This window comes from Onychostoma macrolepis, chromosome 22 (genome assembly GCF_012432095.1).
Source record: "Onychostoma macrolepis isolate SWU-2019 chromosome 22, ASM1243209v1, whole genome shotgun sequence".
NCBI classification, from domain to species: Eukaryota; Metazoa; Chordata; class Actinopteri; order Cypriniformes; family Cyprinidae; genus Onychostoma; species Onychostoma macrolepis.
Genome location: NC_081176.1, coordinates 36,478,872 through 36,623,050, shown reverse-complemented (window position 1 = coordinate 36,623,050; position 144,179 = coordinate 36,478,872). Strand labels below are relative to the sequence as shown.

Sequence of the window (144,179 nt, the reverse complement as noted above, 5' to 3'; positions counted from 1 at the left end):
ATTTTTGTCTCAGCAGACAAATTAATTACTGCAGTTAATTTTCCTTTTAAACAACTAAAGTTGCTATTCCATTCAAACGCCTCGTGTCTTGTACCACAACTAAGCATATACAGTACCACAAGAACAACAAACAAACAAACGCTGTCTCTCTGTATCTCCTCTATTTTTTTCCGGTTAAAAACAGGCAAGATACAGCAATATTCCTGGTTTTATGAATTTTCAAATCAAACTAATGCCAGCTTATATTCACTCCACCATTATATGGTGAAATACATTGTGATAAAAGCATATGAAGTGATTTAATGAGCTTCTTCAGTTCACCTGTGTTTCTGTCAGCAGCTCCCTTCAGAAATACTGAAATCTTGGAGCTTCTCATCTGTTGTGGACAGTTTCTTTCTGGCCTCCTCAAATCACAGAACTTTTTACTTTTTTGATAATCTGTGAACAGACTGACTAGGGTGACCATACGTGCCATTTTTCCCAGACACATCCGTGTCAGGATTTGTTTTGGCTTTGTTTTCATGTTTGCTGAAGGTAATGATTGAAAAGTAGTTTAACCAATAACATGCAAGCATTGTACATAATGGACCAATCATGACTTGGGTAAAGTTGGTTTTATATTCGCACATTCGGACTACTGCATTCAGTTACTTTGTTAATCACACTACATTGGACATTCAGCAGACATTCACAAGTAAATATGACATTAAAACAATACTTGGCCATTTTGATCGATTGTGAAAAACATGTAGTAGATTACAATGATGTGTGAGAAGGTGGGATCTACGGTCAAAGCGATGCAAATACATAAACATATTAAGTGTGTTCGACTTAAAAGCGGCGCAGCTCAGACCGATCAGTGCTTGACATCAAAGTATACCTCGAGAGCGTTATGAAAGCATAAGGAACCGTCTGTATGGCACTTTGATGTCATACACTGATTGGTCTGCACACACAAACAAAGCCAAAACCTAGATATTTTAGGCAATATACAAATCCTGGCCAGGACGTGTCCGGCAAAAATGGCACGTATGGTCACCCTAAGACTGACAGTCAGTGTTAGTCCGCTAGTGGCGTTAGCATCACACGCTAGCTGCTCTCTGACTGTAACACAAGCTGTGAAGAGCTACAACACACACACAAACTGAGCCACACACTCTCAGAGAAGAGATTTAGCAGCAGAATAACTCACCTTTCATATAATAATCGCTGCTTCTTGTTTAATGGCGACTAACTCTTTAGGAGCATTATCCCCACCTACTGTACTGGATATCAGATAAACTTACATAGGTGATGAGTCTGAAATTTGAGAAGGGAAGGATTGGGGGGACATTTTATTATTATTATAATTGCTTCAAACAGCTCCACATCACACATACCGCCTTCTCTTACAGGCACAGGGTTCACTTCCCATCCAAACAGGAAGTTACCATCACCCTCATGACACCCGTCAAAATAAAAGTTCCAGACATATGACTGCTGTACACAAAAATATAATAATAATAATAATAAGTTCAAGGAATATCAGACAACCACTGTATTTGATTCATTAATTTATACAGTTCTGCATCTTATTTGACAAAAATAAAAATGAAATGTTTAGTTTTGTTGTAAATTAATTGTTTTTTAATTTACATTTTAAAGTGTCTGTTAATTAATTATATTAGACCTGATTTTGTATGTTAAACTGGTATTGAATGATAAAACAGAACTAAATGAGCTGTAAAGCAGAACTGATGGAGGAATGAACTGCTTCGTGTGGCTCTGAATGAACAGGTCACTGGTTAAATGTGTTCTTGCTTTCTCAGCGCTGAAGGACAGTGATTTGATCAGATCAGTCCTCCACATTCAGCCGCTGTGAAGTCAGATTTATCAACATTTAACACTCTGATAACAATGATCAAACATTCTCATATAAGACTGTTAACATATTCTGATATCTCTTATATGTATATGCATACGTATCAGAATGTGTTCTGTGACACAGGTTTAGTGCAGGTCTGGATGAGAGTATAATTAGTGATTTTATAGTCTTATATTAAAGATTGTGTGTTTGATTGAATAATTTATTCCTGATTCCTGATTGTGATGTGTTTTATCTCCATCAGATTCCCATCAGCTCACTCTGGATCCGAACACAATGAATAAACGCCTCCGTCTGTCTGAGAACAACAGAGTGATTACAAACACTGGCACAGTTCACCAGTATCCTGATCATCCAGACAGATTTAATGATTATAATCATCAGGTGTTGTGTAGAGAGAGTGTGTGTGGACGCTGTTTCTGGGAGATCGAGTGGAGTGGTAAACTGGATATAGCAGTGTCATATAAGAGCATCAGCAGGAAGGGACGAGATGAGTGTGTGTTTGGATATACTGATCAGTCCTGGGCTTTGTACTGCCATCAATCCAGATACAGATTCAAACACAAAAAGATATGGACTGTTCTCTCTGTAAAGCCCACCAGCAGGAGAACAGGAGATGATGATGATTTCAGGAGAGTAGGAGTGTATGTGGATCACGGTGCAGGAACTCTGTCCTTCTACAGCGTCTCTGACACAATGAGCCTCATCCACACAGTCCAGACCACATTCACTCAGCCGCTCTATCCTGGGTTTAATTTTGGTTCTGGATCAGTGAAACTGTGTTGAGGGATTAGAATACACTGACCAGAGATTCTACCCATAATGCTTTGAGCTGCATGATAAATCACTAACAGATGTTATAGCAGGGGCGTAGAATTGGGGGGGGGGTGTCCCTACCAATATCCAGCCATTCCCAAACTGTCCCTAGCAATAATTTTGATCAAATAATTAAATATATGTATTTGTTTTTGTCATTTCAGATGCATCTGAAACATCATATCATTGATATTACCCAACAAGTTAAAGTAAATACGTTAAAAAAGTCAGTATATATAGAAACTAAAAGTGATGATAAAGACATTTATCATGTTACAAACGATGCTGTTCTTCTGAACTTTCTATTCATCTAAAAAACCTGCAAAACTTTTCAAAATAATTATAATAACTGTTTTTTGAGCAGCAAATCAGAATATTAGAATGATTTCTGGAGGATCATGTGACTGGAGTAATGATGCTAAAAAGTCAGCTTTGATTGTTCCTGACAAACTGTTTAACTGCACTTGCAAGTGAATCTCAAGTTATTTTGTGTGATAGCTAAATATATTCTTAATAAACTACTAAAAAAATATATATATACATTTATTTTGTCCTCATATTCTTTCTTGTAACTCTTCTCTCTCTGTCACACCCCTGTCTGAATGGCTCATTATGCAGCTCATTATGCAGCTCATTATGCGAGCCTGTGTCTTCTCAGGTGTGAATGTGAAGGTTGACGCCCTCTCGCATAGACCCTTTTTACTCAAAAAGTGAATTAGAATCTTTAAATCAATATATTGTTTTCTGTGAGCAAGTAAACAAGATGATTTTCACATCATTTTGAAGCAAAAACTCTAGGCTACAAGATCCAGTTCTCAAAAGTCTTGTGAACAAATGTTCTGTATGTGTTTTATGGCCTTATTTCAGTTACTTTAAAATTTTAGTTTTTCACTAACCACGCATAAACGCTTCTTTCTCAAAAACACAATCATGTACATAAATGCTGCTCACATATTATTGTAGCCCAGTTTGTGCTGTTTACAGTGATATAAGACTTTAGCCATTTATGTAAGGGATAATCAACGGCTAGCTGTGCATTAAACGATCTGAATGCATGACGTGGAGGTGAAGAACCACCCGACGCGCAGCGGAGTGCATTCAGATCGTTTAATGCACAGCTAGCCGTTGATTATCCCGTTTATGCCATGGTCATTTACCAGCATTCACATATTAAAGATGTTAATAATATTTGTGCTGCAATATTTGACCGGAACGATAAAAATGACGGTTATTTTCGTCTGTATTACTATTCAACTGTAACTGTATGTTACTATGGTTACCAATGTTTATAGGAAGCGCATTAATATAGAACGTGATTAAACTGATCTGGAACCACCTGTGCAGTTCAACACCTGCCAGCCAATCAGAATCCAGTATTCAGACAGACCATGGCATAAATGTTTATAAGCAACTGGAAAAAGCACAAATGTCAGGGCATGTCAAAACTTCTCCAGGCCCCCAAAACACTCTCAGACCCCAGAGGGTTAACTGGTCATAGACTGATTTTGACTTGCCTGCTAAATTTAGTGTTTTATGGGTTTCTCTGTCTGTCCTGTATGTTCTGCATGTCTCCTCAATCAAACACATCTGATTCAGATCAGCTCATTAACAGGGACTTTTACTGGCCGTTTCATACAGAAGAAACATGTCAAATGTGTGGTGCTGGGGGCCTGTTATGTGGAAGATACTGTGTCTTGTTCCTATTCCAAAATATGGCAATGTGGGTCGTAGTTTAAATAATTGAGACCCATCACATCTAATGAAATGTTTTGACAGGATTATTCTTTGTCATTTGGGCAGTCAAGTGTCAGTTTTTCAAGATCCTTTACAATCTGCATATAGAAAAGGTGTGCGAGTTGATGATGCCATAATTTTTATGTTGCATAATATTTGTAGTCATTTGGAAACAACTGCCAGTTAGGATTATGTTTTTAATTCTTTCAAGTGCTTTTAACACAATACAACCACATGTTCTGGCTGACAGACTGTTGTGTTTTAACCCACATAGTACAACTATTATGTGGGTATTGGATTATCTTCTCTGTCGACCCCAGTTTGTTATGCTGGGTGATAAAATGTCTGACATTATTTTGACTAAAACAGGAGCCCCACAAGGCACAGTTTTATCACCTTTTCTATTTTCATTGTATACCTCTGACTACAGGCACATTCAGACATCTTGCTGTATACAACCGTTTTCAGATGATACTGCCCTTGTGGGTTTAATCAAAGTCATTATGTGGATTATAGAAGAGAGGTAGAGTTATTTGTTACATGGTGTGTTGAAAATTTCCTAAAACTGAATGTGGAGAAATGATTTTAGAAGAAATAAAGAAGTGGTACCAGTGACAATGAAAGGTCAGAAAGTAGAGATTGTTCAGTCTTATCAGGGACGTGCAGAGAGTTCCTCAGGGGCAGGGGCTCAAATATATTAAAAAAAGGGGCAATATGAGGGGGAAAAATAATAATAATAATTATAGATATATATATATTGGATACATTGCTATTTTATATTTTTGCAAGAAGTCACTTATAGTCATCAAGCCTGCATTTATTTGATCAAAATTTTAATAGACTTAATGCATTTTATGTAATGCTGATTTATTAGCAATGTTGAAAACCTGTGGTACTTTTTCAGGATTATCTGATGGATAAAAAGTTAAATAAGAACAACATTTATTTAAAATATAACTTTTGAAACAATATACACTACCATTCAGAAGTTTGAGGTTGGTATTATTTTTTTAAGAAATTGTTTTTATTCAGCAAGGATTTGTTAAATTGATAGAAACAGTGATAGTAAAGATTGATATTGTTAGAAAACATCTCTATTTTGAATAAATTCTGTTATTTTTAACTTTTTATTTATCAATGACCCCCAAAAATAAAAAAATAAAAAATAAAAAATTAAGCAGCACAACTGTTTCCAACATTGAAATCAGTACATTAGAATGAATTCTGAAGGACCAAGCGTTGATGAATGCAGTAATGATGCTGAAAATTCAGCTTTGAATCACAGAAATAAATATTTTATTAAAATAAATGTATATTGAAATAGAAACATTTGTTTTAAATTGTAATAATGTTTCACAATATTAGGCTCCAGTTTTTTTTTTTTCTGTATTTTTGATCAAATAATTGCAGGCTTGATGAGCATAAGACACTTTCATAATGCTGCATAATTATCAGAAATGGTAAGTCGAAAAACCACCGTAAATTACGGTGTTTTGTAGTACAGACGGCGTAAATTACGAGTAGGGTTTGGCTGTAGACATGCCCTGCGTCCCAATGTACATACTATCCACCCTATCTGCCCTAAATAGTATTAAAAATGACTAATATCACATAGAATTTAGGGTGGATAGTATGCACATTGGGACACAGGCATGCACTTGCATTTTCAGACTTGCACTCTCAGACACCTGCAGTTCCGCAAGTGACGTCACTTGCAGTCTTTTTGTTTATTTTATTTATTAAGTATTTTTAAATTGAATCTCTCAACATTTTACACAAGTAGCCAGGTGGTGAAGACAAGAAAAAAGAAACTAAATTAGGAAGTCACTTGCAATCGCTACTTGCACTCCTCGCTGCCTGCGACCTCACTTGCATTCCACACAAACTGTGCGTGTTGCCATGGAGACATGACGCTGTGGTGACTTGGGTAAAGTTGGTTTTATATTGGCACACTCGGACTATTGCATTCAATTACTTTGTTAATCACACTACATTGGACATTCTGTGGACATTCGCAAGTAAATATGACATTAAAACAATACTTGCCCATTTTGATCGATTGTGAAAAAATGTAGTAGATTACAATGATGTCGCTGATTAGAATTTACAAAAAATAACTTTATTGCACATATAATTAGAAAGGTATTGAACGCGGAAATGTGTGAATGTTGTGAATGTGCAAATATAAAACCAACTTTACCCAAGTCCGCCGTTTCTGCTGTCGGATAAGCGGGTGCACATGCGATCCGACGGCACATGGACATGTTGAACATTTTTCCCCCTTTCTGTCAGTTTATGTATTCCAGGGCATGTCACACATACACACCGCACTTTGTATGATGTTTCGTCTTTGTTTGGCGTGAGCATATGTTAGTGGGCCTCTGAGACAGGGGCGTCATGCACTCATTATTTTTGAGGGGCATGAGTGTGTGTGTGTGGGGGGTTGTCATGTGACACACAGCAGCCACAAAAGCACTTGTTTTATTTTTTATTTTATCTTTTTATTTGAAACATTCCCAAATGCATTCTCACCTTTATAGATTATGTTAGTTGATCTATAGTGAGCGGTCAAAGTAATAATGTACACTCTATTAACTATGCATAAAAACCGGTCTGTTTATTTAATTAACAGATATGGTGTTATGCCATAACATATTTTTAATACGACTGACTTCATATTTAATGTGAATTTAACATTGAAAATTAATGTGAATAAAAACATTGTAAGTTAGGCCACTAATCATAACACTTTCATTGTACAGAAAGAGAGTAAAGAACATTTACATTATTAAAGAACATTTTCACTGACAGTCTAGAGTTCAAGCGCTCTCAAAAACTCCCATTAAAATCACTGAAGCTGTTTACACTGTGAAATTAATATCGTACTTACAGATTCATACACACATTTGCACTTTGAGGTTTCTGACGAGAGAATTCGCCAGAAAGAGGTATTCAGTCAGCGAGCGAGTGAAGAAAACACCGGCATTTTAGCAACTCATCTGAGCACCTCTGATTGGTCCTTGCATTCATATGCTCAACAGAATCGTGTGAGATTGGTTATAATGCGCAGTGCTGTAAAAACGCGCCAGCCAGCTAATGCAGAATTGAATTTAGCAGCTGATGATATGAAGCACTGAACGTTTTAATCACGCCGGTGTGATTGTATTAAATATAGAAAATAATAATCTGCTATTTTTTGTCTTTTGGAAGCTGCATTCAAAATCCACTTGGCTCAAAAATCTGAGGGGGCACGTGCCCCTCACTTTGAATGGGCATGACGCCTCTGCTCTGAGATGCTGCGCAGAGCATGCGGAGGTCGGCGAAACCATTGTTTGTCATTAATAGGGTTTTTTTGTGTATGTCAATGTGTTGAAATTAAGTGTTAATTGGATTCATTGATGAAGATAATATTTATTTATGAATTACATGTGGAGAGTATGTGTTGTTGTTGAATGATGGGGCATAATTATGGAAAGTATATGGAGTACTTGAGTTTTAAGCTATGACATTTACCTGTCAATGGAATAGTCCTAGAATGGGGATAGATATATATATATCAGTGATTCTTAGACTATGGGCACTTTTATGTTCTTTGGTCATATTTTTAAAAATACATATAATTTTGGACAAATTCCTCTTTCTTTGTCAAACTAACAATAAAACCACCTTTAAAACTTTTTACTACCTTTCTATTATGATTTTTTCATACTTTTCAACCTCTTTATAGGTGTCAAAATCACTGTTTTCTCCTTGTCGCACACGCAGACTTTTAAACTTCAACAATGAAAATACAGTTAAAAAATATGACTTATCTGGTAACTATTAATGTACCTGAATTAATCACTAGTAAAATAATTAAAATACATTATAGTCTTTAAAGTGAGACCACTATCAATATTACTTTTTATACAAAATATAGCTGTTGCACAGTATTGGTGTCATTTCCATCACAACACTGTAATGTCTCTTTAAAAGGTTTGTGTGAAAGATTGTTGAGGTGGTTTCTGTGGAAATGTTCAGTGACATCAGAGCACATGTTGGACATGGAGGGAATTAAAATTTTCATCAACAACATGGGAAGAAAAATCAAGGTAAATATTGCTTGATCAGTTAATATCTTTATTCTATGTCATTTCCAAGCATGCTGTACCTTCAAGGGTGTTTTAAAAAAGCTAAACATTTTAAGTTAAGAGTATTTTGCATACATGAAATGCTAAGCATTAATTCAAAGCTAATCAGTGAAGCCATCTTCCATTTTTTCACAAAAAAACGTGGAAATGACATTTCCACCACACTGCCTCTGTGGTGAAAATAACATTTATGGTTGCAAAGTACAATTGATATGTTTAATGACTTTGTGAATTGAGTTTAATGAGTGTGATGAGTTTAAGACTTTTTCTAATAAATATCTCTGCTGTTTCTCTACATTCACGTTAATTCATCCTCATTTCCACAACACCCTGTCATTTCCATCACCACACATTTTTTAAAAATAAATAAAAAGTTCTCATCACACATTAAAAATGTATCCACAATTTATGAGATCATGCTCTACTTGATATAAAAATTCAAGTTATTTATTTTCTAATAAGCTCTTACCCAAACCAATATTATATTTCAGAGTGTGACAGGTGTACAGTTCAGCATTTGGTCCTCAGGGCAGTTAATTTATCTCATTGACAAATGTATAATTATTGTACATTGTGGAAAAACTGGTAAAACTAGTTAGAAAAATGATCTTAGACAATTCTTGAGTGGCATAAGTTATTCTATATTTAAATAACAGCTGTATGTTGAGATGTGGTGGAAATGACATTTGTTCATTGCAGGTCGGAAAAATGTAAAATATTAACAATTTCTCTTGTAATCTAAGTTTGTCCTCTTACAGACCTTAAAACTAGACAAATTATTTAAACTTATGAGACTGTGTTACGTGACTTTTGAACAAGTTTTTTTTTTTATTCAACTTCACAAGGCTAAAAGTGCCCCCAGTTGAAGAAACACATATATAGGATTTTTCCTGTTTTATTTTCCTCTTTTGCTGTTTCTTTGTTACTATGCACCTGTAAATACTTCACTCTGGACTGTACATTTTTGGTACTGTAAATAAATTACACCGTGCACGAAAGTGCTGTTGCAGGTGAGCCATCATATTTTAACATCTTTCTGGACACTTGTTACATCCCCCAGTGGCACTCGCTTTATCACATTTATAAAATAAGGAAGCAAAAATAAACAAAATGATTTGTGGAAGTCAAAAACAACATATTTAAAGACTATCTGGAATAATAAAAGATAGAAAAACATTTATTTCAGAGATTCAGCAAATAAACATTCAGTCATGACTGAAATAACATAGGAAACATTTTAGACCCATGTTGTGCATCAAAGGGTTAATATGGCAGAAAATGAACCTTTGTTGTCTCTGTAGCGCCACAGCAGGACCAAGAAGACAATGATCAAAAATATGACATTCAGTCCAGCAGTCACTCCAACTATCACTGGATCGAGACCATCAGGTCCTGATCTTCTGGAGGACGCTGAGATGAATGCAGTCATATGAGTGCTGTATGTTATACAGAAGCATTTCAATAGTGTTTATAGTTCCTAGTCTCACCTGTGACTGCGATCCAGCTCTTGGGTGACTCTCCTCTCTCTGGGTGTTTGCAGGAGTAGAAACCCTCGTGTGACTTTGAGACAGTAGAGATGATCATCTCTGTGGTTTGACTCTGGATGAGTGATCTATCTTTATAGAAATCAGCTCTGAGGTTTGGTGGGGTTGAATATTTATATAAACAGCGTAGAGTCAGAGAATCTCCTTCAGTCACAGGATGAACAGGACTCTCCAGAATCACACCAAAAGAGCAAACATCAACTGACAAAGAGGAAGATTATGGTAAGAATGTATCAACAATGTGGTGATGGCAACAACAAAAACAATAATAATAATTCATGTGGCAGTCATCCGAGAGGCGCTGCCGCTTTAATTTTGTTTTGTGTGTGTTTATTTTATTATGAAATGATTTGAATGTTCACAGGTTCTTCCTTCTTCCCGTACAATCAGAGCAACATCTATTCAACATGAAGATAATCCATAAATTAAAATTAATCAAGAAAAGCTCATTTAAAAAGATGAGTTTTAAGATGTGATTTAAAAGTAAGAAGAAAATCACTTTCACATTGTTGTGTAAGAGAGTATCAGCGATGAGGAGCAGCATTATGAAATATGTAACATTTATTTGTTTACGGGTAAATGACCAACTAGAGCGGTGGTGATTGAATTGAGATCACAATCCAGCTATTGAAATACAAAACAAAGGCTTTTGTAAATAAATACAGAAACACAGACTCACGGTGTACAGTGATATTAACAGGATGATATTTCTCTCCAGATTCAGACTCACACCAGTACACTCCAGTGTCTGATGGCATGGTGTCTCTGATTGTACATGTAGATCCTGTTTGTGATCCTCGACGTGATGAACAATCGTCCAGCCCCCAGCGGTCTGTGTATCTTCTCACTCTCCATCCAGCAGAGTTACTCTGGTCCTCACAGCTCAGAGAGAGAGAGTCTATGATGAAGTGTTGAGTTCTGTTGGGGCTGACGATCAGCAACAACAACCTCCATATTTATTAAATAGGTTTGATTACACCTATTTGATTATTCTCCCTGAAATCCACTTATGTTAAGTTATATTTTAGTTTTTGTGATAATTTTCATCCATTAGAATTGAAAAGCGAACCCAGGAATCAAGGTTTCACTGGTTAGTTTGTCTGTTTAGGCCCTGCTGGATGCAGTAACTACTGACAGCAAAAGCATCTTTCTCCATTGACAACATTAAAAAGTAGCCATATATTATGACAGGATAAAATTTCAAGACACTTCAAGCTCTAAAAAGATCAAGGAAAATGTCCAGCGTGTCACTCCTTCTGTGGTTCAGTCTGAACTCACCGGTGACCCACAGTGGCTGTGTGTTGCTGTATGTGTAATGGGCTGGTTCTTCTCTCTCTGCTCCACACACATAAACTCCTGTGTGATTTACAGCAGCAGAACTGACAGTGGAGTTTCCTCCAGCTGAGAGCAGCTCATAATGCTTTCTGTAGCCTGTATAAAGTGAAAATGTGCAGTGACCTCAAGAAATGACCTCTGTTGGTATAATCAGAGTATTCAGATTGATTCAATATTTTAATCTCTATAATATTTTTTATGAAACCAGTTCATTCAGGTGTTATTATATCTTACCTAATGAGACCGTTTCAGTGAAGCAGCTGAATGTCCAGCCTGTAGAGGAGCCGTTAACCTCACAGATCAGAGTCACTGGATCTCCTTCAGTCAACCATGTCTGTGTAGAAACACTTAAAACTGCTCTGGGGACTGAAGCTGAGAAATCACTCGTTAATAACATGTTAAACGTGTGTGTGTGAAGAGATGATCAAACTCACCTACTGTCAGTGTAACTTCATCACTGCGGTGTGAGATAACTTCATCACTGTGGTATGAGATGCGTGATCTTTCTCTCTCTTCTCCATTACAGGAGTAATTGCCTGCGTCAGACTCAGTAACAGGACTGAATGTGTAGTCTGTAGACTGTAGTCTACTGAAAGCATAGACCGAACCGTCTTTATACCAGCTGTACCGCCAGCTAGAGACTCCTTCAGCATATATGTCACATCTGAGAGTGACTCTATCTCCTCTGAACACATGTTGATCAGGTTTAATGGTCACTTTGGCTTTTGGTGTTTCTGTACAATGACAACAATTCACAATGAAAATATTGTGCTGCTTTACTGTATGAACACAGTTACTTGACTGTAAAACACACGCTAAATCAGATAAGGCTGAAGTGCTGTTCTCTATAGCTGTTATAGTCATTTATAAAAGATATGTCAATATATATATTGTCAAAGTCAAAGTCACCTTTATTTATATAGCGCTTTTACAATACAGATTGTGTCAAAGCACTTAACAGTATCAAATTGGAGGATAGTGTGTCAGTAATGTATAATGATAAGATTAAACACTCAATTTTCAGTTAAAGGCATTTCATTATTGAATTCAGACATGTCATTGTCTAGCTCGGTTTAGTTTAAATGGTATCTGTGCAATCAAATCGGCGATAATCGCTAGAAATTAAGTGTCCCCAACTGAGCAAGCCAGAGGCGACAGCGGCAAGGAACCAAAACTCCCTCTGAGACAGAATGGAGAAAAAAACCTTGGGAGAAACCAGGCTCAGTCGGGGGTCAGTTCTCCTCTGACCAGACGAAACCCACAGTTCAAAAGTTTATATTTCTATTTTATTTTGTTGCAATTTCTAACAATAGTAGTATTATGTAGTTAGGTATTTTATTATATTTTAGTTATTTTGTTATTTTTGGTTGATATATCTGGGGATATATCTCTGGGGGTCATCTGGGTGTCCTGGTCTCCGCTGACGATCAGGGCTGTAGACATCATCTCTTGGTGCTGATCCACCATCTGATCGGATACGGACTGAGAAACAGACTAGGAAAGAAACAGACAAATATTAGCGTAGATGCCATTCAACTGACGATGTAACGAGTACATCGTGTGTTATGGGGAGTGTTCCCGGTTCCGGTTGATCTAATTAATGCAGCCTAACAATCCTTTAACGGATTTGAATAATAGAAGCGTGTGTCGTTATGTGTAAGCCAGGCTAAAGAGATGGGTCTTTAATCTAGAGTTAAACTGACTAAATCCTGACTGAAATTCCTCACAGATATCATTTTTCTCTAGGAAGGAATATAATTGTGAGGATACTACCTTTTCTAGTATCTTTGACAGAAAAGGGAGATTTGAGATCGGTCTGTAATTAACTAGATCTTTGGGGTCAAGTTGTGGTTTTTAATGAGAGGCTTAATAACAGCCAATTTGAAGGTTTTGGGGACATATCCTAATGACAATGATGAATTAATAATAGCCAAAAGAGGATATATGACTTCTGGAAGCAGCTCTTTTAGTAGTTTAGATGGAATCGGGTCTAACATACATGTTGTTGGTTTAGATGATTTAACAAGTTTATACAATTCTTCCTCTCCTACAGTAGAGAATGAGTGGAATTGTTCCTCAGGGGATCTATAGTGCGCTATCTGATGCGATACTGTAGCTGACGGCTGCAAGGATACAATTTTATCTCTGATAGTATCGATCTTGGAAGTGAAGTAGTTCATAAAGTCATTACTGCTATGCTCTTGGGAAATGCCAACACCTGTTGATGCTTGATTTTTCGTTAATTTAGTTACTGTATTGAATAAATACCGAGGGTTATGTTTGTTTTCTTCTAGAAGAGACGAAAAGTAATCAGATCTAGCAGTTGTCAAGTTGTCATGTCAATATATTGGGAATTTGGAAACATGAGTTGGGAAAGTTTTCAACAAGTTTACCAACAGTTTCACTTTCAACACCATTTCACAGTAAATGTAAAAAATATATATGTTTGTGTGTGTGTTTCTTGTCACACCACAGAACTGTCACATGAATAATTCCAACCTGGTCTCATAGAAATTCGTACCTCTGCGCACTTTTTGTGCAACACCGTTTTACGTACCTTGCTGCACGTTTCGCCGCAGTTTCAAATAGAAATGTCCACTGAGTGGCGCTAAAACACAGGTTCAATATGTAAACCCTGGCACGTTTTTATTACGTAGATATTGGTATGTATTGCTGTTTTTTTATTATGTTGCTTCAGATACGTATTGTGGCGGTTCAGAATTCAAATATCCGGGGACTATCGGGTAGGTTTAGGGCTGGATTTGGTGTAGGGCGTATTTTCAACACGCCCTACACCAAATCCAGCACTAAACCTACCCGATAGTGTTAACAAATGCAAAACTGATATAAAAACATATTAACTGATGCAACTGCGCCATCTGAACTTCCTTTTACGCAGATTTTAACTGCTTTGTCGAACCGTAGTTACACGGGATTCGAACCGGTGCTTTTCGTTGCCTAAGTCCGTCTCCGTACTCCGTGAGCTACCGAACAAACTTATCACCGATGAAAACCCATAGATATGAAGCTGGATGTGTGCGATGTTAACGTTCGAAAGCATCACTTTTCAAATCTTCCAGCATATTAATATTGTTTTGAAGTCATAGCATCATATTCTTCAAGTAATTGTGCCAAAATTACGCTTTATTAATCGCAACTCTGTAAATTTGTGTGAAAATGTTCATTTATTTTGGAAACTGCAGTGATATGTAGTTATTGGTACGTATTTCATGGCACGCTAAAAAGTGCACCCAGGTACGTAAATGCTATGAGACCAGGTTGAATAATTCAACTTGCTAAAAGAGTGCATTTAAAATCATAATAAAAAGTAAGTAATTTCTCAACTCTCAGCTGGTTTGTAACAGTTACTGTAGAATCACTCATATGTGATGAAATATGTGACCTTGGACCACAAAACCAGTCATAAGTGTAAATTTTTCGAAATAGAGATTTATACATCATCTGAAAGCTGAATAAATAATCTTTTCATTGATGTATGGTTTGACAACTATTTGAAAATTTGGAATCTGAGGGTGCAAAAAAATCTAAATATTGAGAAAATCACCTTTAAAGTTCCCAATGAAGTTCTTAGCAATGCATATTACTAATCAAAAATTATGTTTTGATATATTTACAGTAGTACATTTTCAAAATATCTTCATGGAACATGATCTTTACTTAATATCCTAATGATTTTTGGCATAAAAGAGAAATGTATAATTTTGACCCATACAATGTATTGTTGGCTATTGCTACAAATATACCTGTGCTGCTTATGACTGCTTTTGTGCTGCAGGGTCACAAATATGAATCAAATTGGCTCACCTTCAGTATGTCCGGAGTAGATGTTTGAAATCAGCACTAAAAACACAAAGAGAAAAACTCATTACAATGTGAACATTGAGCTGATAATGATAAAGATGAACAAACATTAAGATATTGTGTATGTGTCTAGATAAACATGAAAACGTCTGACTGGTATTTTATAGGCTTGGTCATAGTAGAGAAGTGTTTAGGGAACTTGAAGGAAACAGTCTGATCACGAGCAGAAGAATAAAGACAAACTCTTACTAACTGCGAAAATATGACGAAAATTTTGTCATAGCGAAAACACTTGAACGTGTTGTCTTCAACCAGGTCTCATTGTTACTTTCACAGAACAACAAACTGGACGCTAAACAGTCAGGTTTCAGGAGTGGCCATTCAACTGAGACTGCGCTTCTCTCGGTCACTGAAGCCCTGCGAATTGCAAAAGCCCATTCCAAATCATCAGTCCTCATTCTGCTGGATCTATCTGCCGCGTTTGACACTGTCAATCATCAGATACTCCTCTCCACCCTCTCATCACTGGGCATCACTGGCATTCCACTAAGCTGGTTTGAATCCTATCTCACTGGTAGGTCTTTCAGGGTGGCCTGGGGAGGGGAGGTATCCAAAGCACATACACTGGTCACTGGGGTTCCTCAGGGATCGGTTCTTGGACCCCTCCTCTTCTCCACATACACTACATCACTGGGTCCCATCAGGCTCAGCACCCGCCTACATGCACTCACTATTAAGAATCTACATCCTCTCCAGAAGTCTGAGATCTGCTAGTGAGCGACGCCTCGTGGTACCATCACAGAGAAGCTCAAAATCACTCTCCAGAACATTCTCGTTCACCATTCCTGGCTGGTGGAATGATCTTCCCACCCATATTCAGAGTGCTGGATCCCTGTTCAAGCAACAGCTGAAAACTCATCTCTTTCGACACTACTTGACTTCATCCTACACATTAAAAAAAAACAAAAAAACTCTTTCTCCTTATTTATTCCTTCCCTTGCTAGCTTGTACTTATTTAATCAATGCCTGAGACTTCGTGTTACAAGCACTTCGTTTGTCGGATTGCCTCTTCAAGATGAATCGCTTTATGTATTCCCCAAATTGTAAGTCGCTTTGGATAAAAGCGTCTGCAAAATGACTAAATGTTACTGTGTACTAGTGAATACTAGGATAACAGCAACAATAACTGCCAAACAGACCAGCAGAACTGATTCAACACCATTACACTGATCTACAACACAACAGAGCAAGCTTATTACATTTTTAAATTCATTTTATTTTAATATCGTTTTCAAATTTGCTATACAATTCAGTTTAGTTTTTATTAGTTTCATTGTTAGTTTTAGTTTAGTTCTTTTGTGAACACATTTGTTTAGTTTTTATATAGTTTAGTTTCAGTTTTAGTTTCAGTTTAGCAGAATCAACAGATCACTTCTCAGAAAGAAGGCCAAAGAAAGACGCAGGCATAATTTAACCTTATTGAGGCAAACGATTAGCCACACAAAATTAACACATGCTGAGACTGATTAGATGGTAAAATATACACCAAAGGAAGCAGTCAGGCCTTTTTACTAAATACAGCTACACAAGTTGTGCTTAATGTCATATCTAATGGTGCGTTGAGATATTTAATATGAAAATAAATGTAGCCTAATTTGGATACATTAGATGTCTTTTGTTATTTAACTATAATCATGATAACTGTGGTGTCTTGCTCACTTTTCCGTGAACAGCCACAAATCAAAGCTGGGACTAATGAAATCCAATAATATCGGCAATCGTATTTAACAATAAAGACTCATATTTGAATATGCTCTTTTCTTTATTTATGAAGAATTATAAGCGTGTGTATGATGTGATTTAGCCTATGCATATTTGTAGGAAAGCCTGGCAGAGTGATCATAAAATAATAGGCAAAAGTTAGGTTATTGTTTACAGAAAGGCGCCTTCTCATCTTTTTTTCTGTTAATTATCATGTTGGCTGCGTGTCTGTTTTTCTTCAAAGCACCAGCTTGCCTAATCTTGGTTTGATTGCTTGTTACATGAGAAAATAAATCATTTTGCCTACCTGATGTTGTAGATTAATGCGGGTGCGGTTCGGCTCGTGACTCGCGGTCTTTATGTCGAACGGTTCTGGTCTGGTACAGAATTAAATGAGTGCTGCTGTGGGATAACGGGTCGGTGTTCTGTTGGGTGTTACACCAAATTCTGTGACCATCGTATTCTGTGACCCTAGTAGGCGCTGTTGTCACTGTTTGGCTTGAACTGTATCACACAGGCGGATTGGGCACGCAAACAGCGTACAGGTTTAAAGCGCCCGTGCACATTGTATGAGCGCGTCAACACAGTCTGGTCGCGTGCGCCGAATGAACTGTTCAAAACAGATTTCTTTACATCAACAAACATACATACATATGTATATATATATATATATATGTATATATATATATATATATATATATATATATATATATATATAGCCTAAGGGAAATTCTTTCCCACAGAAAGACTTTGATGTTCTCCAAATGTTATTTTAAAAATAAGTAAATACACTAAAAACATTTGAAAGTTTTAATATGAACACTACAGCTTTTACAATATTAACTGGCATTTATTTTATTTATTCATTTTCTAAGACTTTTAGTTTTTACATTTGCACTTTAATTTCTATTTTAAAAATTATGGTGTTAAATTGTGGCTTTTGTGCATTGTCTCTCTTCTCTCTGTCCAATTGCTCTCTCTCCGTTACTCCAGGTTCCTGCTCATAATTGACTGGAGAAGTGGACTGGCTGCTTCTGCACGCTTGCATCATTTAAAAGTCGCAACCTTACAAGACTGAGAGAGCACAGCTGTGTGTTGAGAGGACGCAGAGGTGTTAGTGTCCCGTTCCTTTTCAATTGTTGTTTCAACGTTTACCAAACAGGACCCGTGCAGGAGTCCGTCAGAGGACCCCGTGTGCGTGATGCACCGTTTACAGGTATTTCCCAGAACTGTCACACAGCTCATATATTTCTCCGCCAACGGGTGAGAACGTAATGATTATGAAAATGATTATTTATTTTTGATAATTATTTTATTTCAGTTAGTTTTTCAATAACTGTTGTTAGTTTCGTTTTGTTTTAGTTTTTCAATTATTTTGACATTTTTATTTTGTTTCAGTTTACGAAAATAACCTTGCAACAGAGTGCATTTCTCTTTCACAAACAGCACTAACTGCACACTCATATATCATGGACTAGAGCTGGATCTGAAACTCTGAGAGCAGCAAGAAAAGACATACCCCGCTAGAAATTGTACGTTCCCAGCACGTTCTGAGAACGTCCCCGCTGGTGTCAAGGACGTCACCTGGTAACGCTCCCAGAATGTTCTGAGAAGGTCATCATGTCGAGTTCTTTAAAGGGTTAGGGGACGTTATTTGTGGGACCTTAGCAGAACTTTCAGGACGTTCTCGGAACATTTAGGGGACCATATTTTATTTGTTTTCAAGACCTTTGGGGGACCAACCTAGAATATTATTTTTTGGTCCTATTTAGGTATTTCCATCACATTTATTGAATATTTTCAGAACCTTTAGTAACATTACAGTAAACTTTAGGGGATCAAACTATAATGTTACTGCAACACACACTGGTTCTTGGTCTGCAAAACCCAATCGGGCATAAGCACTGTGTCTTCACACTTAACATATTAAAAGATAAAAATACAAAGCAGGAATTCTTCATTCATTTACATTGTGGGTGAGAGAGAGGGGGCAGAGAAAGCACAATCAATTCAATTGAATTCAAACTGGCTTTATTGCCATGAAAACTTCCATAGAATCAACATTTGCCAAAATAACGGTAAACAGTAACAGTATAACAATTTACATTAATTATATAAAATGTGTGTGTATGTGCGTGTGTCAGTCGCTGTCTGCATCTTCAGGTGCCCCGAGTTGTTCTTCTGCTGCCTGAAAAAAATGCATAAATAACAATATTTACCAATCACTTCAATTGCTTTTTAATTACACTTAGGTATATACAGTGGTGCTTGAAAGATGGGCGAACCCTTTAGAACAGCGGTCACCAACCTATCGATCGAGATGGTAGATCTTTATCACTGCCCCAGTAGATCCCAAAAATAATAGTAAAGCAGTAACCAAGGAAACGCTATATCATGGCTGGTTCATAAGTGCTATCTGCTGTTAGAGAGTGAATTTGAGCCTCATTCAGTCCAGCTATCTTTGTTTCATGCAGATGTTTTATGTAGCAAAAAATAAAATACATAAAACCTCAAGTCAGACCATTCTGTTTTTGTTTTAAATCCTGAAATTCTACAATCACATTCAAATGAAAAACAACTGCTCGTGCACCATATGTCTATCATCTTTGTTTAGATCATGATTAAAATGCAGTGGTTGCCTTTAATTTCAAAAGGCTACAGGTATTTGTGTTAAAGGCTAGTTTGTTTGTTACAATTAAATAGCCAATAAATTTGCTTTTAAAAAATCAGTATCAGAATAAGCTAAAAAAACCTGATAATGTTTTAGGTAGGTTTAGCGCCACTGTATGTACTAAGTAAATAAGTGAAGGGATAAATCAAACAGTTATGCTATTCTAGAGATTTTATATATATATATATATATATATATATATATATATATATATATATATACACACACACACATACATACATACATACATACATACACACACACACACACACTCACAGTGGGTAAAATAAGTATTGAATACACATCACAATTTTTCTCAGTAAATACTTCTCTAAAGGTGCTGTTCCACAAAAGTTGTTTGCACCGTGCTCTTCCATCGCTTGATCTTGTGTGTGTGTGTGTGTGTGTGTGTGTGTGTGTCTGCATGTAGGGTTAATAATAGCTCAGTGAATAAAACAGCTTACAGGTGTTAAGACCACCTTGGCACGGTGAGGTGCATGTTTAAGGGTTTCCCCAATACATGCATCAATTTCCTTTTCTGTGATTTTTGGAAATTGTCTGGCACAAGCACCTAGAAAAGAAGGTACCATAATAAATGTGAAAATCCCAAATATGTCTATGCAATGTAAAGGACAACATTCTATTAAATCTGATTATTCTCATTGATTAAAATACTAATTCATCCATGTGAAATGGTGATTAAATTATGTTTTTAAAAAGTTAAACATTGCGGCAGTGTATTTGTACAGACATGGTTTATAATTTGCTCTTTAAAACAGTTGCATGAATAAGTAAGAGAGAGAGGCTTTGAAAAGCTTACTTAAAACAATATGGTGGAGGGATGTCCCCATGAAGGGCAGCTTTGCTTTTTGGCCTTTCAGGCTGTAATTTGACCAGGCCTCATTGGTAGCTAGTTTCCGGAGGATTCTTCTCACAGCATCCCCAATGCTGCTGCCTCCCAACAAGCTCAAAAACTGGATCTATGCAACATATAAAAATAAGGTAACACTTTACAGTAAGGTTGTATTAATTAACGTTAGTTAATGCATTAGTTAACATGAACTAAAAATGAACTATGCCTGTAAATAGCTTTATTAATAAGCTTTATTTAATTATACTACTTACAGTATATACACAAGTTTATGTAGCAGCTAACACACACAAATGGATAAACAATACTAACTCATTTGGGCACTGATTTGGGCTACTGGTAAACTTGGAAACCATCTAAAAACATCAGTGGATAATGTTTCTCATGTTTGTAGACTGTTTATTAACATGACTTACCATTAACAAAGTATTTACTAAGGGAATTTGTGAACCTTATTGTAAAGTTTACACTAGTTCAACATTAACTAACATTTAACTAACATTTGTAAATTGTTTATTAACATGATTTAGGCATACCACTAACAAATAATAAACAAACAAATAAAAAAGATAACAGTTTTGTTCCCGTGTGACAGCAAACCACACACAACAGATCACAACTGTAAATGCGGGAAATCTCGCGCTGACAAACGTGACTTTAGAGTAAACACATGGAGGACAACGTGCAAGAAGAAATGAATATGACCAACAGAGGACCATGTGGGAACGTTCTGTTAAAGTCCCAAATGTTCTCTTTATAACGTTGCTATGTGACCATAGAATAACCAATACAGAACGTTCCCGTTAAGTCATATCTGGAACGTTGAACAGCAGCACTTTCATAACCAAAAGCGGACGTTTTAGGAACGTCCCTAATGTTCTCTAAAGGTTCGGGACTTTTGTCACCTTTACAGAACTTGATGTTGTATCGACGTTGCGCAAGGTCGCGAGAACGTCCCCTCCTATGTGGGATACATCTAGGAACACTAAAACATTTGATCGTTTATATAATATAATAGCAATTCCACTGAAATACATTCAGAGAAAATAATACTCACAGAGCACAAGAGGAAGCTGACTGAGCTCCATACTGACCGAATGATGACAGACGGTTAAAGACTCAAGACTTCCTGAAATCTGCAGTCAGATCTTTAGCAACATCATGACGGATTAAAGACAGTTTAATCAGATTAAAGACAAATGTACCTCATGTGCTACAGAAGATCTTTTGATAATGTTGATAATCTTGTAACATGTGAACGCAGTTTAATATTCATACACTGAGGCAACAAATGGGCAGTGAATCAAATTTAATGATTATGATTCCAGTTTATCTTAATGAATCCACCTTCTTAATTTGAAAAATGATTATTTTCAGTTGTTTTAAGGAAGAAATGCTGACTACACTGACTACAAAGGCGGACTACACTACATTTTAGAAAGATATAGCCTGCATCAGATATCAATATCTAACTGAGAGAATGATGTGAAAGAGGAAGTACAAGAGAAAGAATTAACAGCTTGTACACTGTAAAAAGTGATGAGTTGACTTAACTTTAAAAAATTGAGGAAACCCGTTGCCTTAAAGTTAAGTAATTTATTTTTTTTAAGTTAAGTGAATTGTCAAGTTCACTTAACTTTTTTTTTTATTATTATTATTAATTTTTTAATAAATTATTTTTTTAAGGCAACGGTTTCCTCATTTTTAAAAAAAGTTAAGTCAACTTATGACTTTTTACAGTGTATAACTTAGACGCATTACTAAGAACGTCTAATTGATGGTGTTATCATGATTACAAATAAACCACATGCAGTGTGAAGAGAAGCTCATACCAGTGGTTTTCAGAGTTTGTTTTGTTAGTGCTTTTTGCAGAATGAGAAGTTTAGTAAAACTAAACATACAACACACACACACACACACACACACACACGGGTAGTTGACTAATAGCCAGTAAAAAATGCTTTTTTTGTAAAAGACCATTTTTGAAGAAGAAATGCATATATTTATGTAGTGTAAAGTCTGATCTTTGAGAAAATATTAAGGGTCACTAACTTTGTCAATTCTTTCATTGTTTTTTTTTAAACATTTTTACTGAACTGTACCATAAATCTGTCCTATGGTGGCGTAATTAAGAAAAGATAAACTCTTAATATATCATGAGAGAGATTTATCTTTATTGTTAGACACTTATTTTCATATAACATTATTTATTTGAAATTATAATATACAATTATATGAAATTATAATTAACAATTTTTCCCCATGACTTGGACAATTTCAAGACAAACTTTGACAACAAGACAAACTTTGCTGTCATCCGTTCAAAACTGATGGAAATTATACCATTTTAAGTTGAGTGATATTTATATCTCCCCTATTGCAATACTCAACTGTTTTTTAAGATATTGAGATAATAACAAATCTGTGGTTCTTTTATTTGTCACACCACAGGACATGACATCACACTAAAGGACAGAAATAGTTATTAAAGTATTTCTATTTAACTTTGAACATGTCAAAGGAGAAAGAAAGTTTCATTTTGATATAAACAATATCAACATGGTTTTAAACAAAACTAAATGTTCATCAACAAAATATCTTACCTGGTCATAGCTTTGCTTTCTGATGTCTGTTTGAACAATAAAAATACTTTTGTTAATTATGATAGAAATATAAATTTGAAAGGCTCTTCACACGATATAGCTCGTACTTCATCTGTTTGTAATACTCAGCACGTGTTTGTGAATCACAGCAGCAGCAGAAGCAGCACATATTCCTGCTACAGCAGCTGAAGACAGACAGTCAGTCAATGATAATCTCTAGATGATATTTTACACCTTTGGTCATCAGTTGTATTTGATTGATTTATAAAGTAAAAGGTGCTGTCTGGTGGGTTTTTGAGCAGCAGCAGCTAAAACAGCTGAACTCAACAGAAATGAATGTTCACAGGAAAATGTTGGCTTTGTGAACAAAATATATGGCTGTGAAAACTGCACCTGAATGAATAAATGATACTCACCAGCGACATTAATGCCTATTGATCTGTAGTTTATAAAGTCCAGAGTATGTGTTCATGATGGTCTGAGGGTCCAGCTCCAGTCTGTCTCTCAATCTCTCAGTGCCTTCATTACACTGAACATCTGTACAGATTCTACTGAGATTTGAGCGATACGAATACCATCAAAATACCATATTATCTTCCCTTGTTGGTTCATTTTAACATCAGTGTGTAGCGTGACAGAATCTCCCTCCATCACTGACACTGAGATCTCGTCTGAAGAAACACAAAGCACAGCTGAAGAAGAAATGATCGGTTTAGTATATTATATATAAATGACTCCGAGTCGACTCTCTCTTTTGAGACAATAACTTTATACACGGTGCACTTTCAGATTTAAAACTTTGCAGGATGTTTTCATTCACTCAGAGCTGTGTTACACAATGCATGAAAGATAATTAAAAAAAAATCCATAATAGGGGCACTTTAAACTGAGACAAATCTGCTATTATTTTAATCTCCAATCTGTTATTTATCAGTTTAGATAGTTTTGTAATGCTTCACTAACTAGCAGAAGACTCTAACCAGATGTAAAGTCCAGCTGTGCAGATGAGGAACCGCGTTACAATGTGCCCCGCTATTATTAAACCATGCTATTATATGACATTAGTGATGTAATTTACACTATTTACTTTGGGTTTTAACAAGAAACAGGTGAATAAAGACTGACAATCGAGGTTTAATGTTCAGAAATGATTATTTCCAGAAATGTAAAGCATTTAGGCTCGTTTGTGTCTCATGAGAGTGCGTGGAGGGAGGGGAGAGTATGTCTGTGTTTTTCTGAATGTGTTTCTTTACATATTTGCACACATTGTTTTGAACTACAAATGCCATCATTTTATTTGAAATGGTTAATAATTTTATTTTATTGACAACATATTTTTGCTCCCCTATCTGCACAAAACCCATGGCATGACGCAGGCAGCAATGTGATTGGATGATAGTTAACACATATTGTGTTGTTTCTCTCTCTCTTTGTTTTTACACGTGATCAACTTAAAGTTACACACAATGTGTTAAAATGGCCATAACACAGAAATGCGTTATTAATTAACACATCCTTTTTGAGAGTGTGGCTGCGTCTGTGTTCTTTAATGTGTGCATTATTAGTAAATCACCCGCAGACAGTACATTAAAATCTGTTACACATTACTTACTAACAGCTTTTAAGCTAAATCGGTGTTTTTCCACTAGAGGACTCACGTGATCAGATAGGCCTAATAATACCAACAGTACATCGGTATATGATCCTTTATTCACTGAGCAGATCATTTTATCCAAATGACTTACAGATGAGAATAAAACAAACAAAATAAATTATTCCAAGGCAAAATACAATAAAAGTAGTGGAATACATAAACCAAGATCATTTAAAGAGAACAGTCAGGAAAATAAATGTTAAAAAAAAAAAAAAAAAAAATCGCATTTTCTTATGAAGGGCATTCAGTAACAAATAACAACACGGTATAAAGTTAATTTATAACAAATTGATGTAGTAAAGTAAATTCATGTTTAACTAAATATATACAAGTGCTGTTATAAATCACTTTTTATTCCACAAGCACCAAAGTAAAACAGTTAATAATGAATTCACTCTCATTGGGTATGTAATCCATAAAAATAAAAATAAATGTGTAATTCAGTTACTATTACTGTTATGTTTTTGATATTTGTAGTAAGGGGAGGCCCTCCTGCTCAGAGTCAAGAAGTAGACGGGACAGATGCTTTATCTGACAGAATGAGTTGGAGTGCAAACTGAGTGAAAGGTAGGTACGGAGATCTTCTTGAATTGACTGTAGATGAGCGTGGTACTAATGGAAAAGTCTTTGCTTACAGATATCTGAAACCCGTTGTAGAGCACACACCTCAGCGATGGCTGTACTGGAAGACGATGGAGGAGAACAGGAGGTAAGTTTCTCGTAGATCCAGAGCTTTTAGGAAAGCCAGGAGAGTCCACTACATTGAGACAAGACCAGACAATGAGTGGGACTGAGGTGCGTGCTTATATACTGCTGTAAGTGGCTGCGGTGATGAGGAACAGCTGCAGGTGATCAGTACTCAGGTGAGGGTGCTCTTTGTGATGACGTGGTGGGAGAGCCTGGCCGCTCCGTGACACTCAGGCCCCCCATCTGGATTTATTTCACTGCCTGAAAGCAAACAAAGAAAACACAAAAGGTTAAAAGGTTGATATTTATGTGCAAAGATAATCACATTAACAAAAAAAACAAAAACAAAAAAAAATCAAAGTATTTTGGAAATGGAAATTAAATCAAAATTGAATATTTTGAAATGTAATTATTTTAATTAAAGCTGTATGTGATTTCCAAATAAAGCCCACATAAATAAGAGCACATGTTACTCTCCGTGGATTGTAACTTTGAATATCTTGTATCTCGGCTGCTGATGATCTGCAGTTTGTAAACTCCAGAGTCGGTGCTTTTGGAGTTCGTGATGGTGAGATCTCCAGATCTCCAATCTGTCTCTGAATCCATCATCACCAACATCGTAGACAGTGCTCTTACTGGTCTGTCCATCGATTTTGGCGATAAGGGCATTTTTAGGCTCAAAAATCCAAAGTAGCTCATCATCTTTCTGTAGTTCAGAAACACCGGTCTGCAGATGGGCAGATTCTCCTTCTGTGAATTTCTGTGTGTCCTGTTCATTTCATAAAGAAACAGAAACACATCAAACATGTTGCCATGTGAAGATGAACAACTCAAAACCCACTGAAGAGCCCAACAAAGTTCAAACACAAATAAAGTAACATTGACAGACAATACAGTATGACATTTGAAGTATTTGAGTTCTATATCTTGCACAATAACTTTCAATCTCTTGATTTTTGTGGCTTTACTGCCGGTGAGCTTCAGATCCTGATGCTGCTGATGGGCAGATCTCCAGTCTGATGGTCCGGCTGCAGTTTCTCTCTGAATTGCTCATCATCACTGTATGAGATGTTACTGGTATTTTGGGGGATTTGAGCGATAAATAAATTTATTGAGGTCCAAACATCCAGACCACTTCATCGTCTCTTTGGATCTCAGTTGAACTGGTTTTCAGTGTGACAGAATTGCCTCCTTCACTGACACAGTCTTCTTTTCTGAATAAAATAAATAATAATATTTCAAAAGATGTTTCATTGTCCAACTAGTCAAAAGCCAATTTTTTTGTGAAAACATGGTCATGTAAAAACGAATTACTCATTTAAACTATTCTACTCCTATACTTGCTGTAGATAACACTCACCTTTTAGTTTTTTAGAGTATTTTATCATGTAGCACATCACACCCAGAGCTGCAGCTACTAACAGCAGGACACAAAGACAAATCAGAACAATATAACCAGTGGACAGACCCGGATCTGGAACGGCTGAAGAACAATTTCATTACGAGGGAACATCTAAATTACACTCTTTTAATGTGATTTGACATGAACTACGTACCAAAAACAACACTGGATCTCTTGTATAGTGTTTCTTTACTGTTGGAGATCTGCAGCTGATAAACTCCAGCGTCTGCGGTTCTGACGTCTCTGATGGTGAGAGATCCCGTCTGGTTTTCGAGATGTAGTCTCCCTCTGTATATATCATCTGGATTCAGTGTGATCTCATGAATCTTCATGTTCATTTCAGCTACAAGACTGTCTGGATTCATAGGTCCAAATGTCCACTGTATTAGATCATGTAAATCAGCAACACCAGTGTGTAGAGTAACAGAATCTCCTTCTTTCTTGTTTTCTAACCATGCAAAAATCACATCTGGAAAACAAACAGGAACAGTTATGTGATTTATAGAAAGGAAAAGACAACAGAAAGAAATACATACATATGCTTTTAGATATTAAAAGCACATTTTTATAATTATAATTATAAGTTTGCCCATGTAAACAGTGTGTAAATAGTGTAAAAATATCTGAGCTTCTCACCATGGACAGTAACACTGAATGTCTTGAGAAAGGTCTCGTTGCTGATGATCTTCAGATGATAATCTCCAGAGTGTTTGGTTCTGATGACGCTGATGTTCAAAGATCCAGTCTGATTGTCCAACCGCAGTCTGTCTTCAAACCTCCCATCATCAACATCATATAATGAGACCCATTTTCCCATCAATTTTAGCGACAATAGCGTTTTAAGATCCGTACATCCACATCAACAAAAATATTCAGTGTATTTCAGAGACATCAGTGTGTAGAGTGACAGAATCTCCCTCTTTACTGACACTTTTTCCACGTCCCCAAACACACCTGCAAAACAAACGGTTTTCAGAATCAGTAAAGTATGCGTAAACAAAATATTACTGCAGTCGATATATAAAATCTTAAAGGGGTCATTGGATGCAAAATTCACTTTACAAGTTGTTTGAACATAAATTTGTGTTGGAAGTGTGTGTACACATCCATCCTATAATGATAAAAATCCACCCAGTGTTTTAAAATCCGCTTTCTCAAATCAGGCTGTTCTGAGAGTCCTGTCAGAATGACGTAGTTCTGTACATGCCCCTCCCACGATAGTTGATTGACAAGACCGTCTTACCTTAGACCCACCCCAAGTGAGCTGAGAGCTGTCCGCCTCCGGTGCAGGGAAGACAAGATGTCTCAGATTAAGCGAATGAAGTGTTTAGTTGTTGGATGTAATAATGAATATAGGAGTCGTCAGTTACTCCCGACATCTGAGCCGCTGAAGACGCAGAGGATTAACGTTACTTTCGCTTTGAAGGGAATCCGCTGATCCCTGATCTACATAAATGCATCTATGTTTGCGTGAATCATTCGTGATCCAGCTTTATCTACAGAAGAAGTGAGTATAAGGGTTTTTATGAATCTTTGCAAATCACCTTTCCTAATAATGTGCTAGTTAGCCAGTTTTGTGGCTGAAGTTTAGTAATATGCTTCATAGATATATACCTAGATGCCTCATTATGGACTGTTTCTATGAGCCGCGATATGGAAGCCATCCGCCATTTTTGGAACAGTCTGCAAATCTTTGAGCGCATTGACTGTGTGCATCTACAACAGCAAGTTATACACTTGTATATCTTTGAATATTCATTGATTATTATGGTGAATGCTAGATGGGATATGGTAGGGTGCAAAGTGTCCATCAGATGAAGACGCTTTGGAATTACGGCAGGCTCCGTCACACCGTGTGACGCAAACGGCCTTGGAATACGGTCTTCGGCGGGTGCATCCTGATTTGGGACAGCTTAAGTTGCGATGCTGTAACACAGTCGCACTTCAAATAAGAACTTCTGAGTGTGTACACTGTAACTGACCTGATACACCAGATTTCATTTTGTTTTTATTTGCTACTGCAAATGTGTTTGATAAACACACCATCACAACAGCCAACTAAGACAAACTAATTGTAATAAGAGTTAAGAGCCAAGCTAATGGAAACACCAGTCACTATTATGGTGATTTCAAATGAAACAAATATTAGATTTAAACCTCTGTTAATTCTCAATAAGATCTTCTGTAGACCTCTAACAGAAATAAAGTCAGTCTGGTTAGTAATGAGTGAAGCTGGTGATGCTGTTTGTGGAGGTGTTTAATCATCCTCTGCTGAGATCCTCAGAGATTTAATGTCTTTTATCTTGTGTTGATTTCATCTAAGGCTGTGACTGCAGTCAGTTGTAGTTCTTGAGTTTCTGTTTGACTCTTTTTTTTCCTGTTCTCTTCTTTCCTTCAGTGATTTTGTTTGTTAACAAGCTTAGACAATCTGAGAGGTCTCTATAAATAATATATGAAGATTTTGTGGCTCAGATAAGGTCCAGTGTGGTTTATTTTACAGTACAATAGGATTATTGCAATAGTAACTTTTTATGGATTTGTTTAATTGTTATATTTTAAATAATAATCAAATAAAATTAATACTCACTTTTTATTTTACATTGTAATAATATTATTGCAACAGTAACAGTTTTTATGGACTTGTTTATTTGTTATAATTTAAAAAATGAATACATTCATATTTTTTTTTTTTTTTATTTTAGAATACAATAGGATTGTATTGTATAGGATTGTAATATTGTATTTATTAATTTGCTATAATTAAAATAATAATAATAATCAGGGGTGCACATAACGTTTTTGGTCTGGTTCTCAAAGGAGAACCTGGAGATGTTGCTTGGTACTCACACTGTTCATGCTGTTATCATCACTACTCTCCTCGTCATATTCATTTGGTTTAAGCATGGTAGATGATTATGTTATACTTCTTGATTCCTGGTTGAGCCTGCATCCATAAGTCAACAGCTGGTTGTGGGTCAAAAGTATCTGCTGTCTCTCTGGACAAGTGGATCTGCATCAGGGATGAAAGGTGAATATCTGACAGGTGGGATCTGTACTTGCTTTTTATTATATTAAGATGTGAAAATCCTCTCTCACATGCAGCACTGCTCAAGGGCAATGTAAGGGACAACAGAAGAACCTTGTGAATGTTGGAGTAACTATCTGAATTGCTTGTTTTCACTATGTTGACCAAGTCATACACAGATGAAGCTGTCAAACGCTTTCCTGCTTGCTTTAAGCAAGTCCATTCTCTTAAAGTGGAGTCTCTGTCTACAGACAAGATGGCGTCATATTTCTGAAGCATGCTACTGAGGGTTGTGTTGCCAAAATGGAGGCTCTGCATTTCATGGGGCCAAGTTGATGGATCAAAAATTAAAAACTAGTCACATGACTTGAGATATACATATCTGTTTTCAAACTCATGAATCAGAGCTCTCAGTAGATCGACCTTGTCCCTGTCAGCATCAGCATTTGAGATCGTCTCTTTCCTGAACTCCTTCACTGTCAAGCTAAAGTGTCAGTTGTCCATTAGCTACCATGAGTTCATCTCTGCCTTCACCAACAGTCATCTTCTCTTGCTGGAACCTGAGGGAGGTGTGCTGTAAAATGTTTCCAGTATCAAGCATGTTGGCTAGAAAACACTGTGCAGATGTGTTTCAGATCACTGTCATCACATGTGGCTACTCCATACTTTCAACAGAGTCTCCTGTCTTCAGGCAGACCATCTAATATTGTGAAACTTTCCTAGCTTCACACACACAATTCCATTCTTCTCACATATTGTGTTTAGATGTTCTTTTCCTTTTGTGCCCCCTTTCTGCAAATAAAAGCTCAGCAGCTTGACAACAGAGCGATTAAATGTCTCACAGTATGGGACCGCGCGATCAGCTGGTTTAGCGCAGTTCTCGAGGGTGTGTGCGGTACACAGAATGTGCACAAGGGAGTCACCAATCGCCACCATCTGACGTAATTTGGGGACAACGCCGTTGTAAACTCTAAAGTTGACTGCAGCTCCATCTGTGCACACAGACAACTTTGTTTTCCATTCTTCCTCCAAGCCACAAGCATGGAAAAGTTGCACGAGACCATCCGTTATGTCCTGCGCAGTTCGTTCACACCCAAATTAATTAATCCAATAAAATCTGAGGTAACCTCTCCGTTGCTAGACACAGACACGATGTATACAATCTCATGCTCCATTTTAGTTATGTCCTCTGATCCATCAAAGAGCACACCCCAAAATTCGGCTGCCTTCAGTTTTTCACACAGTTCTGAACTAATTGTCTGATGCGTGCACCACCTTCTCTTGAATGATAGACACTCCCGATGTTTACTCCAAGCCTCTTTAAAAGAGTAATATCATCTTCATATGAACACATAGGACGTGCATGTTTTGCTTTGTGGAAGGCCAGAAGAAAAATATTGCACAGTGCTTTACGCTGTTCTTCATTCATTTTATCCTGCCGCTTGTCCAGTGTGCGGGTAGATGTGCTTCACAGTAAAACCTCCAGTGTTAAATCAACACTCCCAGTGTATATATAATCCACACTCAGAGTGTTAAAAAAAAGTAACACTGAAGCAGTGTTAAAGTTAATGAGATAATTAGTTTAGTAACTGAGTGATGATTGAGCATTAATGAAGAACACCTGCTGTTAACAAACTGAATCACTGAATCACTGAAAGAAAGAGAAAGAAGAACAGAAAAAAAGAGATGAGACGAGCAGAAATACAAGAACTACAACTGACTTCAGCCACAGCCTCAGATGAAATCAACACTAGATAAAAGAAGACATTAAATCTCTGAAGATCTCAGCAGAGGATGATTAAACAACTCCACAAACAATGTAAACACGTTTGTAATAATTAGCTTACTAATGATGCACGGAGAAATTCCTTATGTGTCAGTAACTTAGGCAACTTGGTCTCAAAATGCCTGCGACGTTGGTACGCAAAAGCGCCCTTCAGCGCAGTATCTGGCACTCATTTTTTATTTTAATCGCACATGCGTACCAGTTATGTGCACCCCTGATAATAATAACATTTATATGTACTTTTATTATTAATATTATTATTATTAAACACTGAGTTTTTATTTTACAGTGGAATAGGATTATTGTAATTGTAGCAAATGTCTTAATTTGTTGTACTTTAAATGATAATAAAATAAATTATTATTATTATTATTGTTGTTGTTGTTGTCTCACTTTTTATTTTACAGTACAATTACTGCAAAAGTAACTAGTAATTGTCACAAGACAAAGGGACCCAGAGGCAAAGGCAAGTCAAACAGAGAATTTTATTGTCCACAAAACGAACTCAGGCAGTCTGTTGTTCGCTAGCTGGATCAGGCATACGCAGAACTGGAAAATAATTCAGGAGAAAACTGGAAAATGGAGTGGCGAGCGGCAACTTTCACAGAAGGCTGTACAGTTATCTGTATGCATGAATCTACTGGAATGAAGGGCTCAGGTGTGCCGGCAGCAGGTGGTTGTTAAGATGCTGTTTGTTAAGCTGGTGGCTTGTTGTTTTGTCATTAGCAGGTTCGGGATTTATTAAGGCACATCTGGGGCTGACTTGTTGGAGTCTCTCTAGCAGGCGTGGAATCCCCGCCATCGCTTGGTGGTGCGCTGGTAGTCATGGTAACGTAGCACCAGCCGCACCATCTCCGAGTTACGTGAGCTGATGGCCTCCTGCAACACTGAAACAGAAGGTAAAGGTTAAATTGATACTGAAATTAGGGATGTGTGATATATTTACTTTTAGAATAGCTTTGTCGTCATCTAATGCTCACTTAAAGAGTTAAATACTGATAGATAAATGAATAAATACATTTTTCATACAATGCACTATAATGTTAGGATGCTGAAATTTACCTGTATACTGTAACTAAGTAGTAAATAAAAAAAGATAATTGGAGTACATTTTACAAGAAAATACTATTTCTGCATTTTATTTCACGTTTAATCAATGAATTTGTGAAATTGACTAGCAATTTCTAAGTGAGAATAGTTTCTACATTTTTTTTAGTGTAGCAAAATGACTGATTTTAGTTTTTGGAATTTTATTTGGAATTTATTTAGACAAAATAATAGAACTTTAATATTATGCCAATTATCAGTTATCAACTGTCAATATTGAAATATTATTGCCAATTAAAAGAACTGTTTTCTATGTTAATATATTTTAAAATGTAATTTATTTCTGTAATGGCAAAGCTGAATTTTCAGCATCATTACTCCAGTCTTTAGAGTCACATAATCCTTCAGAAATCATTCTAATATGCTGATTTGCTGCTCAAGAAACATTATTATTATTTTTATCAATATTCAAAGAAACTGAACATTTCGATTCCGATTTACGATTCCTAGTAGCATTTAAATGTTCTTACTGTCACTTTTGATCAATTTAATGCATCTTTGGGTCACACTTTATATTAGGTGGCTTTAACTACTATGTACTTACATCAAAAAATAAGTACAATGTACTTATTGTGTTCAAACTGTATTGCAAAACACTATTGCTGCTATTGAGGTGGGATATAAGGTTATGGACAGGTTTGGTTGTCTGGGTCGGTTTAAGGGTGGGTTAAGGTGGAAGGGATGGGTCAACAGTGTAATTATAACTGTAATTACAGAAATTAATTACAGATGTAATTACATATAGGTATTTTTAAAAATATAAGTACAATGTAAAAACATGTATGTACACAATAAGTGCATTGTACCAAATTATTAATTTAAATGTACGTACATAGTAGTTAAGGCCACCTAATATAAAGTGGGACCCATATTTGCATAAATAAACAAATCGTACCGACCCCAAACTTTAACTTTATCAGTTAATCCGTTAATAACTATCATTTAATAATTAACAGTTTATCATATTGGCCAGAATTACTGCATCCCTTCCCAAAATGCAAAGGCTTTTTCACTGTATTACCTGTCCAGCTGTACAGTCCAGAGGCAAACGAACCACTGGCCGCAGGCAACTGGGAGACTGGGCAGAGATCAGGTCAGACACTCGACAGGACTCAACTTGACTAGACAGGACAGGACTGTTCTTGACAAAACACAACAGAGTAAGTAAATAGATATATTTTTTATACACAGTAAAACCTCCAGTGTTAAATCAACACTCCCAGTGTATATATAATCCACACTCAGAGTGTTAAAAAAGAAACACTGAGTCAGTGTTAAAGTTAATGAGATAATTAGTGTAGTAATTGAGTGATGATTGAGCATTAATGAAGAACACCTGCTGTTAACAAACTGAATCACTGAATCACTGAAAGAAAGAGAAAGAAGAACAGAAAAAAAGAGACGAGATGAGCAGAAATACAAGAACTACAGCTGACTTCAGCCACAGCCTCAGATGAAATCAACACTAGATAAAAGCAATTAAATCTCTCAAGATCTCAGCAGAGGATGATTAAACAACTCCATAAACAGCATCACCAGCGTCACACGTTACTAACTAGATTGACTTTAGATGTTGATGTTTTAGTTTTGTTTGAATTACCATTATCGAGGTCAGTGTTTGCTTTAGTTGGGCTCTTGACCCTTGACTTAAAACTTTACAATTACTTTGGCTGCTGTAACTGCGTGTTTGTTTAGACATGTTAGTTATGGCGCAAAGAAAAAGCCAAGCGAAAATGTCATCAGGAGTTGGTTGTGTTACTAAAGACGTAATCAGTGTATAGTGGCTTGAATAACTGGTTTTACTCCGAGTATAGTCACTGGTAGATTTATTAATTAATTTTGAGATTGTGTAGTTTAAGACCTGACAGTTTTAATATTAATCTAAAAGACTTGAAACTTATTCTGCACTGAAAGTTTACTTTTCTTCATCAAACAGACTTCAAGAATCAGCATATGAATCTCAACAATGGTGACAATCAACATAAAGCTCCATGTTGCAGTGCATTCTGGGAGCACCAATCAAAACTCATCCATGGCTCCCAGCATGCAATGCGACATGAATAAATTATGCAGCTGTCTTAGTATTTTCTTTTATTCTTACTATTTCCTTTTGTTTTGCTATTTTGTTGTGACTTTTAGTAGCGTGTTTTGTGATGTTCACAGATGATCTTTTTATCTGAATATGTTGATTATCACCATTGTTGAGATTCATACGCTGAGTCTTGATGCCTGTATGATAATGCAGTTTGGACATTTTAGTGCTGATTTACTTTTAAAAGTCTTTCAAATTAATCTTAAAAATGATGGATGAAGCTTCATATTTTATGAGATCAAAATAAAAAAAAGTAATCAATCAATGACATGCTCTGAATGAAACCAGTTACAGAAATCACTAAATGCTGGTGATTTCTTTATAGAAGTCTAACCATCAACACCCGAATGCCATAACTAACATCTCTAAACAAACACGCAGTTATAACAGCCAAAGAAATTGTAATGTTTTAAGTCAAGGGTCGAGAGCCCAACTAAAGCAAACACTGACCTCGATAATGGTAACTCAAACAAAACTAAAGCATCAACATCTAAAGTCAATCTGGTTAGTAACGTGTGACGCTGGTGATGCTGTTTATGGAGTTGTTTAATCATCCTCTGCTGAGATCTTGAGAGATTTAATGTCTTCTTTTATCTTGTGTTGATTTCATCTGAGGCTGTGGCTGAAGTCAGTTGTAGTTCTTGTATTTCTGCTCGTCTCGTCTCTTTTTTTCTGTTCTTCTTTCTCTTTCTTTCAATGGTTCAGTTTGTTAACAGCAGGTGTTCTTCATTAATGCTCAATCATCACTCAATTACTAAACTAATTATCTCATTAACTTTAACACTGACTCAGTGTTTCTTTTTTAACACTCTGAGTGTGGATTATATATACACTGGGAGTGTTGATTTAACACTGGAGGTTTTACTGTGTATTATTATTATTATTAATTTTTTAATTTTATTTTACAGTATAATAGGATTGTTTTAACTGTGGCATATTTTTATTGTTGTTTTATTTTAATTTGTTATAATTAAAATAATAAAATAAAATTCATATTTTGGTCGTTTACTATTATTATTATTATTATTAAATAGTTTTTATTTTACAGTACAATAGGATGATTGTAATTGTAACACATTTCTTTATTGTTTGTTATAATTCAAATAATAGTTAAATCAATAAAATGACTCCAGTATTGACACAAATACTTCAGCTAAAGTAATAATTGCATTATATATTTACACTTGTTCAAATCAATCAGCAAAGTTTTTATGTATTTGAACACATTTTAACATGTTTAAGTAATTAAAATATTTGATTATTCTGATGAATCTATTGTCATTAAAAAACTTTCAAACTCAGAAGAAAAAAGTAAATATTTAGTAAATATTATAAAATATTTTAAAATAAATATTCTGTCATGTTCTTTCTCTGGAGATCTCATAATAATGTAATACGTCTTTACTGTAGTTATAATAACTATATTTGATTAAATGCTGTGATTAATGTTATATTTTGTCTTGTATCTCGTGAGCAATCGATTATATTCATGATTCATAAATCATTCAGACATTTCTGAGATTCATCAGCTTTATTGTACAATACAGATTGATTCGAAGCATCTTTACAGTAAGACACTAGAAATAGTGATTATATATTACATATTCATCAATTACAATCTGATCTCAAGATGATCTGTCGTTGTGTTTTATTATTTGTGCACAAAAACAATCCAGAAAAATGAGATGAATGATAACATATGAATATTTTCTGAATGCATGACTGATCTGACTCTCTCTGAGGATTTCTGACACATTTATTCTGAATGATGTTAATATTAATGTCAAGAAGAGACTCTATAACATCTCACTGTTAGTGATTTATCATGCAGCTCAGTGGCGTGCACAGGCCTCCGGAGGGGCAGGGGCAAAATTGGAGGGGGGCGATATGGCAAAAATATCATGATTTTTTTTTAGAAATATTACGATTCACAATATTTTCACAATTCTTTGTCATGTTGGATTTTCTATTTTGCAAGTTGTTTGAGCAGTACAGCCAAACTACTTTCCCTACTATAAAGACAAAGCCTTTCAAGGTAACAAAATATAAAAAAGTATGGCGGATATTTAGGCGATAAAAACTATAAAAATTGTTGTCATTATTGTATTTTTGTTATTAAAAATGAGCAAAGATACACATTACAAATACAAATAATATACAAATAAAATAAACAGTGTTTTATTTTCAGGTAGTCTACAATAGGTGTATTTAGCAGGAGCATTCAAGGAATTGAATGAACAAATATAAAAATAAAACATATAGATTGATTCCTATTAAAGCAACTGTATTAAAGTTTTTCAGACAAGAGTAGTGAGTGATTTTTCTCTTTGTGTTTGGTGTTTTATTAACATTAAAGGAATAATTCACCCCAAAATTAAAATAGGCTAGTGTTTTATTTTTATACCTTCATTTAATCACTCAAAAGTTGTTTTAAACCTGAATGAGTTTCTTCTGCTGAAAATAAATGCTATTTTGAAGAATGTGGAAAACCAAACAGTTGCTGGTCTACATTGACTTCCATAGCATTTTTTTCTACTGTTAAAGTCAATGTGAACCAGCAACTGTTTGGTTATCCACATTCTTCAAAATATCTTCTTTTGTGTTCAGCACAAGAAAGAAATTAATACAGGTTTGGGACAACATGTGAGTGAGTAAATAATGACATAATTACAATTTTAGGGTGAACTATCCCTTTAATTACAGTCGGCAGCATGTTTAGTACTGTCCCTTTAAGACCTGCACGCATCTACAGACACACATCCATTTCTCTCAGCTGTTTACTTTCATTTTAGACACAACCAACTGAGTCTATACATAAACATTGTGTGTTTTGACAGTATTAGCACAAAACATAATTTAGTTCAGTAATCAAGCGCTGTTTGACGGGCTTTTTAGAGCACGCGCTTTGGGTGTATGTGCTCAGAAAAGGCGCTCCTCAGAACAGCACACGAATGAATTGTTTAACCAGTAAGTCTTTGAAGCAGATAATGTACTTTTGGAGACTGCGATTAAGTGCGGTGTCCCGTGAGAGTAACTCTACCGCTGAGTTTACACTGATGTGAATGTATGTGGCATTGTACAGTATATAGAGATGGCGGCGCCAGAACTGCAGCTGGTAGAATGCGCGCTGAACTACGATACTACGATATTTCTTCAAAAAAGCAGATCGTGGAGACATTTTTATAGTCCACAATCAAAACACCGGACCGCAAGGGCACTTTACCGTCGGACCTCAAAGGGGCAGGGGCTCGAGCCCCCCTGGCCCCCCCCTTGTGCACACCACTGATGCAGCTCAAAGCATTATGGGTAGAATCTCTCTGATTCATGAACACAATTTCACTAATGATCCAGGACGAACATCAAACCCAGGATAGAGCGGCTGAGTGAATGTGGTCTGGACTGTGTGGATGAGGCTCGTTGTGTCAGAGACGCTGTAGAAGGACAGAGTTCCTGCACCGTGATCCACATACACTCCTATTCTGTTGTTATACGAATCATCATAACGCACTCTATAACACGCTCTTCTTCTACTGATGATGGGCTTCACAGAGAGACCAGTCTTTATGTTATTGTGCCAGAATGAGTAACCGTCAGGAGAGCACTCCAAACTCCAGGACTGATCATTATGTCCAAACCAACACTCATAACCCCGTCCCTTCCTGCTGATGCTCTTATATGACACTGATATTAACACACCATGATCTCCTCTCCACTCAATCTCCCAGTAACAGCGTCCGCACACTCTCTCTACACAACACCTGAGGATACTCATTATCAAATCTGTCTGGATGATCAGGATACGGCTGATCTGTGCCAGTGAATGTAATCACTCTGTTGTTCTCAGACAGATAGAGGTATTTATGTGCTGTGTTCAGATCCAGAGTGAGCTGATGGGAATCTGATGGAGATAAAACACATCACAATCAGGAATCATGAATCAATTCATAAATCAGACACACAAACACGTGATCTTTAATATAAGACTATAAAATCATCCAAACCTGCACTAAACCTAAACCTGTGTCACAGAACACATTCTGATATATATTCTCAGATATCTTATGTGTGTGTTTATGAGAATATTATATAAGAGTGTTGAAATGTTCAGAGATCTCGCTACACACCGCTGAATGATTGACCTGGTCTCCTAGCAACAGTGACAGCAGCTGTTGCCGAGCAACAGTAACACTGTACTGGACTGAAACTGATGCTCAACCGTCTGAATCCATTCATGTACATCATAAACTAATATAATCTCTCTGTGAAATCACGTCACAGATCGACATCAACATCTACACCGCTCTGAAGTGTTTTATATCATCAGCTCTCTGAGTGATGTGAAAGCAGTGCTTGTAGTTTATATAGTGTAATCTGTCACCTGTGTGTGTGTGTGTGTGTGTGTGTGTGTGTGTGTGAGAGAGAGAGAGAGAGAGAGAGTGAGTGAGTGCGAGTGTGAGTGAGTGTGTGTGTGCTTGTGCGTGTGTGTCTGTGCGTGTAAGTGAATAAATACATAGATCCACTATTTACTTTCGTGTGTGATGAGCTAGGACTGGAACTTTTGTTAAGCGTGCCGGAGGTTCTGGTTTCGAATCCGCCCTCGTAAAGTATTTTTTCTTAAAACCAATGATATTAGTCAGTGATTTATTACGTACATCCCTTTGTCCCACCCGCAAATTACACCTATGGTGTGATAATAAAACACCAAATTTTGGTATTATGTACAGTTACGGATGTAGCCCAGATATTACCCCATTTTTCTGCCAAAGAAAACCATTATTAAGAAAACACTCATCGTGCAGTAGCTCTAGCTCATGTTGCATTTCACTGGTTTCATCTGTTGCAGTTTGGTCTTTTAGCCATTTATGGCCACTTACTGCGCTCATGTGTATGCAAGCCCATTTCCGCCACTGAATAAAAAATAAAACAAGGTAATTGCGACTTTTCATCTCGCAATTCTGATTTTTTTTCTCGCAATTGCGACTTTACATCTTACAATTCTGACTTTCTTGCACCATAGGAAACCACGAGATGTGACTCTCCTTGTAAGGCTTTGCAGTGCTTTGCTCAATTTGCACTATCAAAATGAACCGGATGAATGTTGTTTCCGAATATGATTTTTGAACAAACATAACAGTGACTCCATTTCTGTGTTTTGCGCTCGCAGTTGGACAGTACCATCACCGCCAGGCAAGGTGCGGGAGGGGGGACGGCGCGCATAGTTTTCAGACACAACATTCTTCATTTCTTTATAGTTCTGAGTTTAAGGCAGCTTCTATCGCGTTATTTTTATAACAGTTGTCAAGTCAAAAACATATTATTGTAACACTATTATTGCTAGCTCATCAGCAGCTTTATTTCTAGAAATGCCTTTATGTGCTGGTACAGCAGAATCCGACTGTCCTTCAAGAGCATATCAGAACTTTTCTGAGTGACTTACGAGTAGATGTTGTTACTGATGATGCCAAACCAGAACATCAGTGCTTTATTTCATCATGCTTTATTTCAACTCATATTTTCAACTAATACTAACTAATAAATAATAAATCTTTAATTTATTTACAATTTTCATCTGGGATGTCTTGCTTGGTCGATAACTTCTTACAACATTAAAGGTCCCATGACATGCTGCTTTTTGGATGCTTTTATATAGGCCTAAGTGGTCCCTAGTACTGTATCTGAAGTCTGTTTCCCGAAATTCAGCCTTGGTGCAGAATTTCAGCCACTACGAGCCAGTCCCACAATGAGCTTTCCTTAGGACGTGCCATTCTGTGTCTGTAGCTTTAAATGCTAATGAGGAGGAGAGAGGCGGGGCAAGGTGGAGGGTGGGGGTGTGGCCTTAACCAGCTTGCGCTAATGTTGACAGTGAATGTATCGCAATGGCTCGTAGACACACAGTCCTTCAAGCTTTTCAGTTTGACCCAGAATCTGATCCGGATGGAGAAGCACCGGATGAAGAAGTTGCAACTCAGCGGCTACAGCAGGACGTCTCCGAATGGTTACTTTAAAATATTGTGTCTGGATACGGTACTTTAGTTGGTTTGTTTATGTATGCTGTTTCAGTTATTATCATGTAGCTAATGCTAGCCATAGGCTTGGATGAAGGAACTAAAAAAATACTTCGGTGTTCATTTGTTCATCCAAACACTGAGTAACTGCCATGCTTCGCTCGTTTGCAAGCCATGACGTCTCTCGAGGAAAAAAAAAATATTGCGCTCGCCTCGCACGGTAGTAGCTCTTTTTCTCATGGGCGGCAAAGCAGAGAAAGGGGAGGTAACCTTTCCCTGTATGACGACATAAAGGGAAGATTCCAGATTGGGCATCTGAGCTTTCATTTTCTCAAAGACGAAGCAGGTACCCAGGGCTCGGTTTACACCTATCGCCATTTCTAGCCACTGGGGGACCATAGGCAGGCTAGGAGAACTCATATTAATGTTAAACAACCTCATAAAGTGAAATTTTCATGTCATGGGACCTTTAAATAAAGGAGATAAGATAATTCTAGACCAAGAACACAGAGATGAAAGCTCGCCCCGAGCTTTATGCGAGAGTGAAGGAAATACACCTGCATGCATTCATATATCCACTCTCGTGTTACAATAATACGCTCTTTACTTGACAACTGTTATTAAAATAACGCGATAGAAGCTGCCTTAAACTCAGAACTATAAAGAAATGAAGAATGTTGTGTCTGAAAGCTGTGCGTGCCGTCCCCCCTGCCCGGCGGTAATGGTACTGTCCAACTGTGAGCGCAAAACACAGAAATGGACAATGAGTCATTTTTTTGTTTGTTCAAAAATCATATTTTTTATGCAATATTCATCCGGTTCATTTTGATAGTGCAAATTGAACAAAGCACTGCAAGGCCTTACACGGAGAGTCACATCTCGTGGTTTCCTATGGTGCGAGAAAGTCAGAATTGTGACGTAAAGTCGCAATTGCGAGAAAAAAAGTCAGAATTGGCAGAAAAAAAGTCAGAATTGCGAGATAAAGTCGCAATTTGTGAGAAAAAAAGTCAGAATTGCGATCGTGACTTTATATCTCGCAATTCTGACTTTATTTCTCGGAATTGTGAGATATAAAATCGCAATTACCTTGTTTTATTTTTTATTCAGTGGTGGAAATGGGCTTCCATAAATGTGCCTGTTATTTATAGAAGATGTAATGTTGTATATTTTGTACATCAATATGGCGTACACTGACTTTGCTCTGTCACTGTATTATTGCATTAAGCAGTGTTTTGGTTGTTGGGGAATCCTGGGGTGCAGGGGCGTCATGCACTCATTATTTTGAGGGGCACGGGTGGGGGTCAAAGTGGTCAAAGTAACCTAATAATGTAATCTATTACACTGTAAAACCCAACAAGTTAGGGTAACTCAAACCGTTTGAGGAAACTGATTGCCTTAAAACATTTAAGTGTTTAAAACTAACAATTATGAGTGCTCTGAACTTATTTCAGTTGAGTTCACTAAAATAAGATATACATTGCAGTTAAGTAATTAAGTGCTGATTGAGCATTAGTTATGAACACCTGCTGTTAACAAACAGAATCACTGAAGAAAAGAGAAACAAGAAATACTACAACTGAATAAAATACATTAAATCTCAAAATCTGATCAAACAACCCCACAAACAGAATCACCAGCTCCACTTATTAATAACCAGACTGACTTTATTTCTGTCAGACATCTACAGAAGATCTTATTGAGAATTAACTACGGTTTAGATGTTGATTTATTGTTTCATTTGAAGTAACCATGTTAGAGATCAGTGTCTGCTTTAGTTGGGCTCTTGAGCCTTGACTTCTGTGTTAGTTGTTTTGTTTTTTTTCTTCTCTGGTTGTTGTAACCATGTGTTCTTTGAACATATTTGTTACAACTCGAAAGCCCAGAGAAAATGATCAGTAGTTGGTTGTTATATGTTTACAATGACAGTCATCTATTAGTGAACTGATCTCATTGAGAGTGAGCATAGACTCATTGTGTGTCTAGTCTCTGATTAAATGGATGTTGTGTTGATTATAGTAAAAGTGATTCTAAGAGCCACTGGTTCTGTGACAGTCAGTTAACAAAAGGACTTTCTAAACAGTTTGTCCACACAAAGTTTTAATCTATGGAAGCAATTAGACTCACACAGACATCAAGAATCAGCTTGTGAACCTCAACAATGGTGACCATACACTACAGGACTTGGGATTTGACTCGAGACTCGTTTGTGACTTGAAAGGAATGACTTGGTTCCTCCTCTGGTGAAATCAGCTGCTGAGTTCATGGGTGGAATAAACACATGGCAGGACTTTTACTTTCTGACCCCTGGACTTTACACCTCTACTACACGCATTAGATTAACTGTGACAGAGGGACCAAACGGCGAAACTTTATTTCCACTTTGTCTTTGGGAACACAGAGAATGACCAGGGTCATTTAAATATTGCTGTAAAAAATGCTGCTAAAGAATGAATACATAGGAGATAATGCACAGCTAGCTGTACATTGAACGATTTTAATGCACGACGTGAAGGCAAGAACCCCCTGATGCGAAGCTACGGCTCCTTAGCTCAGCATTCTGCCCGCTTCAGCTCAGAAAAAGATGAATAGTGAGGTAAGATCACATTTATTTGAATTAATTAATTAATTATAACATTTAGCTACTTGAATGAATTATTCGATTGAGAGAGAGAGAGAGAGAGAGAGAGAGAGAGCGATGTGACGGTTGCCTGTGTGAATTAGCCCAGTGGTTCTCACTTCCAGTCCTGGGGGCCCCCTGCTCTGCACATTTTGCATGTCTCCCTTACTTAACACACCTGATTGAGATCATCAGCTCATTAGGAGAGAGATTCATGAACTGAACTAACGAGCTGATGATCCCCAGGACTGGAATTGAGAACCACTGAATTAGCCTACCTGCATCTGTGCATCTACACTCAAAAAATGATTTGGTCTAATTTGCCAGTGTTCATGTGTTTCCACACTACAGAGTGTTCAAGTAGAATTGAAGCAGTGCTGGAGTTAAGGAGATAATTATGTGATGATTGATCATTAATGATGAACACCTGCTGTTATCAAGAAGAATCACCGAAGGAAAGAGAAACACAAGAACTACAACTGACTTCAGCCACAGCTGAAGATGAAATCAACTGAAAAAAAAGAAGACATTAAATCGCTCAAGATCTGATTAAACAGCATCAGACTGACCAGATTGACTTTATTTCTGTCAGACTTCTAGAGAAGCTCTTATTGAGAATTAACAGAGGTTTAGATGCTTTATTGTTTTGTTTGAAATCACCATCAAAGAGACCAGTGTTTCCTTTTGTTGGGCTCTGGGCTCTTGACCCTTGACATGTTGGTGTTAATATTATACTGGTTGCTTTAATTGTGTGATCATTTAAAACACACTTAGCTTAACCAGCAAAGCTAAGAAAAAAAAAAAAAAAAAGAGTTGTGGGCAAATGATCCACCGATCTCATTTCAAGTCCAACATCTGATTGTATGGATGTAATACTGCTTTAGATTTTATATGTAGCTTCAGATGTAGTAGTCTTGTAAAATCAGATAATTTAAATAATTTACAAATCACTTTGTGCTCAAAAAGTTTTCATCTGTAACAATGCAAAGATCACAGACATCAAGAATCAGTGTATGAATCTCAACAATGGTGACAGTCAACAAAATGCTTCATGTTGCAATGCATGCTGGGTACCAGCATAGTACAAGACTCTCCCATGTATCCCAGCATGCATTGCAGCATGAATAAACAACGCAGCTGAATTGTCTGATTATTTTCTTTTATTCTTACTATTTTATTTTACGTATGCTGTTATAGTTGTGACTTTTAGTAGCTTGTTTTGTGATGTTCAGAGTTTTATCTGAATATTTTCTTGACTGTCACCATTGTTGAGATTCATACACTGATTCTTGATGTCTGTGGTCTTTGTATTGCTACAGATGAAAACTTTATGTGCACAAGATGATTTGTAAATTATTCAAATTATCTGATATTTACAATACTGCAAGATATGAAGCTACGAAAAAATCTAAAACAGTATAATGTCTATATAATCAGAAATTGGACTTGAAATGAGGTCAGTGACCAGTGACAAGATCTACCCACAACTCTTTTTCACTTGGCTTCGCTGGTTAAGCTAAGTGTGTTTTAAATGATCACACAATTAAAGCAACCAGCGTAATATTAACACCAAAATGTCAAGGGTCAAGAGCCCAACAAAAGGAAACACTGGTCTCTTTGATGGTGATTTCAAACAAAACAATAAAGCATCTAAACCTCTGTTAATTCTCAATAAGAGCTTCTCTAGAAGTCTGACAGAAATAAAGTCAATCTGGTCAATCTGATGCTGTTTAATCAGATCTTGACAGATTTAATGTCTTCTTTTTTTTTCAGTTGATTTCATCTTCAGCTGTGGCTGAAGTCAGTTGTAGTTCTTGTGTTTGTCTTTCCTTCGGTGATTCTTCTTGATAACAGCAGGTGTTCATCATTAATGATCAATCATCACATAATTATCTCCTTAACTCCAGCACTGCTTCAATTCTACTTGAACACTCTGTAGTGTGGAAACACATGAACACTGGCGCAAATTAGACCAAATCATTTTTTTGAGTGTATGTGTCCGGTGGTGGAAAAAAGCATAAATGAGCGGCACGCCTATCAGGTTGTGTTCCGATGATCTCTCTCTCTCTCTCTCTCTCGAGAAGTTGTGCAAAAAGGGTAATGGATTTAAGGACAAAATCAGAATAAACTATTTTTTTAACAGAACAGTTTTCAGCCACGCATATATTCTGTTGGTTGTATAAAAATAATTTAAATAAAATAGGCTATCGATGAGAAGGGGTAAAAAATATTTACCATAACGAATAAAATGATTAAAAAATATAAATTGTCTTACATTCTTTAGGGGGAAGCAGAGAATACACGTCTTCACAGTATTCCAGCAGGTTTAAAATGAACTGATTACAAAAAAAAAGAAAAACGGTTGTGTTTAAACTTTAATGCTGTATCTCCCTCTCTCACACCGCAGGCGCAAGCATACCTATATGTCTGAAGTCCTTATATTTTAAATTATTTCACATCAATCACTTTAGTTTCTTAAAGTTTCTTATTTTATTCATCCTCTTCAAAATTGTATCCCATTGCTAACGGTCTGATGAAACATGCAAAGTCGACGGCTCGGTGAACTATGTAGCTGTGTCACAATCAGATGCTCGTTTTGATAACGTATCTAATCTCGGATGGTTTCAAAACTTTTTACATTTTTTATCTAAAATTACAACTAATCAAGCTTTATGTTTATTTCACATTGTTTTGTTTATTTCATAGCCTTTCAGAAATTCGATCCAGAGACCCATGGCATTGTCGTCTGTTTATACAGATGCAACCGTGGATCCGTGGACAGCGTAATTTACGATTTGTTTTAAGAAGTTTGTTTAAATAACAGTTCTAGGCGTCTGTACATGTGTTTCGGGGCTAGCCGCGACAAAATAAATATTTCTAATTAGACATGGTCACGAACAATTTAGCGGTAAGCTTACACAGGAACAAGCAGTCACAATTTATCAATTTTATGGGTGTTACACATGTCGCTATCCTCTTAAACCTTATAGAATTTCAGAAACTGATTATGTATGGTGTTTTCACATATGGAAGCGTATTTTTACGGTCTAAACAACACACATTAGTAATATTTTCTCATGATCTCTGTTATTTTACAGATACAGGGTGGAAGAGATATTTTGAGGAGAATTCATTGTTATTTAAAATACTAACAAAATATTTAAACTATGAATGTTTAATTATTTAAATTTTACATCATATTATTTCATTTATTTAAATTATAACTCTATTCTGAGGCCTTCGCCTTACACTAATAAATATATTACGTTTCGTGTATTTAAATTAATATCACGGCTTTTTTATTATGGTCCTGGGGAGAACTGCATATTTTGTGAACATGGTCGTTTTTAAAAACAATTTTACTTGAATATTGGGGGTTTATCATAGAGCACGAGCGACACCAGTCGGTCACACTTTAAATAAAGTCTCTTGCGAAATTATCGTTCTTAAATCCGTTTTATTCAGTTCCAGATATTAAAACAACATATTAGCATATTATAACGAGATATATGTATTTTTGTTTTGTGTTAAAATCGCCATCCATGATATTTGTGGTTTAAATATTTCAAAAGCTATACAAATAATGTATATTTTTAATGAATTTAACAGATGCTGTCTCTAGGGATCAATCAAATTCACAGTACAGGCCTTTAAATACCATAAACGTTTTTAGGAACGGACAGTTACACAAGACTTTAGCTTAAAGCAATCGTACACAAGACGATTAGGCTATTGTGACTTTTTCTGGAAAAAAAACAACATCAGTAAGTTCTATTTATTTTCCTCGAAATTCGATGTCACTCTGTTTGAATTATATACTTAATACTCTTTAAAAGCTTAGTATATTTTCAACAGAGCTCTATTGATTTAAACTATTTTAATAGTTTTTGCCTTATAGGGGTTTTAAACGTGGAGCGAGTTGCATTTAGCCAAATTGATTTACACTCTAAAAAATGCTGGGTTAAATATAACCCAGCGCTGGGTTAAAAAGGGACGAACCCAGCGGTTGGGTTATTTTGACCCAGCAGTTGGCAGAGGTGGAAAGTCTGGGGGTCAGAAAGTCCTGCCATATGTTTATTCCAACTCAGCAGCTGATTTCACCAGAGGAGGAACCAAGTCATTCCTTTCAAGTCACAAACGAGTCTCAAGTCAAATCCCAAGTCCTCAAAGAGTTAAAGTTAATGAGATAATTAAGTGACTAATTAAATGATGATTGTGCATTAGTGATGAGCACCTGCTGTTATTGAGAATTACAGATGTTGATGTTTTATTGGTTACAATTATGCCACCATCATGGAGATCAGTGTCTGTTTAGTTGGACTCTTGACCCTTGACATCCAGGCTTAGATGTCTCTCTGTAGCAATGCATGTGGGGTTGTAAATCATAGAGATCAGTGCTATGCAGTAAGCAGATGTTAACTGTTTTCACATGATAAGATAATCAACATGAGTTGGTCTGGTTGCAATCAGATTTTTTTTCTTCTTCATTTATATGTTTAGGTTTAGCTCAATCAATCCTGTGAAACTACAGCATGCAAGCGAATTGCTGCTCAAACAGTTACAAGTGAAATAATTTTAAATCTATGCAACGCATATAAAAATTTGAACTCTAGTACTAATTAGACACACACAGACATCAAGAACCAGCATATGAATCTCAACAATGGTGACAATCAACAAAATGCTTCATTCTGCAATGCATGCTGGGTAACACCATAGTAAAAACTCCCATCATGCACTGCAGTATGAAGAAATATTGTCACCACTGTTGAGGATCGTATGATAAGTGTTCATGTCTAAAAGCCTGAACCTATACAGTTCTCTTTTTTTTAATGTTGAAGCATTATGGTGGTATTTGTTTAATAGGACTTTTTTTTCCCAGTTCAATGATGGCTGAATATGCGTCAATAAACCAAAGAGAGACCACTTCATGATGTTCATTCAAATGAACTTTCATTTTCAGAAGCCGAAAGCAAAAGTTAATCTGCTACTTCAAGGTGTATTTAGCACTTAGCAATGCACAAATATTTGCAGTGAAACAATGTTGCAATTGCTTAGAAGCAAATTACTTTGAGTTACTAAAAGTCTAAAGAGCACAACTAAAGCAAACACTGACCACAATTATGGTGGCATCGTGTTGTTGTTGTTTTTTCAGTTGATTCCATCCAAGGCTGTGGCTCAAGTCATGTTTTTGTGTTTCTCTTTTCTTCAGTGATGTTGCTTTCTTCAGTCACTTAATTATCTCATTAACTCTTTGAGGACTTGGGATTTGACTTGAGACTTGCTTGTGACTTGAAAGGAATTACTTGGTTCCTCCTCTGGTGAAATCAGCTGTCTGAGTTCACAGGTGGAATAAACATATGGCAGGACTTTTGCTTTCTGACCCCTGGACTTTACACCTCTGCCAACTGCTGGGTCAAAATAACCCAACCGCTGGGTTTGTCCCTTTTTAACCCAGCGCTGGGTTATATTTAACCCAGCATTTTTTAGAGTGTATGTAAGCCTCTTAAGTCTTTTATGATATTTTGATATGTTTATACACACACTGAACATTTTAAAATATTTAAATGAAGATGATTTCTGGTTTATTTTTAGTGATGCGCAGCTGATGAGCGAGCATCACAAAACGGTAAAATAATCATCTTTTGAATTTTAACTTTGACGGCATTGTTAAAGCTCGAGCTACTGATGGTTAAAACTCTACCGATGTCGAGGTTCTGTTTAACTGAGAGTCTGATGGTCTTTTGATAAAAAAACAAAACAAACAAAAACTATATGATATTATTTATTTGGTAACACTTTACAATAAGGTTCATTAGTTAACTACATTAGTTAACATTAACTAATAATAAACTGCACTTATACAGCGTTTATTAATCTTTGTTAATGTTAATTTCAACATTTACTAATACATTATTAAAATCTTGTTAACATTAGTTAATGCACTGTGAACTAACATGAACTAACAATGAACATCTGTATTTTTATTAACTAATGTTAGCGAAGATTAGTAAATACAGTAACAAATGTATTGCTCATGGTTAGTTCATGTTAGTTAATACATTAACTAATGTTTAACTAATGAACCTTATTGTAAAGTGTTACCATTTATTTTTATTATATTATTTAGTTCTCGTTTTAACCATAATTTGGATTTGTCCTTTTCAAGCCAACGCTGACTGAAGCAGAGCAGAGTTGTTAAGCTTATTTTATGTTTAAAAAAATAAAATCAAAATTACCTATTCATCAAGAAAGTGAATTACTATGAAACCAATGCAACTGCATTTTTAAGCACACTGAAAAAAAAATGTTTAGTCGGTTCAACTTAGAAACTGTATGTCAACTGGTAACATCTACAATAACTTGTTTAAATGAAATACTGAAGTTTTACTGAAGCATGACTGTTAGTAGATGTAACTTGATTTCTCCAGTTAGGTAAAATTACTTAAGTGAAGATGTTGATGTTTTATTGACAATTATAACGTTTGATGTCACTGTTGTGGAGATAAGTGTTTTAGTTGGGGGCTTGATCTTTGACTTTTTAGCATTAGTTTTCTCTGGTCGCTGTAAATGTGCTTTTCTAAAATATATTTAATGCAGCTGAAAGTGCTTGAGAAAACTTAATGAAATGATGATTTTCTCATCACAAATCACATCTGAAGTTTATTATTTAGATTTATTAGTTTCACATTTTGAGATGTTGTCCTGCTTTGAAATTTAATTAGTTTTTAAATCATTATGCAGAAGTTATTGGGACAGGATCACATAGACATCATGAATCTGCATATGAACCTCAACAATGGTGACAGTCAACTCTGAACATCACAAAACAAGCTACTAAAGTCACAAAAAAAAAAAAGAAAAAAGTTTTGCATTGAATATCACCATTGTTGAGATTTATGCGCTGATTCTTGATCTTTGTGTGAGTCAAAAAAAAAAAAAATAAACAGCTCAAAACACTTCCTATATAACAAAGGAGAAAAATCTCAATGTCTGATTGTCATAACATCACAGGATTAACATTCTCAAACACCAGACTACTGATATGATCATCTGATCGGAGTTTCTCTCACAATTATTGCTATAACAAATGTGCTTCAGAAACACACCGTTGCAGCAGTCAGAGAAAAAACTGATGTTAAATGTTCAAGGATCAAGAACCCAGTTAACACAAATGCTTATCTCCACAACGCTGACTTCTTGATTATTTTCAATAAAACATCGACATTTAAACCCCAGTTAATTCGCAATAGGAAGTTTAGTATGAAAGAAATAAAGTCAGACTGGATTGAAATAAGTGAGAGAGTGATCTGTTAGTGTTTAACTCTCTGGGGTCGACAAACGCGGGTACGTGTTTTGTGGCATCTTCTCATGATAACGCCGAAAAGAACTCAAATTACACTTTCAGTTTTGATCATACAGATAAGAGCAATACATCAATTGAAACTGTTAAGTGTCTACTTTTATTTGTGTACACTCGCAATAACAACAAAACTTTGTGCTTTTCGTTTCTGGAAGAAGGTGCGCTGAGTAAAGGTAGAATTTCCCTCAAACGAAGAACAAGATTTCATCCAGTAGAGGAGATCAATCTGACGAGTAAGTAATGTTTCTTTTTTGCATTAGTTAACGTGTTATTGTGACATAAACCCGAACACATTTACTAGTTGGGTTGTTCCCAAACTACTACATGATGAATGCTATGCGTTTAAGAATGTTTAGACCATGTTTATTATTAATACTCTGTTCACAAATAGATTTTAATAGCATTCTAAACAATAATAATTAGTTTCTCAGATATAAAATATCCTTTTTTTACAATAGTACAAAATCATACATGAGTCTATGGCTACAGAATCATATCATAGGCTATAAAATCATACATGGGCTACTATAGGCTATATGACCACAAAATCATAGTTGGGTTTTTCCCAAACTATAATTCCTGACTAAAATGTTTGAAATCGAGTAAAACATGTTGAATATGATTGTATTTAAATTTCTTACGGTGCGATATGTGAGCATACGTGAGTCTATGGCTAAAAAACCTATATATAATGTATATATATTGTGCACTCTTTATTCACCTTGGTCTTGGCAGTATAGTGTCATGTTTGTGTGTTGTGTATTGTCCTGTGCTAGTAAATCACATTCGTCCCTATAATGTTGGAAGATGAGCGGTTGTGTATTGTTTAAGATCAGGCACTCTTTATTCACCTTGGTCTTGATAACGCAGCATAGTGTCATGTTTGTGTGTTGTGTATGTACATGTCCCTGTAAAACATTTACATTACATTTACATTTAGTCATTTAGCAGACGCTTTTATCCAAAGCGACTTACAAATGAAGACATTAGAAGCAATCAAAACCAACAAAAAAGCAATAACATGCAAGTGCTATTACAAGTCTTGGTTAGCCTAACGCAGTACAAGTAAAAACGTTTTTTAAATTTTTTGATAGATTTTTTTAATAGAATTGATAGAGGGTCAAATGTGTGTGTGTGTGGGTTTTTTTTTAAACAAAAAGAAGACAGATAGATAAAATAAAATTAGAATGGAGAGTGCAAGAGTTAGAGGGTCAAATAATGATGGAAGAGATGAGTTTTTAGCAGTTTCTTGAAGATGGGTAAGGATTCAGCTGCTCGGATTGAGTTGGGCAGGTCATTCTACCAGATGGGAACAGTTAATGAAAAAGTCTGTGAAAGTGATTTTGTGCCTCTTTGGGATGGCACAATAATGTGTCGTTCACCTGCAGAACGCAAGCTTCTAGAGGGCACAAAAGTCTGAAGTAATGAATTTAGGTAAAGGGGTGCAGAGCCAGTGGTGGTTCTGTAGGCAAACATTAATGCCTTGAATTTAATGCGAGCAGCTATTTGTAGCCAGTGCAAACTGATGAACAGAGGTGTGACATGCGTTCTTTTCGGCTCATTAAATATTATTAAAACACATTGGTCTCTGTAATCCAGGGAATTGACATGTTTTGTGCATTGTAAAATGAGTGTCCTTATAAACCAGTAGGACCCTACAAATCTCAATTATGTATTAGCGGGAAAATTTCAGGAGGGGTGTGGCTGTCCCTGAGTACCACCAAAATATCATGTTGTTATATTATCTGTTTTATTTTGTGTAGAGACAATTCTAAGCCAGATTCATTATCTGCAGATTAAAACAATTTAAGTTTTACATACATTTGTGTAGTCCTGCTGTAATTCTGGATTCTCCTCCATGATCCACACTATAAAACACACACAGAGTCATATCATTATATTTTCGGTTATGATCTTGGCTTCCAATGATTTGCAAACAATATAATCAAGATAAAACAACATGTTAAACCATGCTTTAAACATACTAGCAATATTCTAGATGTTTGCAACATGCTAAACATGTTAGAATAGCATAGCATCGGGGTTGCCATCTCTCACACACTTTCAGACTCTGTCTCTCACGGATCGACTAAATCTCACAGCAAATAACAAGACAAAAGAAATCACTCAATCTGCTCAGGATTTTCCCACTGGTCTTGTTTGGTTTCACAGAGACTGGACTGGTCTAAAGCCCATTAAACCAAATAAAACCAGACCATGAAATGAACAGCTAAAGCCATGATGGGTCAGGAGCAGCTGCCTCTTGCAGTGTCTTTTTTACTCTCTCTCCTGAAACGTTTGTGTTTTGAACATAACTAGATGGTTCTGTGTCTAAATAAACTCAGTTCTTGTCAAGAAAAAGAGAAAGGAATGGCAGTTGTGAGCAGGGTGGCCAAAGGGATGATGATTAAGCTTAAGTGAATGGTGCACTGTTAAAATGTGAGAGTGAGATGACAGTATATCCCAGGTTAATAATTGCATTACTTTCACAAAGGGACTTCTCTTGTATCTAACTCCATTCTAAGAAATGTATTGTAAACAAACAGCATCATACTGTGCAGAGGCGTCATGCCCATTCAAAGTGAGGGAGCATGTGCCCCTCAGATTTCTGAGTCAAGTGGATTTTGAATGCAGCTTCCAAAAGACAAAAAATAGCAGAATAATATTTTTTATATTTCATACAATCACACCGGTGTGATTAGATCGTTCAGTGTGGCACAGGAACAGCTGCTAAATTCAAATCTGCATTCACGCTTTTGTAGCAGGTGTTGATTATAAATTGTGTTTTACTGTAAATTCACTCAAAATCCTTATGTTTTTCTGTTGGTAATCAATGTATATATATGTGAGAAAAGAAAAGATAAAAAAAGTATTTTATTTCTTTGTGAGTTCTGCGCACGTCGCCGTTGTGATGTCACTGGCGCGTTGTGCGCCCTTGCTTCAGTCTGGCAGGAGGTCTGAGTAGAGCGAGGTATGCATTTTGTTCAATCCTGTTCAGAAGCATGTTCAAAGGGAAATAATCACTAATTACTTGATTGGTGTTTTGTTATGATGTGCAAATGAGTTACATGAATGTGTTACCTTTCCTTAAAACTGAGTTTAAAGCCATTTTAACCTGCAAAAGTGTAGTTTTAACCAAGAGAATGCAGTGTGATGTTGTCAGCGTGAAAGTTAGCCTGTGAAGCGTGACTGCTGATTTCTCTTCTTTGTGTGAATGTTTAGCAGAAGCAGGCAAGATTTTAACAGGAAAAAAATAACTGCTTCTTTATATTACTTATTTATCTTGTGAAATATTAAATTCTCTGTATTGTGAACTCTTGCTTCAGTCTGAGCAGAGCGAGCAGGAGAAGGCAAGATTGTAACAGGAAAAAATTAACTGCATGTTCTCTACTTATGCAGAGCACTCAACATAAAAGAAAACTGAACCAGCAGACTGACTCCAGTGTTTATTTCACAGCACACATAACAACGCAGAGGGGTAGTCAAGCCAGGAGGGACGAGCTGGCTACACTTTGGCTGGCGCTGAGCCAGAGACAGGCAGTGCTGCATTATAAGCAATCACACACACAATTATGTTGAGCTTACGAATGCAACGCCCAATCAGAGGCGTTCAGATGATAATGTAAATGTTCTTTACTCTCTGTAAAATGAAAGTGTTATAATTAGTAACTTACAATATTGTTATTAAATTCACATTAAATCAGTCAGTCAGTCGTATTAAAAACATTTAAAAATTTAACCTGTACAGTTGTTGCTTTAAGGAGGTCTTTCTGTCTGATACTGCATACAATTCTAGTTTTGTTGTGGTAACCTAGTTCAATTAAGATTACATAACATAAAACAAGAGGATGTTATTTCAACTTAAATCCATTATGTTGACCCAACACACAACTTCCAATAAAACTCAGAAAAAAAACACATTAAAAACGAGCACACTTGCTCCATGCTGATTAATGAATTTGCGTTCAATGAAAAAATATGATTTTAAGTTATCTTATATTTTAAGTTGCAGCAAAGTGAAAATCACAATTGACTGCTAATGTTCTGCACAATGGTAACCACTGTAAAAATAATAAAACATCACATGACTGGCAGCAACAAAACATTAAACACTAACAGATCGCTCTCTCACTTATTACAATCCAGTCTGACTTTATTTCTTTCATACTAAACTTCTTATTGAGAATTAACTGAAGTTTAGATGTTGATGTTTTATTGAAAATAATCAAATTTGGAGTCACCGTTGTGGAGATAAGCGTTTGATTTAACTGGGCTCTTGATCCTTGAATATTGAACATCAGTTTTTCTCTGACTGCTGCAACAGTCTGTCCGAAACACATTTGTTTTAACAACAGTTGTGAGAAACTCTGATCAGAGATCTTGATTGCTTATTGATGATGATTCAGTCAACATTTAGTGGTCAGATTCACAGATCATATCAGGAGTCTGAACATCACGAAACAAGCTACCAAAGACATCAGAGTTGTTTGTCACCATTGTTGAGGTTCATACACAAATCCATGATGTCTATGGATCAATAATTTCTGCATAATGACGTAAAAACTTACAACGTCTCAAAACGGGACAACACTTCAAAATGTGTTACTAATAAATCTAAATAACATCACCACTTGATGAAATTATGATTTCATCAAGTTTTATCAAGCACTTTCAGCGACATCAAATGTACTTTAGAAAAGGACATTTTCAGCAACCACAGAAAACTAATAACAAAAGTGAAGCATCAAGCGCCCAACTAAAGCAAACGCTTATCTCCACAATGGTGACTTCAAACGTTATAATTGTCAATAAAACATCAACATCTTCACTTAAGTAATTTTACCTAACTGGAGAAATAGTTAAAACTACTAACAGTTATGCTTCAGTAAAACTTGCTTTTTCAGGTTGGTTGAATTCACTTATAATCAGTAACCTTAAATCATTTATTTCATTTAAACAAAACCAGTTATTGTAGATGTTACCAGTTGACATACAATTTCTAAGTTGAAGCGACTAAACATTTTTTTTTGTGTATATAAGTTATACTGCTATCATGACTGCTGTGTCACATGACACACATTATTTGTTTGTTTTGGTTTGTTAATTGGATTTGCTGTGTAAATAGTTTATTGTATATATCTTTTCTTATTATTGATTTCTGCGTGGATGTACAATAAATACCACATTGTTGTTTGAAGTTTGGTATCTTTCCAAAAAATTATTACAACCTAAATGTTATCGCTTACACCCTTAGATCTACATCTTAAAGTCATAACAGTTCCTAGCATGCAATGCAGCATAAATATAGATCATGCTGTAGAGTTTAATTCTTGTGTCTTACTTGTGCCATGAAACTTGTTCACTTTTAGCAGTTTGTGTTGTTTAATTTGTAATGTGGGTTTATGCTGTGTGTTGTTTTTATTTGTTGAGTGTTAACCATTGTTGTGTTTTGTTTGTCGAGTATTGATGTCACATCTTTCAAAGACGTTTCTCAGCAGTTCCTTTACTACTGTAAAAGATCCATCCACAAACAGTTATGAATATGAAATAAGTTATTGAATAATCTCCATGCTTAATGCTAAAATAAAATGTTCACCTTCATGCCAAGAATAGTTTGACTAATTTAAAGTCAGGTAATTAGTTTTCCTATTCTAGCTTGTCACCATTTTGACAAGTGTTTTTATTCATCACTCTTCTGACATGACTATATGAATAGGAATATTTAGGGTCCAAAACCCAAATAAATACTAATCACTAATCATAATTTTGGTGACTTCAAAACAATTACAGTAATAAATAACTAAATTTCTAACAGTGGCACATTTAAAGACAACTTTATAATGTGAATTCACAGTAAAACAAGAGCAGTAAATTAATGTGGTGTTAGCATCATTCTGCTGATCATTCACAGTCACTTGTAAGAAAATCACCCAACATGCATTGATTTCACAGTACATTTCTGAATACAGTAATTTATTGTAAAATAATACTCTTTAATCCTCTAAATTCCTGGCAATTTTTAACAGTGTGGCCACAGCTTCACCTCTGACCTAGACAAACGTTTATTCCAGTCCTGTCCACACCACACCAACCTCTTGGCTTGTGTTTTATGGCTGACTACTGCCATATTCCATGGACATAAATCACAAATAATTAGCAAGCTTTGATGGCCACTAAAAAGTAGCTGCCACACATATATTTTTCAGCGTGTTTTTGTAACTCTTTTGTCTACAAAATTCACTTCTAAATTATGTACCATTTAGTTCTATCAAATATAATACAAATATTTTTTAAAAAGAACATGCCGTAAAAAATGACTATAGAATCTTATCACATGACATATATTAACATTGATACTATAAATGTAGGTGACAAAATATTGCCCATTGTTTTTATGTGTTTATTTTTTAGCCAATCACAGTGTCATCTCATCTGCTCTCAGTATCTGAGTTGGAGTGTTGAAAATTAAAATTAAAAATTAATTTCAACACCTTGTTTCATTCATGAATTAATCAGAATTTAAAAAAGGTATACCACATACAAAACTGATATAGTGAGCAGAAAAATCATGAATCCATCTTTCAAACTGTGTTTTTGTCTTATCCTGAATTACTATGGTACACGTATAAGTGTTGATATTCAGACTGTTTTAGACCTGTCTGGATGACAGCCGCTATGGAGTAGCCCAGTACCAATCATACACATCCACAGAGAGAAGTAGCTCTGACTGCAATGTTCCTCCACATCACACATGTGGTTTTGTTTATTAACTGCTAGAGCACCAAAAGTTAGTGTTGGTAAAATGAAGCTTCGTTTATGCCAGAAAGCTTGGTTCACAAAAGGGTTAATTTCTGGAGGCTGCATTTGCTTACAATACCACCTGGTGGCCAAAGAGTGTTAAACAAGCAGATATATTACAGGCAGAGGTGTAAAGTCCAGGGGTCAGAAAGTAAAAGTCCTGCCATGTGTTTATTCCACCCATGAACTCAGCAGCTGATTTCACCAGAGGAGGAACCAAGTCATTCCTTTCAAGTCACAAACGAGTCTCGAGTCAAATCACAAGTCCTCAAAGAGTTAAAGTTAATGAGATAATTAAGAGACTAATTAAATGATGATTGTGCATTAGTGATGAACACCTGCTGTTATTGAGAATCACAGAGGATCAGATGTTTATGTTTTATTGGTTAAAATGATGCCACCATCATGGAGATCAGTGTTTGCTTTAGTTGGGCTCTTGACCCTTGACTCCTGTGTTAGATCTCTTTCTGTAGTAATGTATGTGCTGTTGTAAAGCAGAGAGATCAAAACAGTGAGCAGATGTTAACTGCTTTTGCGCAAGTAAATAATCATCAGACATTACTAACCAGCACATGAATCTTAACAAAGGTGACAATCAACAAAATGCTTCATGCTGCAATGCATGCTGGGTAACACCATAGTAAAAACTCCCATCATGCACTGCATTATGAAGAATTATTACCACCACTGTTGAGGATCATATGATAAGTGTTCATGCTTAAAAGCCTGGGCTGACATAGTTATCTTTTCCCAATATTAAAGCATTATAGTGGTATTTAATTAACAGGACTTTTTTCACAATTCAGTAATAGCTGAAAGTCAGTCAACAAACCAAAGAAAAACACTTTCACAATGTTCATTCAAATGATTTATAAGCAGGAAGTTTAATCTAATCTCAAGCTCTTAATTCAGCAGTGCACAAACTTTTGCTGTGAAACACTATTGCAATTGCTTAAAAGCAAATTACTTTGAATTATTAAAAGGGTCAAGAGCCCAACTAAAGCGAACACTGATCTCCATGGTGGTGGCATCATTTTAACCAATAAAACATCAACATCTGATCTTCTGTGATTCTCAATAACAGCAGGTGTTCATCACTAATGCACAATCATCATTTAATTAGTCACTTAATTATCTCATTAACTTTAACTCTTTGAGGACTTGGGATTTGACTCGAGACTCGTTTGTGTCTTGAAAGGAATGACTTGGTTCCTCCTCTGGTGAAATCAGCTGCTGAGTTCATGGGTGGAATAAACACATGGCAGGACTTTTACTTTCTGACCCCTGGACTTTACACCTCTGTCTGTAATATATCTGCTTGTTTTACACTCTTTGGCCACCAGGTGGTATTGTGAGCAAATGAAGCCTCCAGAAATTAACCCTTTTGTGAACCAAGCTTAATGCTTCATGAAGCTTAATTTCACCATCACTACAGTTTGATGATGACTCACTCATAAAGACAGTCCCTTGCCTCCATCTACTGGTCTAACAATGAAACTGCACTGACAACCTGTCTAGTTCACACAGAGGCTACGTTTACATGCACGCTTTTTGGTTCAAACGGACTGAATTCATTCCGATTGATGAATCTGAATGTAGTGTTTACATGAACGCTAAATAAAGTGATCGGGTTGATGTGCGCGTTTATATGTCAAGCTTCAAATCTGAATTTTTTTTTTTTTGACATGCGCACACCACACAAATATGGAGTTTCTCACTGTTTGCACATAATAACCACTCTCCTACACTGTTTCTTTATTTGTTTTTAACAGCGGAATTAATATTTATCCACTTTAGGATAAATATACATATAAACTGCAGTGCCGTGCTGCTCATATTTATCACGCAGAAAAATGCCCCTCCCTGAGCAAAAAACGGGTTGCCTGTAGATGAGAGTCCGAAACAAGGACTGGTGGGAGTTTCACCGAGTGAAAGGAGAGTTTTATAATGACAGGACATGCATTTATACAACACTTTATTCAAAAGGAAGAACCGCTCGTTCCGCGCGTCATACGTCATTACGCAATTTCTGCGTTATTGCACATGCGCAGTCCTTTCAGTTTCGGTTTTCAATCCGATCGAGTGTTTACATGCACGCTTAATCGGGTTAGAAAAGGAATAAACCACCCCCTTCAATCGGATCGAAATTTCATTCCGATCGAGCTCAATCGGATCGATTAAGGTGTTTACATGAAGCCTTTTCAGTCCGATTGAGCCGTCAATCCGATTACAAATGGATTATTTGGTTGCATGTAAACATAGCCAGAGACAAGTCCCAGTGCTGATACTGCTGAAATATTAGCATTATATTGTCAGTGCCATAAAATAATCTTTAAATGAAAATAATACTGTTTATCGTAATTATTTCTCACCCAACCAAAAAGTAGTTATTGTGACCTACACACATTTTATGCTATTTTTTCAATTAATGCAGAATGTAAGTTAAACCAGAGCAAAGGCATTTAAAATACACTGAGGCAGATTAATGCTATCTGATGGAAAGTAAAAAATAAAATCAAATGTAATAAACTTTGCAGGAAAGTGGCTCTCAAGGGCCAGAGCTGAGAACCACTGGATGCCATCATTATTTTATTAGGTTTTGCATTTGGTTATGTATTTAAATATTATAGAAAATGTTTGGTCGAGGTTTACCTTTTTTTTTTTTTGTCTTCTGCCTGAACTAACTGGTAAACAGCTGGCCAAAGATATTTGTTGTTTATGCCAGAAATCATATTGGAAATGTCAAAAAGAACCTTGAGGAGAGTCTTCTGTCTCATTCACAATTCATTTATTAAAAAAGAAGATGCATTAATAGTAAATAGTGACTGAGGCTGTTAGTCTCTTAATGTTCTGCCTTAAATCTCCTTTTGTGTTCCACTGAAGATAAAACTCACACAATTCCGGTACAAAATAAAACTGTGTAAATTATGGAAAGTGTAATTCTTGAGAAATCTATCGCTTTTAAACTGTAACAAGGAGTTATATTGCTTTAAAATTTATTTTTGGACATATTGGTGAATGCATGGGTGTGAATGTCTTTTCTATGTTTGGCTATTTACTTCTACAATTGATATACTCCAAAGAGTTTATTATAAATAATGTCTATTTCTAATAAATAAGAATAACAGCTGAATGTGATGGTAAATAGTACTATATATATATATATATATATTTCTTTTTAAGTATTTGAGATATTAAAAACAAGTAGGAAGTAGTTGTTGATTGTGTGTTGTCATTTAACCAAATGAAATCAACAATTTCAATATAAGCTACATTGCTCTCCACTGTCGTCTTTCATTAAAGGCATAAATATAACTTAAAAAAAAAAGTTTATATGGTTGCTTCTTAGTTATTTTGTTTCAGTTAATACTGCTCTTGGTGTTTGTGGTGGTGTGGCAGGGCTCAGACTATTGCTCTTTAAATCTGTTATATTGTTGTGTCTTCTAGAAACCCCTAGACTTCTACCTACATAGAGACACTGAGTAGTTAAAATAATAAAACCTAAAAACTTGCTGCTCAACTTACCTGAGTTTGTCCATATTCTTGAGTTTTTCAGAGAGCAGCTTGACTCCTGATTCTCCTGGGTGATTGTAGCTCAGATCCAGCTCTCTCAAGTGTGAGGGGTTTGAACTCAGAGCTGAAGACACATAACCACAGCCTTCCTTTGTCACCATACAGCCAGATAACCTACAGACACACATAGCAACAGTCCACATTACATTAGTTTAGCTGTCAGACATCACTAACACACAGTCATCTGCAGAGGCGGACAATCCAGGGGTTAGAAAGTAAAAGTCCTGCCATATTTTTGTTCCACCCATGAACTCAGCAGCTGATTTCACCAGAGGAGGAACCAAGTCATTCCTTTCAAGTCACAAACCAGTCTCGAGTCAAATCCCATGTCCTCAAAGAGTTCAAGTTAATGAGATAATTAAGTGACTAATTAAATGATGATTGTGCATTAGTGATGAAGACCTGCTGTTACTGAGAGTCACAGAGGATCAGATGTTGATGTTTTATTGGTTAAAATAATGCCACCATCATGGAGGTCAGTGTTTGCTGTAGTTGGGCTCTTGACCCTTTTAACAAATCAGAGTAATTTGCTTTTAAGCAATTGCAATAGTGTTTCACAGCAAACGTTTGTGAATTGCTGCATTGAAAGTTTGAGGTTTGAGCTTAGCTTACACTTTCTGATTATAAATCATTTCAATGAACATCATTAAGGGCTCTGTCTTTGGTTTGTTGACTGACATTCAGCTGTTACTGCACTGTGAAAAAAGCCCTGTTAATTAAATACCACTATAATGCTTTAATATTGGGAAACAATAACTGTATCAGCTCAGGCTTTTAAATATGAACACTTATCATATGATCCTCAACAGTGGTGACAATTTTTCCCTATGGTGTTTACCCAGCATGCATTGCAACATGAAGCATTTTGTTGTTTGTCACCATTGTTGAGATTCATATGCTGCTTTGTGATGTCTGTGTGTGTGTAGTCAGAATAAGAGTTCAAATATGTATATGTGTTGTGTACAGTAGATTTAAAATTAATTCATTATAACTATTAGACAAATTGCATGCTGTAACTTCACAAGGTGGATTTCCTGTAGCTCAAATAGTAGAGCATGGCGCTAGCAACGCCTAGATCATGGGTTCGATTCCCAGGGAAAGCAAGACCTGATAAAATGTAAAAACTATAACTTGAATACAATGTAAGTCGCTTTGGATAAAAGCATCTGCTAAATGCATAAATGTAAATGGATTGTTCAGAACATAAACCTATAAATGAAACAAAAAAAATATGTTGGATGTAATCAGACCAACGCCTGATGATTATTTCTTCATGTAAAAGCAACTAACAGCTGCTCACTGTACTGCACTGATCTTTCTGCTTCACAACACCATATATATTACTACAGAAAGAGATCTAACACAAGAAGTCAAGGGTCAAGAGCCCAACTAAAGCAAACACTGATCTCCATGATGGTGGCATCATTTTAACCAATAAAACATCAACATCTGATCCTCTGTAATTCTCAATAACAGCAGGTGTTCATCACTAACGCACAATCATCATTTAATTAGTCACTTAATTATCTCATTAACTTTAACTCTTTGAGGACTTGAGATTTGACTCGAGACTCGTTTGTGACTTGAAAGGAATGACTTGGTTCCTCCTCTGGTGAAATCAGCTGCTGAGTTCATGGGTGGAATAAACACATGACAGGACTTTTACTTTCTGACCCCTGGACTTTACACCTCTGTCTGTAATGTATCTGCTTGGTTTACACTCTTTGTCCACCAGGTTGTATTGTGAGGAAATGAAGCCTCCAGAAATTAACCCTTTCGTGAATCAAGCTTAATGCTTCATGAAGCTTCATTTCACCATCACTAATGCGGACATCTAAACGCCCACATTGTCTCCATAAACAAAGTGTGAAGATTCATCAAGTTCATCTCAGCTACTTTTCATTTTTGAAATACATACTGAGAGGAATAACCCAGAATTTACCTCAGAAGAAGAACGATGCGATGTGCCATTTGATCCAGCAGAGGAGATAAGTTCTGCTGAGTAAGTAATGTTTCTTATTTGCATTAAATAATGCGTTATTGTGACATAAACTTGAACACATTTACTAGTTGGACTCTTCCCAAACTGTAATTCCAGACTAAAATGTGTGAAATCGAGTGCAACATTTTGAAATACGGTAGGAAACCTTTCATTGCATCTAAATGTTGTACGATGTGAAGATGTTTTAATACTCTGTATACTATAACGATAGATTATAGTATACAGAGAGTGTTTTTTTTACTGTATTTTTATTAAACATTTTATAACAATATACACATATCATTTACTTAAAACATTAATACTGGGAAAAATAAAATAAAAATAAATAGCCAAATAAATAACCAAACTAGATAGAAAATGCACAATTTCAACTGTAAACCTGCATTTACTGAATGAGCACTGTGCTACGTCCGAACTGACTGCACTATGTATAATCATTTTCTATTCTTAACTGTTTTAAATTCTTTTTAAAACAATTTCTATATACTGTTTTTATTATTATTTCTTGGTTTTACTGTTGCGAGTCTTTCACTTCCTTTTATGTAAAGCACTTTGAATTACCACTGTGTATGAAATGTGCTATATAAATAATCTTGCCTTGCCTTTAAATAAAGCAACATACAGCATAAAAATGTTTTTCTGTCCATCCTTGACTTAAACACAGGCTCTACTCTCCAGCACAATGGTGACCCACAAAAACAACAGGAAGTTAACTGTTAGGTTTTACAGTATTTAGCAGTTTTTTCTTGATTTTACAGTGAAATAATAATCTACTGTTTTTTTACAGTTTTCCTCCGTAAATTAAATTAACAGTATATTTCTGTTAAAAATACTTTCCACAGCGTTTTTTTTCCATTTCACACATTTAACCCCGTTTAAACCCACAGCAAAATCCTCAGTTTTAAAGAGCTATTATGTGTGTACACTACAGAGGGTTGAAGTAACACTGAAGCAGTGAGAAAGTTAACGAAAGAACTAAGCAACTAATAAAACGAGAATTGAACTTTAGTGATGAACACTTGCTATTAACAAATAGAATCACTGAAAGAATGACAGAAAAAAAAGAAAAAAAACACCACCTTTTCTTTTAGCTTGTCTAACTGCTACAACACAATTACAACAGCCAAACAAAATTTGTTGTTGAAAAGTCAAGGATCAAGAGCCCAACTAAAGCAAACACTGACCACTGTAATGGTAATCTAAAAATTAAGATTTTCTCCTTCAGCGATTCTGTTTGTTAACATCAGGTGTCTTCAGTAACTCTGTTTTGGGGGCCTGAAAACACAAGCTTTTGAACATGATGCCTGTATCATCTCCATGTAAAGGTAGATTGGTTTTCTGTTTTGTTTATTTCTTTTCTTTGGCACCACTTGAAATCGCTTTTCTCTTTTTTTTCATATCTTTTACTTTTTTTTTTTCTTTGTTGTATACATATTTAACTTAAGTATTCAATTTCAATATTTGACAATGACTCCTGGGCATCAAAATAAATTCTCTTTTGAGAATATTTGTTTGTTTGGTCATTTATTGCCACACAACGACATTGAGGGAATATGAAACTATTACATTTCACTTTTAAAAGAGAAAGGAGAAGGGAATAATTTTTTGCTATGGCTCCCTTCCCTAGACCTTCGTAACACCATCTATAAATAGTTTATCCACGCTTAAATACGCACGTTTATTATTCAGTCTTTGTTGCTTCTGTATTGGATAATACAGAAGCTGTATTTATCCCAAAATATGATTCTTTAAGCTCTTTTCCTTTACTTTTCATGATCTCTTCATGCTTAAAGTGCTGCAGTTTGGCAACTATGGGACGAGGACCTTTGCTGGATAATTTGCCGATCCTGTGCACCCGATGAAAGGAGATCGAATCAGTTTCTTTGTCAAGTTTAAGCTTCGAGATCATGACATTTCTGATGAGTGCTTCTGGATCATTGGAAGAAGGATTTTCAGGGATTCCAGTGAAGATCAAATGATCTTGCATACTTGATTGTATTTCAAGGAGCCTTTCATTGATTCTTCTATTTTCAGAAGAGAGAGTAACAACTTGTTTGGTAAGTGCTGCAACTGATATCTACAGTGATTTATTTTCTGCTTGAAGTTGTTCAATTGGATAATATGCAAAATTCAAGCTGGATTTAATGTCTTGTACTGTACATCTCTCAACTTGACGCTAAAATTAATCGATCACATTTTAATGATACAGAAGAGGGTTGCACAAACAAGAGACGAATATGAGTGGCTGCGTGACGTGTCAATCTTCACTGGGCTGGAATCAATTAATGAAGACGTTATTAGATTAGATTAGATTAGATTAGATTAGATTAGATTCAACTTTATTGTCATTACACAAGTACAGGTACAGGGCAACGAAATGCAGTTTAGGTCTAACCAGAAGTGCAATAGTAGCAAGTGCAGTATATACAATGGTTGAATAAGTGCAGGACAAGGATATGTACTGAATATATGTATAAATATATATAGAAAGATGGTTATTAATATAAACAGAATTTACAGGTGAATATGTATAGTGAATAAATATACAGAATTTACAGGTGAATATGTATAGTGAATAAATATACAGAATTTACAGGTGATATATTATAATAAATATAATTACAGGTGAATATGTATAGTGAATAAATATACAGATGGCTATTACTATAAGCAGAATTTACAGGTGATATGTACTATCAATATAATATATATACAGATGACTATTACTATAAACAAGGTGTAAAAGTGCAGTGGAAGTGATTGCATATTACAATTAGACATACGGTGCAAAATGTTAATGTAAGCATTGATAATGTAACAACAGTCGGCAGTGCAAATGAGCATAGTCCAATTTAGGTATGGTAGTGCAAGATACAAAAGTAAACAGTTGTTACTGTAATAAAATTTACATTCAGTAGTGCAAATAAGGCAGATGTGAGGTAGGAGAGAAGAGTTAACAATATATGAGGAAGTGGATCAACGGGGTTAGAGTTCAGTAAAGAGACAGCTCTGGGGAAGAAACTGTTCTTTAGTCTGCTGGTCCTGGTCCGGAGGCACCTGAAACGCCTGCCGGAGGGCAGGAGAGAAAACAGTCTGTGGGCTGGGTGAGAGGAGTCCTTAAGGATGCTGCGAGCTCGATGCAGACAGCGTTTCCTCTGGATGTGTTCGATGGCAGGTAGTGGAGTCCCTGTGATGCGCTGGGCAGTTTTCACCACACGCTGCAGTGCCTTGCGCTCGCAACAGAGCAGCTCCCATACCATACTGTGACACAGTTGGTCAGGATGCTTTCTATTGCGCAGCGATAGAAGTTCACCAGGATAGCAGAGGAGAGCTGATTCTTCCTCAGTGTCCTCAGAAAGAAGAGGCGCTGGTGAGCCTTCTTGACCAGGCTGGAGGTGTTGGTTTTCCACAACATGTCCGCCGAGATGTGGATCCCCAGGAACTTGAAACTGGAGACACGCTCAACAGCCATTCCATTGATGTGGATGGTGTCGTGTGCCTCTTGACTCCTTCCTGAAGTCCACGATGAGCTCCTTCGTTTTGGTGGTGTTGAGGAGCAGGTTATTTTCAGTGCACCATGTGGCCAGGTGCTGGATCTCCTCCCTATAGGCAGTCTCATCGTTGTTACTGATGAGGCCAATCACCGTGGTGTCGTCTGCAAACTTGACGATGGAATTAGATCCATACACAGGCTTGCAGTCGGAGGTGAAGAGGGAGTAGAGAAACGGGCTTAGCACACAGCCCTGTGGTACACCAGTGTTAAGTGTGATGGATGTGGAGCAGGTGAATCCTGATCGAACATTCTGGGGTCTGTTGATCAGGAAGTCCAAAATCCAGTTACACATTGAGGTATTGATGCCCAGGTCTCCAAGTTTGGCTATTAACTTGGTTGGGATGACAGTGTTGAATGCTGAGCTGAAGTCAACAAACAGCATACGTGCATAAGTGTTCTTATTGTCCAGGTGAGTGAGCACAGAGTGCAGTGCCATGGAAACTGCGTCCTCTGTGCTCCTATTGCTACGGTAGGCAAACTGGTGTGAGTCCAATGTGGATGGTAGAGAGTCTTTTAGGTGTTCCAGGACCAGCCGCTCAAAGCACTTCATGACGATGGGTGCTACAGGGCGGTAGTCATTAGGGCACCTCGGACTAGAGTGTTTTGGCACTGGCACAATGGAAGTGCATTTAAAGCATGTTGGTACGGCTGCTTGGGCAAGAGACAGGTTGAAAATGTCTGTAAAACCCCAGCGAGCTGCTCCGCACATGCCCTGAGAACACGACCAGGGATGTTGTCTGGTCCAGCAGCCTTGTGCGCGCTGATCCGGCTCAGTGCCTTGCAGACATCTGTGGAGGAGAGTATGATTGGTGGGTGGTCAGCTGAGGGATTGAGCTTGGTGGCGGTTTCTCTGTTGTCTCTTTCAAAGCGAGCATAAAAGTAATTTAGCTCGTTCAGGAAGTTGACATCAGTGGCTGCGGGGGTGGAGTGGGTGGGTTTGTAGTCACTGATGGCCTGAATGCCCTGCCACATGCGTCGAGGGTCAGAGTTGGAAAAGTGTCCCTCTATCTTTAGCTTGTAGCAGTGCTTGGCCTTTTTGATGCCCCTCTTCAGGTTTGCTCTGGATGTGCTGTAGGCTTGTGCATCTCCTGATCTGAAGGCAGTGTTGCGTGACTTCAACAGGAGTCGCACTTCCTTGTTCATCCAAGGCTTCTGATTTGGATATGTGGTGATCTGTTTCTGGGTTGTAACACTGTCAATGGTGATATTGATATGATCCAATACAGAGGAGGTGTAAGAGTCAATGTCTGTGTGAGCGCCACTGGTGGCTTGAGAAGCAAACATACTCCAGTCTGTGTGTAGAAACCTTTCCTGGAGTGTGGAATCTGCCCCGCAGGCCACACCTTGATGGTCTTCACTGATGGCTTCACACGGTTGATGAGGGGTGCATATTTGGGGTGAGGAACAAAGAAAGGTGATCTGACTGTCCCAGGTGGGGAGGGGTGTCGCAACGTAGCTCCAGCCATGTTTGTGTAAACATGGTCTAAGGTTTTGTTTCCTCTGGTGTGACAGGAAACATGCTGGTGAAACTTGGGTAGCACTGACTTTAAGTTTGAGTGATTAAAGTCACCTGCAACAATAAAAGCCGCTTCGGGTGATCAGTCTGTTGTTTACTGATGGCTGCGTGAAGTTCTTTCATAGCAAGCTTGGCATCAGCATCCGGGGAATATAGGCTGCAGTTATAATGGTGGAAGTGAACTCCCGCGGTAGATAAACGGTCTACATTTAACCATGAGAAACTCAAGGTTAGCTGAACAATGACTCCCAACAATAGCAGAGTTTGTGCACCAAGCTTTGTTAATGTAAATGCACAATCCACCACCTCTGGTCTTACCGGAGCCATCTAATGTTCTATCCGCCCGGTGTGTGGCGTCCGCTAGCTCAATAGCGGTGTCCGGTATTCCGCTGTTTAACCAGGTTTCCGTGAAGATTAGGACGTTACAGTTCAAAAGTTTCTTGCTGTGTGTGATGCTGAGTCGAATCTCCTCCATTTTGTTCACTAGCGACCGTACATTGGCAAGGAAAATGCTGGGTAAAGAGAGCCGGTGTGGTGTTAGCCTTAGCTTAGCTCTTAGTCCTCCGCGCTTCCCCGCCTTTGTTTACGATCTCGGCGCCGCCTGCGAGCACTTCCGCCCGGCCGGGTAGGGTGCATAGCCTCGGGTGTCCTAGCGATCTCAGGAAGGAGTCAAGATTGTCCATAAAAGTGTCGGAAATTGCAAACCGATATCCAAAAGCTCACAACGGGTGTACGATGTAAAGGCACAACTGTTCTGCGAACAGGCCGAGATGAGTAAGAAAAATACCGCAAAATTGCAAAATCTGGAGAGACCCAGAGCCTCGCGATGTACTCGCGCCGCCATCTTGGGAATAGAATTCCCAAGATGGTGTGTATAATTTAAATAACAGTAGCTGATGTTCAGTTTGCATACTGCTGCTCTCCTTGTAGTCACTATTGGACTCTTCCCTCTCTTGATTAAAGCTCCAGGTGAAGGGTTGCCAGTTATCACAAAAAGAGCAAAGCAAGCCCCTTAAAACACAGTATAATAAGCAGATACCATGAAATAAATGAATATAAAACTGGTATTAATAGTGTCCTACAAAATTAAAAGAAGGTAAATGTAATTTATTATGAATAGAATATTTCAATATAATATATTTAGATATTATAAACTGACTGAAGTTAAATAATAACATAAGATTTAAAAATAATTCAGAAACGCCTTATTTAAAGTTTAATTTCATCTACAAGTTGCATTTAATGTCAATCAGTCAGGGGCTGTTAATCTATAAACTGAGTGTGTTTTTACTAAATAAAAAAAAGAAAAAAAAAGAAAAATCAAACAAGGTGAAGTACTTTTCATTTCTAAATTATTTGAGTTATTATATAAAGTCATTTTTGTCGATTTTCAGATTAACTACATCAATGACTATATTTTGAAATATATCATTACTGTAAAATTAAAACTAGTCATACTGTGAAATACAATTTTGGTCATACTGCCTACCCCTAGTGCTGCAAAATGTTTTGGTTGATGCGTCTCGACATTCTAAAACTTGCCATACTTGTCAAATTGTGGGGAAGCCCAATCAAATTGTGCTGTCTGCTCCACTTCGTCCTATTCCAGCTGTAGGTAAACCATTTGAAATCGTTCTTTTAGACTGTGTTGGCCCACTCCCACAAACTAAATCTGGTTCAAATCACTTTCCAAAACTTTTTTGTTTACCATTCCTGGCTGGTGGAATGATCTTCCCACCCCCATCTGGAATGCTAAATCTCTGACAATTTTCAAGCAACAGCTGAAAACTCATCTCTTTCCTCAACATTTGACTGCATCATAAAAAAATTATAATATTTAAAAAAATAAATACATTTAAAAAATCTTTGCTTTCTCTGTCCTTAATTTCCCCTATCTAGTACTTGCACTAATCTGAACAATGTCTGAAACTTTGTATTACGAGCACTTCCTGTGTTTATTTGCCTCTTTATGATGAATCGCTTGTTGTATTCCTCAGTTATAAATCACTTTGGATAAAAGCGTCTGCTAAATAAATAAATGTAAATATAAATGTTTGAAAAGTGAGTCGTTGCATGTAACTTTACACCGGGAGAGAAAGTGTTAGTGTTGCTTCCTTCACCAGGGGCCTCATGTATAAAACTTTACGTAGATTTCATCCTAAAAGTGTACGTATGCACAAAAGCTAGATTTTGTGTATGCACAAAAGTTTTCAGATTTACGCCAGAACCTGCTTAAAAATCCCTTTATAAATCCCAGTCAGGGGAAGATTGTGCATACGTGCATCTCCACCCCGACTCCCCCCCAAAATCACCATATATGGAGCTTACAGCGCCTAGTTTTATGATGCATAACCTCATCGGCATATCATTTCCATGCATATTCCCATCCACATGATACTATGTTTAAAGGTACAAGATATTAAGGAAATATGAGATACTAAATGCTATTTGTGCCACATTAATTTTTATTGCCAAAATCATCCAGTATATTTTAGAATAAATATATCAAATTATCCATAAAAACAAAACTGTGAAGTTCTCACATAAATAGCCTATTTTAGAATATATTTGACCTCATTCTTTTACACTGGCCAAATAGTATTTCAATTGTTTTAAACAATTCAAATTCAATTAAATTTATGCATTTTTCTGAAAAGGTCAACATCTTTTATCTATTTTTAGTGGAAACAGATAAGCCTATATCGCAGTGTAAATACAGTTGTTTGATTCAGCGTGTCACTGACAAAGTATTTTAAAAAGGAAACACGCAAATCTTACCATTTTTTCAAGTTGTATCCTTCAAATACAGTGGTATTTTTCATAATGTTGTGGAGATGCCTTCACACAACAACACCTCCATGCAGCTGCGATTGTACAGTAAGCTATTATCATTGGTCCTATTCAAACCGGAACATCCAGCAGTGCCCGACCATAATATCGAAGTAAGTGTACATCATTGATCATTGTTCTTGCTAAAAAAAATAAAAAAAAAAAAATATAAAAAAAATCTCATAACATGAGATCTGCAGTTTAGTTTAAATATGAATTATTGTGCACCTATAGCACTCCTCGCTGCCATTAAAACATAGCATGTCACAGGAAAAGCGATCAAACACATCAACTACACATACAGTATATCTAAAATCATATCATTTTGGTTTAACTTCTGTGTAATGACTTTATGTAATTTCAGTGCTTATCTCCATTAATGAGAATGGAATATTTAATGTAAATGTGTATATCGAAATGAAAACAGAGTTTAAAATCCTTGTTACTTCATTACTTTTCTCACTCCAGGAAAAAGAGTGCATACGCACAGTCAAGAGCATCCGTACGGTGCGCACATATTTATGCCAAATTAATTTTTTTATACTGTAAATCCAGATACATGCGTGGAAAACAGCAACGTTTATACATGAGCCCCCTGGTTCTGCTATAGCTGAAAAATTTCTGGGTCCATATGTGATACAGATTATATAATCCATACCCCAGAACGTCGATGGAACACACACTTGTGTCATGCCCCTGCTGAAAAATCCAGCATAAACCAGCATGGATTCCAAGCTGGTCCAGCTTGGTTTATGCTGGTATAGTGCTAGTCTAGCTGGTGGACCAGCATATCCATACTGTTCTCAAGCAAAATCGTTACCTGATTCAGCTCATTAGTAGAGACTGAAAGACAAAGGTCTTTCAGTCTCTACTAATGGGTGTGTCTGATAAGGGAGATTATAGTGGGTTAGCTCTTCCGCCATTGACATTCACTAAGACAAATGCTGTCTTTCTTTTTTATTTGACAAAAACAAGTAGTGACTACACTCAATTCGTCAAGAATAACACAATAAAGTTTAAAATAAAACTTGTTTCCATTGTGGTCCCTGATGTCAGTATAGATCTGACAGAAAGTGGAGTGATACAAACGGTGAAGCAGTTGCATATACGTACATAGCCACTATGTTAAGACTGTGCCTTAAGAACTAGTTTGATCAACTAGCAGTTAGCCAAGAGTAATCAGTCTTACTTTTCAAATTCAAAATAGACCAATCTACCTTTTTGTTACTGACTTTAAATAGTTATGACCAATCTTGAAGGAAACAAATGAGATGACTGACTTTTTAAGAGCTATTCTAAGCAGTTTATGCAACCGGCCACTGATACTACTGGAATATTGCACAGCTGGAAAAGGCTCTCAGCCAATCAGATTCAAGAACCAGAAAAAAAACTGTTGTATTTAATAGGTGGCCAACCAGAATGTGCTTTTTACCACCATGGGCACCACTGCTGCATCTGAAAAATGCATTTGCAGGTTTTGACCGCTGAGTGACACTTTAACCACAAGTTGTCAAGCAAACGCTTCAAAGCACATTTTCACAAATAGCTGTCAGCTTTGCCTCGCCGATGTGTTACATTTGACGGCTGCAGTCGGCAGAAAATGAAAGAAAAACACTGTAGGCCTAGATAAAATATTTCATATTCACCGATGGAAATTTAGTAGCCTACTTATGAAGTTATGTGCGTTTCTCATTTAGAACAAATTCAAGCAGGATAAATGTCAAGTCTATGAGCCTGTGCTCATCTTTACGCTAAGCTAAGTATTACACCATATTTAAAATTTGAAACATTTAACAGGTGTGCAGCTTTATTTATAATAAATGAATCATGTGTTATATTACCTTAAAGAAATGGTTGTTTACTTTGCATCGGAACATTAAAAGTGGTAGCCTATTTCAGGCTACATGGATTAATATGCTAAATGTCAATATTCTCACATTACTTAATATTTGTCACAAATACATTTTTAATTTATATTTTAAAATTCCTTTAATAAAACAGTATGCATTTTTTTCACGCACATAGTCCTACTTTGTTATTCATTACCTGTCCTTTATTTTGACAAATAACTACGAGGGAAAAATATATCTGTTCACTAATTAAGAAATTGTTGCATATTTTATGAATTATTTCCTTTATTTTAGTAAAACGTGAGGCACTGTATAATTTCGCTCCCATTATTTAGGCCTAACTAAAACAAGAAACGGATAAATTAAACTTGGCACGATTAAGCTAAATCATTGAAACTGAAAAGAAGGGACGGATTAATAAAACGTCCTCTGTTTAAACTCAAGTCCTCTCATAATAATCATGCTGATGACTGATAACCTACTTTGTAGTTCTATACTACTGTGATCTGTTTCAGGCTTTCCATATCATAAAATTTTAGTAATTTCATTCTCATCAAGAACATCGCAGAGATTCTGCCCAGTGCGGGTCAGAAATGCACAAGCCGACTGAAGGATAAATAGTCAAAACTAACTTAAAAGTCATATAATGTTCATTGTCAATATTATCTTATTTAAACCTTTCATGTGTTTCACATAACTTGTGTCGATATCTGCACTGCATTCATGTGGAGTGCAAGATTTGGTTGTTAGGCCCATGCTGCGGAGTGCCACGCGCAAGAGATGTGCTGTGGGGTTACATCATTCATTCTTATTTGTCTAAATATTTTTTCTTCATTACAAATCTTGTTTGATTTTATTTCGTATCATTGCATGTAAAAAAAATAATTTACTTTGTGCGAATAAGATTGCAGTTTCACATTTTGCATATGCACAACACAGTATAACCTCCAGTGTTAAATCAACACTCCCAGTGTATATATAATCCACACTCAGAGTGTTAAAAAAGTAACACTGAAGCAGTGTTAAAGTTAATGAGATAATTAGTTTAGTAATTGAGTGATGATTGAGCATTAATGAAGAACACCTGCTGTTAACAAACTGAACCATTGAAAGAAAGAAAAAGAACAGAAAAAAAAGAGACGAGACGAACAGAAATACAAGAACTACAGCTGACTTCAGCCACAGCCTTAGATGAAATCAACACAAGATAAAATAAGACATTAAATCTCTCAAGATCTCAGCAGAGGATGATTAAACAACTCCATAAACAGCATCACCAGCTTCACACGTTACTAACCAGATTGACTTTAGATGTTGATGTTTTAGTTTTGTTTGAGTTACCATTATCGAGGTCAGTGTTTGCTTTAGTTGGGCTTTTGACCCTTGACTTAAAACATTATAAATTCTTTGGCTGCCATAACTGTGTGTTTAACTCACAAGTTATTATCATCTGTATAGATGCACATCAGCACGTGATTGCTGACTGCATGACCATGTGTGGCAATATCAGTGTATGTATGGCAGAGTATATACTTGAGTATTATAACAGTTTCTGATTTAACTAAACCCAAAACCAGTCACACAAGTTATTTGTAAAAGGAAACCTACTGCAATAACATAATCCGCTTAACAAAACATCCACATAAATCAGAGACTCTCATTGAATGCAAAATAATAATTTAATAATGGTAATTTATATTTAGTAAAAATAACTCCCCATTTGATCTTACAAATAACAAAAACGTAAATAGAGTTCAAGACATATCAATATCCATGAATGTTCGATTAAGTGTTATGGAGTGAATAAGGTCTTATTTGGATTCCATTCAAGTTCTCACAATATCCAGTACATCCTCCAGCCAGTGAGCAGTCTAAATCCATATGCCTGCTGTGCTCAAACAACAAAGTTTATGGAAGATCCGTATAAAAGGGATCTCAAATAATGGTTGAAGAGCTCTGAGGTATAAAGGAAAGCATACAACTTCCTCCACCTTCTTCACCGCAAGAACCATAACCCACCAGATAACACAAAAAGTCCTTCTACAAAAATCAAAAGAAACCACACTAAATAAACACTTCAAATAACAACTTCAACATAAGAACAGAGAAGTGGTTGTAGCATCACAAACTACGTGAGTTTCAGCAGAGCATACATGTTAAGGCTTTTACACAGCAGAAATAAACATGACAACAGCCACTATAGATTATATAAGATAATAAACACATGATTACAATAGGATATGTATATTTTTTTGAGTGAATGTGTACATCTGAAATGCTAATTTGTGCAGAGATATAAAAGGCTATAAATAGCATATTTTGACAACAGTAAACGACCAAATTCCACATGTGATCGCAAAAGGAAGTTATTACAAACACTCGATGGTGGTTTGAAGTGAGTTCTGAGTAAAAGTGTACTATTAATCTCATAAATTGTCTTATGAAGCATGATGCTAATGTTAGCTCTTATGCAGCTGCAGAACAGGTCCAATTCTTCTTCATAATGCATTTTGTCATAATACTTCATGTAAGGTCGCAAGAAAATGTTTTGTATTTATTTAGAAATACTTTTGGTAATAGTTGGGCAAATGTATACTGGGATTGAAGCGATGTGGCTTGGTAAAGTTTTATTGCCAGTATAAAGGCTGATATAATCGGCCCTTTCGCAGCCGTGTCCACGAAACCGCTAGGCCAAACCAATTCAAATAAATGTAGAGTGGGATTTTTTTTAGAAAGGTGCCAATGGTCCCAAATTTGACAGGGGGGTTTGTGGGGCACCCCGAAGTCCTCCGCCTAGAGCACCGGTCGATTGGAGTGGCTTCCAAAGCTATGGAAAAGGAGTCAGTTAACCTTTGAGTGAAACCATCAGTGCTGTTTATAACAGGGTATATAGCTTGTACTAAACCTCTGTTTCCTTTAGTTAAATGTACAATACTTGCATTGCCTTGGTTGTTGACGAGTGTCCGGATGTAGTCTTGGATGAAAATCTTGATGGTTTCAAGGTTTTGGACTTGCGATCACGGTCTTCTGGGTTGAAGAGTGATGAATTCCAAACATGTCCTGACTCAATGGTGATTGGGAGTTTCTTCCCAGGTGGAAAGTGGAAAAGAGCTAAGAGAGACATCAGCTGAGATCCTAGGATCTTTGGTGAATGGAAAGTCAAGGCTGAGGCCTGGCACGAACTTAGAGTGTCCTTAAAAGACTAGCTCAGCATCCCCACCTTCTCAGTATCTAACAGAACCGCAGACTGACCCATATGTTGGGGCCCACCGGGCACGCCCGTACCGGCTCAGGCTCTCCACATGGGCAGCAATCAGAAGATTTAGCGGAACTGTGCATGAGCCCTTTAAAGTCTGAGAAGATTCGCGCCTCTCAGGATGGGCTTGACCAATGAGAAAGGCTGAATTTCCAAGCGGGAGTTTCGAAATACCGGGGGGGTTTATGACCCTTTGCCTGAGAGCATGGTAATTTACATATGGAACTGGACTGGATGTTGGTATGCAAACTAGTAAAGATTCTTAGAACACCAATATATTTCATAGGTATCAACATATAATATACACTCTCAGTTAGATCATCCGAAGACGAATTGACAGAGAACAAACATGTAAGTTTATGCTAGAAATGTTTTGGAATGGGATATTTGTCTGATTTGTACGTATAAATATCCTAGTCTGTCGAACTGCATCACTGCATTGTACAGACATTACAGGTCAAAGCCATGTGATGTTCCATTTATCTAAATAAAAAAACATATATGGCTCTTGAATCACTGCTTATAAAAATTCTGCATATTTTGAATACCTCAGCTGAATTGAGGTCATTTTTATAATTTTATTACTGACTGTCCTGACTGTCTTTTATGTAAATTCAGTTTGAAATCAAATTTGAAATCAAGCTTCATTGTGCTGTAAGCTTTTGCAACAAAGTTACCCTATTTTAAAGACACAAATACACAGAATGAGCAAATGTTTAAGATTGAGATTTCTGTAATGGTAATTGCTCAATATGTACAGTATATGTATGTAAATAAAAGCCTATATGAAAATATGTTCATCATATAAAGCAAATGTGTCTTTTTAGAAGACTTGGATTAAACCATTGAAAGCTTGAAATAATGATTGCCTTGAAAAAATGGATGGACAAAAAAATTTTTAGATATTAAAATATCTATATGGTATCTATACTATTATCTATAATATCTATATAGTATGTGGTAGTTTTGCCAGTGGTATTGAAAATGATTAGTCATCATGAAATCAAAAATGACCATACTTACTTTTTTAGTGCACATTACTAGTTTTGTGGTGAACAATTGAACCATGCAAGTCAATACACCAGGAAAAAAAAAATAAAAAAAATAAAACATTGTCTGCCGTCGTAATCCGCTCTGGAATGGCATCTCGCTCTGATGACAGCCATTCATGAGCAGTATTTAATTAATGTTACATATTTAAGCTAAGCATTTAAAAATTTGCAGTGCACACTACAGTTTCCGTGCTTACAGTGTCTCAGACACTAATATTTTAGCTGAAACACTGTCAAGTGCCATCTGGGATTTCAGTATGGAGATAAAGGTTAGGGTTATAATTTTTCAGTATTACATGACATTGTGGGTGTATATTAGCACATTTTGGTGTTTTCTTGGTGTGTCCATCAGAGCGTTAGGACCCAGAAGCGGTGAAGCGTGATGTCAGGCTTAACAAGCAGATATTCTTAACCACTCCTATCCAACCGTGAATCTGCTATGAGCAAGAGGTGGAGTGGAGGTGCTCCACAATAAAAACCCCGCCCTTTATTCAATATTCTGTTTCACTTGGTAACACATCCCAACAAAGAAGTCAATTGCAACTTCCGGTTCACGGGTACTTTAATATTGATTTTTTCAAGGTATTGAATTTAGAAATTACTGTATCATGACCACTAATTTACGAACTTCATCAAAAAGATAAAAGTTGTTCATGGTAGCTATTATCATAAAGATCTTTGATAAAGTATGAATTAATATTTTTTTGGTAATTCATTAAATATCACCGGCTAAAAAGTAACTAATACTCTGAGTAGTTTTTGAGAGGAGTACTTTGTACTTTTACTTGTAATTGAGTATTATTTCAGCAATGTAACAGTACTTGTACTATAGTACAAATTTTCAGTACTCTTTCCACCACTGGTTATTTGTTCTCCGTTTACAAAAAAATATAATTCCAGTCAGTTTGAAAACTGTCCTTTGTGCCACCTGGTGGTAGTTTCGTGAACGACTTTAACACGCGACTGACTTGCAGTTAATGCCATGGCCCTGCGGCGATGGTACACACAGCGGTAATAGGCATTTTGGTTGTCCACCTACTGTAAATGATACAATCTAATCCTGTTTACGTGAAATAAGCCACTCTTGAGCAGGTTTGATCTAATGGACCTGTTGCTATGACAGCAATATCATGATGAGCTTTGAAGAACTTAATACTGGATCATGTCAAAAAATTAAATTCAGCTAATTGAGTAATCCGTATGCATGGATAAATTGTCACCTCAATATTTGATAGTCTCCATGCTGCTCTGCTGCACTCCGTTATGCACCGATCAGTTTGTTGTTCAAATGACCAAAAATGTTATTTTTTAGTGCTCTTTGAGGTCAAAATGATTCAAATAACCATCAAATCAAGAAGACAGGGTTTTACTGTTCTCAGAAACAGCAAACAGTAAAGTAATATCCAGTGACCAACTTTAACTTTATTCAACTTTATATAGAGTCAGAGTGCAAATTAGGCAATTTCCGATTAAGAGTGAATGCTGCATACATATTTTTAAAATAAAAATATTATTGGCAAATAGTTCAAATGTATTACATACATTCAAAGTAAAATTACAATTTATGTCTGTCTTAATATCTTTGCTTTCAATGATTAAACCATAGAGCTTTTATTAATTTTATAAAGTATAAAAAATATAAAATAATTTATAATATTTTGTAAAACCATGGGAAACGTTAAAGCTTCTTGTTGCTTCAAGATATTCATAATTCTCATTATAGATCTGGGAAGATGTTTGGTGTATTTTGCATTTTCAAATCCATGTTCATCAACATTGACCCAAACTCACAGTGCTTGCATGAAATGGAGTTTGTGTGAAGCAACATTTCACTCTGAGACATGATTTTCTCGTGTGTAGCAACATTTCACTCTGAGACATGATTTTCTCGTGTGTTAATGAATACTGTGTCATGCTTCACTCTCAAACAAATTGTGGTAGCATGTTGTTAATCATTTTATGGAAAAAGTTTACCTCAGTATTTCCAGGTTACAGTTTCTCTTCAGTCCATCAGAAAGCAGCTTCACTCCAGAATCCTGCAGGTCATTATTACTCAGATCCAGCTCTTTCAGATGGGAGTTGGAGGATTGTAAGACTGATGACAAACTCTCACAAGACTGAGCAGTGAGATTACATATGGAAAACCTGAACAAGAAAAACACAGCAATTGCACACAGAATAAATCTTAGCAATGTGATTTTTAATGATTAATTTAATGGGGGGAAAAAATCAATGAAAGTGTTTGAACTCAAACTTCAGAATCTCCAGCTGACAGTGTGAACTCTTCAGTCCGTCAGAAAGCAGCTTCACTCCTGAATCCTGCAGGCGATTGTTACTCAGGTCCAGCTCTGTCAGACAGGAGTTTGAGGATAGTAAGACTGATGACAAACTCTCACAAGACTGAGCAGTGAGATTACATATGGAAAACCTGAACAAGAAAAACACAGCAATTGCACACAGAATAAATCTTAGCAATGTGATTTTTAATGATTAATTTAATGGGGGAAAAATCAATGAAAGTGTTTGAAATCAAACCTCAGCATCTCCAGCTGACAGTGTGAACTCTTCAGTCCGTCAGAAAGCAGCTTCACTCCTGAATCCTGCAGGCGATTGTTACTCAGGTCCAGCTCTGTCAGACAGGAGTTTGAGGATTGTAGAGCTGATGATAAACTCTCACAGGACTGAACAGTGAGATTACAGCCATATAGCCTGTGAAGAAAACAAACAGCTATATTAATGTGTTTATCAGGTTTATAATCTGGACTGCATGTTTGTCCTAAATACAACATAAATATTAAAATGGTAGACATTAAAAATACATTTAAATGGTATTCAGTGTTGGGCAAGCTACTTGGAAAATGTAGTGAACTAAGCTAACAGTTATTCTTCATTAAATTAAGCTCCACTACACTAAAGCCCTGGGAAATGTAGCAAGCTAAGCTACAGCAACATGGAGAAAGTAGTTTACTACATCTACAACAGTATTATATATATATATACATATATATATATATATACATATATATATATATATATATATATATATATACATATATATATATATATATATATATATATATATACAGTGGTACGGAAAGTATTCAGACCCCCTTCAATTTTTCACTCTTTGTTATATTGCAGCCATTTGCTAAAATCATTTAAGTTCATTTTTTCCTCATTAATGTACACACAGCACCCCATATTGACAGAAAAACACAGAATTGTTGACATTTTGCAGATTTATTAAAAAGAAAAACTGAAATATCACATGGTCCTAAGTATTCAGACCCTTTGCTGTGACACTCATATATTTAACTCAGGTGCTGTCCATTTCTTCTGATCATCCTTGAGATGGTTCTACACCTTCATTTGAGTCCAGCTGTGTTTGATTATACTGATTGGACTTGATTAGGAAAGCCACACACCTGTCTATATAAGACCTTACAGCTCACAGTGCATGTCAGAGCAAATGAGAATCATGAGGTCAAAGGAACTGCCTGAAGAGCTCAGAGACAGAATTGTGGCAAGGCACAGATCTGGCCAAGGTTACAAAAATTTCTGCTGCACTTAAGGTTCCTAAGAGCAGAGTGGCCTCCATAATCCTTAAATGGAAGACGTTTGGGACGGCCAGAACCCTTCCTAGAGCTGGCCGTCCGGCCAAACTGAGCTATCGGGGGAGAAGAGCCTTGGTGAGAGAGATAAAGAAGAACCCAAAGATCACTGTGGCTGAGCTCCAGAGATGCAGTCGGGAGATGGGAGAAAGTTGTAGAAATTCAACCATCACTGCAGCCCTCCACCAGTCGGGGCTTTATGGCAGAGTGGCCCGACGGAAGCCTCTCCTCAGTACAAGACACATAAAAGCCTGCATTGAGTTTGCTAAAAACACCTGAAGGACTCCAAGATGGTGAGAAATAAGATTCTCTGGTCTGATGAGACCAAGATAGAACTTTGGCCTTAATTCTAAGCGGTATGTGTGGAGAAAACCAGGCACTGCTCATCACCTGTCCAATACAGTCCCAACAGTGAAGCATGGTGGTGGCAGCATCATGCTGTGGGGTGTTTTCAGCTGCAGGGACAGGACGACTGGTTGCAATCGAGGGAAAGATGAATGCGGCCAAGTACAGGGATATCCTGGACGAAAACCTTCTCCAGAGTGCTCAGGACCTCAGACTGGGCGAAGGTTTACCTTCCAACAAGACAATGACCCTAAGCACACAGCTAAAATAACGAAGGAGTGGCTTCACAACAACTCCGTGACTGTTCTTAAATGGCCCAGCCAGAGCCCTGACTTAAACCCAATTGAGCATCTCTGGAGAGACCTAAAATGGCTGTCCACCAACGTTTACCATCCAACCTGACAGAACTGGAGAGGATCTGCAAGGAGGAATGGCAGAGGATCCCCAAATCCAGGTGTGAAAAACTTGTTGCATCTTTCCCAAAAAGACTCATGGCTGTATTAGATCAAAGGTGCTTCTACTAAATACTGAGCAAAGGGTCTGAATACTTAGGACCATGTGATATTTCAGTTTTTCTTTTTTAATAAATCTGCAAAAATGTCAACAATTCTGTGTTAATAAATAATAAATGTATTGTTCATTGTGCTCATGTTAGTTAATACATTAGCTAACATTAATTAAATCTTATTGTATAGGGTGACCATACGTGTCATTTATCCCGGACGTGTCCTGGCCAGGATTTCTATAGGGGAGACTGGGTATTGTAACATGGGGAGAGTTGTAACAGCACCATTTCCACCTATCAGGGATAAGCTAGGAGTCCTTTGATAATTTCATTATTTACCCACTTCCCCCCAATCTTATAGGAATGGTTGTCAAGGCTGTAAATAGACATACACAGATTTTATAAAGAAAAAAATGATTTTGGTGTAAGAATCCGATTTTTTTTTTTACCCAAACTATATTTTGCTTAGTACTTAAACCGTTGCAGATTTAATCATATAACTTACATTAGAATAAATTGTAGGTTCTCAGGCAAATGTGATGCATTTTTAAACTGCTAATTTCAAACCATTATGCTAATACAGCTAACTAAACATTGGATGACAGGGGTGGGGTAAGTTGTAACACATTTTTGCATTAACTGAGAACTTTTGTGTTGTCAATATAGAGCTTTTTTGGTAGTTCAAAGCCAAAGGAAGTGTGGGTAAAATGTGCCCTATACAGTTTCTGCATCCACCAAGCCTGCACTCTAGGGTTAAAAACATTGGTTTGACACCATTATGAATCTGATTGAGAAATTTCACACATAGACACAATCTCACACACAAATTTATACAGTTTTTTGTTAGATCTACATGTTCTTTACCTCTGTATACTGGAGTTAAGTGTTCAGTAAGCATGAATACTGTTAAGGAGGTTCGTTCTAGTAGTCTAATTTACACGCACACACACACACTCCTGCATCGAACAGAAAGTGGATTGGAGATGTGGTTATTCGTAGAAATGGTGACATTGTTTTGTACTGTTCTTTTATATTGTTTCAATAAACCTGTTTTTGAAGCAAACTTTATTAGGTGACTGCTGTTTTTGCTTCTTTTGTCTAACTGTTACAACTTACCCCAGTATGTGTTACAACCTATCCCAGTAGTGGGGTAGATTGTAACAAAGGCACTCCATGTATTTGACATCAACTTATAAGGGCTGTGATATTCTTGCAGAGGTTTGAATTGGTGCCTTTTGTAGTGAACAAATGTGGGTACTTTGTATGAGCATTCTAGCTCACAAATTCAGCGAGTTACAGATGCTGAAACAAAAAGTGTTACAAGCATACCCGGTTGCCCCCTATTGCCTAAAATATCTAGGTTTTAGCTTTGTTTTTTGCGTGTGCAGACCAATTGGTGTATGACATCAGTTCCTTATGTTTTCGAAACGTTCTCGAGGTACTTTGGATCAAAGCAAGATAGAAATCCTGGCCAGGACGTGTCTGGGAAAAATGGCACATATGGTCACCCTGTTATTGTACAGTGTTACCATATAGATGTATAGACCTACAAATAACTTAGACTACGTTTATTTGCATTGCTGCATGTGTCATTAGGCTATATTATTAACATTTCACCAAAATTATGTTCAAATACAACGTTTTTTTGACCAGCGAATGTTTTTTCCATCATTAATGCCACATCAAAGGCATCGTATTTACATTTTCATGAACTTGTAGGTTATAGTTTTCTTTCGCTATGTGGGCGCTCAGTTTTTTTTTTTTTCTGTTATTTGGCTAAAGTATCATATTATAAAAGATTCAGCGCTTCGCATCTATTTGACTGTGACTTGACAACAAATGCCAAGACACTCTTCTCCGCTCCTCAAATACACACAAAAAAAAAAACCATGAGCCTTTATAAATATAGTGTTTCTTGAGTAAAGAAAACGCTACTGAATCAACAGTTCTTTATTTACTTTCAGACTGAAAACAAGCTGAGAAGCTCCAAACTGCACGCCACACTTCATTGACGAGAGAGGCGGGAGGAATAATGAGGTTTGACTGACAGTTTGAGGAGTCAATGGCGTTACGGGGTTTAGTGGCGGTGGCGTCACTTACTGATCCAGGATCAGTGATACTTAGCAATAGAGATGGAAACTCGAGTCTACGACTTGGACTCGAGTTGATTTTAAAATGTGGTTTATGATGCTGTCATGTGGGGTAGTAAAGGGAGAATGTGAATGGAATGTCATACCAAAATGACTTGCGTTTTTTACGAGTCTCACGAGTCACAAGTCCAAGTCAAGTCTCGAGTCAGCTGTTCACGAGTCCAAGTCAGGACGCAAGTCTTTATTTTTGCGACTTAAGTGCATGATTAGGCCTAATATAAAATTTTAAATAATCTACACAGTCCAAAGGAATCTTTACACACCAAATGCGGCAGAGAAACCAAATATGAAGCGCAATAAAACCACGAAAATCTGTATTTATACAGACTGTTTAATGTTGTAAGCGACATCTATGCATTTAAACATGAATTAAAATAGCTTACTGGCAAATATAACACTTAAGTAATTTACACTTTACAGTCTCAAATAATGTCTTACTTTTCATCTGTTTGCATATAAGGGAAAAAGAAAAAAAAAATCACACCAGCACCTTCTCAAACAGCATATAGAAGTACAAAGCCTTACTCACAGCCAATGACTCTGCTGAGGTGCTGTTGGTGATTGCAGTTAGAGATGGACTAAAGGAATCAAATATTATAAACAGTGCAATGGCTAAAGTAACAAAACTTTGCAGCTTACTACATGCTACCTGTCGACTGAAGGAAGCCTTTGAGGCAGAGTTTGGGGCCAATCGGTCTATTCCAGCAGCCGTATCTACTAGATGGAATTCTACCCAACGGCTTGTTAAATCAGTAACCAGCCTGAACCTACAAAGCCTCAATACACTGCTGGAAACCCAAGGACACAAGGAGCTCTGTTTTTTACCAAGGGAATGGAGCCAGCTTTTGGAGCTTGTGTTCATTTTGGATCCTTTTCTTCAAGCAACTGACCTAACGCAGCGAGAGAAGATGGTTACTATCAGTGCTGCTCTTCCTTGTGTGCTCACACTCAACAATCACCTGCAAAAAATGCTCAGCACAAGTTGTCACCTACACTCAAAAAAATGATTCGGTCTAAATTGACATTTTATGTAATTCAATTACATAACAATTTTCCATCCATTTAGATTACATAGTTTTAACATAAACAAATCAATAAACTTAATGTGATTCATATGCATCAATCATCGTGAATGAAACAGGTAAGATTTATGTAATAATTCACAGCAAAGTCCCACACTGCTCAGTGTTCATGTGTTTCCACACTACAGAGTGTTCAAGTAGCATTGAAGCAGTGTTGGAGTTAAGAAGATAATTATGTGATGATTGAGCATTAATGATGGACACCTGCTGTTATCAAGAAGAATCACCGAAGGAAAGACAAACACAAGAACTACAACTGACTTCAGCCACAGCCGAAGATGAAATCAACTGAAATAAAAGAAGACATTAAATCTGTCAAGATCTGATTAAACAGCTTCACAAACAGCATCAGATTGACCAGATTGACTTTATTTCTGTCAGACTTCTAGAAAAGCTCTTATTGAGAATTAATAGAGGTTTAGATGCTTTATTGGTTTGTTTGAAATCACCATCAAAGAGACCAGTGTTTCCTTTTATTGGGCTCTTGACCCTTGACATTTTGGTGTTAATATTGCGCTGGTTGCCTTAATTGTGTGCTCATTTAAAACACACTTAGCTTAACCAGCAAATCCAAGTGAAAAAGAGTTGTGGGCAAATGATCCACTGACATCATTTTAAGCCCAATTACTGATCATATAGCTGTTATACCGCTTTAAGTTTTTTCATAGCGTCATATCTTGCAGTATTGTAACTATCAGATGATTTGAATAATTTTCAAAACACTTTGTGCACAAAGTTTTCATCTGCAGCAATTCAAAGACCACAGACATCAAGAATCAGTGTATGAATCTCAACAATGGTGACAGTCAAGAAAATATTCAGATAAAACTCTGAACATCACAACATAAGCTACTTAAAAATCACAACTAAAACAGCAAACGTAAAATAAAATAGTAAGAATAAAAGAAAATAATCAGACAATTCAGCTGCATTGTTTATTCATGCTGCAATGCATGCTGGGATACATGGGAGAGTCTTGTACTATGCCGGTACCCAGCATGCATTGCAACATGAAGCATTTTGTTGACTGTCACCATTGTTGAGATTCATACGCTGATTCTTGATGTCTGTGGTCTTTGAAATGGTACAGATGAAAACTTTTTGTGCACAAAGTGATTTGTAAATTATTCAAATTTTCTGATTTTACAATACTACTAGACCTGAAGATACTAAAAAAAAAAAAAAAAAATTCTAAAGCGATACAACATCCACATAATCAGATATTGGACTTGAAATGAGGTCAATGGACCATCTGCCCACAACTTTTTTTTTTTTTTTGGCTTTGCTGGCATTTTATATGAACACACAATTAAAGCAACCAGCGTAATATTAACACCAAAGTGTCAAGGGTCAAGAGCCCAGAGTCCAATAAAAGGAAACACTGGTCTCTTTGATGGTGATTTCAAACAAAACAATAAAGCATCTAAACCTCTGTTAATTCTCAGTAAGAGCTTCTCTAGATGTCTGACAGAAATAAAGTCAATCTGGTCAGTCTGATGCTGTTTAATCAGATTTTGAGAGATTTAATGTCTTCTTTTATTTCAGTTGATTTCATCTTCGGCTGTAGCTGAAGTCAGTTGTAGTTCTTGTGTTTCTCTTTCCTTCGGCGATTCTTCTTGATAACAGCAGCTGTTCATCATTAATGATCAATTATCACATAATTATCTTCTTAACTCCAGCACTGCTTCAATGCTACTTGAACACTCTGTAGTGTGGGAACACATGAACACTGAGCAGTGTGGGGACTTTACTGTGAATTATTACATAAATCTTACCTGTTTCATTCACATATGACTGATGGATATGAATCACATTAAGTTTATTGATTTGTTTATGTTATAACTATGTAATCTAAATGGATGGAAAATTGTTATGCAACTGAATTACATAAAATGTAAATTTAGACCGAATCATTTTTTTGAGTGTACGCAGCCTAGTGAGAGTACTGCAGCAGTCTCTCCAGCGTCGTTTTCGAGGTGTGTTTGTTAATGTCAAAATGGATCATATACATGCTGGCTGCCCTGCTGGACCCATCCTTTTGCCTGTTTTGGCTTGATCAAGATGTTCTCTGGCCAGACGAAGTCAAAGATGAAGTAAAAAAGAATCTAATCGGTAGGTACAATACCAAGCATGCTTTCAAATAAAATCTTTGCTGTTATTTATGTGTGACTATAATGTTGTGAGTAATGAATATCGTTAATGTTATTGCTGCTAACCATTGTTCGATCATATACTTTCAGATGTCACTGTGGCTGAAGCACAAAAAGTCATTGTTGCTGAAAGTAGCAATGAAGAAGTTGAGGTGCCACCTACCAAAATGTGTAAACTCTTCACTAATTACAGGAGCAAAGCCAACTATAAAAAAGGAGATGTAAACCTGTCTGACAGAGCAGAGCTTATGTGCTACATTCAGACATCTTCTAATGAAGAAGCTGTTGATTGCCTGGAGTTTTGGAGAGTCCATGACAAAGACTTTCCAAGGCTTAAGCAGGTAGCTATGAGAGTGTTTGCAGTTCCTGCTTTCAGTGCCCCAGTGGAAAGATTGTTTAGCCAGGGGGGCCTCATTATGCATACTCATCGATCCAGGTTTGGTGCAAAAATACTATCAAATTTGATCTTTCTGAAATGTAACCAGCCTGCATAAAACTTTGTCTTTGGACACAGAAAGATCTTTACTCACTGTATAAGAAAACAGGACTGTGTAGATTTTAGTATTATATGCAAATTTGTGCATTGAATTTGTCTGAAAATGTAATGCAAATGTAATTATCTGTTATTTTCTGTAATGTTCTATAGCTTTTAAATCACAATTCTATGAAAAGTTTAAATTAATGTATTCATTGCATATCATATTTCAAATTAGTATGCAGAGGAATTTTAGTGTAAATTGATTAATATAGGTTTATGCACTGACGATGGAACTAAATGACAAAAAAAAATGTTTCCTGAATTTTCTATAAATATTAAATTAAATTAATGACTTCAGTAAAAGTTTGTGTGCTTTATTAGACACTTTTTTTCATACATATATGTAATTAGTTTTAATATTTCAAAACTGATTTAGCCTCATACACTGTTAATTACAATGACTAGCCGAAATAACTATTGTTAAAAATAGAACAAAGACTTGAAACGTGACTTGGACTCCACTTTAAAGACTTGAGACTTGACTTAGACTTGACCTCAAAGACTTGAGACTTGACTTGGACTTGGACCTCAGAGACTCGTGAACATGTCTGCTTAGCAGTTATATTTCCGATTTGAGCTTGAGCTTCAGAATGCTTTGGATAATGTAGCTTTTGTTGACGCTACCATGCTACTTGATCAAGAAAAGAGCTTTGCTACTGAAAATATATTTGATTCACAGAGCAGTGACTCTACCACCACGCTACCGAGAAATGTAGTTAAGCTAGTGTCACTACTGCCCGTCACTGATGGTATTAGTAACAGAAATAAGCACAAATGTCAGGGCATGTCAAAAAAATCTCCAAGCTCCAAAAAATCCCTCAGGATCAACTCCTGAGTGTTAAGTTTGCAGCAAGTCAAACTGACTCATGAATAATTTGATCCAGTTCAACTCACTGACATAGTGATCTGGTCATGGCAGTTCATGTTATCAATACACTGAATCTGTCCTGCTGAAATGAGGCAAGAAATATAATATAAAAAGTAATATAACAGTGTGCAAAGGATTTGATTGACAAAGCGAAAATAGAGCTACTATAATAAATGCATAAAGAAAGGGAACATGTTTTAAATTGACCCTGATTGTTTTCTCATCAGGTTTTTTGAGTATATATTGCCTGCCTTGTGTCCTTGGTGAAGAATCACTGATACATTCATTCTACAATATAAACAGGAAAATCTGCAAGCTATAGTTATTCATCCACATATTGTAACATTGTAACATAGTGATTCAGTGAATGTCAAACCTCAGTATATTCAGTCGACAGTGTGAACTCTTCAGTCCATCATACAGCAGCTTCACTCCTGAATCCTGCAGGCGATTGCCACCCAGGTCCAGCTCTGTCAGAGGAGAGTTTGATGATTGGAGAGCTGAAGATACAGTTTCACAGCATGCTTCATCAAGACCACAGCCGTCAAATCTGCCAAAACAGAAGGTTATGCTGATTATTTTCTGATGTTCAGTGTTTCTGTAATAACTTATTTTGACCTTCATAATCAGGACAACAAGATCTTTTACATAATATTTTGACAATTGTTTAGTGATGCAGAATAAAATATTTGGTCAAACAGCAGTCAGTGAAATTACTCACAGGGCTTTTCTGCAGCATCTCACAGCTGGAACCAGTCTTGTAAAGCCTCCTTGTAATGAAGTGAACCTCTTTGGGTTGAACTCATCCAGAACCTTCTCTGACATCAGCAGTATGTAGGTCAGCACTGTGCACATTGAAGATGAGAGTTTTCTTCCTGGATGTGCATTTGAACTGAGGTATCTCTGGATTTCCTTATATAATGAATGATCCTTGAGCTCAAGTAAGCAGTAGAATAGGTTGACTGAAGCTTCATCTGAGAGATAGTTGTTTTGCACTTCTTTAATGTGTTCAGTTGTTTGTCTGATGCTCTCTGTGGTGTCTTCAGTGTGTGTGATCAGACCTTTGAGCAGGTTTTGACTGGATTCCAGTGTAATGCCCATCAGAAACCGCAGGAACAGGTCCAGATGTCCTCTCTGACTCTCCATGGCTGTACCAACAGCCTTCTGCAGTAGCTTCTGCAATGTGATATTTTCTTTGGGCTTATCAAAGAAAAACTGAAGCTCCTGCATGTTCTTGTTCAGGTAACAGAGGAACACATGCACTGCAGCGAGAAACTCCTGAACACTCAGATGCACAAAGCAGAAGACCTTCATTTCATGAAGTCCATCTTCCATCTCAAAGATCTCAGTGATCATTCCTGTGAACTCTTCACTCTTCAATCCTGTGAAGTTTTCACTCACATCAATACCACATGCTTCCAGATCTTCCTCATAGAACACAATGTTTTCCTTCTTCAGCTCTTCAAATGCTAGCTTGGCTAGCTTCAAAATCATCTCTCTATTTGAACGTAAGAGCTTTGTACGTTGTCTTTCTGTCTTTTTGTCATATTTCTGGCTTTTCATGTTCATCTGTATCAGCAGGAAGTGGATGTACATTTCCGTGAGTGTTGTGCTGATGTTCTCTTCACTGTTCTTGATGAGAAGATCCTGAAGTACTGTGGCTGTGATCCAGCAGAACACAGGGATGTGGCACATAATGTAGAGACTACGAGACGTCTTAATGTGTGAGATGATTCTGGAGGCCTGAGTCTCATCTTTGATCCGCTTTCTGAAATACTCCTCCTTCTGTTGGTCTGTGAATCCTCGCACCTCAGTGAACAAACCTACATGTTCAGGAGGGATCTGATTGGCTGCTGCTGGTCGTGAGGTCACCCAGACGAGAGCTGAGGGAAGCAGCTGACCTTTGACCAGACTTGTGAACAGCACATCTACAGATGATCTTTCCTCAACATCGTTCACTATTCCGCTTTCAAATTCCAACGGCAGACGACTCTCATCAAGTCCATCAAATATAAAGGCAACTTTACATTCCTCATATAAGTTTGATTTTTCCAGGTTCTTCAATTGAGGATAAAATTTCAGCAGAAACTCATGGAGATTGAACTTTCTGTCTTTAATGCAGTTAATATCTCTGAATGGAAGCAGGAACATACAGTGTATATCCTGATTGGCTTCTCCTTCTGCCCAGTCCAGGATGAACTTGTGCGCAGAGACTGTTTTTCCAATGCCAGCGACTCCCTTGGTCAGCACAATCTTCTTCTCATTGTTTCCCCTTAATAGTGTAAATATATCATTACATTTGATTGGTTTGCCCTGTGTTTGTTTGTTCTTCTTGAAAGCATCATCAATCTTCAGAATCTCATGTTCCCGATTAACCTCCTTCATGTCTCCCTCTGTGATGACAAGCTCTGTGTAAACAGCCTGGAGATGTGCTTTATTTTCTTTCTTGCACTCAAAAATACATTCTGCTTTCTTCTTCATGTTGGATTTGTGAGTTTCCAAGAATTTTTTCAGAATCAAATCTGTTGTTATAAAAGACGATTAAGTTAATAAAACAGAGGAAAGTAAAAACAGATTTAATTTTTTTTAAAGAAATATGACAAAGCTTTTGCATCAGCCTGAACCACTTCAGAATTCATTCAACATACTGTAATTAAACTACTTTGGAAAGTAACACCACAGACTTTAAATTTACAAAGATGGAGCACATATAATACTTGAATAAGAGAAAGTGTAACACACAATATGGTGGAGTAGTCCCGCTTTTAAATAAAAGAGCCAGTTGTTAATTGGTAAATTCATTGTGTCACTGCAGCTGCACTAAGAAGCTCTAGTTGCTATAGAAACAGTCAGCATCCTGAGACGCTCTTAGGACTGTGTATGTGCAATGACTGGTCTGGCCTGAGAAATAAGCTTTTTTAACACTATATGAGCATAAGAAACACATTTTATGAGACAGTTGTCAGATTTCATTGTTGGGTTAAAATTTAATCATGAGCCTGGTGAACAGAATTCAATGTTTCCCCTTTCAAAGAGATAGGAGCTGCACTTGCATGACTTAAATAGCTGCTTCAGAGGCGTTTCAAAGAAGGCCGTCGAGTGAAATGACTTGCCTTAAAGGGACCTTGGTAATACAGTTTAGAGGTTTTCGATTTAATTAATTCACTAAATTTATCATGTCTCTCATGGATTTAAGCATTCAGATCAAGTCGTCCAGGAATATTTAACTGTTTTCAATGTGTAATTTGTAAACTCAGTACAGAGGACAGGGCTTCAGGAACAGCTGGCAGTGAATGCACTGTTTCTGTGTATATAAGATATACTGGTGTGGTCACTGCTGGTCACATACGGTGGATGGCTGAAGTGTTTGGCTGTTGAGGAGGTCAGTCTAGTTAGATCTGGTGATACAGTACATCACCTCTCACATTTCACCTCTGTTCTAATATTAATAATGCTCCCAATCCTGATCTGTCCAATTGAACAATGAACAATGCCACTGCATGGAGGTGTTTTTATTCATTGCCATTGATAATCTTACACTAACTGTGATTTATACAGTGAAAATTATGGAAAAAACCCCCCCCAAAAAAACAAACAGTTTTGAATGTGACTGATAAGACTGCACCTTGTTTTTCTGTGTGTTTCTCTGCAGTCTCTGAGATTTTTTGTGGCTCTGTGAAGAGAGAGAAAAAGGACAGAAGTAAAAAATGTGTGACAAAATATACAGATTCATTAAAGAAAATACTGTAAAGTATGTCTGCTTATGAACAATATGACCATAAATGAACTGTGAGATTCAGAGGTCTCTCACAGGCCTTTTATTCTCCTCCAGAGTGTATTATGAGTCACCATTCACTTCCCTTATGTTCAGTCACCATACGTGACGTGTGAGTGAAGAAATGTCACTGTCACGAATCCGGTCTATGAACTTCTGTTCACTCACCACCAGAGGTCAGCCACTCACCACATGGACTCTTGCACTACACTAACTGTTACACTTCATCAGCACTTCACCAGTTCACTACAGTTCCCATCATCCATTGCACTGATGACACAACAGCTGATTGCAATGATGACATTCATACAGCTAATGCACTGATTACACAGCTGATTCCCATCAGACATGCTATTTAAGCCATGGATTTCCTTATTCAGGCTGCTGAGTATTGTCTGTGTTTATTGCTCTCCTAGTGATAGCACTTTATGGAGCCATGTCTAGTCTAGTCTAGTCTAGTCTAGTCTAGTCTAGTCTAGTCTAGAGGTGGGAAGAGCGAGGCTTCGTGAAACACTGAAACAGTTAAAGCAAATGTTTCGAGGCTTTGAAACTATTCAACACCTGTCTCCATGGTGACACCTAGTGGTCATTTTCAAGTATTGCTCTGAAACAGCTTCGACAGAGAATCAGTTAGGTGAATTTATGAATTATAACATATGTTGTGTTAATTGACTCACTGAGAGGTTTGGGGGAGTGGTTAGTGTTCTCGATTAGAATGCTGTCACCTTGGAGCACTAACTCATATAATTATAATAAGCATTTAAAATGTGTGTTTTTATTGTTCTGGTATTGTAATGTGTTGACACATCAGTCTGACATCTGAATTAACTCTTTGTGAATAAATGTACTTTTGGTCATGAAAAATGAACTAATAAAAGACATCAAGCCACAATGTCTGAAATTTTTTTACATATAAAGATTTTTATTTAAAAATATGGATTTTCTAAACAGTGTCTCAACACTTTGTGATCTGAATTAGATTTCATACAATGCAAACCTTGCTTAGATGGCCCAGCAGTGTCAATAGCAGGCCTAGGTACAGGAACAATGTTACCATCCTCTGCACCCCCAAAAAGGGCAGGATGAGTGCTCCTCAAATGGCGCATCATGGATGATGTATTATTACAGTACACTGTAAAACCCAACAGTTAGGGTAACTCAAACCATTTGAGTAAACCGATTGCATTAAAAACCTGAAAAGTTAGGTTAACTCAAACCGTTTGATGAAACTTATTGTCTTAAAATATTTAAGTTTTTTAAAACTAATAGTTATGAGTACTCTGAACTTATTTCAGTTGAGTTCACTAAATAAGATATATGCCCAACAAGTCACAGTAACTCAAACCGTTTGAGTAAACCAATTGCCTTAAAAACCCAAGTTAGGTTAACTCATACAATTTGATGAAACTTATTGCCTTAAAACATTTAAGTTTTTAAATCTAACAATTATGAGTGCACTGAACTTATTTCAGTTGAGTTCAGTTAAGTGATTAATTAAGTGCTGATTGAGCATTAGTGATGAACACCTGCTGTTAACAAACAGAATCACTGAAGAAAAGAGAAACACAAGAACAACAACTGACTTCAGCCATAGCCTTAGATTAAATCAACTGAAATAAAATACATTAAATCTCAAGATCTGATTAAACAACCCCACAAACAGCATCACCAGCTCCACTTATTAATAACCAGACTGACTTTATTTCTGTCAGACATCTACAGAAGATCTTATTGAGAATTAACTAAGGTTTAGATGTTGATTTATTGTTTCATTTGAAGTAACCATGTTAGAGATCAGTGTCTGCTTTTGTTGGGTTCTTGACCCTTAACTTCTGTGATAGTAGTTTTTCTTCTTTTTTCTGGTTGTTGTAATCATGTGTTCCTCGAACATATTTGTTGCAACTCAAAAGTCCAGAGAAAATTATTCGTAGTTGGTTGTTATATATTTATAATGACGATCATCTGTAAGTGAGCTGATCTAATTGAGAGTGAAGATAGGCTCACTGTGTGTCTAGTCTCTGATTAAATGGATGTTGTATAAATTACAGTAAAAGCGATTCTAAAACTCTTTGTCCACAAAAAGTTTTAATCTATGTTACAAACTAGATTCACACAGACATCAACAATCAGCTTATGAACCTCAACAATGGTGACCATTAAAAAAAAAAAATCATGCTGCAATGCATGCTGGGTACTATCATAGTACAAAACTCATCCATGGCTTCCAGCATGCATTGCAGCATGAATTTTTTTTTAATGGTCACCATTGTTGAGGTTCCTATGCTGATTCTTGATGTCTGTGTGAGTCTAATTTCTGCCATAGATTCAAACTTTTTGTGGACAAACTGTTTAGAAAGTCCTTTATATTAACAGACTGTCACAGTACCACAGGCTCTTATAATCACTTTTGCTATAATCAATACAACATCCATTTAATCAGAGATTAGACAAACAATGTGTCTATCTTCACTCTCAACGAGATCAGCTCACTTACAGATGATCGTCATTACAAATATACAACAACCAACAACCATTCCTAGTCTAGTCTAATCTTGTACCATACAGACTTTATTAAAGAATTTGCCGATTTTCTATCGGAGTTAGTGCTGGCTGCAGATAAAGTCCTAATTGTTGGTGATTTTAATATCCATGTTGATAATGAAAAAGATTTGTTGGGATCAGCATTTATAGACATTCTAAACTCTATTGGTGTTAAACAACACGTGTCAGGACCTACTTATTGTCGAAATCATACTCTAGATTTAATACTGTCACATGGAATTGATGTTAATGGCATTGAAATTTTGCAGCAGAGCGATGATATCTCAGATCATTATCTAGTCTCCTGTATATTCCATATAGCTAAAGCTGTAAAGTCAACTCCTTGTTACAAATATGGTAGAACCATCACTTCTACCACAAAAGACTGCTTTATAAATAATCTTCCTGACTTATATCAGTTCCTCAGCATATCCAATAGTTTAGAACAACTTGATGATGTAACAGAAACTATGGACTCTCTCTTTTCTAGCACTTTAGATACGGTTGCTCCTTTACGCTTAAGGAAGATTAAGGATAAGAGTCCAACACCGTGGTATAATGAGCACACTCGCACCCTAAAGAGAGCAGCCCGGAAAATGGAGCGCAGCTGGAGGAAAACTAAACTAGAGGTATTTCGTTTAGCTTGGCGGGAAAGTACCCTATCCTACAGAAAAGCATTAAAAACTGCTTGATCTGATCACTTTTCGTCTCTTCTAGAAGAAAACAAACAAAACCTAACAAAATTTATTCAATATAGTGACTAAATTAACGAAAAATAAAGCATCAACAGGTGTTGACATTTCCCAACAGCACAGCAGTAATGACTTTAAGAACTACTTTACTTCCAAGATCGATACTATCAGAGATAAAATTGTATCCCTGCAGCCGTCAGCTACAGTATCGCATCAAATAGTGCACTATAGATCCCCTGAGGAACAATTCCATTCATTCTCTACTGTGGGAGAGGAAGAATTGTATAAACTTGTTAAATCATCTAAACCAACAACATGTATGTTAGACCCTATTCCATCTAAACTACTAAAAGAGCTGTTTCCAGAAGTCATAGATCCTCTTTTGGCTTCAAATTGGGTGTTATTAAGCCTCTCAACTTCAAAACCACAACTTGAGCCCAGAGATCTAGTTAATTACAGACCGATCTCGAATCTCCCTTTTCTGTCAAAGATACTAGAAAAGGTAGTATCCTCACAATTATATTCCTTCTTAGAGAAAAATGATATCTGTGAGGAATTCCAGTCAGGATTTAGATCGTATCATAGTACTGAGACTGCTCTCATTAGAGTTACAAATGACCTGCTTCTATCATCTGATCGTGTTTGTATCTCTCTATTAGTTCTACTGGATCTTAGCGCTGCGTTCGACACTATCGACCACAACATTCTTTTGAATAGACTAGAAAACTATGTTGGCATTAGTGGAAGTGCCTTAGCATGGTTCAAATCGTACTTATCTGACCGCCATCAGTTCGTAGCAGTGAATGAAGAGGTATCATATCGATCACAAGTGCAGAATGGAGTACCTCAAGGCTCAGTACTAGGGCCGTTACTTTTCACGCTTTACATGTTACTCTTGGGAGATGTTATCAGGAGACATGGTGTTAGCTTTCACTGTTATGCTGATGATACTCAGCTCTATATTTTTTCGCGGCCCGGTGAAACACACCAAATTGAAAAACTAATGGAACGCATAGTCGATATAAAAAACTGGATGACGAGTAATTTCTTACTGCTAAACTTTGAAAAAACAGAGGTGTTAATTATCGGACCTAAAAACCCCACATGTAATAACAGTGTTCCATCTAACACTTGACGGCTGCTCTGTCAATTCTTCTTCATCAGTCAGGAACCTAGGTGTGCTGTTTGATAGCAATCTTTCATTTGAAAGCCATGTTTCTAGCATCTGTAAAACTGCATTTTTTCATCTTAAAAACATATCTAAATTGCGATCTATGCTCTCAACGTCAAATGCAGAAATACTAATTCATGAGTTTATGACCTCAAGGTTAGACTATTGTAATGCTTTATTGGGTGGTTGTTCTGCACGCTTGATCAACAAACTACAGTTGGTCCAAAATGCAGCAGCTAGAGTTCTTACTAGAACCAGGAAATATGACCATATTAGCCCGGTACTGTCAACACTGCACTGGCTCCCTATCAAACATCGGATAGATTTTAAAATCTTGTTAATTACTTATAAAGCCCTGAATGGCTTAGCTATGGAAGCCCGTTTCCACCACTGAATAAAAAAATAAAAAAAGGTTATTGCGACTTTTTATCTCAGAATTCTGACTTTTTTTCTCAGAATTGTGAGATATAAACTCGCAATTCTGACTTTTTTTTTCAGAATTCTGAGATATAAACTCGCAATTCTGAGATATAAACACGCAATTCTGAGATATAAACTCGCAATTCTGACTTTTTTTCTCAGAATTCTGAGATATAAAGTCGCAATTCTGAGATATAAACTCGCAATTGCGACTTTTTATCTCGCAATTCTGACATTTTTTTCTCGCAATTGTGAGTTTATATCTCACAACTCTGACTTTCTCGCACCATAGGAAACCACTCTCAGTATAATGCTTAGAATTATCTTATCTCCTGTATTTAATGTTGTAAGATATCGACCAAGCAAGACATCCCCGATGAAAATTGTAAATAAATGAAGGATTCTTTATTAGTTTTACTATAAACTTTCTATTACTTTATTATTTTAAGTATTTTTATTTAAATTATTTAGTCAATTATATATGAAGATGCAAAAGCATCTAAGTGCTATCTGAATTTTTCTTCTAAAATGAGCATTTTTCTCAGGCTCCTTTGTTTATGTTCAGTTATTTCACTTTAATGACAATGAAAAGAAGCTGTACCTGAGAAAAATGCTCTCATTTTAGAAGAAAATTTCAGATAACACTTAGAGGTTTTTGCATCTGAACCCTTCATATATAATTGACTAAATAAAAATAATAAAATTTAAAAAAAAATACTTAAAATAAGAACTAATAGGCTACTAACTAATAAATAATGAATCCTTAATTTATTTACAATTTTCATCGGAGATGCCTTGCTTGGTCGATATCTTACAACATTAAATACAGGAGATAAGATAATTCTAGAGCAAGAACATAGAGATGAAAGCGCGTTTTAAGCGAGAGTGAAGGAAACCCACCTACGTACATTCATATATTTACTCTCATGTTACAATAATACGTTTTTGGCTTGACAGCTGTTGTTAAAATAACGCGATAGAAGCTGCCTCAAACTCAGAAATATAAAGAAATTAAGAATATTGTGTCTGAAAGCTGTGCGCGCCGTCCCCCCTCCCGCACCCTGCCCAGCGGTAATGGTACTGTTCAACCGCGAGCGCAAAACACGGAAATGGAGAATAATTAGTAATTTGTATGTTTGTTCAAAAATCATATTCGGACGCAGCATTCATCTAGTTCATTTTGATAGTGCAAATTGAACAAAGCCCTGCAAAGCATTATACTGAGAGTGGTTTCCTATGGTGCGAGAAAGTCAGAGTTGTGAGATATAAACTCGCAATTGCTAGAAAAAAAGTCAGAATTGCGAGATAAAAAGTCGCAATTGCGAGTTTATATCTCAGAATTGGGAGTTTATATCTCAGAATTGCGAGTTTATATCTCAGAATTCTGAGAAAAAAAGTCAGAATTGCGAGTTTATATCTCAGAATTCTGAGAAAAAAAGTCAGAATTGCGAGATAAAAAGACGCAATTGCGAGTTTATATCTCAGAATTGGGAGTTTATATCTCAGAATTGCGACTTTATATCTCAGAATTCTGAGAAAAAAGGTCAGAATTGCAACTTTATTTCTCAGAATTGCGAGTTTATATCTCAGAATTGCGAGTTTATACCTCAGAATTGCGAGTTTACATCTCAGAATTCGGAGAAAAAAGTCAGAATTGCGAGATAAAAAGACGCAATTGCGAGTTTATACCTCAGAATTGCGAGTTTATATTTCAGAATTGAGTTTACATCTCAGAATTCTGAGAAAAAGTCAGAATTGCGAGTTTATATCTCAGAATTCTGAGAAAAAAAGTCAGAATTGCGAGTTTATATCTCAGAATTTTGAGAAAAAGTCAGAATTGCGAGTTTATATCTCAGAATTGCGACTTTATATAATATCAAATATCGTTTGACAATATTAAAATTGACTGCGGGCGCCAGATCCTTTTCCTATTTAGCACCCAAACTCTGGAACAATCTACCTAACACTGTTCGGGAGGCAGATACACTCTGTCGGTTTAAATCTAGATTAAAGACCCATCTCTTTATCCTGGCTTACACATAACACACTAATACGCTTCTATTATTCAAATCCGTTAAAGGCTTGTTAGGCTGCATTAATTAGATGAACCGGAACCGGGAACACTCCCCATAACACACGATGTACTCGTTCGTCGTAAAAGAATAGCATCTACGCTAATATTTGTCTGTTTCTTTCTTATTCTGTTTCTCAGTCCGTATCCAATCAGATGGTGGATCAGCACCAAGAGATGATGTCTACAGCCCTGATCGTCAGCGGAGACCAGGACACCTAGATGAGCCCCTGAGATATAAATTTAAATTATAATAAACAAACAAATATATATTATAAAAATAGACCGAGAAACAATAAATGCATTAAACTGTACATTACAATTATAGCAAATTAATAAATCATATAAATGAAAAACTTCAAATATGGCCAGAGGAGAACTGACCCCCGACTGAGCCTGGTTTCTCCCAAGGTTTTTCCTCCATTCTGTCACAGAGGGAGTTTTGGTTCCTTGCCGCTGTCGCCTCTGGCTTGCTCAGTTGGGGACACTTAATTTCTAGCGATTATTGTTGATTTGATTGCACAGATACTATTTAAACTAAACTGAGCTAGACAATGACATCTCTGAATTCAATAATGAAATGCTTTTAACTGAAAATTGAGTGTTTAATCTTATTATTCATTACTGGCACTTTATCTTCCAATTTGATACTGTTAAGTGCTTTGACACAATCTGCATTGTTAAAAGCGCTATATAAATAAAGGTGACTTGACTTGACTTGTATTCTCGCCTGTGTATCTTGGATTAACCATTTGCCTTGCTGTTCAGACTCTTTGTACCTTGCTTGGACTATTGCTCATGTTATTGGACTACTCCTCTTCTCAAGCCCTCTGGATATTGTTCGCCGCTCAAAGACCCATGCTTGCCCTGAGTTTACTCTTTGCCTTGCCTGTGTTATACCTGTTTGCTGATGTTCTGACCTTGCCTGTATTTATCGATTTATCTGCAATGAATGCGATATTGCATAGCTTGTCAATGAACTACGGCTCCGTGTATGAAATGGCGCTCCATTTGAAAACAGGTGATGGAGATTTACCGCTAGTCAAGGAAGACTGACGAGATGCGCATGCATATCGCGTGAGATATATCGCCCAGCCCTAGTGATGTGTGTTTATTGTCCTTTTATTCCTACCTGCTGCATTATTGTTTTTTCTTTGTTCAAGGTTATATTCCATATTCGTTATTTCCAACTATGTTAACGACTAATAAATTATTCCTTTTATGGTTTTATTTTTGTATGCTCTCTCTGGGGAAACAACTTTCTATGCAAAGTATAAAATGTGTAACCGGCTCAATAAAGACTAAAGATTTAGGACATGACTCTGTTTGTGTGACAGTTCTTCACACATCCGTGACCATTGATGACTGAGACAGACTGAGAAACAATCATTACTGAACTAACGAGGAAGAGTCATGCAGAAATGCATGCTGGGAGCCATGGATGAGTTTTGTACTATGCTAGTACCCAGCATGCATTGCAGCATGAATTTCTTTTTTTTTAATGGTCACCATTGTTGAGGTTCATAAGCTGATTCTTGATGTCTGTGTGAGTTGTTTTTGTGGACAAACTGTTTAGAAAGTCCTTTCTGTTAACTGACTGTCACAGAACCAGTGGCTCTTAGACTCACTCTTACTATAATCAGTGCAACATCGATTTAATCAGAGGCTAAGCACACAATGAGTCTATGTTCACTCTCAATGAGATCAGATCACTTACAGATTATGATTATTATAAATATATAACAACCACCTACCTAAAATTTCCTCAGAGCTTTTGAGTTGTAACAAATATGTTTGAGAAACACATGGTTACAATAGAAGAAAAACAGAAGAAAATAAAAAACAACTAACACAGAAGTCAAGGGTCAAGAGCCCAACTAAAGCAGACACTGATCTCTAACATGGTTACTTCAAATGAAACAATAAATCAATATCTAAACCTTAGTTAATTCTCAATATGATCTTCTGTAGATGTCTGACAGAAATAAAGTCAGTCTGGTTATTAATAAGTGGAGCTGGTGATGCTGTTTGTGGGGTTGTTTAATCAGATTTTGAGAGATTTAATGTATTTTATTTCAGTTGATTTCATCTAAGGCTATGGCTGAAGTCAGTTGTAGTAGTTCTTGTGTTTCTCTTTTCTTCAGTGATTCTGTTTGTTAACAGCAGGTGTTCATCACTAATGCTCAATTAGCACTTAATTAAATCACTTAATTATTTAACTGCAAATTTTAAAACTTACATGGTTTAATCCAAGGGGAATTGGTTTACTCAAACGGTTTGAGTTACCCTAACTTGTCGGGTTTTATAGTGTATAGGAACAGAGTTCACGATCACTCAGCATTATTTCACTGAATGCTAGTAAGCCGTGTGTCTCAGTGAACACAGTTTCAGTGACCGTACCGTGTCCTGCAGTGGTGCTGATGATGGTCACTGGGCCTGTGATGGTGTTTCCAGTGAGTACAGGAGCTATTACAGTTCCTCCCGTCTGAGCATTTAGAACAGAACTGCTGCTCACTGGAATACAGACAGAGAGATTCATTACATTTCCTAAATGACAACTTTAACATTACCGATATTCTGTTCTTCGTTACCTTCTTCGTGTTTCAGCTTTTTTCTTCTGGCTCATCTCGTGTGTCACAGTGCTGCTCACCAGATGCCATCGTCCTTCACCAACTCGCTGCTGTTGGACTGGAAGACAAAGGTTTTTAATCGCTCTAATGTCACCAGACACTTTCCAGAAATAAATAAGCAACCATTTGAAATAAAACAAGTAAATAAAATAAAGCAGCAGTTATAAAATATGAGTTATTAAATGTCTCTGTGTGGATAAATTATTCATTATATTTAAAGAAACAAATAATATTGTTTTTTGTTCACTAAGAATCATGTAAAATGATGATAAAATAATAAAATGAACAGGAGAACTTCTCACTACATGCCTGCTAATTCAACATGATTACAGCTGTAGTTGTTGTGTTTGTCTTGTTTCTGTTGTTTCTCTTTTCTTCAGTGAATCTGCTTGTTAACAGCAGGTGTTTATCAGCGTTTGAATTCACTCGTGTGTTTTTATTCCCTCTGTCAGGTGGACTATACTAGTGAACTCATGTAGAGCTCTGATTCTGGAGACATGGGACAAAACATGTCCAGCAATTGTAACCGCTATTAGGTTTAAAAATGAAAATATTTTCAATTGTAAATGTTGTGAGGAATTAATAACAGAATATATTTAACACAATTATCCCCTTCAATCAAATCTATGACCCTTATTGTCTTCTCACTACATCTAAAACAGTGTGTCCACAGAAAAGGGTTCAATCACTCATATGCTATAAAATGGATACAAATGTTTTTTTAATAATGAAAAAGAGCATGTTTTATCAAAAGCAACACTTAATAGGGACAAACCCAGCAGTTGAGTTATTTTGACCCTGCATTTGGCAGAGGTGTAAAGTCCAGGGGTCAGAAAGTAAAGGTCCTGCCATGTGTTTATTCCACCCATGAACTCAGCAGCTGATTTCACCAGAGGAGGAACCAAGTCATTCCTTTCAAGTCACAAACGAGTCTCGAGTCAAATCCCAAGTCCTCAAAGAGTTAAAGTTAATGAGATAATTAAGTGACTAATTAAATGATGATTGTGCATTAGTGATGAACACCTGCTGTTATTGAGAATCACAGAGGATCAGATGTTGATGTTGTATTGGTTAAAATGATGCCACCATCATGGAGATCAGTGTTTGCTTTAGTTGGGCTCTTAACCCTTTTAGTAATTCAAAGTAAATTGCTTTTAAACAGTTGCAATATTGTTTCACAAAAAAATATTTGTGCGTTGTGGAATTCAATTGAAAATTTTATTTGAATAAACACCATGAAGTGGTTTATCTTTGCTTTGTTGGCTGACATACAGCTATTAGAGAAATGCAAAAAAAATCATTTAAAATAAATGCCACTTCAATATTTGGGGGGGGGGAACTGTATTAGCTTGGGCTTTTAGACATGAACACTTATCATATGATTCTCAACAGTGGTGACAATAATAATTCATACTACAGTGCATGATGGGAGTTTTTACTATGGTGTTACCCAGCATGCATTGCAGCAGGAAGCATTTTGTTGATTGTCACCATTGTTGAGATCTCTGAATTCAATAATGAAATGCCTTTAACTGAAAATTGAGTGTTTAATCTTATCATTATACATTACTGACTCTCTATTCTCCAATTTGATACTGTTAAGTGCTTTGACATAATCTGTATTGTAAAAGCGCTGTATAAATAATGGTGACTTGACTTGACTTGACTTGAGATTCGGTAGCCGTGATTTTGCCAAGACAGACATGTTCCAGGATCATCAACATCTTTTGTTGATCCTGGATCAACACTATTGTCCAAAAATATAGGCGTAACTCAATTTCTACTCCTAAACCTAACTCTACCAATAATTTATTTCTAAAATCAGTGTGAAATGATAGTTAGGGTGTAGAAGCACCTAATCTTGATCGTAAGCCTAAAACAGATATTTCCAGAGAAATTATCCCTCAATTCTGATTGGTTGATTGGAATGATGTTCCAGAATCAACAAGGATGTTGATCCAGGAACATGTTGTACTTGATGAAATCACGCTCACTGTTGAGATTCATATGCTGGTTCTTGGTGTCTGTGTGTGTCTAAATACTGGAGCTCAAATTCTTATGTACACTGTAAAAAATGACCGTGATTTTAACGGTGAAAAACTGTTAAATGGTTAACAGTAAGTTCCCCTAATATATATGGTGAAAAACTGTAACAGACATTTCAGACAATTTTACGGTGAAATACCGCTTTTGGAAGTGAAAAGAATGTAAAATTTACAGGAAAAACCGTAAATTGACATTCCCAGAATTCCCTCGTTGCATTTAAAATTGTGTTTGAACTTGATGTTTTTCTTTGAAATAACTAGGTTTTGTCTTAGTTTTTCTTACCAGTTATGTTTATTAGGGTTGTATGTTACATCTAATGTTGTTAAATTAATGTTTATTGCATATTTCAGTTTAATGAGTCTCACCATGATGGTGTTTAGTGTTTGTGTGAATGACACTTTGCACCTTCTATATATGTTGTTATTTAAAAGCAGCTTGTGATAGGCTTTGGTTTATCATGTGACTTTCTCATCAGGGGTAGAATAAACATATGGTAGGTCTTTTACTTTCTGATTCCTGGACTATCCACTTCTCTCTGTAATATATCTGCTTGTTTTACACTCTTTGGTCACCAGATGGTATTGTGAGCAAATGAAGTCTCCAGAAATTAACCCTTTTGTGAACCAAGCTTAATGCTTCATGAAGCTTCATTTCACCATCAGTAAGGGAGACGCTGTGTATTTCTAAGCGAAAGCAAAAGCACTTTATTTGGCCTTCCTAAAGTAGATGCATTTAGGAATCATTAAGATTAATTACGACCAGGGCTTGAAAACGAAAAAAATAAATAAATCGGTTCACTCCAAACAGAATCAGTATTTTAATGTTTCTATTGTTCTTCAAGTATTATTATCATTCCGAAACCAGTTAATAACGTTATTTTAAAAAATATATATTTGCCTGTAATAAAGTACAGTGTTTTCTTTACTCAAAAAAAGAAAAGGCAACAACACAGAAAATCTGGTATCAGCATCGTCTTTTATAGATTTTGGCCAAATGTAGCCTACTAACAAAAGAAAAAATCTACTAACGCTTTAACAACATTAAAGTATTTTATCAAGATATTTAAAAATGTTTGCTGCATTGTTAAACGCTCTTATAAAATTGCATTTTGAGAGGAAAAAAAAAACATAGGCTAAGCCGCATTTTATGATTATATTCAGAAATAATGGCTAAAAAGCCTGTAAAAGCAAAATGTTTACAAACATTATAAACACTGTTAAAGTTCCCATCTCTCCACAACGAATCCTTTAAAGTCAAGGCGATTTAAAGCGTTCAGGCTATATAAATGTAAAGCCAAAAACGAATTAATTTAAGGTTAAACTGATGCCTACCTCTCTCATTCGGCACGAATCCAAATGTTTTCATATTCGCGACTTATCTGGATGCTAAAATATTATTATTTATGAAATCGGCTTTGTGCTTCACTCGCATCGATCATCATCCTTCGCATGTCAGCGAAGTGGTCACGCTGAATGCAACAGATTGTACAACGGAGCAGTGCTACTTATTATATGGTTCTTTAACTGTATTTTGATAATGAATTTTGATAATGAACAGGCTGCAGTATCGCAAAAATATGTTGTCTGCATGCGCGTCAAGCGCCGCGTGATAGCCATACTGGTATACAGACAGAAGCAAGACATTCAAAACCGTCAAGCTTTTGCAAAGTAAAGAAAACTACTTTCTCCTGTCGTTTTCCTTTCCGTGAACTTTGGATCGTGTCACAATAAACCGAAACTCAGCTCTTTTTTTCTTTCGTTTTGTTAATCTGTCAATGATTTAAGTGAAATATATTTAGTGCATATATTCCTTTTTATGTAAGCCTATAGTTTTATTCTGTTTTCTCCGTTCACAGAAGCGCTGCAGGTGTGTGTGATCTGTTGAATCAATCTTACACTATCCTCGGATAAACTACTCTAACACCGGTAAACTAATCTAACATCTATTCTGAAAAAATCTGCTTTCATTTTTTAATTTTGTGCAATATATTTTGGTTTCGTGCTTATTATTTTTTTATCCGTGACCGCAATACTTTTGACGGGAAAATGATCTCATAGAGCATCATCACTGTGTCTGTCACGGCAGTATACTCCGTCTGTCACGCAACTCTGTTCCCCTTTCGGGCTTGTCAGAAATTGTGTAGAAAATGACGTGTTTGAGAGAGGCAGGGCATAGGGGAACTACAATAATGTACAGTATTTGAGAAATAATGTGTTTTTTGAACATTAAAGCATGTCAACACATTCTCTTACACCAAATACACAAAATAATGATCTTTAAAAATAGCATCATATAACCCCTTTAAATTGAACTAAAATAAAGTTGTTGTTGCAAACAGAATACAATGTTTTGCAACAAGGTGGAGACATTTCTGTTCATAACAGCAGATGTGCTGATGAAAGTTGCGAAAAAAGTAAACACACAGGGCGAGATTTCATGGAAAATGAAGAGACCGAAAAGGAAAATGGCCGTACAAAACAATAGGGTTGTCTGAGGTGTCAGAATGTGTTGTGGTTGTATGGGATGGCCTGGATGAGTGTGAGATTTCCCAGACTGAAACTGTGTCCCAGTGCTGCTCTGGTCTACATGGTGGTTGTTCTGCCTTGATCCGTTCATTGGCTAATGACATTTGAAATGTTATTTTGTACTAATGTGTCAATATAACATGAGGTCCAGTTAGCAGCGTGACACTAAAGCAGGTAATGGGTACTTTTTACTGAAGAACATGTCAGAGCCCATACGTCTCTACTTTAACTTGAGTTAAAAAGTGTAGTCAGTACTTCTACTTTTACCAGAGTATTTTTAAACATGAGTGTCTGTACTTCTACTTGAGTGAAGGATGTGTGTACTTTTGCCATTTCTGGAGCTGATCAATGTCTATGCTGAACAAGGTAAATTACAACACAAAAACAATGTAAAAGAAACACTGTAAAACACCAGAGAATAGAGATGTGTTTAAGTCATGAGAGAAGCTGCACGGTGGATGTGATGAGAGCTTATTACATAAATGAGGAGGACCAGTGATTGAAAACGCTCTATCAGCCTTTAATTAGAGATGAGATCTTCATCAGAACATATTTAAGAGCGAGGGCAGATAAGATCTTTAATGTAAGATAAGCTTCATCACTGAGGCCTTTAAAAACAAATGGCAATGTCTTAAACTGGATCACAGAATAAACTTATTCATTAATTAATTATTTCAGTTTTCTTATTATTGTGCTGGAAGTTATTTGACAACCACTTTATGTCCACAAGGCAGTCCAGCAGAGACAGATAAAGTCACCGGTTCTCAGCAGAGTTGAATTCGATTACTTTAACTGAGGTTCTCCATACTGTGGAGATAGAATGTGTTTGTGTTTGCCAGCACTAAACTAACCAGCAGGTGTCCGCAGTGTTACAGTCTTACCAGGAGAGTGTGTAGATCCCGAATCTGTCCTGAAAATAGAGTAAAAATCTGTTTCTTTACTGAAACATTACATATACACTTCATCATAAATAAAGCATCTTTACTTGTGTGTGTGCTCTGCGTAGTGTTTCATCCAAACTTTGTCTAAAGTAATGTGTGTGTAGCTGTAAAGGAATCTCTGAAGTACTTGGGTAAAGCTGGTTTTATATTCGCACATTCAGACTACTGTATTCAATTACTCTGTTAATCACACTACATTGGACATTCAGCGGACATTCACAAGTAAATATGACATTAAAACAATACTTGGCCATTTTGATCGATGGTGAAAAAAATGTAGTAGGTTGACAATGATGTCACTGATTAGAATTTGCAAAAAAATAACTTTATTGCACATATAACTACAAAGTTATTGAACACAGAAATGTGTGAATGTTGTGAATGTGCGAATATAAAACCAACTTTACCCAAGTGTTGAAAAGCTTTGAGTAACGATACAGTTGTGTTGAGCGCTTCAACATTATCACAATTTGACAGATAAATACAGATCTATGAACTTACAGTCATGCACCACTCGTGGAAGACCAAGCTGAAAGTAAGCTGAACCCGTGTCTGAGATTTTGAGAAGGATATAGCTGCAGCCTGGAGATCTCTGAATGGGGGCGGGAACTCCAAAATAGGGCGTGGCTTCCTTCCATTGACAGACAGGCACATGACACGCATGCGCAATTTTTTCTCCCAATCAACTTCAGCGCAAACTCCGCCCCACAGCTGATTCTATGAGATCTCCGAGCCGGGCCGTTCATAACTCCCCAACCGGACCTCACCGGACAATGGCACCTTTTTAGTTACACCCAGCTACACTACCCCATCCTACCCTGTGAATTTCAAGCCCCGGGATGCCCCCGTTGCTTAAAACAAAGTGATAGAGTAAAACCTTCCTCTGTGCTGGGAAGGCTTGCAGGAGAGCTCGTGGGTGATTCCCGTTACTTGGGTAAAGTTGGTTTTATATTCGCACATTCACAACATTCACACATTTCTGCGTTCAATAACTTTCTAATTATATGTGCAATAAAGTTATTTTTTGCCAATTCTAATCAGCGACATCATTGTAATCTACTACATTTTTTTCACAATCGATCAAAATGGCCAAGTATTGTTTTAATGTCATATTTACTTGTGAATGTCCGCTGAATGTCCAATGTAGTGAGATTAACAAAGTAACTGAATGCAATAGTCTGAATGTGTGAATATAAAACCAACTTTACCCAAGTGTAGTATTCTCGTTTATAGAGGTTCAAACTCGGGTCCGAACACCACTGGCCACGAGCTTTGGGCTCTGCTCTCACGGAGAATATTGATTTATATAGCATATTTTATTTTAGATAAAACTGGAAACAATGTTTAATTTATAAAGTGTTAATTTGAAATTGAATGTTAAAGCACTGAAAATATTGACTCTTCGGATTACACACAAACTGTTTTCAGAATAAGTGTCACAGAACCACTGGCTCTTAATCTATTTTCCTATAATCGATACAACTAATAATACAACATCAATTTAATCACAGATTAGACTCCAGTGTCATCATCGATATATAACACACCCAACACCTGATCATATTTTCTTTGGGCTTTTGTGTTATAACAAACATGCTTCAGGAACACATGGTTACAACAGCCAGAGAAAAAAAGAAAAAACACACAGAAATCAACACACAGAAGTCAAGGCTCAAGAGCCCAACTAAAGCAGACACTGATCTCTAACATGGTTACTTCAAATGAAACAAATCAACATCTAAACCTTAGTTAATTCTCAATAAGATCTTCTGTAGATGTCTGACAGAAATAAAGTCAGTCTGGTTATTAATAAGTGGAGCTGGTGATGCTGTTTGTGGGGTTGTTTAATCAGATCTTGAGATTTAATGTATTTTATTTCAGATGATTTCATCTAAGGCTGTGTCTGAAGTCAGTTGTAGTAGTTCTTGTGTTTCTCTTTCCTTCAGTGATTTTACAAGGGACTGACACAGATATGAGAAGATACGCGAGTTACAGTAAACGAGGGCAAGTCATGGCACGTGAAAGTGAACACTGTCAGCAGCAAATAATGAAAGAGTTAGAAACACTCAGATGGAATCCAGCCTCAGGCATCATGCATGTACTGACAGTAGTGGTGCCACGGATCGTAAAACTCACTGCTAGACTGCTGGATCGTTAATGTTGTGTGTCTGTTTTTCTGCTGGAGGTCCTGGACGTCTCGTTCAGATACATGGCATCATGTGTTGATTTTGATGTTTGTTTTGGATCATTGTCCTGTTGTAAGATCCAACCATGGCCCGTTATAAGATTTCTAACAGAGGCAGTCAGGTTTAGATTTTTTATCTGTTGGTATTTGATAGAATCCATCCCAGCCAGCAGACTTATGTGGGGCCCAGATGGGTGGCTCCTGGGCTCTCTAACTGGGGTCCAGCCAGTTTTGTCCTCAGATCTCTAAACCAGAACATAACCTGCCCTGGAGCAGGTTCGTCGTGGAGTGTGAGTTACTGTGGCGATGAACAGTGCTAGAAGCCAAACCACTTACATGGTGCCTAAAACCCAAAGTTGACCCAACGCAACAGGGTGCGGCACGGGACAACCCTTGATGGGTGAGTGCGGGTGCGGGCGGGAAAAGACTTGTGTGTATGCAGGATGCGGGAGAATAAAATTATTTGCGGGACTCCTGCAAAATAGAAATGATCTAAACATAAAATGTCTAAAACATATAAATTGTTATTTATCTGTTGCACAAAAGCAAAAGGAACAACTAATATTAACATTACAATGATTAACATGTGCAAGCTAGGCAGAGTTTCTATATATAACACGTGTTTAAAGGGTTGCGCAGTGTTGAAGTCTGGACTGCAATGGCCAGTCAGAGGTGACTCACAGTGCTGAAATTGCGTTCTCACGAATCGTCTCATTTTAATACAAGAAGTGTAGACATTGTGAAAGATTCATTGTGCGTATGTTCATTGTGTTATAACAGAGCTTTATGAGATCGTGATGAACTGAGTGTGATAATCTTTTAGTGATAGTAAAGGAAGCTCCTCGCATTTTGCCTAACCATGCTGGCAGCAGCCCATGCTTGCTTTTCTGTTAAAAATAACAGTGGTTTGTGAATGTTGAGGCTTAGCCTAAATAACAAATATTTTATCAGGAGCGTTTATGCTGGGATGTTGTGGAGTTTAGGAGATGTTACAGAACCATTTCATGTAAATTTCTTCGATGTACAGAAAAAAAATCCATATAGATTACTTTTATGTGGGCTTTTTTGTGAAAATAAATCTGCATTGTTTATCTTTCATTCAAAAAATCCACAAAATTCTAACCTTTCATTGAAGTAAAACAATTGAAAGTGGGGGGAAACTCACATTATTAAATAAATGTTGTTTTTAATTTGAGTCAGTAACTTTTTGGTTCAAAACCATGTTAATTTCTGCCCTACATGCTCTCTGATTGAAAGAAGTCAAAACGGATATGATTTACTGGCGGAGGATCCTGCTGTATGTAAAGCAATGTTGATTTAGTGTTGCTCTGCTATCTGGGTTATTAACTTTATTATTTACAATAATCCTGAGACTACAGCATGAGATCCAACAGTGTGTAAAAACAAAGAGCTACTGTATCATTCAGACATTCAAGGATAATAAAAATTAGCATATGAATCTCAACCATGCTGACAGTTTCATGCCATAATGCATGCTGGGTACCAGCATAGTACAAAGCTCCCAGCATGCATTGTGGCATGAATAAATGATGCAGCTAAAGTGTCTTAGTATTTCCTTTATTTATACTTTTGCTGTGGGTTTTTTTGTGACTTTGTAGTAGCTTGTTTTCTGATGTTCAGAGTTAATACGTGTTGCTTGGTTTTGGTTGTGTTTGTTGTATTTTGCTTCAAGTTGTTAATAAACTGCTTGCATATAGATCCTCACCTCAATTGCATTCCTTTGTCCACAGCAAAATGATATAAGATCTTATTGACATAGACCCTTAAGGCCTGAGTATGCACATTATCAGTACCGCAGCTCCCTATACGCAGAGTACGCAGTTTGCGTAGGGCACCATCTCCCAGGGGGGCACCATCCCAGTTGCTCAAAAAACAAAACTTTCGTTCTATATTAATATTAAAATTAACATATACATAAATAAAAATATCAACATATATCATTATAAAAAATGCATTTTATGGTGAACACAGTAGGCAGCAGGCTAAGCACACGTGACACGCCATTCCCGCATCCGCTGGCACCTCATGTTTGAGGCGGAATGCAAATTATCATAATTTATGAACTATGCCCGTGAAAAGACATCAGCAATCCGGTGCCGAGAAAATAAAAAGAAAAAAGATGAAGCCCGTGCATCACTTTCAGGTAGTCTACTTTCATAATCCTGTGAAACTTGTTTGGCTATTGATGTTAATAACGCGTTTTAATGTCGGTAATAATTTAACCACCAACAACACATCTAATATTCTCTCTGAGTTTCCCTTACGAAAATCAGCCATAGTTTTACTACGAATAAAACCAAAAATCATGGTTCTTGTAACCATGGTAACCACAAAGTAACCATGGTTTTGTTACTTCAAATAATAGTATACAAAGAAGTGTTAGGATAATATTATTTTGTGGTTATAAAAACAGACCTAAGCCAACATCAGCCTTTAAAATTGCTTAAAATGCATTATATAAAAACAATGAGGCAATAATGATTGGTTAATTAATAATTATAATGTAATACAAAATAAACAATTTATGTACATTACATATTATTACAAATGCCTGTAAAGCGCGCCAAAGGCCTGGCAGTTGCTGCTGTTACACTTACAGTACGATCAAGTCCTTGTTTAATATTTACATAATTAAAATATCCACTTAATCTTTAATTTTTGGCCACCTTTTTGCGATAGAAATGCTACAGCCTCTATAATTTCTTCAACAGAAACATGTGGACATCACAACCCTTAAATTTTTTTACCATGGTTTTATCGTAGTAAAACTGCTTAATTTTCTTTTGTGTGATTTCTGAATGCTTGAGACTATAAAATCAATCAGACAACTCTAAATCGTAGCTGCAGGTAACTGTCTAGATCTACAATTGTAATTTGTAAATAATGTAATTAAATTACAATTTAGTTATTTATTTACTTTTATATTTTATTAAAGTTCTATTTTGATTCCTATATGCTTTGTTTTTTTGTTTTTTTTTAACTTCCATAATATTTGACAGAGGGGGCACAACAATAAAATTCTGCTTAGGGCACCCATTTGACCAGCAGCGGCCCTGCACATTATTTTAAGTACAACTTAATGGTTAGGGTTAGCTTGTAGCTAAACTCTGCAGGACAGTGGCCCTCCAGGACCGAGTTTGGACACCCCTGATCTGCACAGTTTTAGCAGTTTGGCTATTGTCCTGTGACCATATTACAGACAATAATCTGTTTAGTGTTTCAGTTAGGATCTTAAGTCCTAAGCCCTTATGATTGAAGTTAAGTCAGAAGTCAGATGTCAGAAAGAGCTTTATTGCCAAGTGTTTACACACACAAGTAATTTGACTTGGCGACAGGAGCTTCTATTGCAGAAAGTAGCCATAATGAAAACATAGGCTACATGATAGTACATAGGAATTTCACAAAAAAAAAAAAATGTAACACTACAAGAAAAACAGAAAACTATATAATGTATTATATTGCATTAAGGCACATAATAGATGGATAACTCTTTAACTAAGTTTGTAAACAGTAAGACCTTTTCAAGACGCAGGAGAATACATAAGCTGCAGAGGTGTTTATGCATTCACACATATACTATCATAAATTAGTCATTCACTTCAGTGACAATTACGCTGAGATCAAGTTCTTTTAAAACCAAACATTCAGCTTCGTGTTCAGTAATGTGGTTTAATCAATGTACTTGAATGCAACTGGATTACAAACAGTGCTGGGAAGGTTACTTTGGAAATGTAATAGGTTACAGATCACAAGTTACCTTATTGAAAATGCAATAAGTAGTGTACTTATTTCAATTACTTAACTGATTACATTTGATTACTTTACTAATTGCATTATAGTGTCATAATGCCTTGCGAAATGGATACTCGAAAACAAATTGTTGTTGTTGTGAATGTTTTAATATTTTACTTATGTATTTATTATACATTTTGTGTGGTATGTGCTGCTGTATAATAAAATAAAGTTCAACCAATCCAATCCAATCTAATCAAAATTTCTAACAAATGTTTTCAACACATCATTTTACATGGTGTTTGGACATAAATGTGTGTTGGCAGTGTGTGTACACAAGCACCCTACAATGATAAAAATCCACCCACTCCGTTTTGACTCTCACCGCAGTGTGACATCACATTTCGGAGGGCTGGGTCACGGGGGTTGATTGACAGCCCTGCATTGCTATAGTGTCCGCCCTCAGCGGTTATGCTGTCCTTCATTTTCTCCGCGCTCGAGCAGCTGTAACATCAACAATGTCTCGCAAGCAATCCCGGTGATCTGTGTTTGGATGTACATAAGAGTCTTCATTTTCTCCCAACATATGAGCTGCTGAGGACGCTGTGGATTACTTTCATTTTTCAAGGTAATGCGCCTCAAAATCTACCTAAATACGTGTATCAGTAATGTTGCGTCTACTGGCTGTTTATTGCTGTAGATATGCAATACAGAGAGACGTATATGCGGCGCCCTCTTCTGGAGACGGGGCGGAAATATGCAGCTCATTTGCATTTAAAGCCATACACTCCAAATCAGCTCTTTTTTAGACACCCCAAAAATTACATTTTCCAGTTGTTATAATAAATGATCTGTGGGGTATTTTAAGCTGAAACTTCACAGACACATTCTGGGGACACCCAGGACCAATATTACATAAAAAGGGGCATAATAGGTGCCCTTTAAACCAGGCAGGGTTAACCTTACAGCAGTACTCAACACTCATTACTGTCAGACATTCAAAATCATTCATCACTTGAATTAAGATTGAAGTTAAGTCAGATGTCAGAAAGAGCTTTATTGCCAAGTGTTTACACACACAAGTAATTTGACTTGGCGACAGGAGCTTCTATTGCAGAAAGTAGCCATAATGAAAACATAGGCTACATGATAGTACATAGGAATTTCACAAAAAAAAAAAATGTAACACTACAAGAAAAACAGAAAACTATATAATGTATTATATTGCATTAAGGCACATAATAGATGGATAACTCTTTAACTAAGTTTGTAAACAGTAAGACCTTTTCAAGACGCAGGAGAATACATAAGCTGCAGAGGTGTTTATGCATTCACACATATACTATCATAAATTAGTCATTCACTTCAGTGACAATTACGCTGAGATCAAGTTCTTTTAAAACCAAACATTCAGCTTCGTGTTCAGTAATGTGGTTTAATCAATGTACTTGAATGCAACTGGATTACAAACAGTGCTGGGAAGGTTACTTTGGAAATGTAATAGGTTACAGATCACAAGTTACCTTATTGAAAATGCAATAAGTAGTGTACTTATTTCAATTACTTAACTGATTACATTTGATTACTTTACTAATTGCATTATAGTGTCATAATGCCTTGCGAAATGGATACTCGAAAACAAATTGTTGTTGTTGTGAATGTTTTAATATTTTACTTATGTATTTATTATACATTTTGTGTGGTATGTGCTGCTGTATAATAAAATAAAGTTCAACCAATCCAATCCAATCTAATCAAAATTTCTAACAAATGTTTTCAACACATCATTTTACATGGTGTTTGGACATAAATGTGTGTTGGCAGTGTGTGTACACAAGCACCCTACAATGATAAAAATCCACCCACTCCGTTTTGACTCTCACCGCAGTGTGACATCACATTTCGGAGGGCTGGGTCACGGGGGTTGATTGACAGCCCTGCATTGCTATAGTGTCCGCCCTCAGCGGTTATGCTGTCCTTCATTTTCTCCGCACTCGAGCAGCTGTAACATCAACAATGTCTCGCAAGCAATCCCGGTGCTCTGTGTTTGGATGTACATAAGAGTCTTCATTTTCTCCCAACATATGAGCTGCTGAGGACGCTGTGGATTACTTTCATTTTTCAAGGTAATGCGCCTCAAAATCTACCTAAATACGTGTATCAGTAATGTTGCGTCTACTGGCTGTTTATTGCTGTAGATATGCAATACAGAGAGACGTATATGCGGCGCCCTCTTCTGGAGACGGGGCGGAAATATGCAGCTCATTTGCATTTAAAGCCATACACTCCAAATCAGCTCTTTTTTAGACACCCCAAAAATTACATTTTCCAGTTGTTATAATAAATGATCTGTGGGGTATTTTAAGCTGAAACTTCACAGACACATTCTGGGGACACCCAGGACCAATATTACATAAAAAGGGGCATAATAGGTGCCCTTTAAACCAGGCAGGGTTAACCTTACAGCAGTACTCAACACTCATTACTGTCAGACATTCAAAATCATTCATCACTTGAATTAAGATTGAAGTAATTTAACTTTAAAGCACAGCCACCACACAATCTTTAACCAGTTTTTATTAAATTTGAGATTGTTGTATGTATGCCTGGGCTACCATGTCGACCGGCTTAACTTTAATTAAACATGCACTATGTGTAATGTTAATTAACAAATTAAGTAATTTGGTAATGGTCACTGATATAACTTTATGCTCTATTTGTAGAGTAAACTATTGGGAGCGATAAGAGAGCGTGCTTCTGACGCTGCATGCAGCTGAATCAACCACACCCTCATCACAGCTAATGAAAACATCAACCTTAGAAATAAAAAAACGTGAACATTGAGATTATGCCACTAAATATGGCATAACCCAGTTGAAATACATACAAACACGAACGCTTATTTTATTTAAAGGGCAAATATTATTCCCCTTTTTACAAGATGAAATATTGGTCTTGGGTACCAAAGAATGTGTCTGTGAAGTTTCAGCTCAAAATACCCCACAGATCATTTATTATAACATGTTGGGCTGCCAACTTCAGAAAAGGAAAATACGGGACAATAACGTATATTATATATTAGTATATGAAAATGCGTATTTTTGAAAATTAAAGACAACTTATAGAATCAATGTTTTTGGTGCTGTTTTTATGGGTCATTTTGTGTTTCAAGAATAAGGCCTAAGGTTAAGAATGAGTTTGTTATTTAAATGTAAAATGTTTTTACTTTATTTTACAGCATTAAAATAATGAAAGACAACTTCTCTTAGGCCTCGTTCAGACTGTCAGCCCAAATCCAATTTTTGTGTAAATCCGATTGAAATCTAAACAAATTTAAATAGTCTGAATGGCAACGAACTACATGAAATCTGTTTCAAGCTACATTCATATGTGGTTTGGAATCTTATTCAAATCACAATCCTGGAAATCCGTTTCTGTCTGACCGGACCGGTCAGATCGGATTTAGCTTAGCTTTTTCATGCTGTTTTTGTAGAAAACATGCTGAATGCCTTTGCAGAAACAAACTTGTGTTGTTGCGAAGTGCAAGTCAAGTGGGAAAAGACGATATACTGCTATTGTATGCACCCCTTTGAGTTTTGAAGCCAGTGGAGATGGCAGCCGGAATAAAGCCGCACATTAGCTTCCTGCGTTTCCACTGCCTCATAAGACGAAATGCAAATTTATAATAATCCAGCATGACGGCAACATGTTGTCATGTCGTAAGACAATATCTGTATTGCAAACTGTATTGCTATTGTTGTTTTTTTTAGTGTTGGCATAACATAACGGCATTGCCGTAGAAACCAAAGCACATTCCGTAAAACGAAAGAACGCTTATGGACACTCAAATCGGATATGAACAGTTGCGATACGCTGTGTGGACAGTCAGTTATTCAAATCAGATTCCATCCGGATATGCACAAAATCAGATTTGGGCTGACAGTCTGAACGAGGCTTTACTGATCACATCTCAGGTAGACTGCATGCTTTCTTGAACAGCTGGATGTTGGACTCATGAAAAATAATCACGTTTTTGCCAAAACTGATTTACTGAAGTCAAAAGACGGAATTGGTGTTAGTGCAAAGGTCGCTTGCTGTGAGGCAGGAGCGACCAGCCGGCAGAGGATTCCGCAGCCTTCCTCGAACAGTTATGTTCATGATTTCTGATTGAGGGTGGCTGTGACTGGATGATGACAGGTGTCAGTGATCTCAAGTGATCAGCACTGCTGCTGTTGTATCAGTCAGTGAGGTCATGTACGGGACACATAAATGAAGCCCAATATATTGGACGCCCCTGCTAATACAGGACGGTTGGCAACCCTAATAATAACAACATGTGGAAAATGTGATTTTTGTGGCCTGTCTAAAAAAAGAGCTATTTTTGGTGTGTATCACTTTAAATGCAAATGAGCTGCATATTCCCACCCCGTCTTCAGAACAAGGTGTAGCATATACATCTCTGCTTTGCATACCTACAGCAATAAACAGCCAGTCAAAGCAACATGACTCAAAGCGAGAGAACTGTTCAGCCATACATGTATGAACTAGAGTCTGACGCAGATGAAGAGAGACTCTGGCAGAAGAAACAGCTATGGGAATGAACCAGGACGTCTCAGAATGGTTATTTGATACAGTTATGTAGAGTTTTCACAGCTCATTTGCAATGATGGATGAGCAATACACATACACACAAATACTTTGATAACGTTCACTATGCGCTTTAATGAAACTACACACACAAATACTGTTAAAACGTTAGCTAAGCACTATAACAACATGATTTTGAGGTGCATTACCTTTAAAAATAAAACTAATGTTGGGAGGAACTGAAGACTCTTATGTCTTAAATCCAAACACAGAACACCGAGATTGCTTACAAGACATTTTTGACATTACAGCTGCTCAAGCATGGAGAAAATGGAGGACAGCGTGCAACCAAACACAACTTCCCGAGGGCAGAAACTCCTAGTGAGACTGATTTGGTTTAATGGGGATTAAAGGGGTCAAAAATTCACTTTTACATGTTGTTTGAACTGAAATGTGTCTTTACACAACCACCCTATAATGATAAAAGGTTACACTTTATTTTGATAGTCCACTTTAGACATTCTACTAACTATAAGTAACTTAGCAACTACATGTCAACTAATTCTCATTAATTTGCAGCTACATATCTACTAACTCTCAGAGAAGACTGTTAGGGTAGGTTTAGGGTTAGTAGAATAAGTTGATATATACTTGCAAAGTTTCTCATAGTCAGTATGTTGTATGTTGTGGACCCATCAAAATAAAGTGTTAGAATTATTAAGCAGAGTGTCTACTAATACTCTTAATGACTGCTAGTTGACGTGTAGTTGCAAAGTTACTTACTGTTAGTAGAATGTCTAAAGTGGACTATCAAAATAAAGTGTTACCTGATAAAAGTCCACCCAGGTTTTTTTTTTTTTTTAAATCGCCATAAATCATAACCCCTTTTTCAAATCAAGCTGTTCCCAGATTCTTGGCTGTGTGACGTCACACAGACCCAGGCCCCTCCCATGACTATTGACGGACACTGATGTTTTAGCATAGACCTGCCCTGAGTGAGCTGTTATCAGTCTGCCGCTGTTTCACCGCCGGAGCAGATGTAGACAAGAATGTCTCCTAAGCGATTGAATAATGAACATAGCAGTCGTCATTTACTCCCGACATCTGAGCCACTGAAGACACAGTGGATTACCTTTGTTTTAAAGGAACGTGCCCCCAGTCTACCTAAATGTGTCTATGTTCGTGCGAACCATTTGTGATCCAGCTTTACCTCCAGAAGAAGTGAGTATAAGGTTTTTTTTAATGAATCTTTTCAAATTGCCTTTCCTAATAATGTGCTAATTAGCGGCTAAAACTTAGACACAGAGAACTGCTCATAAGCCCACAAAGAGAGGCGGGGTGAGCAGAGCTCATTAGCATTTAAAGGAAATGCACGAAACAGGTCGCTGTGAACAGAGCTGTTTTTGACAGGGTAAAAGGGTGTCGTTTAACACTACTATTACAAAATTTGAACCAAAGTATGTTATAGACTTTTCATTAAGACCCTAAAGAATAATATCAACTTGTACAAAATGGGCAGCCGATGACCCCTTTAAAAAATAAGGAGCGGGTGGATTTTTATCATTGTAGGGTGGTTGTGTTCACACACTACCAACACACATTTATGTCCAGACACCATTTAAAAGTGAATTTTGCATAATAAGTGCCCTTTAAACCTGTTCTAATGTTTGTTACTGTCAGCGTGTCCTCAGAGAGAACAGAAACACATGTGTAAAAGCTACTGATAATATGCTTAACATTTCACTCCTGCGTACAAATGCAAGACTGCTAACATGACACTTTAAACTTGTATGGTTGCTCATTTTGAAATTAATTAGGCAGACCATACAATATGCACAGTGATATAGAGTACAAGAGCATTCACTTGTCTTAGATGTTGATTTCTGATGCTCTCTGAAGACCGTTACAACTGCTACAGCAAGCACTAGCAAAGTATCTGAATGTTGAGCAGCATGCTCATTGGCTGCCTATACAAAAAGAACCAATTAGTTTTGCCATGTCATAATGATGTCAGATTGAGTTTGACCTATCGGACTGTGCCATCTACAGTTTCATGACAGAACTTTGGATATAAAATATATAATACTTTTGTAATCATTTTGCTAAGTAACTGTAATTTAATTATACTTTTTTTTTTTTTTTCTCAGTAGCTGTAACAGATTAGTTACATTTATTTTGTAATTAAATTGACACTGGAGCACAAGAGTATATAGAAATTAACAACGATTAATACATTTTACAAATAAAAATTTCAGAAATGTAAGCTCAGTTAATAGTCAGAATCAGGACACTCATTCAGACTCACAAGCTTACAGGCAATCGCGTCACTGTGTTCTGTTAGATTTTTTTTTTTTTCATGACAAGTGCCGAGGAAGGTGAGGAACACAGGTATGAATGCGATGCCATGGACGGCCCCAAACAGAATGACTAAGAACATGATCTTGAAGAAGGTCCTGAAGATGTAGCTTTTGGCAGCCGCGAGCACCACCACACCTGCGATAGTGGACACCGCACCCTGAACGATCGGATAGCCCAGTTTATTAATGGCATCCGTGGCCTTCTCATTTGCTGAGGATTTTTCACTTGACACAAAAGCATAGGAAATGTGAGCAGAGAAGTCCACAGAAAACCCGATACAGATAACAAGATTAATCATAGACACAGAGTCTAAACTAACATCCCACAATGCCATGAAACCGGCCACTCCCACAATGACAGATGCGATGGAAAATGTCACCCAAAGAGAGCATAGAGGGTTTGGGATCAGCAGGAGTGAAATAACTAACATCGCACATGTAGCAACTACTATATTTTGGATTGTATTACTGATGATGACGGCATATTGGTCGAAATAGATGAACGCGGGGTGGTACACAATCAGATCAACGGGTGTAGGCAACTTGCCACATTTTTCTGCTGTTTCTCTAAATGCATTGAGCATGTTCTTCTCATCGATCGCTGTGCGGATGTTCACCGTCTGAACGAACATACGTGATGCATGAATTTGATTGTTAGTGAAATTAACATCTTGACTAAAACCAGAAAGATTAAGAAATGCAGTTAAATAGCTTTTGAATTGCATTTCATTGTCTAAATTGAAACCAGGACGCAGTCCAAACTGCATGTATGCACTCAGCCAAGAAACAGGTGGAATGCCTGAATCTGCCATTGTCAGATTTTGAAAATTTTCCAAACACAAGTCAAGACTTTTGCGAGCAGTTGGGTTCCAGTACTGAAAATTCTCATCCTTTATAACTAACATAACATTTGGACCAAAATCAGAGAAGAATTCATCCTCATTGTCATAGTAATCACCAACATATGAGCCGTCTGCCGCTAAATGTTTCAGATCTAGACCTTCCTGTATTTGGAAGCATCCGTAGATACTGACTGCCAAATACCCGGCGTAGATCAGACACACGAGCACCTTAACCCACACTCTTGTCAGAAAAGGGCCGTAATAGTTTTTAAAGAATGAATCCATTGGCATTTCAAACTCCTTACGTGTGTTTTTATCATACGCCCCACCAACACAACAAACATTACCATCACCACTGGCTTCTGGGACTCTCATGCAGGTCAGCCAGTGTCTGTTGCCTTTCTCTCGCCTTCCGTTCAGTGCAAGACACGCGCCGAAGAAGGTGATGTTGAAGATGTAGCAGAACAGAAGAGCTGTGCTGGTGTACATGCAGAAAGACTGAACTGAGCCAAACGGAGTGAGGAGACCGATGTAGAACGCCAGCACATCCGTCAGCGTGGTGATCGTGATGGACACTCCGGCCTCTTTATACGTTTCTGCTAAGCGAACCTCAACGGCTTTATCAACTTCAGTCTTCTGCCAGCAGGAGATCATAATGAACATGTCATCAACACCAACACCTGGAGGGAAGCAGAGACTGTGAGCCTGTGAACATCAGCTGTGGGACGCCTACTAGTTGAGGAAACGAATGACACTTAGGCTTGCCACACACTTGAAGATTTTAAGGCTCGATTTACACCCTTGAACGATCAGGAGGTGTGGCCCGATTCGAGGCTTGCCGCAAACAAATTTTTGTCCAAAAATCCTTTATTGTGTGGTGTCATTACGATTATTTAACTGCTCCCGATTGAGACGGTGCGTCCCGAACTCAAACTGTAAATGTCAAACAAACTCTTGATCTGATGTGATACCCACGACAGCCAATGAGGGCGAGCAAGCATCACCTACCGGATTCTGTGTGCTTCTATAGCTGAAACCTGGCAGCCATAAACATGCCACGAAAGCAGAGTATGAGACACAACATCACCCTTTTTTTTCTGTTTTTTTCACTGTACAACAGAACGAGTGCCAGGAGAGCTAGCTAACGACGCTGATTATCCTCTATTTGTTTTTCTTCTTTCGTCACGTTTGATCTTGCGAGTCTCCGTGAGATCTCGTATCACTGTGAAACCGGTGCTACAATCTTCAAGTGTGTGGTCTCGTGGTCTGGTTGAATCATCTAGTGTGCGTTCAGAGGATTATAAGGCTAAAAATTGGTTGAAACTTTCTTCATGTCTGTTGTCTAAAATAGTTAAGATTTGAAAATCGTCTAGTGTGTCCCAGGCCTTACCAAGAATCAGAAAGGGGGCTGAGGCCACAGTCATGGCAAATGGCATCCCACAGAACAGCAGCAGTCCAAAGCTGGCCAACACAGCCATACCAGCGGAGAGGACGCCGAACGTGGCCACCCACACCTTTGTCCTGACACAGTCTAACCTGTGGAAGGACACAATGGATAAATGACATAGCCAGCGGTAGAATGAATAGTGCTTATGTGATTATTTTTAATTCTTTATACCTCGAACAAGACAGAACCGAAATTGTAATAGCCAGGAAATACGTAACAGAGAAGAGGGGGATGACAGAGTCTGAATTGGTCTCAAACTCATTCTGTCTTGATACTGATGTAAAGTAAGACACATGGACCTGTGGAAAAAAAGAACAGCAAAACACTGTTCCATATAATTGTGTCCTGTATGTATACACAAAAGTGTTTTATTATGTCGAATCACAATGCAGAACTAATTCTTACAAATTACAACAGGACATGACAAGCGGAAAAATCAAACAAATATATGTGTATTCAGTTCATTAACTTGGTACATTTGAATTGCTGTCCAAATTACTTTTGGTGCTTGACCAGTTGATTAGATAATGTCATATGAGGTGCTTTTACACAAACAATGATCATTAGGTATCTGTATATGTGTAGATATAACTCATTATTCACAATCATTTCTCTGTCTTACCGTTTTCTGTTCTGTGTAGTTTGAGAGGAGTTCTAGAAAGCCATCAAGCCAGTCAGAGTTTTCATTTATCTTCTCCTCATCTAGAAAATAAAAAAGCTTAACTGCTTTTGCACTGGTTATCTCTGAGCCATCTGGCTTTAGCTCTGCACCACCGATACTTGTTCCCAAAAATGTGCCATTATTCATCGGATATGTTATAGTTGTAGAACCTATTTCAGTAGCATTGTAATTTATAATGTCTAAAATTGCATTTGGCATGCACCTTCCCTTTGTTTTGGCACAGAGGTTTTCAAACGTGTTTCCTGTCTCTAAACTTTTCACTTGTCTGTCTAACTCAATAATGTCTTTAAAAGCTGCTTCAGTTAATATATTTTTTCCATGCAAGCCTGTGATGATCAAAGAGGCGTAAGTGCCTTCAGATGCAAGCCGTAACTGAGAAAACTCTTCAGACTGTGGGAAATGTTTCACCACAATCGCCCTTCCAGCTTGGCAGGTCCATTGACGGGCGTGAACTGGTCTTCAATATCATTTGCCTTCCTCTCCTGAAGAAACATGAAACCAGCTCCAAGGCCAGCAGCTACACACATAGCCAATAAAAGAAACACACATGGATGTCTACCAACAAAACAACCAAGTTTTGCAAAGGCCAGAGCCAGAGGCCTTTCGATGCAGTCTGTTTTGCAGTTTGCCATCGTCTAGTTTCACTTCAGCAGTCGTGTCCTTCTTCAAAGCCTCTGCAACAGCTTTTGTAAAGGAGAAGCTCTGGATTGTTCAGACAGTCCTTGAAAACTGGTGACTCCGGTAAGTGAGTAAGGGCTCGGAGAGTTACATCCAAAAAAAAAAGGTTAATATGTTGGGTCACATCTGTGAGCAATTGGGCTGCACAAGGTAAAAAGGTGTGTGTGTGATCTGAAATAGAGTAAAAATTGTGCAAATTAGATATAAACAATATTACAATCCTTTAGTGAAATTATATGAAACATTTCTATACTGAACAGTAACAAATAAACAACTGTCTGAAATTTGCTGACAATTCCACAATTATGATAGCACAACATGTCAAAATAATCTTAATATAGCTAACAGATCAACATTTATTTGTAAAAATTATAACAACACAATATAGCATGTTTCTTGAGAAACTAGTATGTTACATGCTACATAGATTAACAAATAACGCCATATTGGGCAAATACAGATTTACTAGATTATTGCAACAAAGTGTCTACAGATATAAACAGGTTAACTTTAAGAGTTTTTAAGACCTTTTTAATACCACCTTATGTGAAATTTAAGACCAAACCTGTGATGAAAATGCAAATGTAATATTTAATGAGTTTTATGTAAAAGCAAAACAAAATATCATCACTGTCGTAAATTCTACTGGGATCTGTGTCGAATCAACCACATTTCAGAAACCTTCCCAGTTCAAATTTTTGATTTTGTCAATATATATATATATTTTTTTTTCTGAAGAAAGAAGAATTTATGTACAGTGATAAAAGCCAAAATATTAAATGTCATGGATGTATATTTACTGAGTAATCCAGTATTTTGTGGGAGTGCATAAACAGCCAGGTCTGGTGGCGTGTGATGAGGCACACCTGAGGTGAATGGGTCCGTGTGTGTTTTGATAGTTTGTGTTTCAGTTTGAAATTAAATAAGCAAAAAAATGCACACTATAGGCTATTCATTGCAAATCCGTTCACCGTGCCATTCAGCGTGAGCACCGGTCCACTGTGGCATATTTTTGCTCATTATGATTTTTTCAGTCGATACTGGAATGCGCATGAACTACAAAACCTATTTTACCTAATTATCTTTTATTTTCCTCTCAAAAATGTAAAATGTGTTGTGTTTTTTTTAAACATGCAGAAAACTAAAATAAGCAATTAATCAGTTGAAAATCTTTACTGTGCGTGAACAAATTTACATTAATATTCTTATTGGCTTCCCAGATAACAAGAGTCTGGGCCAAATCTGGCTTAAATTCGGCAGTTCTGGCTTCATTCTGGCATTGTTTTTTCACAATCAATGCATTTTTTATTTATTTAATTACTTTTTTCTTTTTTTTATGTATATAGATTCTGCAAGTTATAACAAAAATCAGGCTCGTGTAGCCTATTTATGAGATCAACATTCTTTTTTTCAGAAATTTAAGTGTACTTTTCATAGTCTACACTCTAAAAAATGCTGATTTGAGCCTTTTGGGTTATTTTTTCAGTTTTTGGGTAGTTTTAGTGTTACCCAGCTCCTGGGTCAGACGTAACCCAGCGGTTGAGTTATTTATTGCGGGGAAGTTTTCTGGAGAGAGCGGTTCTAAGTGCCATCGAATTGATGCATTTCTTCGGTAAATATAGGTTTGTGTAAATTTAATTGTATATATAAAATCGTTACTGTGCTGTATATCGTTCAGTTTCATGGAGGCAGTGGCAGTATATTTCGGCTATGAGTGAAACGCAGGGCGGCGGTCTCAGCTGTGAGCAGTTACCTACCGAACACGACTCAAGCTCGGGCACGAGAGCCAGCGCCGTTACGGTGGAAACGAATAACAGAGGCTGGACGATTACACATGAATTACTTCTGTTTAATTTTTACTTTTAATGTTTGTTTAAATAGGCAATATGTATACGGTATACATAAAAACGACAAACACAATGTAGTAAATGCTGTAAACAATGCTGTAAATGATAAATAAAGAAAGTCATCATGCAAACTAGTCGTTGTGTGGAGTATTTTACAAAAGTTAAGAGAATTTAAGTTCATCTGTAAACATTATTTCATGTATGAAGTAAAAAAAGAAGCTATATTATAATAAAAATGAATCAACCCATTAGCTGAGTTAAACAAATAACTCAAGTTGCTGGGTAAAATTAACCCCAAATGCGTTTTGTCCTATATTTACCCAGCCCTTGGTGTTTTTTAGAGTGTATTTTTAGCTTTAAACACCAAAACTAGAGAGCTTCCAGTAGGTTATTTTAACTAGGCTATATGTTATTAAATTGTAGGCTATATATATCAAATTATTTTATTTACAAGTTTCGTGTTTGTGTTTTTGCCGTTTTATTCGTTGCATTTGAAAATTAGGCTACTTCTACACTAGTAGTCTACATAATTTAAATTTAATCAATTAAAGTTTAGAAACAGGTTTATTTTATTTTCAAAGTAAACCCCCCCACCGCAAAAAAATTTGCATGTCCCCTCATTTTGTGCGCCAACCCTGATAGAGGCATTTACATTTTGACAACAATAAAGACTTCAGTCACATGAATGACTGTAAATAATTAATTAACGAAATGTAACGTATCCTAACTGCATGAGCTTAATCAGATTTGTCAGACTTTGTTTTTACAAAAAAAATATCTGGGGGACCCCCTACGTCTGTTTCTTTTTATAAAATCTGTGCTTCTCATACATTCTGCGCTGTCTATGGGTAGCGCAGCATCACCATACAGATTTAACTACACGCACAGCTAAATAAAACAGGCTGGGTGCAGATTAAAATATCTGAAATAGGCCTAAATATTTGTGTGAAACGCGTTAGGTTGCACAGAAGAAAGCCCGATCTAGGACCTGCTCCGTGCAGCAGCAGAGGACTATTATTTTGCTGAACGAACTGAGGATGACGTCACGGGCTCAGATTTGGTTGACCAATCGGCAGAAAGGGGCGTGTCATGACCACCCACAAGGGGAAAATTAATTTTGAAGTCGTTTATCCGTTTCCTACCCGTGAACCAAAAAAACGGGAATCAAGCCAAAATCAATTTTTTCCTTTTTTTGGAACAAATGAAAAAAAAGAAAAAACGACCGTTTCTTGTTTCTGCTTATTTCATTTCAAATTGAAAAACAAACTATCAAAATGTACATGGACCTGAATGGAACCTTGTCACCGCCGCTGTTAAATGCAGACTGCATCTGTCCTCGAGAGGCCGAATGGAAGTGGAATGGAGCAGCATAGCGGTGCTGTAAAACACATCCGAACAAGCTAGATTCTGCCAGGAGCATCTATGCTTATATAGAGAAGAAATTAAACATGAATGCTGCTGTGTTGACTGCCAGTGTTGGGTAAGTTACTCAAAAAAGTAATCCACTACAAATTACTAATTACTTCTTTAAAATTGTAATTTGATTACTGATTACTGCATTTAAAATGTAATCAGATTACTAACTACTTTACTTTCAAATTACTTCCAAGTTTACTTTACTTTTCAAGTTACCAAACCTAAAAAAATACACTACAAAGTGAAACTCATAGTACTTTCATTAATTTAATATTGACTGAAAAATTACATGAGTATTATTTGTATACACTAATATCAACAAAACTTTTTTTATTCATTTTTTGGTTTTGTAAAATAAAGAAAACAAATAGGGTGCGCTTTCTGAATTCTCAGTCTCCGTGAATATCTTCCTGAAATGAGTCACTAAAGTGAACGATGATGACACGAGAAACATATCTAAAGAAATCTTGAAGTGTCTATTTTTACATGAAGTCAGTCATGTCGAAAACAAATATTCTCTGATAAAATAATCTGTATGAAGCCAATGCGAGGTACAGTCTTTCCCATCTGAGCTCACCTATAATGCGTTTCAAAGATGGCCGCCGAGTAGGGCTGGGCGGTATATCGAGTTTGTACGATATATCGATATATTTACGATATGAAGCAATACCGTTAATATCGATATACAGTAGTTTGATATGAGCGTATCTGAAAAAATATCTAGTGAGGATACAGACTGAACTGCTGCATAGAAAGTGCATAATACAATTTGTTCTAAACATGTGACAAGCTTTATATGAAGGGCTTTAAAAATCTCATAAGTATCCTATGGCTTCTAATTTCAGTTTAAAGTGGCTCACACTCAGATGCTCTGACAGAAAGGCTGCGTGTGCCGCTGACAGAGACGCTACTCGTGCTGTTTAAAGGGGTCATCAGATGGCCATTTTACACAAGTTGATATGATTATTTTTAGGGTGATTATTAATGAAAAGTCTATAACATACTTTGGTTAAAATTTCTCAGTGGTAGTGTAAAAAGACACCTTCTTTACCCTGTCAAAAACAGCTCTGTTTTCAGCACGCTGATCTAGTCCATGTTTCTTTAAATCAGGGGTCAGCAAATAAGTTTGGCATCGGCCCAAAAAAAAAAAAATCACCACTAGATGGCGGGCCAGAACATAGTTAAAGGATAATTTAAGAAATTAATTGATAAAGAATTGCCTGTGACAGACTGTTCCAGTGTCTTTTGTAAATTGTAGTGAGCTGTTACTCTGTGTTAAATCCTGTAGGAGGACAGTCATTATTAACAAAAAGCCACATTTGTGTGGCGCTGTCCGGCAGAGTATGTGAGCGGAGTGGAGCGGAGTGGAGCGGCAACAATATTCCCTCCACACTCCGAGCATTTAATAATCACCCCGCTCCGCTCCGGCTGCACTCCTCGCTCACTGATATCAGAAACACCGCTCCGCGGCTAAAGTATTTCAGTATATTTGAAATATCACAGTTCTGTTCATAGCGTATATTAAAAAATAAAATAAATAAAATAATAGGAGAGTTTCAAAGTGGCTTATTGGAACAGTTCAAACTTTTTTCCTACCCCATGACAAACATGGTTGTCAGCATTAAAATGTATAATTTTGTTTGTGATGAAAATAACAGTAGGTTTTCGTTTTTTACCTATGGATCGATGCATTTCTTACAAATTTCTGCTCATTCTGTAAGATTACATTTGTTGAATGCATTATTGAGAGAGCGACTGCGTGTGAATAAGTGTTGTAGTACTTGTTTAAATCATGCTTTCAGCTGAAAATATTCAGTATCTAGAAGGAACAAACAAATTCCTTGAGAACTATAACTTCCCACTTATGAATTCTTGCTAAATATGCAGTTATATTACGGGTTGTTGGCATGAATTGTACACGTGATGGAGCGCTCTTGGAGCGAGTGAAAACCACGACACTCCCGACTTTTAAAAAATCTGCTCCTCACTCCAGTCAAAATCACACCGCTCCGCTCACGTACTCTGATTGTGAGTAGCCTAACTGTTGCTGTCATGACAGGTCTATTTCACAACCAGCCGCTAGCACAATAATCTGGCTGCGGGCGCGGGCCAGATATTATTGCTGGCAGGCCAGTTTTTGCTAGTGAGCTCTGCTGACTCCGCCCCTCTCTTCTGTGGAGTGACGAGCAGACCATATATATGTGTAGGTCCCTATTCGACTGCTCCAGATACGATGACGCGTCAGCCATCTCGCATTCACCATAATAATCAATGAATATTCAAAGATATACAAGCGTATAACTTGCTGTTGTAGAAGCACACAGTCAATGCGCTCAAAGATTCGCAGACCGTTCCAAAAATGGCGGATGGCTTACGTATCGCGGCCCATAGAAACAGTCCATAATGAGGCATCTAGGTATATATCTATGAAGCATATTACTAAACTTCAGCCGCAAAACTGGCTAACTAGCACATTATTAGGAAAGGTGATTTGCAAAGATTCATAAAAACCCTTATACTCACTTCTTCTGTAGATAAAGCTGGATCACGAATGATTCACGCAAACATAGACGCATTTACGTAGATCGGGGATCGGTGGATTCCCTTCAAAGCGAAAGTAATGTTAATCCTCTGCGTCTTCAGCGGCTCAGATGTCGGGAGTAACTGACGACTCCTATATTCATTATTACATCCAACAACTAAAGCTTAATCAGCTTAATCTGAGACATCTTGTCTTCCCTGCACTGGAGGTGGACAGCTCTCAGCTCACTCAGGGCGGGTCTAAGGTAAGACGACTTGTCAATCAACGATCGTGGGAGGGGCCTGTACAGAACTACATCATTCTGACAGGACTCTCAGAACGGCCTGATTTGAGAAAGCGGATTTTAAAATAGGGATTTAACATTTTTTATCGTTATAGGATGGATGTGTACACACACTTCCAACACACATTTATGTTCAAACAACTTGTAAAGTGAATTTTGCATCGATGACCCCTTTAATGTGTTTGAGGCGTGCTGTTTTCCTAAATGCATAACTTACACTTCACAGGTATATTCTCCATCTGTAAATGTTAGAAAGCCATGGAAATATTTCCACTTTGCAGTCAGAAGTGCGTGAGCTTTTGCTTTGCGATTCTCCGCTAAACTTCACAGACTTCATTTAGAATGAGCGCCGCCACGCGCAATAACTCTGACTAAAATATACATTTTGCTGAAATGTTTGTAGCTGGAAAATAAATGTGACATATGTAGGATTTTAAACCGACAAGTAAGTGTATTTGTACACAGTAAAACCTCCAGTGTTAAATCAACACTCCCAGTGTATATATAATCCACAAGAACTACAACTGACTTCAGCCACAGCCTTAGATGAAATCAACACAAGATAAAAGAAGACATTAAATCTCTCAAGATCTCAGCAGAGGATTATTAAACAACTCCATAAACAGCATCACCAGCTTCACACGTTACTAACCAGATTGACTTTAGATGTTGATGCTTTAGTTTTGTTTGAATTACCATTATCGAGGTCAGTGTTTGCTTTAGTTGGGCTCTCGACCCTTGACTTAAAACATTACAATTTCTTTGGCTGTTATAACTGCGTGTTTGTTTAGACATGTTAGTTATGGCATTCGGGTGTTGATGGTTAGACTTCTATAAAGAAATCACCATCATTTAGTGATTTCTGTAACTGATTTCATTCAGAGCATGTCATTGATTGATTACTTTTTTTTATTTTGATCGCATAAAATATAAAGCTTCATCCATCATTTTTAAGATTAATTTGAAAGACTTTTAAAAGTAAATCAGCACTAAAATGTCCAAACTGCATTATCATACAGGCATCAAGACTCAGCGTATGAATCTCAACAATGGTGATAATCAACATATTCAGATAAAAAGATCATCTGTGAACATCACAAAACACGCTACTAAAAGTCACAACAAAATAGTAAGAATAAAAGGAAATAGTAAGACAGCTGCATAATTTATTCATGTTGCATTGCATGCTGGGAGCCATGGATGAGTTTTGATTGGTGCTCCCAGAATGCACTGCAACATGGAGCTTTATGTTGATTGTCACCATTGTTGAGATTCATATGCTGATTCTTGAAGTCTGTTTGATGAAGAAAAGTAAACTTTCAGTGCAGAATAAGTTTCAAGTCTTTTAGATTAATATTAAAACTGTCAGGTCTTAAACTACACAATCTCAAAATTAATTAATAAATCTACCAGTGACTATACTCGGAGTAAAACCAGTTATTCAAGCCACTATACACTGATTATGTCTTTAGTAACATAAGCAACTCCTGATGACATTTTCGCTTGGCTTTTTTTCTTTGCGCCATAACTAACATGTCTAAACAAACACGCAGTTACAGCAGCCAAAGTAATTGTAAAGTTTTAAGTCAAGGGTCAAGAGCCCAACTAAAGTAAACACTGACCTCGATAATGGTAATTCAAACAAAACTAACGCATCAAAATCTAAAGTCAATCTAGTTAGTAACTGGTGATGCTGTTTATGGAGTTGTTTAATCATCCTCTGCTGAGATCTTGAGAGATTTAATTGCTTTTATCTAGTGTTGATTTCATCTGAGGCTGTGGCTGAAGTCAGCTGTAGTTCTTGTATTTCTGCTCGTCTCGTCTCTTTTTGTCTGTTCTTCTTTCTCTTTCTTTCAATGGTTCAGTTTGTTAACAGCAGATGTTCTTCATTAATGCTCAATCATCACCAATTACTAAACTAATTATCTCATTAACTTTAACACTGCTTCAGTGTTACTTTTTAACACTCTGAGTGTGGATTATATATACACTGGGAGTGTTGATTTAACACTGGAGGTTTTACTATGTATGATAGCACAAACTGTAAAGTGTAATGGGGTAATCAAAATAGTCTTTTTACTCAATTAGTCTGTGCTTTTTTATTATTTTCAATTTTAGTTTAGTAAATTTAACTTCTGTTTTAAAAGCATTATTTTTGTTTTTAGATTGCAATGTTACAATGTTAGAATGTAATGCGATTTTAACCCTTTTTTGCACATAATATATGCCTTCATGCTTACATTCACTTTATTTGTTTAATCAAAATACAAAATACCAAGATATATACCGTATACCACACATCAGCCAAAAAATACTGAGATATGAATTTTTGCTTATATCGCCCAGCCCTACTACCGAGTGACATGACTTTGAACGAACCCCTGTCACAAAATTCCTGATTGAATGCTTTCCCATAGAGATGGAATTCGCCGTCTAATTTGCTCCTGAGCAAGCGGGAAAAGCTGCTGATTAATACTGAACAGAGCTGATATAGGAATGCTGCGATAGGTATTGTATTCCTGTAGGTAGATGTGATCAGCTGAGAATCAGCCGATGCAAGCCTGACTCACGTGACCTGCCAGAACTAACGCTAACGCTTCATTTGAATTGAACTGTTTAATGCATATAAAATACACTTTTTTCGCATTGACAAAATTGTGGTGTGGTGCAGTTCATCATATGGTGTGACAATTAGAATTGTGACAAAAATTTTGACTTTTTTTAGTTATAAAAATCATTTTAAAAAAAGTAAATGGAACAAAAGAGAAATAGTATCAGCAATAATCACAAGCATTTTGTTATATTTATAACAGGGTTTGTCAGAATTAATCAAAAATACCTGGAAAGTCTGAGGAGAGATGTCTTACTTTGCATGATGATTTAGAAAAATGAAAGAAAAAAAAAGTTAAATCTTAAGATAAGAATGATAAAGATTTATGGTGAAATTATTTACTTAAACAGAATATATCCTATTTTCATTTTATATATTTTATGTTGCACCATATTTGAATAAGTCCAATTTCCAATACAAAATCTAAAAGACCACAATATTTTTGGAAATTCAAGAGTCAGTACAATACAACTCAATATTTGTTATGCCTAATATTTGATTTGTAAAATAAATAAATATATATATATATTTTTTTTTAGACTTATATGTCAACCACTCAGGTTCAAAGTAAAAGCAAACAAATGTTGTTGTTTGTTAAGGCCCTACACAGGTTTATGCCCACACTTCCTCCAAAGTGTAGCTCAGTGCGGTTGGTTGAGGGGTTTTGGCGTCTCCATGTGGCCCTGTTCGGTGTAAGTTTTATTTTTATTTATTTATTTATTTTTATCAGTTATATTTATGAATTTATATATTTGGGATCTTTGGTGTCCTTTCAGAGTCTCCAAGTGTCCTTTTTTTAATCTTTTTTCTTTTTTTTTAAAACCTTTTAATTTATCTTGACATAAGCTTGTAGAAAATACAGTTTAGTGAGAATCACCCTTCAGTCTTTTGGTTTGGCTGGATAAGTAAATAATGGCAATGAATGTATGAATCAAAATAAATGGTAGATGCTTATTTTCATAAGTGTGTGATTAATCACACAAAAAGGGTGTGACTAATCTGATATAAAAATAAATAAATAATAATAATAATATCTATAATTTCCAGCTCTAGGAAATACAGTAGTAATAATAAAGATAAGCCCACATTTATCAGACAATCAGAATATGCTATTCAATACAACAAGCGCTACTGTAACATCTCATAACGAAATAACACACAGTAGTAACACATTAGCAGACAACAACAGCAGCGTTCGTGTTTCATTTCTTCTCTATGCGAGCATTTAGTTGCTCCTGACAGAATCTAGCTTGTTCGGATGTGGTATGACTCCTGCTCACAGTTTCGACAGAAATAGGCTCATCTAAAAACAGCCGTAGCGACTTTTGTTTTTGTGCGATGATTTATGACTCACAGATCCATATATAACGGTTCCTCTTCAGGAACTCGAGCTGCGTCCAAGAACGCTAGGAGAACGCCTCCAGCGTGACCACGCTCTGATACAAACGTAATCTGTCCAAAGGATGGGCGAGACGTCACGGGCGGGTGACGTAATGGCCAGGAGGCATAAAAGCACGTGCGGTGGAACCGGCGTCAGCTTTTGTCATTCAGCTACCGCTACTCTGTGTGTCTGTCGATCTGTGTTGTGAGTCTTATTTAGTGTTGTTTGTCACTTGAAATAAGCTCCACAATGTCTAAAGTGCAGAGAAACTAGCACTTGGGCGAGAGCAGATCGCATTACAGGCTGTGTTTTTCACTAACAGTCCGTGTGTGGTCTGCTTGAGAGCAGAGCACGCAGAGTCAGCTCTCGAGGGAGCTGACTGCCCGCTTGTGAGCGTTTGTCGCTGCGTATGCTTACTCTCAGAGGGCTCTCTTTGAGGAGGGAGCTTTCACATGCGTTCCTTGCGTTGCCGGCCCGCTTTCGCCGAGGCGGAGCAGCGGCTGCGCTCGCGGGGATCGCAGATGGATCAGGTGGAGGGAATGAAGACGGGCGAGCCCCTATCTTCTTCCTTCCCATCAGATCCAGCGCCCGCTCTCTGGGTTCGGAAGCCCCGCGGGTACTTCCCCCCAGAGAGAGAGGGCGCGACGCTCCGCCTGTCTTTCTCCGAGGAGGTAGACGTGGTGAAGGGTGTCGATGAGCTTTGTAAAATCGCAGTGTTTGCACAAGCTTATTATGAACGAGGTTGTCATTATAGCAGTGTCCCTGCTTAGGAACGGAGTTCGCGCTGTCAGCTCGAAAAAAAGGGGCTGATCGTGCTTCTCCCCGCCGTATGATCTCGCGGTTAAAAAGGAACCGGTCCGCCGCTGCTGAGGCACGGCGGCGAATGAGATCACGGGATCGCATATAGATCTGGCGGACGGGTTGGAGACGGGTTCGCCTCTCCACCTGCAATCCCCAGATCTAGCGCTCGCTGGGCTGGAAGCCCCGCGGTGCGGTTCTTCCCTTGAGTGAGAGCTCACTGTTGCAGCGCCGTTGCCGAGGCGACGCGTGTATTATGTCATTCTCGCTCGTTTCATGAATCCTTTCATATCAGACCGTGTTTACTTGTCTGGTTGTTTTCTCCATTTAATTTTGAGGAATTAAATGATCTATTTCATCTAACTAGGAGAAGTTAGATGTGTATGTGTAAGGAGCCTAAGAAAACTTGGGATTTTCTCGGTAAGAGCACTATGTTTTACTTCTCTTCCTCTGAGGAGGTTGATGTGGTCAGCAGGGGCTGCTGGGCGGAGCAGCCCCAACCGTGTTCCAGCTCCTCCTATAGGGAGCGTCACTTCTCGTACTCCCAGTATGTTGGAGTCAGAGTGGCGCCCCGGCCGAGGCCTTCTAGCAGAAGGTGGATCTGCGGACCGTCACTCTCGCTGGATAGTCTTTGGCTAAAACATCCTGCTGCCTATGGCCCAGGACTTCTGAGGGCCGGCCCTCTGGGGAAGAGCGGCATACACGGTGCCCGTCTCTCCTCAGTGCCCTCAGGAGATCGGTCTGCCAACCCTGCCACGCACAGTGTTCCAGGGCGCAGCGATCTCCAGCGAGCATACATCTCAGTTTCTTCCGCCCGGAAACGTAGCGGAGCTGAGATGCTCGCCACCTTCGGGTCTCTAGAGCAGCTAGTTTGGCTTTCTCCTGCCGGTGTGCCGTTCCAGGATACCGAACTAGCCGCTTTGATTATACCAGATGCCAGTCTCCAGAGACTGGTTCCTTAGTAGGCACCTGGCGGTGTGGGAGCCCCTGCCAAGCGTGTCTCATTGGGTCCTGCATTGCAGGCTCTGGTTCTACCAGTCTAGTCTTCCTTGAAGATGACGTGAGTCTGAGGACAGTCGCTCAATAGGAGACTTCGGCTGAGGCAGTCCTGGTGCCCATGGCCCAGAACTTATGAGGGCAGGCCCTCTGGGAAGAGCGGCGACACCGTGGTACACGGTGCCCGTCTCTCCTCAGTGCCCTCAGGAGATCGGTCTGCCAACCCTGCCACGTACAGTGTTCCAGGGCGCAGCGATCTCCAGCGAGCATACATCTCAGTTTCTTCCGCCCGGAAACGTAGCGGAGCTGAGATGCTCGCCACCTTCGGGTCTCTAGAGCAGCTAGTTTGGCTTTCTCCTGCCGGTGTGCCGTTCAGGATACCGAACTAGCCGCTTTGATTATACCAGATGCCAGTCTCCAGAGACTGGTTCCCTTAGTAGGCACCTGGCGGTGTGGGAGCCCCTGCCAAGCGTGTCTCATTGGGTCCTGCATTGCAGGCTCTGGTTCTACCAGTCTAGTCTTCCTTGAAGATGACGTGAGTCTGAGGACAGTCGCTTCAATAGGAGACTTCGGCTGAGGCAGTCCTGGTGCCCATGGCCCAGAACTTATGAGGGCAGGCCCTCTGGGAAGAGCGGCGTACACCGCGGTACACGGTGCCCGTCTCTCCTCAGTGCCCTCAGGAGATCGGTCTGCCAACCCTGCCACGTCGGCCAAACGTAGCGGAGCTGAGATGCTCGCCACCCCCTTCAGGGGTTTCTAGAGCAGCTAGTTTGGCTGTCTCCTGCCAGCGTGCCATTCCAGGACACCGAGCTAGCCGCCCTGGTTATACCAGAGGCCAGTCTTGAGAAACTGGTTCCCTTAGTAGACTATTTGGCAGCGTGAAAACTACTGCCAAATGTGTCTCCATGGGACCTGCATACTGTAGAAAGAGGCTACAGAATCCAGTTTGGTTCTCCTCCGCCTGCTTTCAACGGGTTGAATCCCACTCTGGTGGGCCCCGAGCAGGTTCTGGTAATGGAACGAGAAGTAGAGTACTCTCTTGAGAGAGGAGGCCATCGAGGTGGTCCCTCCTCACGAAAGAGATTCCGGTTCTACAGCCGGTACTTCATAGTTCCCAAGAAGGATGAAGGGTTGGCGTCCCATTTTAGATCTGCATCAGTTGAACCACTCAGTCAGCAGACTGAAGTTCAAGATGCTCAAACAGGTCGTGTCTCAGATCAGGTCCGAGGACGGGTTTGTCGCGATCGATCTAAAAGACGCATACTTCCATATCTCCATCCTTCCCACTCACAGGGAGTTCCTGAGGTTTGCTTTCGAGGGCGAAGCTCACCAATATCGGGTTCTTCCCTTCGGCCTAACACTCACCACGCACTTTTACAAAGTGTGTGGATGCCGCGTTAGCTCCGTTGCGGCTACAAGGCATCCGCATATCCACTTTGGTTGATTCTTGCTCTATCAGAGCAGATGGCGGCTCAACATCGAGATGTTGTTCTTGCTCACATGAAAGTGTTGGGGTTAAGACTGAACGCCAAGAAGAGTGTGCTTTCTCCATTACAGAGAACCACTTATCTTGGTGTGGTGTGGGATTCGACCACGATGCAGGCACGTGTGTCCCCTGCTCGGATCGAGTCAATCCTCACAGCAGTCAGGAGAGTGAAAGAAGGCCAGTCACTCAACAGTGGTGGCTCAAGACCAAGGGGTTCTCCCCAAGGGGAAAACCGCTTCACATGATCAAGGTCACGTGGTGGTGCCTACGTGCCTTAGACATGTGGAGACATCCTTGGTTCTTGTCTCAGGGCCTGGTGTTGGGAGCTCCGTGTTGCTGCGTACGCTAGCAACGGACGTGTCCCTCACCCTGCCCGCAGTCTGTGGAGTACTCGCCGTCTCATGTGGCACTTCAACTGCCTGGAGATGCTGGCGGTGTTTCACAGAAACACTTTCTCCCAGACCTAGAGATCGCTGGTGTTGGTGCGATAGCACCGAAAACACTGCGGTGGTCTCTTACATCAACCACCGAGGAGGTCTGCGTTCACGCCCCCTGCACAGGCTGGCGTACCAGATCCTTGGGTGGTCCCAGGACAAACTCCTCTCGCTGAGAGCAGTTCACATGCCTGGGCATCTCAGTGTGGGAGCAGACATCCCGTCGAGGCAGGGGCTGAGGCCCGGGGAATGGATGCTTCACCCTGAGGGGGTGAAGCACATTTGGAGAGTGTTTGGCCAGGCTCAGGTGGACCTCTTCGCTACTCAGGTAAGTATACAGCGCAGGTCCCCTCTGGTACTCTCTAAATTCATCCAGCTCCACTGGGGCTGGATGCCATGGTACAGACGTGGCCGAGGCTTCGTCTGTACATTTTTCCCCGAACGCTCTGCTCCCGGGAGTTCTGGCGAGAGTGCGCTGGCACGAGGTCAGTCTACTTCTGGTAGCACCGTTCTGGCCGGGCCGAGTATGGTTCTCGGACCTGATTTCTCTCCTCGACGGCTCTCCATGGGAGATTCCCGTCAGGAGGATCTCCTCACAAGCGGGGTCTGTCACCCCGCCCGGAGCTTTGAAGTTGTGGGTGTGGCCCTGAGGGGCACAGCCCATAGCTTCCGGTCTCCCAACCGAGGTTGTTGAGACCTTCCTCCAATCCAGAGCTCCTCAGCGAGGAAACTATACACCTTGAAGTGGAACTTTTCACTTCTTGGTGCGGAGACCGCCAGCTCGACCCAGTCAACTGCCCGATTGGTACAGTTCTGGAGTTCGTGCGGGCCTGTTCCTCCGCAGGGTTAACCCACTCCACCCTGAGGGTTTACGTGGCGGCTATACCGGCCTACCGCGCCCTTCTCGGTGGCCTTTCAGTGGGTAGGCACCCCTAGTTACATGTTTTCTCCTCAACACAGGGACTTGTACACCCTGAAGTGAAGTGTCACTTCATGGTGCAGAGGTTGCCAGCTCGACCCAGTCAACTGCCCGATTGGTACAGTTCTGGAGTTTGTGCGGGCCTGTTCCTCCGCAGGGTTAACCCACTCCACCCTGAGGGTTTACGTGGCGGCTATACCGGCCTACCGCGCCCTTCTCGGTGACCTTCAGTGGGTAGACACCCCCTAGTACATGTTTCCTCCAGAGGCTGAGGCCTCCGGCCAGAGAGCGTTTGTTATGTGGTGGATCAGGATGCTATTCCATAGCCTCGAGTCCTCTTCTCTCCCTCTTGGGGATCAAGACTCACTCTTCAGAAGTTGGCCTTCGGGACGCAGGCCCCGCTCACCTAGCCACCTGTGGCCTTTTTTCTCTCGCCCTAGCTGTGCTCCATCCACACTAGGCAGGGATTTGTCAGTCTGGCGGCGTGGGGATCTCGTTCCCCTAGCGTTCTTGGACGCAGCTCGAGTTCCTGAAGAGGAACGTCTTAGGTTACGTATGTAACCCCAGTTCCTCGAGGAACGAGACGCTGCGTCTCAAGGCCATACTTCCGGCATCCCTACGAGCGGTTGCTTCATTCCTGAAGCTGACGCCGGTTCCACCGCACGTGCACTGTGAAAAAAAATCTGTTAAATTTACGGAAAAATACCGGCAGCTGTGGTTGCCAGAATTTTACCGTGAAAAATACGGTAGCAAAATTTTAGGATTTACAGAACTGTTTAAATTTACAGTGAAAAACCGTATCTCATTAACTGATACAATGTTAATACACAAACCTTTCAGTTAACTCATTTTATTTGCAGAAACCGACTACGCTTAAATTATCCAACTGCCATTTGTTTATAAACTAATATTTGTAATGTTTATGTAATGTGAGCATAAGAGCATTGAGAACTATTTTGTTTAAGTCCATGAAGAAAATCTTACTGATTTATGCAAAGCCATCAATTCAACTCAAATCTCTTGCAAATAACAGCAGCGCACATACATACGTGATCAAAACTATCAAAGATATTCTCATTACATCAGTAACTACACAGTTACTGCCTTTAAATAAAGCAACATGCAGCATAACATCAGTGTCTCTCTGTCCGTCCTTGACTTAAACACAGGCTCTACTCTCCAGCACAATGGTGACCCACAAAACACAACAGGAAGTTGACTGTTAGCTTTTACAGTATTTTGCTGTTTTTTTGTCTTGATTTTACGGTGAAACACCGGCAGCTGTGGTTGCCAGTAATCTACTGTTTTTTTTCAGTTTGCTTCCGTAAATTAAATTTACGGTATATTTCTGTTAAAATTAGATTTCACAGTATGTTTTGTCATCTCACAAATTTAACCCCTTTAATCCCACAGCAAAATCCTCAGTTTTAAAGAGCACTTCTATGTGTCCACACTACAGAGTGTTGAAGTAACACTGAAGCAGTGATGAATTAATGAGATAATTAAGTGACTAATTAAATTAGGATTGAGCTTTATTGATGAACACCTGCTGTTAACAAGTAGAATCATTGAAGGAACGAGAAACAAGAGCAGAGAAACAAAACTTACAGCTAAAGCCAAGATGAAATCAACTGAAATAAAACACATGACATCTCTCAAGATTTCAGAAGAGGGTGATTAAACAACTCCACAAATAGCATCTTATTACTAACCACTTTTACTTTATTTATGTCATATGTGTACAAAAGCTCTTATTGAGATTTTAGTTGTTGTACTTTCATTTGAAGTCACCATATTGGCGATCAGTGGTTGCTTTAGTTGGAATCTTGAATCGTGACTCTTTAACGTTGGTTTTTGTTTGGTTGCTTTAATTAGCTGTTTTTATTAAGCACAGTTTTTAAAGCAAAAGCACCAATCGAATCTGTCATCATCGGAGACTGATGTTTGTGATGTCAAAACTAACATGATCTAGTTTAATTCACTGATTATCCCATGTTAAGTCTCTTATTAAACGTTTAATATGTTAATTGCACCATTGATACTACAGCAATCAAATGTTGTGAAACAGCTCTAACCAGAATATGCACAAATGAATGTATTGAACTACGGCAGAACTTAAACACACACAGACATCAGCAATCAGCGTATGAATCTCAAAATTGGTGACAATCAAAAATGATATAAAAAAAAAACGGTTCAACTCTGAACATCACAAAACAGTCTACTGAAAAGTAACAACAAAAACAACACCAAAATAAAAGCAAATAAAGAAAATATTAAGAACATTCAGCTGCATAATTTATTCATGCTGCAGTGCATGCTGGGAGTTTTGTACTGGCACCCAGCATGCTTTATGCATGAATTGTTTTTATTATTAATAGTCACCATTGTTGAGGTTCATGTGCTGATTCCTGATGTCTGTGTTTCTAAATGGTGCTGTGGCTCTGAAGGTTTTGTGAATGAAAGGTTTTTAAATTCTTTCATGGTTTGTCAGCTTAATTTGTAGAGTAATATTACTACCATACACAATGTGAAATTAATTACAAATCTCCCATATTGTTTGACACTAACTGATGATGACCACCTCTTTTAAGTTTTAACCAAAACTACTTAACTACAATTCCTCTTGGCTTTTCTTGTCATAACGAATGTGCTTTACAAACACAGTCACAACAGCCAAAGAAAAACTAACCTTAAAGAGTCAAGGGTCAAGAGCATAACTAAAGCAAACACCGATCACCAAGATGGTGAGGTCAAACAAAACATTTGAAATAAAATATAAACCTCTGTTAATTCGTAGATATATGACAGAAATGAAGTCAAACTGGTTAGTAATAAGTGGAGCTGGTGATGCTGTTTGTGGAGTTGTTTAATCATCCTCTGCTGTTTTATTTCAGTTGATTTCATTTAAGGCTGTGGCTGTATGTCAGTTGTAGTTTTGTTTCTTGTTCTTTCCTTCAGTGATTGTGTTTGTTAACAGCAGGTGTTCATCAGTGTCTGAATTCACTCATATGTTCTCAATCACTCTGTCTAGTGGACTATATAGTGAAGTAATGTAGGACTAGTGAATGAGGGTGTAGGGAGTGGTTTCAGACACAGTCTATGAGTGTCGACTCTGAGGCTACTTTCTCGAAAACAAAGGTTAGATCTATTACAGTTATTCACTGTATATAGTAAGGAAACTTACTCTTAATCATTTAACAGGTTATTACTGTGGTATTTTACAGTTTTTTATTGTTAAAATCACAATCATTTTTTACAGTGTGCTTTTATGCCTCCTGGCCATTACGTCACCCGCCCGTGACCTCTCGCCCATCCTTTGGACAGATTACATTTGTATCAGAGCGTGGTCACGCTGGAGGCGTTCTCCTAGCGTTCTTGGACGCAGCTCGAGTTCCTGAAGAGGAACTGGGGTTACATACGTAACCTAAGACGTTTTCCACGCAGAGCAGAAAACGCATTTAGCAAGGCTAAAGAAAACAGTTACACTCCGTTTGGGCGATGCGAGCGTCGAGAAAATCTTAAAATTATTATTTTACAAAAAAAATAAAAATAGATACGTTATGTGACTAATATCAGCTATTCGTGAATTGTGCCTGACGCGCTGAGGAAACGCTTCCAGTAAACTCCGGTTCGCGTTTGAGCGTAATATAATAATAGAATATAACATATAATACAATATATAATGCCGAGAGGACATTACTTGACTTACCAATAACTTTGATGGAAACGGTTCTGTTCCACGTTCTTCTGAAAAGGCGTGTCATCTACAGACTTTCAGTTTCGCTTTCTTCTTCTTCTCTCGTTGTCAGGCGGGTTGAGAAGCAGCTGATCTGGATGTGAAAGCCAAGCGCAAGCCACTCTATATTTAGGGGTGCATTTCATGTCAGCCAAAAAGTCAGGAAATCAGTATTCTTTTTTTAATAAATAAACTAGGTGGTTGAACAATCCCCTTAATATGCTAAAATAATTATTTGGCAAACTTAAGCTCTGATGACTTTTTAAATACATTAATGAAAATTAACATTTAATTCATTATTTTGTCAACTGTGTTACTGACAAATGCGGTGCCAAATGAAACATGAATGAAGTACCACATGTTTGACAACACATTTGTTTGAAGGTTTTTGAGTCTATTCACCAGAGTTTTTACGGTTATGAATTTGGGGCTTCATAATGGGTGTTCTGTGGGATGCTATCATGAAGGATGAAACTTTTCTTCAGCACAAATCCATGCTGAATTTAGTGTTATTCACCATCCTTACCAAAGACATCCATCTCCAGAGATATCACCATCTTTTTTTCTGACGGTTTAGTTCACATTTAAAAGATTTATGACATAAAAACAACACATTCCACATTAGAAGAACAAGAGAAAACTTTATTTAAGATAAAAACATTATTTTAATTCAACAAATGCAAGTACAAGCAATTAATCTGAGTTCAGTTAAAATAAGCTTAAAACATTACAGTGAAATGATTACAATTTTAATAACAAACAACAATATGTAACCCATAGTGTCTATTGCAATCAAGAACAGAAAACAATAACAGTCTGTCTAATCCAGCTGTGTTTCATTGGTGTCTGTATTATCCATGTGTGTGTCTGTGATTTATCGTGTTTCTGTGGTGTCTATAACAGTACTTTCTAACTCATTTGCATTCCCAACTGATTGTATTTAATCTCCTTGTTCTTTTTGTTTCTTCTTTTCATTCACTGAGTAATCCTTAACTGATTTTATAGTCAATCTTTTGTGCTTTGTTTTGTGTGCTTTCAGTCATTTTTTTATATTATATTTTATATATGGTTACTGAGTTCATAGAAAGTGTGGCCGTGATTAGATCAGTTAAGTTTATCCATTGTAATGCAAATCATGGTTTTAGGCAATTCTTTTGTAAGACTGTTACTGCTGTAGAACGTCCAGAGGTGGTGGCAACCGCTGCAGAACCTCCGGAGGTGTCAGTGGTATCCACTCACCAACCCTCGTCCTGTCCTGTCACGGCTATGAAGGCCGCATGTGAACCCTCGTCCTCGGCCTATGAAGGCCGCATGCAAACCCTCGTCCTGTCCTGTCACGGCTATGAATGAACCCTCGTCCTGTCCTGTCACGGCTATGAATGAACCCTCGTCCTGTCCTGTCACGGCTATGGAGGCCGCATGTGAACCCTCGTCCTGTCCTGTCACGGCTATGAATGAACCCTCGTCCTGTCCTGTCACGGCTATGGAGGCCGCATGTGAACCCTCGTCCTGTCCTGTCACGGCTATGAATGAACCCTCGTCCTGTCCTGTCACGGCTATGGAGGCGCATGTGAACCCTCGTCCTGTCCTGTCACGGCTATGAATGAACCCTCGTCCTGTCCTGTCACGGCTATGAATGAACCCTCGTCCTGTCCTGTCATGGCTATGGAGGCGCATGTGAACCCTCGTCCTCGGCCTATGAAGGCCGCATGTGAACCCTCGTCCTGTCCTGTCACAGCTATGAAGGCCGCATGTGAACCCTCGTCCTGTCCTGTCACGGCTATGAATGAACCCTTGTCCTGTCCTGTCATGGCTAT

General features: G+C 37.4%; 2 protein-coding genes and 2 pseudogenes across 3 annotated transcripts in view; 1 reads left to right on the top strand and 3 right to left on the bottom strand.

The window, feature by feature from the left end:
• LOC131529878 (NACHT, LRR and PYD domains-containing protein 12-like) overlaps positions 1-3,220 on the top strand; it is an 81,462-nt gene extending 78,242 nt beyond the window's left edge. For both annotated transcript variants that reach the window (XM_058759844.1, XM_058759843.1), the window contains exon 10: positions 2,109-3,220. In XM_058759844.1, the coding sequence (XP_058615827.1) occupies positions 2,109-2,650 (542 nt within the window). In that variant the 3' untranslated portion in view covers positions 2,651-3,220. The remainder of the gene's footprint in view (positions 1-2,108) is intronic.
• Positions 3,221-8,743: 5,523 nt separating this feature from the next.
• On the bottom strand, positions 8,744-17,450 carry LOC131529708 (uncharacterized). Its single transcript, XM_058759560.1, is given in 8 exon segments — positions 8,744-9,954; positions 10,032-10,289; positions 10,768-11,067; positions 11,367-11,519; positions 11,658-11,795; positions 11,858-12,917; positions 15,249-15,284; positions 17,314-17,450. Coding segments are annotated over 6 exon segments (1,434 nt in total). The 5' UTR covers positions 12,288-12,917; positions 15,249-15,284; positions 17,314-17,450; the 3' UTR covers positions 8,744-9,799.
• Positions 17,451-38,617: 21,167 nt separating this feature from the next.
• On the bottom strand, positions 38,618-101,897 carry LOC131531076 (NACHT, LRR and PYD domains-containing protein 12-like; annotated as a pseudogene).
• Positions 101,898-119,327: 17,430 nt separating this feature from the next.
• LOC131529716 (patched domain-containing protein 3-like) lies at positions 119,328-142,420 on the bottom strand (annotated as a pseudogene).
• Between the last annotated feature and the right edge of the window lie 1,759 nt (positions 142,421-144,179).